The following is a 144,179-nucleotide window of genomic DNA, read 5'->3' as shown; positions in this document are numbered from 1 at the left end:
GCTGTGTGTCCACTCCAGCACCAGCGGATCCCCTGCCATCAAAAGTGGGGAGCAGGCTGCTAGCAGTGTCCGCGGAGCGTGCTAGGCTTTGTGGGGCAGTGGATATGGCCTGGATGACAGGTTAGGCCTAGGGGATCCTACACGTGCATGATTTAATCATGCACTGGGCCTCTAGTGTAATATAATAGTATCAAAACTGGCCCTTCGGATCTTTGAACTTCTATATAGTTTTGCTGTTTTTAAAGCTGCATTTTTAAAGTTCTTAGCAGACATTTCATTCATTGTGGTTGGCAGTTTGGCAGTGTTCATCAAAATTTAATACACAAGCATTTGACCTAGCAATTCCAATTCTTTGACCATAGCCTATAAAATAGTCAAACACAACCACAAAGATAGGTATACAAGGCAGCTCGTTGCATCATTGTTTTCAATGGAAACTACTTGAAAGAAACTAAATGTTCATCATTGGCAGTTAGTGAAATAAATTGAGGTATATCTGTACTTGGACCACTATGAAGAAATCTTATAAGGGGGGGGATCTATATATATGTACATAGGAAGAGCTCCAAGATGGATTGTTGGGAGTTTTAAAAAAAACACAAACAAAACTCTCCAAACAACCTATGTGATGTAAATGCATAAGAATATGTTTTGAAATGATAGACACCATGCTTTTGATTTTGTTTACCTCTGGGATAGAAAGATATATTGATGATAAAATTAAGTGTTTTAAGGTGCTGATAAGGGCTTTCACTTTTTACTCTAATGTGTTGGTGTATTGTTTTACTTTTTAACAATGGGCATGCATTTATATATTAAATAATTAAGTAAACTATGATTTAAAAAAACAATATTTGCCCGGCCGGTGTGGGCTCAGTGGTTGGGTGTTGACCCAGGAACCAGGAGGTCTCTGGTTCAATTCCCAGTCAGGACACATGCCCCGGTTGTGGTTGTGGTCTCAATCCCCAGTGGGGGGCATGCAGGAGGCAGTGATCAATGATTCTCTCATCATTGATGTTTCTATTTCCCTCTCTCCTTCTCCCTTTCTCTTCCTCTAAAAATCAATAAGAAATATATAAAAAAATATTTATTTACACAGAGAAAAATTTCCCTGGGAAACAATTATCTAAATATATAAAAAAGGCTAATATGCAAAGTGTCCCCTCAGGAGTTTGATCAAGAGAACAGGAGTTCGATCGCTCCCTATGATGTATGCTGACCACCAGGGGGTGGCGCAGAATATGGCAGGCGACCAGTGGTGGCGGCAGCGGGGCGCTGAGGGAGTGAGGGAAGGAGGAGGCAGGGAGGTGGGAAGGTGGGGGGAACCGCGAGGTGGCAGTACATGAGCAGTGAGGGAAGGAGGAGGTGGGGAGGCAGGGAGGCAGTTAACCTGATCGGCCCTGATCGCCAGCCAGGCCTAGGGACCCTACCTGTGCACAAATTGTGTGCACTGGGCCTCTAGTTAAAATACAACATGAAATATTTATTCTCTACATCTCTGTCTTTCTGCCATTCCTCTCTTCACACATTCCACCCATTACAAAGCTACAAAAAGCAAAGAAAAGTCTCTTTAAAAACAGAAAAAGGGAAATAGAGATATGCCTAGAAAATGCCTCATTCGGATTATGTCCTTCTATTTGTTTAATGGCAAATAATACATTTCTTTTTAACCCAGAGGACACTATTCATACACATGGTACTGAGACCACTGGAGAACCTGAAGTGTTAGTCCCTCTTAGTAAATGTCCAGGAAGATGCAGCTGATCATTTCTACCGAAGGTTAAAGATACATGAGTTCTTAATTGCTTGCGAATGAGTATATACATCCCATGTTAGCATTTTATCTGATTGTGTTACAGTAACTAATATCCTACTGGGTTAATATTTTTCTTAAGTACATATTACATTGCTTTAATTTCACTAGGCATTAATATTCTGTTATAATATATTATTTTCATTTATCTGCCTATATTACATATGACATTATTTATTTATTTTTAATTTAATAAATCTTTATTGTTCAGATTATTACAATTGTTCCTCTTTTTCCCCCCATAGTAACCTTCACCTGGTTCCCACCCCACCCTCTGCCCTTACCTCCCCCGCATTGTCCTCATCCATAGGTGTACGATTTTTGTCCAGTCTCTTCCCGCACCCCTCACACCCCTTTCCCCCCGAGAATTGTCAGTCCACTTCCTTTCTATGCCCCTGATTCTATTATATTCACCAGTTTATTCTGTTCATCAGATTTTTTATTCACTTGATTTTTAGATTCACTTGTTGATAGACATGTATTTGTTGTTCATAATTTTTATCTTTACCTTTTTCTTCTTCCTCTTCTTAAAGAATACCTTTCAGCATTTCATATAATACTGGTTTGGTGGTGATGAACTCCTTTAGCTTTTTCTTATCTGTGAAGCTCTTTATCTATCCTTCAATTCTGAATGATAGCTTTGCTGAGTAGAGTAATCTTGGTTGTAGGTTCTTGCTATTCATCATTTTGAATATTTCTTGCCACTCCCATCTGGCCTGCATAGTTTCTGTTGAGAAATCAGCTGACAATCATATGGGTGCTCCCTTGTAGGTAATTAACTGTTTTTCTCTTGCTGCTTTTAATATTCTCTCTTTGTCTTTTGCTCTTGGCATTTTAATTATGATGTGTCTTGGTGTGGTCCTCTTTGGATTCCTTTTGTTTGGGTTCTGTGCGCTTCCTGGACTTGTAAGTCTATTTCTTTCACCAGGTGGGGGAAGTTTTGGGTCATTATTTCTTCAAATAGGTTTTCAGTATCTTGCTCTCTCTCTTCTTCTGGCACCCCCATAATTTGGATGTTGGTACGCTTGAGATTGTCCCAGAAGCTCCTTATACTATCTTCACATTTATGGATTCTTTTTTCTTTTTGCTTTTCTAGTTGAGTGTTTTTTGTTTCTTTGTATTTCAAATCTTTTACTTGATTCTTGCGGTCCTCTAGTCTGCTGTTAGGTCTCTGTATAATATTTTTTATTTCAGTCAGTGCATGCTTAATTTCTAGTTGGTCCTTTTTCATATCCTTGAGGGTCTCACTAAATTTCTCGGAGGTTTCTAGAAGATTCTTGAGTAACCTTAAAACCATGGTTTTGAACTCTATATCCAGTCGTTTGCTTTCCTCCATTTCTTTCATTTGTGACATGTTTCTTTGTCTCCGCATTTTTGCTGCTTCCCTGAGTTGATAGAGTAACTTTGTGTGGTAGGTGTCCTATAGGGCCCAGTGGCTCAGCCTCCCCAGTTACCTGAGGTGGACACTTTTGGTGCACCCCTTTGTAGACTGTGTGCACAGCATTGTTGTAGTTAAGTCTTGATTGTTGTTGGTATCACTGGGAGGAATTGACCTCCAGGCCAATTGGCTGTGAGGATCAGCTGTGTCTACGCTGGGAGCACTTCTGTGCTGGAGACACCCTTATGAGACAAGACTTGAAAAATTGCAAAAGTCTCTGTGCTCAGCTTGGATAGGGCGGAGTGTCAGGGCAGAGCAGACAGCTTTGGCTTCCTGTCAGCCCTGCCCTATGAGGCCCCTGGGTCTCAGTGTCCCTCAGTAATCACTGCAAGCACCTCTGAGAGAAAGCTGCCCTCGAGTTTAGCCCACTGCCAGACAGTCCAGTTTCTCCCCGAATGAGTCTGGGTTCCCAGAGTCTCGCCCAGAACTGGAGTTCAGTGCAGTCGGGAGCTTTTGTCTCCCTCCCACTTTAGAAAGCCAGCCACGCACTCAGCCGCCCGTCCTCTCTGCGCGTGCATCTCCGTACCTCAGCCTTTTGCAGCTCCTCTGAGTCTCAATGTGCTTTCCTCTTTCCTTCTAGTTGTAGAATTTCCACTCAGCCAGCTTTCCTGTGGTTCTGGATGGTGTCCGTTTTGTCTTTTAGTTGTAGTTTTTATATTGTTGTGCGAGGCAACAGTTTAGATGTTTATCTATGCCGCCATCTTGGTTTTTCTGACACTATTTATTGCCGAGACCAAAACTTGTCCATGTCTTTTAATTCAAATATAAGAACTACAAAAGCATTACTTATCTCTCTTATACATTGTATACAATCTAATAGTTAATAAAACTATTTCCTGTTTCTATGTTATCATATGAGAAATATTTTAAATGATAAATAAGAAATAGAAATACTTATATTAATAAATAAGGATTATTTATTCTGGTTATTTATGTGTAGGTTTACTTATTGTGTAGATATTTGTATGCATCCATTATATATGATTACATATGAACACATGCAAATGAAAGGGAAATAGTGGTCAATTGCTCTGTATTAATCAGAGATGGCTTCTAAGAGGAGACTCCAAATATCCCAACATGTGGATGGCTTATTATTCCATGCTTATTGAAAGCTTTAAGATTATAATAGTTCAAAAGACTACCTGAACTTTTTACTTCTAGAAATTGCAGTGCTGTCACAGGAATGATTGCTCTCTATGGGACAGCTGCATCTCTCTATATAAAGCCTAAGTGACCATTATGACCAGAAAACTGGCCAGTAGCTATGACATGTACCAACCACCAGGGGGCAGATGCTCAACACAGGAGCTGCCCCCTGGTGTTCAGTGTGCTCCCACAGCCAATCTCCCTCGGCCCATCCCACTGGCTGGCCTGTGGCCCCTCCCCCCAGCCAACCCGCCAACCTCACGCAGCCCCTACCCCCCAGGCCCGCCCTCATTGGCTCCGACTAGGGTGGGCTGGCTGGCCAACCTCCTGTGGCCCCTTCCCCGGGCCTGCCCACCCCAATCGGTCCTGATGGAGTGGCCCCTCCCCCTGGCCAGCTGCCCCAATTGCGGCCAATTGGGGCAGGCCAGCCGGCCAACCTTCCACAGTCCTTCCCCTCGGCCGGCCTGCCCCAATTGGCCCCGGGCCCTGATTGGGGCAGGAGACAACCCCGATTGATTCCAATCACCGGCCAGGCCGAGGGACCCCACCAGTGCACGAATTTGTGTACCGGGCCTCTAGTATATACAGTATATAATTATTATTGACCTGTTTGCTTAAGATGAAAAACTTTGTTCTTTGAACTTTGTTTCAAATTAAGTTCTGATGAATAAAAAATAATTTCATATATGAAGAAGAAAATTTTCTTTCTATTTTTTAAAATATATTTTTATTTATTTCAGAGAGGAAGGGAGAGAGAAAAAAACATCAATGTTGAGAAACACTGATCGCTGCCTCCTGCACACCCCCTATTGGGAATCCAGCCCGTAACCCCAGCATGTGCCATGACTGGGAATCAATTGTGACGTTCAACCACTGAACCACACTGGCTGGGTTTCTTTCTATTTTTTATTTATGTATATAGAACAATAAGCACAACAAACAAAAACAGTTTTGGATAACTGCATTCTACTTTAGGACTATTTTTCACACAGATCTAAAGAGTACACATTAGCAGAAAAGCCTGTGTTGTCATCAGGAATGGAAATTTTAAATTACTTTACTAGAAATATAACCAATCCTCATGTAACTTTCACTCAAAAAGGGCCAAGCGTAAGGTAAATGTATCTCATTTACTGAAACCACCATTTATCTTTCTAACGTTGATGATCTTAGTAAGATTATATGTTTTAAGAGTTAACAGACTAAAAGGGCTCTATTTATCTGAATCTGTATGAAGAAATAAATGAGACTATCAGACTAATTTTATCTATTTATTGGCTAGCCTATGTTTCTATAGGAATCAAGCCCCAACAAAACCTGCTTCTAATGACCTTTGTCTTGTCCTTGTTGGTGAGCTGGGCTACCATCTTTGATATTTTGATGCTGAGAATGCTTCCATAATACTTCCAAATCCAAGTAATCTTAAAGATCCCAACTAGCACAAGTTTGGTTCAAGATGCATTCCCTACCTGTAATTAAACAGCAAAAGTAAACTTTTGTCCAACAACCAAGTAGAAAAAGTGTTCTGTGGTAACGTCTCAAGCTTGTTGCACTACTCTTTAGAGCACAATGAACCATTCATCACTTTTCTTTCCCAGTTTTCTTGGTCAAACAGACTTTTAACAGTAAAACAGGTCACCGAAAGGGTTTTCTCTTGAGGTTAGAGGTAGGGACGTTGGGTTGTCTCGCCCAACCCTGTTGCTGTGACTAACATACCACATGGTTATATCTGAACTAGATTGTGACCGTGCCTCTCGAGGTCTAATTTTATAGGATCTGAGGGATGCGGCTTCCAGTACTTTGCCCGGAGGACAATTCTCCAGGGTCAGATTTCTTTTTTAATATTTTTTTTATTGATTTCAGAGAGGAAGGAAGAGGGACAGAGAGATAGAAACATCAATGATGATGAAAGAACCACCGACCGCCTGCCTCCCGCAAGCACCCCCCCGCACTGGGGATGGAGCCCACAGCCCGGGCCTGTGCCCTTGACCGGAATGGAACCTGGGACCTTTCAGTCCGCAGGCCGACAGGCTGTCCCCTGAGCCAAACACGCCAGGGCCAGCGTCAGATTTTAAGGTAGGTCTTCCTTCCTTTAAACTAGCTGGGTTGTTCACGTTCGAAAGGCAACTCCTGCGAAAGCTGCCTGACTTAAACTGACAAAAGCAAGGCAGTGCTGGATCCCTGACTCCCCTTCCCGCCCTTGACCCCACAACCCGCCATATTAGCGTGATGGCACCAAAATACCAGCTTGTGTTTACAGTCTCGGCCTCCCCACGGCGGACGGCGCGGACGCGGGCGCTCGCTCCGTGTGCACTGAGCGGGGTCGCGACCCGCAGAGCTGGCAATGTAAACACAAGCTGGTGTTCTGGTGTGAACGGCGCCCGGTGGCTCTTTGTTCGGATGCTTTAAAAACGGGCACCCTTGCAAGAACGGGAGAGGCAGAAAGCAGAACTGCTCTTAGGTGACTTCTCCCACCTTTGTCCCTGCTCAGGTGGACCGCCCCCCCCCCCCCCCCCCCAATAACTTACCCGCTTGACCAGGTTTCTCACAACCATTTGTGTGTTTTTTTTCCGACTTGGCTACACTTCAATGCAACAGTCTTGTTTTCAAACTGCAGGCCGTTCATACTTTGCCTTTGGTAATTTAAAATTATCTTCCGAGTACTTGCAAGCACTGGACTTGTCTAGTTGATAATCGTATCAAAATCTCCCACGTGGCAGGTTCATTGCAATGTTTGGCGTGTTTAAGCAAGAACCGAATTGCCTTGTGGGGTCTTGCTTTGCCCACCAGCCATGGTTCTTTTACGTCAAAGGAGGATTGGCATCAACGTAAGCCTACAAGACAGCATGTCTACCTACTGTTCTTGCTTATGCTACTTTAACCGTTGATTTTGAAGTGCAGAAGTTGGCCTGAAGAGAAATATAAAGGGTAAAAACCCTAAACTTACAAGCTTTATTTTAGCATAACATCTATTGGCATATTCGCTCCTTTAGTTTTCTCTGTAGTCTTTGTCATTTCTCCATCTTACCCCCAAATAAGTTCAATCATTGGTTCTCCACGGTGAACTTTAATTCTGAAGTAGATTTGTTCGTAGGGTGAAGAGATGATCATATATTTCAGGGAGAAAAAATAAGACATAAAGGAGAGAGGTTAAAAAAAAATCTTATTGCTTGAAAAATGTCAACATAGCTCATGATATGCTTGACTCTATGATAAAATACATCATCTTGCTTCTTAAAAAACAAAATTTTCTTTTTTTAAGTATGTTTTTATTGATTTTACAAAGAAAGGGAGGGAGAGGGATAAAGAGATAGAAATATCAAGACGAGAGAGAAACATCAGTCAGCTGCCTCCTACTGGGAATTGAACCTTAAACCCAGGCATGTGCCCTGACCGGGAATTGAACTGTGACCTCCTGGTTCATGGGCTGACACTCAACCACTGAACTACACCAGCCGGGCCAAAATTTTCTCTTTGGAATTAGGTATGCCATCACTACTAAAAATCAGTAACTAAAGGAACAGTGGGTAGTTTGACAGATCCCTTTTCTTAAATAAAAGTTACAAATTGATTTTACACCTACTGAGGCAGCCATTCGCCACTGTAAACTTATTCCTGACAACTGTTTCTTTTAGAATCCAATAAGTAATTGAAAAACAAAAATGATTTTCTCAGTACAATAGAAAAGCAGTTAATGTAAAGACAACTCCTGGTTGTAGACAGTTTTGATGTAGATTGCAGTACTTCCTAGAGAAATAACAGGGGTTTCAGCTCGGGGTTTTTTAATGACATGCCACTCAAATGGAAGCAAGTGAATTCAGGAGTGTTGTCAGTCACTTTAGACTGAAAAGAAATAACTTTTAAGATATCAAATAATTGGCACTAAAATGCTGTAGGCCAACAATTTGCCTTGTTTATTTAAAACCTATTGTACTTGATCACTTCACGAAACTGCACAACTTGACTGAACTTTGACATCTTGGATCTTGATTTTCTCTCTCCATGTGAAATGCCTCCCAAGACAGCTCGCAAGCATTTCACAAATTATAATAAAGGATCCACCTTCGAATACATCAATACTGACAGATCTGGACCATCTTATTTTCACCCGATATATGTTCAGGCTCAATTGAAAACTAAATTATGGAATGAATTGATTTACTGGAAGAGTGAGTATGGCCTTATCTTACACACACATTTTGAGAGCTACTGTAGGAAGCTATTTTGGAGATTCAATATCCATGGCAATATGTTCAGATATACAAATAATTGCTGTACAAAGAATTGATATTTTCACAAGTTTTATCCCTAATACCATATAAATTCATATCTTGTGTGCTAGAGTTCATATTCTAAAGAAAAAATTCCATGCTACAGGATTTCATAGCTTTTAACTTTAGTTTTCAGTTGTTGAGATTTTTAAAAAATACTTCAGCCTGGCCAATGTGGCTCAATGGTTGAGTGTCAACCCATCCACCAAGAGATCTCTGGTTCAATTCCCAGTTAGGGCACATGCCCAGGTTGTGGGCTCAATTCCCAGGAGGAGGCATACAGGAGGCAGCCAAGCAATGTTCCTGCTGCATTGATGTTTCTATCTCTCTCTCTAACTCTCCCTTCTTCTCTCTCTAAAAACCAATAAAAACATAATAAAATTCTTTACTTCAAATATATGATTACAACTTTACAGAAAATTTAAAATATCTTTGAGCCTACAGACCTCCTTATCACTTCACATAATTTGCTCTGGCTCATCCATTTTCTGTCATCACTTTTCTTAGTTACCTTATGCTATTAGTATTTGTGGTTAGCAAATAACCAAATGTATTAGATTAGAAGGCCTTTGGCAAATTTATCTTATGGAACCCAGCTAGAAATAAGTGGGGGGTCAGAAAAGCTGCAGCAATGGCCCAATTCTACATCTCTAGCAATAAGGCTTAAAAAAAAAAGATGGATGGAGCTGAATGGTGTTGGTGATTGTAATGCAATGTGAATGCATTTAATGATATTAAACTGTGCACTTAAAAGTGACTAAAATGGTAAATTTTATATTATGTATATTTTAAACAATTTTTTAAAAAGAGAGGTTAAGCCGAAACCGGTTTGGCTCAGTGGATAGAGCGTCGGCCTGCAGACTGAGGGGTCCCGGGTTCGATTCCGGTCGGGGGAGTGTGCCTTGGTTGCGGGCGCATCCCGAGTGGGGCATGTGCAGGAGGCAGCTGATTGATGTTTCTCTCTCATCGATGTTTCTGGCTCTCTACACCTCTCCCTTCCTCTCTGTAAAAAATCAATAAAATATATTTAAAAAAAAAAAAAAGAGAGGTCAAGATTGACTTGAATGAAATTAGGGACAGACTCTAAGAACCTACATGCCCCACAAAAAAAGCAATTGCACTGTTCATGCAATTGCAGCAAGGATGCAAACATATCTGAGAAATTAAGCAGAAAAAAACAAACTTTCTCCCCAGTTTATTGAAGCAAACATTTAAGAATTCTTTGTCGGTGGAGTTCATTCAAACACAAATATCATGTGAAGTAGCCAAAAGATAATATTAGAGTAAGACAGAGTTTATTAAATATTCTTTAGTCCCTCTTCTATATTTTTTCTAACTGGTCATCTCTTCTTTGCCCCCGGTTGTTGTTTTTTTTAAGCTAATACACAGGAGTATGTCACTTGTCTGTATAACTATGTATGTAAATGAAAAAGATTAAAGTAAAAAGTGAAAAATAGCACTGCCTTAAATACTGGTGAACTTAAGTAGTTGAATTTTTGAAAGTAAACTCTGTCATACTGTAGGGCCTACTTTCCCACTTTTTAATAGCTTTCTAAAAAAACCCTCAAACCTTGAGGTGCATGCAATTAGAAACATGTAACAGTGAGGCTAGGCTTAGTCACAGTACTATTTCAATGCAAGCTGCTTCTATTTTTGGTGTCCTACAGAGAAATAGAATTAGAATGTTCTAACCCCTGCTCATTTTGTAGGTGAGAGCATAAAGCTTACTGCTAAAAAAAAAAAGGGGGGGGGAGGCAGGGGCAATCCTTTCTAGCCAATTCTTTCCCATGTATTATGAATTAGTTAATTATTTTACTATGATGTAGACAATTAAGAACAAACAATTAATTTTGTATACATAATCAGTTCCAAACTCTCCAGGACAGATTGCCATGAATGCACCCTATCTACCTATGAGCCTCAGAACATGGTTTCTGCCTCATAGTCATAGTATCCTAATGGTTTTGTGCCCTAGCTGTATGGTTTTTAAGACTTCTCCATGATCTAAAATAGAGCAGTGTCACATAAATGTATAGGATCTTAGGGTTGGATGAATCTCTTCAAGTACTTACATGGCTTTAGCATTAATATTCTTTGTGGCAAAGCGATGGTAATGCTTATTTCTGCTGGAGCATATATAATTGGCAACAAGAAAATGAATAAGCCAGGAGAAAATTATTATTTCTTCATGGGCAAAATGAAGATTGAGATTACCCCTGTGTTTATAGAGTACATTCATTAGTGTAGGAAAACTGGAATAGAATTAATTGGTGTTGGTCTACCCACTTCAAATTAGAAAATAGCAACATAAAAAAATTAAACACTGAATGTAAAAGATTGAGAATTAAATAAAATAACCTATACCTAACACAGTGCTAGAAATATAATACACACTAAAAATAGTTACATTTAAGTCCAGTTATATCACACTCACTACTCCTTATGTTTCAAGTGTCTAATGCAGGTTAATGTCACATAGATTTGTCCGTGATTATGCTAAAGTTAGGATTACTGAAGTATCATTTTGTCTAACATTATGATATAGAATCAGTTCACAATTTTCCAACATGAAAATAAATAAAGATATTTCTACTATATATTTGATTCTTGTGGTGTTAGGGTTATGGCTGTACCAAGATATATTTGCATAAGTATTTACCTGTTCATTAAATTCACCTTTCTGTTTACATTAATGCTAACATCTCAGTTACAAACTATAAAAATCACTTCATATTTTGCAATTTTATGATAGCCTCAATAAGTGCTTGTCTTTACAATGCAAAATTGCTCTTCTACTCCATTTATACTCTTTATTGACTAGTTATTGAGGAGTAGAAAACCCTACTAACGTCTTCATCTAGAGTATCCCATGTCTATTTCTTTTAAAAAAAAATCCTTATTGTTGAAAGTATTACATATGTCCCCCTTTTCTCTTATTAACCTCTTCTAGCCCACCCCAGCACCACGCCCCACCCCACCCTATTATCTGTGTCCATGGATTATGCATATATGCATACAAGTTCTTTGGTTGATCGCTTCCCACCCACCCACCTACCCCTACCTTACCTCTGAGATTTGATAGTCTGCTCCATGCTTCTGTATCTCTGGATCTATTAATTTCATATTCAGGTATTAAAAACCCCACAAATCTCCCCTCTTGTAAAATCACATTGGACTAAGTATTACAGTCTTTGCGCTATATTTTTGAATGTTCTTAAAGATTTCTAGTTTTGAGGCTGATTATTATTAAAGCCATCTGAATATAAGTAGTTTTGTTGAAGATAAACTAAGTTGAATTATAAGTGTGTGACCTAAAACTTTTAAAAGTAATTAGCAGCTCTGGTTTACCTGAAAGATGCAGTTATCAGGAGCATGTACTTTAATATCAGCACATCCCTAATATCAATGTTATTTAAAGCCATACATTAAGAGTCATAAGCATCTGTAGTGACAGGAGAAGCATGCAGCAAAGCACTGGAAAACTGGAATAGAATTAATTGGTGTTGGTCTACCCACTTCAAATTAGAAAATAGCAACAGAAAAAAAATTAAACACTGAATGTATTCGTTAGGCAGGATCAGCAATCATGCTGCCCACACATGATCTGCAATTAATTTGTAAATAGGAAGATCCATTACCTGGCGGGTAATAAACTCTAGTTTTATGACACAAAAGACTAGACAAGTAAAAAAACACTAATAATGTACTGTTTAAACACAGGGATAAGAACATGCATTGGTTGAGTAAGTGAGGATAACAAGGAGACTGTTTTGTTATTAAAGCAAATCAAAAGATACCTGACACATACCTGGAAATTTTCCCTAAGTGTGAATACTTCTCAAAACAGGGTCACTTGAAAGGCACGGAAAAGTGTTATTACCAGGTAAGAAGGGCAAAAGTTCATTTTTAGAAAGAGCATTTTTTAAAATTCATTCTTCAGTTTTAAAAAAATATAAATTCTTTACTGTTGAAAGTATTACATATGTCTCCTTCCCCCCGCCCCCACAGATCTCTGCCTAGCCGCTCCCAACCCCCAGCACATGCCCTCATCCCCCTACTGTCTGTGTCCATTGGTTATGCTTATATGCATGCATACAAGTCCTTTGGTTGATCTCCTACCCTCCCCCTCCATCCTCGCCTGCCTTCCCTCTGCGGTTTGATGGTCTATTTGGTCTGTTCCATGTTTCTGTGTCTCTGGACCTAATAACAACAAAAAAAAGATCCAGATCTAGAAAGAGCATTTTAAAAATAAGCAAGGATCAGTATTTTAAAAAAACCTGAGAGGAGGGATGAGGACACATATGTAATACCTTAATCAATAAAGAAATTTAAAATAAAGAAATAAATAAACCTGAGATAGTTACCTTAATTTTAATTAAATTTTCATAATTGCATATAAGAAAGTCCAACTAATAAATAGTAATCAGATGTGACTTAAGTTTGCCAACTTCAGATATGACTTGGACTATGAAGAGATGTCCTCAAATATTATTTATGAGAAAATAAGTATTAAATTGAATTATCAGTATTGTCTTACTTTGGAAAAGGCTTTGACATGAAAATTAATTTCCTTCCTGTAAGTTACAATTGTATAACACACCTTAATTTTGAATCCAAAATGAAACACTCAACTTTACATCTACTATTCAACTGAGAATTTCTCCTTTAGTTTCAGTTAAGAATTCTGACAAACACAGAGAGGTAAAAGAATCAGTGAAGGTGTTTATAGAGTCCTGGTCTCTACCTCACAGGAGTTGAAACACAATCTCTGGAAGTGGGGTCCCTGGCATCTGTATACATGTGTAACAAAATCTCTACTTGATTCTGATGTATACTAATGTTTAAGCATATTTTTTTTGGTTAATATCCATGTTTTCATAATTTTCTACAAATATTTTCTTTTTATAAACAAAATTATTTTTCAATAGAAATGAAAATACATTTGTAAAGGGTAAAAAATAGACCTGAAATTACTTATATGAAATGAGTTCTTAGACCTAGAGTCACCTTAATGGGATGAATAATACTATTTTTGCAGAAATGAAAAGGAGGAAGACATCAAAGAGAAGTCAATATACTAAATAGCATTCAAATTTTTGAATGCTTTGCACATAATATTTAATTATAAATATAATAATATATTCAAATATGTCACTTATTAAGCAACTTCAGATATCAAAACATCTCTACTCAAACAGATCATAGAGTGCTCAAATCAGATGCCATAAAAAATTATATGTGGTGCATCAGTAGGACTTATATTTAACCCAATTTTAATATGTAATTTCATATTTGGGGTTTATTTTATCAAAATATGTACATTGGAGGTAGCAATGATTCAAAACAAAGTTTGGGCAAAGAAGATATTTGCTTCTAAAAGTTACTGTTAAAAAGTAATATCTGGATGGTTTCTTTTGCTGTGCAGAAGCTTTTTATTTTGATGTAGTCCCGTTATTTTCTCCTTAGTTTCCTTTACCCTAAGGGATGTATTGGTAAACATATTGCTACGAGCGACGTCTGAGACTTTGCTGCCTATGGTTTCTTCTAAAATGTTTATGGTTTCATGACTTACATGTTTGTCTTTTATCCATTTTTAGTTTATTCTTGTGTATGGTGTAAGTTGGTGGTCTAATTTCATTTTTTGTATGTACCTGTCCAATTTTCCCAACACCGTTCATTAAAGACACTGTCTTTACTCCATCGTATGCTTTTTTTCCCACTGCATGGGAGAACATATTTGCCAATGATACATCCGATAAGGGGTTAATTTCCAAAATATATAAGGAACTCATAAAACTTAACTAAAGGAAGATAAACAACCCAATTAAAAAACGGGCAAAGGACCTAAATAGACACTTCTCCTAACTGGACATACAGAAGACCAATAGTCATATTAAAAAATGATCAGTCACATATCCTCCAAGAGATGCAAAAAAAAAAAAAAAAAAAAGACAATGAAGAATGGCTATCATCAACAAATGACAAGTGTTGGTGAGGATGTGGAGAAAAGGGAACGCATACTGATGTAGCCACAGTGGAAAACTGTATGGAGTTTCCTCAAAAATTAAAAATGGAACTCCCATTTCACCCAGTGATTCCACTTCTGGGAATATATCCTAAGTAACCCAAAGTACCAATCAGACAGAATATATGCACCCCTATGTTCATAGCAGCACAATTTACAATAGCTAAGATTTGGAAACAGCCCAAGTGCCCATCAGCAGATGAGTGGATAAAAGAGCTGTAGTACATTTACACAATGGAATACTCTATGGCAGTAAAAACTAAGGAACTCTTACCATTTGCAACAGAATGGATAGACTTGGAGAATATTATGCTAAGCGAAATAAGCCAGTCAGAGAAAAATAAGTATCACATGATCTCACTCATATGTGGAATATAATGAACAAAATAAACTGATGAACAAAATAGATCCAGAGACATAGAACCATGGAACAGACTGGTGAATTTCAGAGGGAAGGTGAGGTGGGGGTGGGAGAAGAGATTGACAGGGGAACTTATATGAATACTAGAGGCCCGCTGCACGGATTCGTGCACTAGTGGGGTCCCTCGGCTTGGCCTGCAGAGATTGGGCCGAACCAGCTCTCTGACATCTCCTGAGGGGTCCCAGATTGTGAGAGGGCACAGGCCAGAACAAGGGACCCCACCGGTGCACGATCGGGGTGGGGAGGGACCGCAGGAGGGCTCCAGGGCATGTCTGGTCCATCTCACCCAGTCCCAGTGGACCAGACCCCAGCAGCAAGCTAACCTACCCGTCGGAGTGTCTGCCCCCTGGTGGTCAGTGCATGTCATAGTGACTGGTCAAATGAATGGTTGGACACTTAGCATATTAGGCTTTTATTATATAGAATATGCATAGCCCATGGACATAGACAATAGTGTGGTGAAGGCTTGGCAGGCACAGGTGGGGGTGGAGGTGATCAATGGGAAAAAACAACAACAGAAAAAGGAGACAGCATTAATACTTTCAACAATAAAGATAAATTAAAAAATAAAAGTAATATTTGGAAGGAAAAATGCTTATTAAATATACAAGTCTCAAAATATTAGATTAGACTAAAATACTGTAAAAAGTAAGCTTAAAAAGCATACTGTTTAATGTAGGATCAAACTAGAATAATCTTGTGTAGTATTATAAGTTGATGTTTATAATGATCACTGGAAATCATCAGGATACAGGTTTATTATGCTCTAGTTTAAGGGAGAGGAATGTATAGCTAAATTTAGAAAGATTTTAATTCAAAATGTCTAAAATTAACAAATCTTTAAATCTTAAAGAGATAAATTTTACCCATTATTAAAATTCACTAACAGGATTTACCTCAAGGGAAGACAAGGTTATTTCCAAATAGTTTAACTTAAAGAGTAAAGATTGTGTTATTTTGTTGTTGTTAATCCTCACTTGAAGATATTTTTTCCATTGCTTTTTAGGGAGAGTGGAAGAGAGAGGGAAAAACAGAGAGAAACACATTGATTGGTTGCCTCCTACACAAGCCCCAACTAGGCCTGGGCCAGAGAGGAGCCTGCAACCAAGGTACATGTCCTTGACCAGAATCGAACCCGGGACCCTTTGGTCCTGAGGCCGATGCTCTAGCCACTGAACCAAACCGGCTAGGGCAAGATTGTGTTATTTAGACATACATGCCATCTAGTGGTAAAAGGTGACAGTTTCAGGGCAATTGTTTTGTCATTGGATTAGAACAATATGGAACTGGTTACATCCAAAGGTTCTGTTTAAGGTTTAAAATAAAATTTTAAATTGTACAGATTAAACTGAAAATTATTTATTTAATTACAAAAGAATTGAGACTAATGAATATTACAAAGTGAGGAAGAAGTTGAAGATGGTGAAGACAGGTCGACATAAAAAGAAATAGGAGGTATAAAATGAAAAATAAACACAAATAGAGTTTAAGAAAAACCATATTGAATATTGATTATGGATACCATGTGGATAAGCCTAACATTGAATTGAAAAAATAAGTATAATGATTATGAGAATATTGAATGCAAGATGGAACTGGACAATAATAATATGGAAGATGAAAGAGGAGTTTATTGGCGTTCAAGCGTCTTAAGATCCTTGGTGTGGGAGAAATGAGAGAAATACTGACTAAATTTATACATTGGTAAGTTAAAAAGTCATGTTAAGATATAAGGGTAGTAGTGACTTTAAAAAAGGTTAAATGTATAATGTACTAACTAAATGAATTGATCTCTAGATTATATGCAATAATTATAATAATAACTGTTTTACAAATATTAAGACAGTTAATCCTCACAACAGTTCCATTGAATAAGTAGCATAATTATCCCCATTCTGGCTTCAGAATTCATGCTCTCAACCACTACGCTAGTGATTTTTACATGTCTTATTTGGTTATCATTACAATGCATGTCAATTTTCTTTACACAATTGACAATAAAGGATAGTAAGTGTGGCATGAAAAGATATACAAAATGCTAACAATCAGTATACAGAACTGAAAGTCTTTATAGCTTAAAAAAATAAGGACTAGAATATAATATTTGTTCTTGGCAATAGGTAAAGGATATGGAGAGATGGAAGCATCCCTAAAACTAAAGTACCAAAAACTAGAAATCGATTTGATGATACGTGAGAATTTATTATAGGAGAAGGATGACATTTCAAATCAATAGGATAAAAAGAAAATAATAAATGGAAGAACAATTAGGTAGTAATCTTCGAAAATGTGAATTTGGAGATCTTAGTTACTCCTTACATGAAAGTAAAATCCAGATAGATCAAGTTTTAAATGTGAAAGTCTTTGAAGAAAGAAGCTATGATTGTTTAAAAGAAATTTTCTGCTCTAAATCCTTTCCTGAGTATATACAACCCAGAAACAAAAGCCACATCATCAGACTTTTAAAAAATCTTTTAGCTGAAACCGGTTTGGCTCAGTGGATAGAGCGTCGGCCTGCGGACTGAAAGGTCCCAGGTTCCATTCCGGTCAAGGGCATGTACCTTGGTTGCGGGCACATCCCCAGGAGGGGTTGTGCAAGAGGCGGCTGATCGATGTTTCTCTCTCATCGATGTTTCTAACTCTCTATCCCTCTCTCTTCCTCTCTGTAAAAAATCAACAAAATATATTTTTTTAAAAATCTTTTATGCAGTGAAAAACAGCATACACAAATCTGCAGAGAGCTCCCGGTGTCCCGTCCACCATCTCCACAGAGGCGTCCCGCATTTATCCGCTTTGTGTATTGGTGCTCCATGTCAGACACCATTTGACAAAATGTTCTAACACTAGAATAAGAAAAAGAAGAGGAAGAGGAAGAAGTTGAGAACCACTCTCCAGTTGTGCGCCCAGAGCAGTTAAACAATTTAAAGTCACAAAGTTAGCCCCGTAATGTGGTCCACACGTGCTGGTTGTTTTTCTTTTTACTACCGTTTGTTAACATTAAATGAAACACTACACTAGCCATTGAACTAAACCCTCTTTTGCAGTAATTAAATAAATAGCCTATTGACTTTTTCAGTTTGTTTAGTTCTTAGTAGTTTTGATTGGTTTTAAATCCTTTGCATGTGTTCCATTATTGATTATTTAATTACCTATGATATGATAGCACTATAGAGTCTAGACGTGTGCAAGTTAGAAAAAATTGACTAGACTATGCAAAGAAATATACAGTGTATGTGTTGCTTTTAGAGTTGTTTTTAAATTCCTCGAAACAATTAAAAATTCATTAGAAACATTTTACAACCTAATGAAAATTGGCATAATGCCAAATTTCCAAAGTATTTTATTTTGAGATGTCATCTTTGAGGAAATTCTGTGCCATAGATACCATGGTTAGTACTACAACCCTAGGGAGCTTTTTTGTATACTAGTGTCATAAAGTTACATATATGTTATCATCAATAAAAGATTTGATGTGTTATATGTGAATATTATTTTTAATTTTTTTTGGCCAAAACAATTAATAGTTCAATTGCTCTGTTAAGCATTACTGGCCCAATTTTGTTTTGAAACATAAAGTAAAAAATGATCTCTTAGTGAAGAAAAATAATCTGCCCTTCATTTAATTCTTAAGTTATCTGTTGTCTCAGAATTACCATTTTTGAACCTTTTACTCAGTGGCTGAGATCTATTTAAAATGTGACCATCTCTCTTGTCATCTTGTCAATGAATATTAAATCCTCTCCATGAATGAGCTCATTTTCACCCAAATCGTTAGGAAATTAATTTGTTACACTAACATTTTAAAGCATTAAACTTATTGCTTAACTTATTAAATATACAACAATTATAGAAAAAAATCACAAAATGCTAAGAAAACTAATATAAAGATGAAAAGGGTTTCTAGTGAACTAATCTACAAATCAAGTAAGTTCATTATAAAAGTAGTTATACTCTGATAATAATAGGGTTCTTTATAGACCCAATTAAAATCATCCAACAAAAATGATCTTGTTTAAGCTACCTCATTAGAGGCCAAGAAAGCTTTTGAAGTTTAACTGGAGCAACATTTTCTGATACTTAACACATTTTGATCTAATTTTCATATTTGTAAATGAATCAAGTTTTCTTATAAAAGGTTCAGAGCTTTATGTAAGTCCGAACCCATGAGTCACTAATATTTTTACACTTAAAGTAGGAGCTAATTGTCAATTGGATAATATCTAGAGCTTTTTAACTAGCTAGTTAACTGGTTTCTTATTAACTCCTTGTTTGAGATAGTTGAATCTCAGTTTCCTTCTAAGGCCCCAAGACATAGTGATAAGGCAGATACAGTCTCTGTCCTATGGAGACTGAGGTTGAGTGGATCATAAAAGCTGACATTCTTTTTACAGGCCCAGTACTGTGCTAAATGCATTATATACTATTTCATTTAGTCACCTAATCCTACAAGGCATTAATATTGTTATTTTACAGATAAAGAAAACTGAAGCTTATAGACTTTAGGTAACTTGCCCAAAATAAGTAAGAAATGGAAATGGGATTTCTTTCTGGAACCGTCAAATACCACAATCTGGATTATTACAGTTGTATACGTCTTGAAGTCTGCTAGTGTAAGTCCTTCAATTTTGTTCTTCTTTTTCAGAGTTGTTTTGGTTATTTTAAGTCCTTTGCATTTCCATTTGAATTTTAGAATCAGCTTGGGGAGAATCTTACTAATGAGTCTGGTTCAGTTACTTAGAAACACTTTGATCTTTTGGAGTCTCGCTTTAATTTTTTAAATCAGGACCAGACCTGCATTTAGTCTAGGGATAATTATTCCCCGCTGCTGAAGCATACCCTACTTGGTGCTCTAATGGTACTGGAAACAGTATTATTTCTGGTCCCTTCCAGCCAGTCACCATTCCCTCTCCTGTCACGTGGTTCTTTCTCCAGTCACACACATTGCACTGATCACCTCTGAACTCAAGGGCTCTCTCTGAAGATCTCTGGCATTCTCCCTCTGCATGTCTCTCCTCTCCAGTTCTCTGCCCTGTGACTTCTAGCAGCACGGCTTCCCCAGACTCCCACCTCTGTCTCCTCAATTCAGATAGACCTCTGGGTTCTCCCTTCCTGTGCTGAGGCTCGGAAACTTTCTCCAGGCATAAGCTAGGACTGTTGCAGAAGACCAAAGAAAACCAAGGACGCTTCAAAGAAGAGGAGGGACACTGTTTAATACACCGGCGGACTCAGGGAACAGCCTTCCAAATCTGAGTGAAGGAACATGCATGGGGCTTTCCTTTATATCTCCCTGTGGTCTTTGTCCCACAAATATGGATTATGCTTCCAGTCCTTTGTGCGGGCCTTGCAAGAAGGCCCCCAGGTGTTGGGGGTCTCCAGGCCATATCTGATGGTCTGGCCTGGCACCAGCGTTAATAACCCTCCCTCTGGGGCAGTGCACTGTCCACAGCCCCACGGCCTCTGTAATGGGTTCTGCAAGACCAGTATCTGGGAAGGAGGCAGTGACTTAATTATAGGTTATCAAGAATGTACACTGGGCTTGCTGGCATGGATTCAGATCACTATCCCCCAAATATCAGGGTTACATTGGAATTAGCCCTTTTTGGCCCTCTCAGGACAACTGGGGGAACTAGAGAACTCTCCTTATTTGTTTTCGATCTCTCCAGATTCTTTCTCCTTTGCTGTTTGATGTACAATGTATTAAGTTCCACTGTTTTCTTCCTTTCTGTTGGATCTGACAGTACCTTTTGCAGTTAACTCAGGTTGTAAATAAAAGTGATATGTGTAAGCTCTAGCTCATGCTCTTGGTAGAAAGCTACGTGCCCATACTTCCTCTTTTCCCCTTCCGACATGCTGTTGTGAGAGCGGATGATGGAGCACCGAGGTCGGAGGACCCCAGGCTCCTGGACACCTTCATGGAGCAGTGCCACCCTGACCCTCTCACCACCTTGACATTTCATGTGAGATAGAGAAATGTTATAACTTGTTTAAGCAATTACTATTTGCGTCTTTACTAAAGCAACTAATATACTAACCAATTCAGCCAAGAGAGGTAAACAACTTTCATTGAGTCAATTTATAAATCCAGATTTACCTATGATCAAAATCATAGTCCAGTATTTTCCAAAGTTGGGTCATTTCTGCATTATTTTCACAATTTTTCCCGCCCACATATTATTTGTGTTATTATTTACTTTATATATATTTTTAAATAGATGATTTTAAAAAATTGAGTGTTGTTTTAAGAAATAATAGACATTAAGTCACCAGTGTTTGATATGCTCTTTATGTATTTTTCTAGTACACATCAAAATAACTATATATCTATTAATGCAAAAAAATGTTCATGGACATGTTTCACCACTTGGTTCTCATGAAAAACAATGAGAAATACATTGTATGTTGATTTTGCCTCTCAGTCATTTTACACAATGACTACTAGATCAAAATGAGTAGAAAGATGAATCTCAACTGGGGGACTTTATTATATTATACACTTTCCTCACTTCATCCCCCCAGTTGGAGTTTTCAGGATAGTTAACAAATTTCATCTGTTATTTGCAAATATAATGAACAGGCCTATGACTTCCCAAGGTTCACTGTGAGCTGTAGCCTTCTGAGAGCAGCATTCCAATCTCAGTGGATAGCTGAGCCCACATACCTGCCTGGCTCAGAAAGGAGGTGATCACTTGCAATCCAAACTGTCATAGAAATCTAATATTATACTTGTTTCCATTTTAGAGAAATAAAATTGTAACATAGAAAGAAATGACATTAGATGCACATAAGTTGCTTTCCACACACAAAATCACTGGCTACTACAAGTTTTGACTTTGCTACTAACTTGCTACATGACCTATCCTATGCTATGTATCCTCTTTGGTTTTCATTTTACTGAAGTACAAAATGAAGAGTTTGAAAGCATTCAAAGAAGGATAAATAACTTCATTGTAAAGAATATGCCAAAGTCATGAATTGGCATTTCAGAAAAAAAAAAAAGCTTAAATGACAGCAAACATAGGAAAGATGTTCAACTTTTTTAATAATAAGAAACATTCAAATTAAAGCAAAAATAATGTTATTTTATTCCCATTAGATTGGAAAAAATTAAGAAGTCTAACAAAATTTAAGGTTAGAGATGATGCAGAGCAATGAGAAAGTTTGAACAATATATTGGAATATTATTTGGTATTATCTAGTAAAATTAACAATATGCATGCCTTAGAACCCAGCAAATTGACTTCTAAGTGTACATTCTAGAGACTCTCTTAGTAAGATACACCAGGAGACACAGAGAATATTTATGGAAGCATTCATAACAGCAAAAAACTGGAAACAATTCAATTGTCCATCATCAACTAGAGAATAGATAGTGATATAATCATTCAACAATGAAAAACCTGGATAATAGGCACAGACGATAGATTTGCAAGTCTTGTATATGATACAAACTTTAAGCCTGAATGAAATCATACATAGAACCCTGTAGTGTGAAAAGAGAAACTGGTTGAGAATGGCAACAGATAAGGGACCATCAAACTCCCTTTCAAAAAGGCAGTGGAAACAAAGGCATATATAGTAGTTCCCCCTTACCCATGGGGGATACATTCAAGACCCCTCAGCGGAGGCCTGAAACCATAGATAGGATCTAACCCTATATATTTTACTTTTCCCTAAACATACATAGCTAACTTACAAATTAGGCACATTAAGAGCTTAACAATAATAATTCATAATAAAATAGAATAATTATAGAAATAAACTGTAATTTTGTGTGATCGATCTCTCTCTCTCTCTCTCTCTCTCTCTCTCTCTCTCTCTGCCCCCTCCCTCCCTCAAAATATCTTATTGTTCCGTACTTACCTTTTTTCTTCTTGTGATGATGTGAGATGATACAATGCCACATGATGAGATGAAGTGAGGTGAATGATGTAGGCATTGAAGTCCACTAGGCAGGTAGCCTATATAGCACAGATATTCGAGACAAAGGGATGATTCACATCCTGACAGAACAGAACAGGATGACAAGAGATTTCATCATGCTATTCAGAATGTCATGTAATTTAAAACTTATGAATTGTTTATTTATGGGATTTTTCATTTAATATTTCACACTGTGGTTGATCATGGGTAACTGAAACAGGGGAGAACAAAACAGGTAAGGGAGAACTATTGTAAAATCTTTGTTTTAATAATCATCTAATATGAATTTCCTTTTTCCTTTTTAGACTGAATGATATTTTCTATCAGGTGTTTTTTAAATATATATTTTTATTGATTTCAGAGCGGAAGGGAAAGGGAGAGAGAGAGAGAGAGAGAGAGAGATTTTTACGTCAATGATGAGAGAGAATCATTGATCGGCTGCCTCCTGCACACCCCCTACTGGGGATCAAGCCTGCAACCCTGGCATGTGCCATGACCTCCTGGTTCATAGGTTGACGCTCAACCACTGAGCAACATGGGCCGGACTCCATAAGGTTTTTAAAAGTTAGTCCTTATTTGTAGTTGCACATACCTAACATTTTGTAATGTGCAAAATTATTTTGTGATGTAATCATTCACTTTTTAAACCTTAATAATAATATACTGGGTTTCTGAACTTAGGCCACATCAATTTGGAATCATTTGAGTTACTCTGTATATTGTATTTACTTTGCTAGAATACAGTAAATTACATTTTAGAGGCTTCTGGAAAACAGAGCTTTTGCTTTTTACCTAGTAGCAAGTGGAATGTATACTCTAGATTCTGATTTAGCCTCTTTATACTATTGCTTCTTTATAGATGCTAAGAAAACTCTTCGTTAAATTAATTTCTCAAAAGTCAAAGAGAAATAAGAAAATTATTTGAGAAGATTAAATTTTATTGACACCAAGGATACTCAGGCCACATCATCAAAATTTTTAAGGCAATATCAGTAGTGCCTTTTAAATTAAATGACAAATTGGAAGAATTTAACAACATATGGTCGCTTTTTCTTGACATATATCATTAAGAATATATCTTTTTATCAAAATGTAAAATACCATCTGGCACAAGTAACAATTATCCTATTGGTCTTATACATTAAATTAATTCACTGTACTTTAAAAAGTAAATATTTTCTTATTTTTCCTTTTTCTTGTGTTAGATCTGTATTTATTTATAATACTCAGAAACTGCATAATTCAAAAACTATAATTAGGTATAACAATTAAAACTGATTTTGAATTTTGAACAGAAAACAATGTGTTTCTTAAATTCTTTCCAAGCATTTCTTAAAAATTCAAATGGCAACAGCCCTCTTCTGAGATTCATAATTGTAAAGCTGGGCTATCTGAAAAATTTACTGTTGCAATATAGGATTAGACACATAGTCAGACTTTGTATATAGAAGAAATTATATGTATATGCATATAATGCCCTTTAAAAATGGGAGGAAATTTTTATAAGGTTGATACAATTTGAGTGGGTATGTTAGTAATGCTACTAGTTAGAGATAGTCATTCATTGAACAAACCTGTCAGGTTCAGAAGATACCAAATGAACAGAAAAGTTTCTCTGACACAATGTATGTATTACATATTCAATAATGTGAACTTTTGGCAATTTATGATTCTAGGAAACATATCAAACATTTCATAATTGCATACAAAGCCACAATGGGAGTTACCCAATGAATGCTTTAAGCATTAGCATGTAATATTCATATCAGATATGTGGTCATTCAAATTCCATAAATTTGCCTATTTATTTTTAAAGAATTGATTATTTCAAAAGGAGCTGTATGTGGATTTAAAATGTTTCTGGCCCTGGCCAGTGTGGTTCAGCTGGTTGGGCGTTATCCAGTGCACCAAAAGGTTGCCATTTCCATTCCTGGTCAGGACATAAGCCTGGCTGTAGGCTCAATCCCCTGTAGGGCATGCAGGAGGCAGCCAAATGGTGTACCACTCTCACATCAATGTTTCTCTCTCTCTCTCTCTCTCTCTCTCTCTCTCTCTCTCTCTCTCTCTCTCTCTCTCCTTCTCCCTTCCTTTCTCTCTTTCTAAAAATCAATTTTAAAAATGTTTTTAAAAAATGTCTTGATCCTTTTGAGTATTCTTAGTAAGCAAAAGTACTTGGATAACTACTATTTTAATTTTTAGTACATTCTGTGCCCAGGCCATGTTCTCTGTTCTCAAGCTTAAAGTTTAGATGGGGCCCAACTGGAGTATCTCATCTAAGAAGTCACCAGTTCAATTCCTGGTGAGGGCACTTGTCCTGGTTGTAGGCTCAGGCATGCAGGAGGCAGCCAATTGATGTTTCTCTCTCATTGATGTTTCTATCTGTCTATCCCTCTCCCTTCCCTGGTGTTGCTCAGTGGATAAAGCATCAGCCTGCTCATCAAAGGGTTGCAGATTCGATTTCCAATCAAGGGCAAGTACCTTGGTTGCAGGTTCCATTCCTGCCTCAGTCGGGGCACATTCAGGAGACAATCAATGAGTTTCTCTCACATCAATGTTTCTCTCTCTCTCTCTCTCCTCTCCTCTCCTCTCCTCTCTTCTCCTCTCCTCTCCTCTCTCTCTCTCTCCCCCTCCCTCCTTACTTTCCACTCTCTCTAAAAATCAATGAAAAAAATAAAACAATAAAAATCAATGAAAAAATCATGCATGAAGATTAAAAAAAATAATAATAATAACATATTTTAAAAAATAAAATAACATTAATTTTTTAAAAAAATGTTTAGATGGGAAGGCAGATAAGTAAAACAGGGATGATAGAGTTTGATTGTAGGGTAATACACATGGCTGGTATTAACTGACCATGCTCCAAAAAGGTGGGCGAAATGTGGGCATAGGAGATGGGAGAGGGACATTTATTTATTTTTTGTAAATATATAAAGTGGAGTTGCTAGGTGAAATGATAATTGTGTTTATAACTTTATAAAAAATGTCAGAACAATTTTCAAAGTTGTTATACCATTATTGTTACTGTTTGTATGATATATATTCTTCTCATCCTCTTAGTTTCAATATATTTGTGTCATTGAATCTAAATTGTGTCTCTTGTGGAGCGCACGTAGTTCAATTTTTTCTTCTTCTTTTTTCTTTACCCATTCTGCCAATTGCTGCCTTTTAATTGGAATGTTTAATCTTTACACTTAATGTAATTAATGATAAGGTAGTAGTATTTACATTTGCTATTTTGTAATTTATTTTTTGAACTTGTACATTTTTTTCTATTCCTCCATTACTGCTGCCGTTTGTGTTAAATACATACTTTGTAGTGTACCATTTTAATTCCCTGTTATTTATTTTATTATATATTTTAAAAATATTTTCTTAGTGTTTGCTTTGGGGATTAAAATTATCAAATTATAACGATAGTAGAGGCCTGGTGCACAAAATTTGTGCTCTTGAGGGGGGTCCCTCAGCCCGGCCTGCACCCTCTTGCAGTCCGGGAGCCCTCAGGGGATGTCCGACTGATGGCTTAGGCCCACTCCCCAGCAGTCGGACATCCTTGGTGCTGCCGCGGAGGTGGGAGAGGCTCCCTCCACCACTACTGCGCTTGCCAGCTTTGAGCCCAGCTCAGGGCTTCTGGCTGAGCAGTGCTCCCCCTGTGGAAGCGCACTGATCACTAGGGGGCAGCTCCTGCGGCAAGCAACTGCCCTCTGGTGGTCAGTACGCATCATAGCGACCAGTTGTTCCATCATTCGGTCAATTTGCATATTAGCCTTTTATTCTATAGGATAGTTCAGATTAATACTAATTTAACTTTAGTAGTGCAGGAAAACTTTGCTACTATATAGCTTCATTCTCTTTTCCCTCCTTTATGCTGTTATTGTAATACAAATTATATCTTTATACATTAAATGCCCATCAACATATTTATAAATATGCTTTATGCAGTTGTCTTTTAAATCATATAGGAGAAAAAATGAATTACAAACAAAAACATATTTGTACTGTCATTTATATTTATTTATGTAGTTCCTTATACAAGTATCCTTTATTCCTTCGTGTGGATTTGAGTTACTGTCTAGTGTCTTTTCATTTCAGCCTGAAGGACACCCTTTAGTATTTTTGGGAGGGCAAATTTCCTAGTGACAAATTCTCTCTAATTTTGTTTATACATACATTTTGGGAATGTGTTAATTTCTTCATTTTTGAAGGATAGTGTTTAGATAAAGAATTTTTCATTGAAAGTCTTTTCCTTCAGTATTTGAATGTCATCTCATTGCTTTCTGCTTCCATAGCTTTGGCTGTAAATCTTACTGACAAATATGTGATAAGTGGCTTCTCTCTTGACACTTTCAAGATTCTCTCCTTGTCTTTGGCTTTCAACAGGCTGATTATAATGGGTCTAAGTGTGGGTTTCTTTGAGTTTATCCCACTTGGAGTTATAAGCTTCTTGGGTGTGCAGATTGTTTTTCATTAAATAAGGAAATTTTCTGACCATTATTTTTCAAATATTATTTCTGCTTTATCTCTTTCTCCTCTCCTTCTAAGACTCCCATCATACATATGTTGGTATGCTTGGTTGTGTCCCACAGGCTTCTGAGGCTCTGTTTATATTTCTTTATTCTCTTTTCTACAGGCATACCTTGGAGTTTTGTGGGTTCAGTTCCAGATCAGCATAATAAAGTGAATATCATAATAAGTGAATCACGTGAATTCTTTGGTTGGCACCAAACCAAAACTTATGTTTACACTGCTCTGTTGTTCATTAAAAATAATTTCTATCTCTTTATTAATATTATCTATTTGACGAAACACAATTCTCATATTTTCCTCTAGTTTTTTTAGACTTGGTTTCCTTTAGCATTGTGAACATATTTACAATATCCTATTTAAAGTCTTTATCTAATAAGTCCAATGTATGAGCTTCCTCAAGGATAGTTCTTACTGGTTGCTTTTACTCCTACGTATGGGCATTGTATTCTTGTGTTTGTTTGTTTGTTTGTTTGTTTTGTATCATACTTTTTCGATATTTTTATTTTGAAAACTGGACATTTAAAATAATAAAATATGGCAACTCAGGAAGTCAAAGTCTACTCTCTCCCCAGGATTTTGTTGTTTCTGTTTTGTTCTAATAGTTGTTGGTTTAGTGACTTTTCTGAATTCATTCCTTCAAATCTGTGTTCTTTGTTGTGAGCACTGAAGTTTTTGCTTAGTTAGCTTAGTGGTCATCTGATGACTGGCCAGAGATTTCCCTAAATATCTTCAACTAATAAGTCTCCCCGTCTCTGCCAGGGATCTTAGTATGTGTGTTGGGGCATGCCTTCCACACTCAGCCAAGGACTTTACAACTCGACCTTAGTCTTTACTTCTTACTTATATAGAGCCTAAAGCGCAGGCAGAAGTGAAAGCAAAGGCCTTCTCAGGTCTTTCCTGAGCGATCAAATGGCCCTAAACTGCATATTTCCTTCTAGATTTCCAGGAATATGCCAGAGTTTTAAAAAGTCCCTACGGATATCTCACCCCCAGCTAAATATCTTAGAATGGGTGGAGCAATGGTGCTCCAAAAAAAGTTGGAAGATTTTTAATCTTTTATTGGATGTTATGGGTTAGGGTTAGGGTTAGGGTTTTAGCAAAGAAGGGGCATGACTGTATTTGCACAGCAGAAAAAAATCTTTGCCAACCAAGTGGAGAATGAATTGAAGGGGGACAGACTGGAGACAGGGAGATCAAGGAAATTATTGCAGCATTATAGGAAAAGAGTGATGAAGGCCTGAGTTAAGGACGAAGTAGAGAGAATGAAAAAAAGGGGAGAGGCGGATTGGGAAAGCTATTTTACAGATTAAACTCTTCATGACTTCCAGGGTGATAAATTGGAAAGCCAGTGGGAACAGGTAAATAAGAGGGAGGTGTCTACTCTCAGGTTAGATTAGGAAAACTGGTTTTAGGATGGGTTCATTCACCAAAAATGTAAACAGAGGAGGAATAGGTTTGGGAGAAAACATAAAGATAAGGACCCAAATATAATTAATATTACCTATGCTTAAATAATCTATGTATTTTTTTAGATAGAGACGGAGCATCTTTGAGAGGGAAATTCTATGTAATTGCACCACTCAAACAGCTTTGAATTCAGATGCTATAACCCCTTCGTCCCCTCCACCCAGTAAATTCATCACCATTCTTGGTTTAGGAATGTTTTAAAGATGCTTATTATTTGCAATATATTTGACAAAGTGAGTGGGACTTGGTAAACATGCTACCTTAAACAGAGCCTCTACCTAAGTGTGACATACATTTTCAATAGTCATTTCTTGGGCGTTTTTGCTCTCTAAAACCTAGCACAGATCAGATAATGGATAAGACATTGTGGTTAATGCAAATTACATGGAGACACACGAGTCAATTGATTCCTTAAGCCCTGCCAATTAAATTGAGCCTAAAATAAGTGGTTTTAACATTTGGTAAACGTTGATTTTCCTTGAAATCCAATCCTTGCAAAGCGGTAAGGACAAGGGTGGGGGTAGATGACACTAGGGAATAAGCCTCTGGCCGATTCCTCTTCTTTCCACACCCCTCCTTTTTCTCTTTGGCTTCTCAGATGACCAAGTCGTTTTCGAGTAGGGCCGCGGTGAACATCCAGCGAAAAGGGTTCTGATCTCTGCAATTCTATTTCCCTGCCCGTCACCTCCGGGACTGGAAACCCGGCATCCCAGATCTGGGACGCTCGGAGCCGCAGGAGGGGACCCCCGCACTATCCGCCCCGCCCTCCCAGCCCGGACCCAAGAAGCTCGGCCGCCCAGGCAGTCCGTCCGGGGCGGTCCTCCGGGGACGCCGCCGGCTCCCGAAGTCGTCTCCCATTGGCCTTCGGGGGAACGGAAGCCGAAGCGGAGCAGTGAACCCGGAAGTACTTCGCGGCGGAGGCCCGGGCGACTCTTTTGAATGGAATCGGGCTGATTCATCGCCGGTTTGCGGAGCCAGATCCGGGCCGAGTCTGACCCCCTGCCGCCGCCCCGCCGCCTCCGCGTCACCGCAGCGGGAAGACCAGGGTCCAGGCCGCGGACCCTCGCCCGCCCTCAGGTAAGACGGGGAAGGCCGGCCCCGGAGGTCGCGGAGACAGCGCGCTAGCTAGGCCGCGGCCGCCCCGCGCTTTCCTGAGTCACGTTGCCCAGCCGAGCCGCCGCTGGAGGCCCGGGCCCTGACGAAGGGCTGGCTGCTCGGGTCTGGGGCAGAGTTAGGGCTGGGTGTTTCCTCCTCCTCCCGGTGCTTCTCCCGAATTCACATCCTGGGAACCTCTCCTTACTAGACGGGGGGAACCGGTGTTCAGGGCCTCCGTTTGTGCTCCGTTGGTAGTGACTCCTGTTTTGAAAAGCAGACAGAGGAAACAAAGGAGAGAGAAGAAAATTAATTTTCTAATTGAGTGCATGTTGGCTTGATCACTTGTCCTTCCCATAGCTCTGGACGCTTAGTGTTCGGTTTTTAGCTCCCTTCAAAAAACCAACAAAAAACCCCAGAGATTCACTGGTTTTTCATCTTGAAAATCTGCAAAAACAATGTGCGGTTACTCCTGCTTTTTAAATTACTTTTAACTTAACTTTCAGTGAGTAGTTGTTGGGGAATTGATTACATTTCCTGTTTTTCAGTGAAGTAGACATCAGCTTCTGTGTGTTACCTCTTAATTTTGCTGGGGGACGTTACTTCATTTCAGTCAAAAAGAAGAAAAATGTAAGCTTTTTGTAAGAATCAGAATATGAATCTGGCGACCGGATGTAAAAGTTTTGGAATTAAAATGGTACCCAAAGTTGATCAAGGTTTCTTGGAAGAGGCAGGAAAGGGGCTTTAAAAATTAGCGTAGAAATATAATTCTAGGGCGAAAATAATTTTTTTTTCACTGCTCACAAAAGTGTGTTTTTAGGGCTGCTGACTCAATGTTTATGGGGAAAGCAACAAGACAATCATTGATAATGTTGAAATAACAAACAGGAACTGAATACAATTTTAGTGGAGATGATGAACATAATGGTGACCTTCATGTAAGCCTACCAATCTTCAAAGTTTAAATTATTTGGTTCAAACAAATTGTATGGTGTTTTGTGCATTTGAAGAGATTAAGACATAGTCGCTCAGAATTAACTAGTTAAAATATGTTTAGTGAAGTTTTATTTAATGAAAAGTCTGAATATTGTCTTAAACTTGTCCCAGAACAAAATTACTCTGGCCAGTGGAAGAAAGATTTCATGATCTTTCAATGAAGCCTCACCTGTTGAATTTAGGAGACTTTTTTGCTTTGGGTGTTTAGATAATACTATATTGCTGTTCTAATGGAAAAGCTGAATTTTAACTTCGCTGACATGGGTTCATTCTCTTTTTATACTGGTCGTGTAAACTGCGTTTAGTTTCCAAGTTCAGAACCCGTGTGTGCAAATCAGTACCAAGAAGCAATGGTGCTTTTTTTTTTTTCTTTTCAATTTCAATAGAAAGCAATGTCCATTTCATAAATCAGTGTCCACCTGTGGTAGCCTTACTTGGATACTCATGTGGTTTCTTACTCATGAACTTGTCAAATACCCTGTTTCTTGCACTTATTTGACATTCATATTCTGTTTTGTGACACTTTCATGTCCCCACTTGTAAAATGAGAATTGGATTCAATAATATTTTCCAGCTCTAAGATAATAATATAGTAAAAACAACAAAAGTTATTGAGTACCTATGATGTTCCAGGTACTCTGTTAGGTGCTCTGTATTTATTCTTGCAACAGATTTGCAATGTAGTTGGTCCCATTTGGTTTATAGTCTAGAACAGGGGTGGGGAGCCTTTATTCTGCCAAGGGCCATTTGGATATTTATAACATCATTCTCAGGCCATACAAAATTATCAACTTAAAAATTAGCCTGCTATATTTGGTCAAACATTTAATTAATTCAGCCCTAATGCCTTGGCAGACCAAATTATTTTGAGGGCCTTATATGGCCCGGGGACCGGACATTCCCCCACCTCTGGTCTAGAAGAAGGCACTGTATCTTCTTCCAGATCCTGTAAGGAGTAGGTATTGAATCCGGGGTTCAAATCTAGGTTTGATTGGCTGCAGAGCCTGTCAAGCTCTCTCTATTATGCTGTCCTTTCACTTTATGTATTTTTCATGGGTTTATATCATGCCTTCCCAGGTAGATTGTAAATTTTTTTCAGTGCAAGTCACTAAGTTTCTTAGTGGCTCTATTTTTGTATTACCTTATAAACATGGTGGTACTTAATAACTGTTTTACTTGAATGCCGTAATTAGGAGACACCACAAGAGATACTTATGATAATTCTATCCACACTCTGTTCTGAAGGGGGAGAATCTTGCTTTCAAAATCCTGTTTATATAATTAACTTTAATGTTGACTCTTTGTAGTTCTTCCACTGAAGAAAGCCCTTAAGAATGTGAAAGAAGTTCCTAATTACTTTCCACAAATCAGAGTGGAGGAATTAGAAATACAGTGAGATCACAAATGTGGAGTAGTTTTAAAAGCATTTAGCATCATTCTGCGAAATAATAGTATTTAACTGCATGGGTTGGGGAGTAAAAAAGGAAAATGAGAAACGTAATAGTAAACCCAAACAGCTAAGGGCTTCGTGATTTTGTTTGAATTTTATGAATTAAATAGAGGCCCGGTGCATGAAATTCTTGCACTGGGGTGGGGGTGGGGGGGTGCAGGGAATCCCTCAGCCTGGCCTGTGCCCTCTCGCAGTCTGGGAGCCGTTAGTCGGACATCCTTAGCACTGCTGGGGAGGAGGGAGAGGCTCCCGCCACCACCATGAGCCCAGCTTCTGGCTGAGCAGTGCTCCCCTATGGGAGTGCACTGACCACCAGGGGGCAGCTCCTGCATTGAGCGTCTGTCCCTGGTGGTCAGTGCGTGTCATAGCGACCAATCATTCTGCCGTTCGGTCAATTTGCATATTAGCCTTTTATTATGTAGGATTGAGATACCAGAGGCTCTTGTGAAAAGATTGAAAGGTAAAAAAAAAAAAAAATCACATTCTGCCCGGCTGGTTTGGTTGAGTATCGACCTATGAACCAGGAGGTCATGTTTTGATTCTGGTCAAGGCACATGCCTGGGTTGTGGGAATCGATCCCCAGTAGGGGACATCATTGATGTTTCTATCTCTCTCTTTCTCTGAAATCAATCAAAATATATTTTTAAAAAATTATCACATGCTTAATCAAGATTAAGATAGTTTTGGAGCATCTGTTTTTTTAAGTCCACTAATGGTTCTATAAACTTCCTATAAATATTTGGGAATGATGTATTTTAATTACATCATGAACATTATCTAACTATATCAGGTTCTAATCAGATATTAACTCAGGAGATGAAAAATGGAAAATTAATAACCTTTTGAAAATAATAATACTTTACTGTTTTTACTAATTAGAATACATTACTATGTGTGTGGCATAATACATGTAGCTAAACACTTTATTCATATTATCTGACCATATTTTAAGTAAAGTTAATCATATCATGAATGAGCTCTTGAGTCCTCCACCTTTTGATAGGTGTAAAAACTTGGTTTAGAACCATAGACCTTTTAGGTTGCTTTTATTTTTAAGAATTGGAAGAATTCTCTTTTATAGTGTAACACTTGAATTTTATGTTTTTATTGTGTAGCACTTTAATTTTATGAATCCCTTTGCTAAATTCTTCAAAATGCAGATCCCTTCTCTCCATTGTGATTCATTTAGTACTGTGAAATATCCAGTAATTTTGTTTGTTTGTTTGTTTGTTTTTTAAGTATATTTTAAATTATTTCAGAGAGGAAAGGAGAGAGAGACAGAAATATCAATGATGAGAGAGGACCATTGATTGGCTGCCTCTTGCACACCCCCTACTGAGGATACAGCTTGCAACCTGGGCATGTGCCATTACAGGAATCAAAACCATAACCTCTTGGTTCATAGGTTGATGCTCAACCACTGAGCCATGATGGCCAGGCTACCCAGTATTTTAAAGATCCCTATGTGGCACACTATGTGGGAAGTAGAATCTGTGTTGGATGAACTGTAGCTATGCTCATAGGATAATAGTGCTGATGACAGCAGTTAGCATTCATGGTTTACTTACTATGTGCCAAACATGTTAAATGTATGTCCATTGTCTTCTTTAATCTTCAAACAACTCTATGAGATGGATGCTGCCATTATCTCCATTTTGCAGATGAGGAAACTGAGACTGAGAGAGGTTACTGACCCAAGGACACAGAGCTAATAAGTGTTAGACCTGGCACTTGGACTACAGAGTCATAGCCTTTAACCCTCATATACCAATTTACCATCTGGGTCCAGTGTACCTTCTAACATTTTTTACACCTTTAAGTCATGAATAATGTACAGAAGTAAAAATAAAGAGATAGTAAAAAAAAACCCAACTATTTTAGAAATGTTAAGTTTAAACATAGAAAATACAAATTTTTATTCCATATTCTCTTGATTTTTGAAGGCACATGTATCTGAAATGGACAACATCGTTTGAATGTAATTAACTGCTCATCATCCACCTGGTCTATATCTATCTTGTAAAGTTCAGTTCCACATTTTAAATACCTCTCTAAATGGGCTCTAGCTTATGATTTCTTCAGTTCTTCTTGCACTTGCAGTACTTGGTATGTGTGTTAAATATACATAACCTAAAGTTTACCATTTTAACCGTGTTTAGGTGTACAGTTCAGTGGTATTAAGTACATTCACTTTGTTGTGCAACCATCACTACCATCTATCCAAAAATTTTCATCTTCCCAATTGCAATACTTTTGCAAACAAACATTGAAAGTTCTTAATTTGGTGGAAGAGAGGATGGTCATCATCTTTGCTTGCAAACATTTTTATTTTTAGATATATAAACACCAATTAGAGTTAGTCCAATCATTTATTTCCATTGGTACATTATCTATTTCCTTTCAATCACCTTTGTGTTACACTTCAGCATTTGTTCACATATGAACTGTATCAACATGATAAAAAGTAAAAGAGCTCAGGAGGTCACAGTTTGATTCCTGGTCAGGGCACATGCCTGGATTGCAGGCTCAATCCCCAATAAGGGGGGTGCAGGAGGGCTGATCAGTGATTCTCTCCATCATTGATGTTTCTAACTTCTTCCCTTTCTCTGAAATCAGTACAAAAATATATTTTTTAAAAAGGTAAAAGAATATACATTTCGTTAGCTAAACAGGTTCTTGTAAAATAGTATGTGATAAAGTTCTTGTTGAATACCTAACTGGATGAAAATGTCATATTTCTGTTTTGTTCTTATAAATATTGTTGTTTGTTCACTTATCCTTTTAAGAAATAATTTATTGAGGTGAAATTTACATAACATAAAATTAACCATTTTAAAGTGAACAGTTAATTCAGTGTCATCTAGTACATTCACAATGCTGTGCAACTACAACCTACCTAGTTCCAAAACATTTCCATCATTTTAAAGTAAAATCTGTTACTTTAAACCTGTGCAATAGTTTCTCCATTTTACTTCCTTCACCAAGCTCCTGGCAATCTTCTATCTCCATATGTCTCTCTGGATTTATATATTTTGAATATTTCATATAAGTGGAATCATATAACATGTGACCTTTTGTACATGGCTTCTTTCACATAGCACAATGTTTTGAGCTTCATCAACATTGTAACATGTATCAGTACTTCATTTCTTTTTATAGCTGAATAATATTCCATACCATTGCTTGTATATACAGTGCTAGAATTAGTTTATTTTTTCTTTGATTGACACTTGAGCTGTTTCCATTATTTGGCTATTGTGAATAGTAATGCTATACATATGCATGTACATGTACTTTTGAATACCTGTTTTCACGTCTTTGGATGTATATCTAGGAGTGGAATTGCTGGGTCATATGGTAATTCTATGTTGAATTTTTTGAAGAGCTCCCAAACAGTTTTCAGCACTCATTGGTTCTTAAGTTTGAGAAAATGAATCTAGGGTATTGTCAACTGAAGATGCATGATCTGAGATTTTGTTTCTATCAGTGGTTCTTAACTGGGAGTGATTTTGCGCTTTCAGAGTGCATATGGCAATGTCTAGAGACATTTTTTATTATCACCACTGGATTGGTGCTACTGCATCTAGTGGGTTGAGGCCAGGGGTACTGCTAAATATCCTATAATACACAAGACAGCCCCCTACAACAAAATTATTTTGTTCTCATCATCAATATCAATAGTGCGCCCCCGCCCCCCAACTCATGGCTTATACCATCAGTTTTATTGTCTTACTAGAGGCCCAGTGCATGAAAATTCATGCACTGGAGTGGGGGGTCCCTTAGCCCGGCCTGCCCCCTCTCATAGTCCGGGAGCCCTCAGGGGTGGGAGGTGACCTGGCGATCAGGGGAAGGTGATGCCCCCATCACACCTCTGCTGCTGCCACTGCCGGCAGCGCAAGGCCCGGCCCTGGTTACCTGAGCCTCAGGTGGCCCTGAGCAGCTGGGCAGCCGCTATCTGCGGCTTGCCTGCACCTCCGGCCGCACCGTGTGCCTGCTACCCCTCCTCCCCCCTCTCTCCGGAAGTGCTGAAAGGACTAGGGGACTCCGGCGGGGCTGAGGGGACTGGGTGCTGCCATCTTTGTGACAGTCAATTTGTATATTCCCTCTTTATTAGATAGGATTAGAAAAGAGTGCTGTTACGTCTTTCATTACATTCATCTTGTGATTCTCTAATAATTGTGAAGCTTTGTTTCTTAGTCAATTATGGAAACTTCTAATTCTCAATTGTGTTCAATGAAAACTAAAAAAAGACTATAAAGATAATGTCTCTAGTCTTTTATATCTTTTTGAAAGGTGAAGCAAAGCTTTGGACAGCACAATAAAAACTAAAGAATGATGTAGTAACTGTAATGTGTTTCATGATTGCTTCATTTTGGATGATGGTTGTCATTCTTACATTTTCATGTTATTGTAGTCTTTTTGGCATAATTGGGAATAATGGATTAAGAAACGATGAACTTGATTTCTAGGATAATGAACAGCAAATTTCAAGATATAGGACAAATAACATAATGATTCCATAATGGATCATAGATTTGTAATAATGTTGCAGTGGACCTATATGGTAATTACACAATCAAATGAATTTTGTTCTACTTAAAAATATAAGTAAATTTTCTCTTTGTTTGTTGAAATACATCCCAAAAGACTAAAAGTCATAAAATGACAATTTTTACATATAACTAGAATTGTTAAAAAACAAACCCTAGGAGGGAAAGGGGGGGAAAGGAGGGATGGGAGATATCTATAATACTATCAACAACTGAAAAATATAATAAAACTATATTGGAAAAAAAGATGCAGTGGGCCTGGGGTAAGGCACTGGAATATGCATTTTGAAAAAAAGAAAGAAGGAACTCTTACCTTTTTCAGCACTATGGATGGACTTGGAGATTATAATGCTAAGTGAAATAAGCTAGTCAGAGAAAGACAATTACAATATGATCTCACTTATATGTGGAATCTAATGAATAAAATAAAACCAGAAGCATGGATACATGGAATAGACCGACTGCTTTCAGAGGGGAGGAAAATAGGGGACTGGATAAAAGAAGGTGAAGAGATTAGCCAAAGAACATATATGTATAATCCATGGACACAGACAACAGTGTGGTGATGGCCAGAGGGAAGGGGGAAAGGGAACTGGGTGAAGGTGGGTGGGGGTGGGGGGTGAATGGGGACATATGTAATAATGTCAACAATAAAGTTATAAAAAATACATATAATTAAAAAAAAACACCCTTAGAAACAAAATTTTGATATAGGATTAATCATTATGCTCTATAGCTCCCCAGGATATTTCATTCTATACCTTCTGGAAATGGTAATTAAAAATTTAATTTCTATTTCATTTTTAGTAATTTTGCTTCTTGTAAAACACTTGTTATATTTTCCTTTTTAGTTCTCAAAATTATATCATTTCATTTACTTTTTTTTTTTTTTTTTAGGAGAGAGAAAAAAATACTTCAAAAAAAATCATAACTGCCAGTATTAGTAATAGCTTGACTTAAGAAGAAACTTGTCGAAGTCAACAAATTGAAGCTTAACACCACAGGAGTTGTAGTTACTGACCAGGTGAGAATTAAGAATGGATTTTACTCTTACATATTCTTTTAGGAAATGACATAAGAATGTTATGAAAATATATCATTTTTAACACATATCAAATTATAAATCAGATAACCAAATTTAAGGGCTCATGAAAGCATTTTTGTTTTAGTTTGCTTTCTATAAACTTAAAAATAGTGGTGTGATTTAGAACATTTATCAATATTTTTCATTTCCAAATGTTGGTATATTTTTAGATCTGATTATCTTATCTTAAGTGTTTTAGTTTGTTAAATATTATTTCCTGTTTGCTGAGACATCTAATTTTGCTCAAAACACAAATTTGACCTGCCAGATTTTCTTTCCCTCCGCTCCCCACATTGCTCATGTATATTCACAGCATCTGGAGTCTGTGTAAAGTCATCAGAAACAACATAGGGAATAGATAAACTGAACACAGCTGGGAATCGACTTTGGCCTGGAATAGATAGAGTATATTCTATGTTGTTAGTTTTTTTTTTGTTTTGTTTTTTTTAAATCCTCACTCAAGGATATGTTTGAGAGAGGAAAAGGTGCGGCGGAGAGAAAGAGATAAATATCCATGTGAGAGAAACATTGCTTGGTTGCCTCCTGGGGATCAAGCCTAAAACCTAGTATGTGCCCTGACCGGGAATCAAACCCACAACCTTTGGGTATATGGGATGACACTCCAACCAACTGAGCCACCCAGCCAAGGTGTGTTACTACTTTTTTTTCCATTTGCATTTAAGTTTATAAGCTTGAAATGGTTCCCCCCCAAAAAAGTTTTTCCTTTGATAATATATTCTAGAAAAATGTCTTTTATATTTTAAAATATATAGGTGTTTTCCCCCCCATCTATAGCCTTTTAAAAAATCCTATATATTGAATGCCAGATTTGAGTTGAAGAATTTTAATGAAAATTTGATGGAGATTTTATTTGTAAATATTGCCATTAGGAGTATGAGTTAAGGTTGTAAAGCAGAAATTTGTCTGGGCTATCAAGTTTTCATATATGCCTTTTCATTTTTTTTAAGGAGTTTATTTGTTGTGAATCTCACAAACTTATGCAGTGAAAGCTGGATACTAAAGTATATGATTTAATTTCTATAGAATTCAAAAATAGCAGAACTAGTCTATGCTTTTAGAAGTTGGAATTCTACATTGTGGGGTGGTAGAGACTGGGAAGGGGGCATGAGAGGTGTTCTTAGGTGCTGATTATGATCTGTTCCTTCATCTAGGTCAGGAGTGGGGAACCTTTTTTCTGCCAACAGCCATTTGGATATTTATAACATTATCCGAGGACCATACAAAATTATCAACTTAAAAATTAGCCTGCTAAACGTTTAATTAACTTATCCCTAATGCCTTGGCAGGGCCAGACCAAATGATTTCTCAGGCCTTATATGGCCAGATGTTCCCTACCCCTGATTAGGTGGTAGTTATGGGAGTGTGGTCACTTTGTGAAAATTCCATGGTTTACTCATTTGTGTGCTCTTCTATATGTGGACTTGAGTAAAGTTTGCATTGTTCTATATATGGACTTGAATAAAGTTTGCAGTGCTAACATTAAATACTAGAGGCCCAGTGCACGAAATTGGTGCACGGGTAGGTCCCTAGGCCTGGTCGGTGATCAGGGTCAATTGGGGCCTTCCGGCTGTGGCCTCCCTTCCCTGGCTGTGTGCTGCTGGCCAGGGCCTCCCTTCTCCAGCTGCCGGCTGCCGGCTGGGACCTTCCTTCGTTCCGCGCCATCCCCTGGTGGTCAGCGCACGTCATAGCAAGCGATAGAATGCCTGGTCTCCCGGTCGAACTCCCTTGGGGACACGTTGCATATTAGCCTTATATATATATATATATAGAGAGAGAGAGTCTTATGATTACATTGTTAGGATTCAACAAACATGATTAAGCAATAAAGTAATGATCATTAAGTACATTATTTTTAATATGTTTTGATTGATTTTAGAGAAGAAGGGAGAGGGAGAGAGAGAAACATGGATTGACTGCCTCCTGCAGGCCCCCTACTGGGGATCAAGCCCCAAACCTGGGCATGCGCCCTGACCTGGAATCAGCCAACAACCTCTCAGTTCATGGAACCAACTGAGCCACAGGGCCATAAGTACATTACTGCATTTCAATTTGTATAGCACTTTTCACTTTTAACTAGTAAAATGATACGGACAAATGACTAAATGAATCTGTTAGCATTTAACTTATATTTGTAGTAATACCATTTTCTAAAGCATAAGAAAAAGAGAAATTGTAAGGCATATTAGCAAGTAGAAAAAAATGCTTTATTCTCATCTTTAAGTATTTAGTGGTACTAGATATGAATTTGTATAACTTGATTACTCCTTTATGTGTATTTGAGGCCTTGCTTTTTTTTTTTTCCTTTCAGTTTTTTGTGTGAAATTTCTAGGCTTATCAGAATGTCTTCTGTTGTTATTCCAGATATAAAAAAAAACCACACAAATCAGATTGATATTTCAAAATTAATCCTCTCTATATTGATTAACTTTAAGATTATAATTGAGAACAGCAGCTGAATATCCTTAGCAAAAAAGGGCATATCTCCACAATATATGAAATAACACAAAACATCTGTGTAGGTTGTAAAACACTATCTTACTGCATTTAATGTTTACTTTTAATATTCCTTTTAGTATAATGAGTTCATTTTTCAAAAGCCTTTGATGCTAATTCAGAGATCCATAATCTGCTCACAATGTCTTTCACATGTAGTTTTGATGATAACTGACAAGCTGTAAGTTAATTAGCACAGAACTTACTAATGAGGATGTTAAAATTTAATTTTAAAAGTGAGGATTTTTATTTGTACACTCTGGACAAATGGGAGAAAATTCAGTCATACATATAAGCATTTCAGGCACTTTTTCCTTATTCAGGTACTTTTATTAGATAACAATAAAAAATATAATTAACTTAATGATAGCAAAGTTTTGAAATTATTCTAGGATTGCTTGTCTTTAAAACTGGGGATAACCCAAAACCAAAGCAGTAAAATAAGGTCTGTTAATTAGCATGGAAGACAGCTTCTTGAATTAATATGTGGTGTTAATTAACAGGAAGTCTGATGTTGTGTTGTAATTACCACCAATATTTTTGACATACTGAGTGACTGAAGGTGAATTACATAGATAGCAATTGAGTAAACACTTTTGTGCTTAGAAACGTTTTCCTTTGTTTCTGTTTTCTAGAAATATGGACAGACTTCTTAGACTTGGAGGAGGTATGCCTGGACTGGGCCAGGTTAGTACACAGACTCTCAGTATTTCTTTGTGTGTAAACTGCAAGCTTTTTTCTAGTTATCCAGAGAAAGAAATCACTCCCAAGAAAATCACCTCATAGGTAACATTATGGTAAGAAGCTTACCTAATATGGTTGCTATATTTAAACACTAAGTAACATGTGGAGAACATTTTCTATTACCTTAATTTAATTTTTGCTTAGTAATAAGAATGTTCTCTGTTTGCTTTGATTTAAAATTTGGGGATATGTGAGATTATCAAACTTGACTTTTAGTAAAAAAGGGACTCAAAATACCTAGTTTGGGGGTTTACAATGTAGACTTTAGAAGTAACACATGAAAAAGTAAACATCTCTTGGTAAGATCCAGAAAACTGATCTCTAGAACATTGGTATGTGTAATTTTAAGACTGATAAATTCTTGTTAGTAATTACGATACATGGATGAATTGATAAGTAATCCCTCTTTTTTCTTTAAATCTGGTACAGATTATTTTTTTACATTCTTATTAAAATTAAGTGCATTTTCGGTTGTTTTACATTATCATTTGTCTTGTTCCATGCTGTTGGACAAATGACCTCTTCATAGATTTCTATCTCAGGGTATTCTATATACTTTCAGTTAAAGAAGAAATTTCTGCCTCTTTTGAGTTCTACACTAATTATCTTTTCAGTCCTCTGTTAGCAAGAGAGATGACTATGTGTTGTTCCTTCCTTTTAAGTAATGGATTGTTTTATTTTGGGGGAATATTTTTATAATCCACCTTTAGTATCCCTTTACCTCATTTCCATATCATTATCGATGACTTTGTCTTCCTTCATACAAAGCAGTCTATTTTGTGTAAGAAACACTTGTGTTTGAAATTTCATGAAATTTTCAGTGTTTTAGAGGCAATTTTTCAACAATGGTTTGATTGGATCTATCATGATTTATGACATTTTTTAGACAATTGAAATCATTTTGTGATTCTATATTGCATCCTTGCATAGCCTTAGGTTATTTTTGTTTACTTTCGTTAGTTTTAAATATTCTCATGTTTCTCTACTATCAGCCTGGTTCTCCAATTTTGTAAGACGAAATCCATTTTCTTAACAGGCCTAAGCATCTCTGAAGTTGACCCTTCCAAAGCTGCTTCTGTACTTTTGTAAACATTCTAGATAGCTTCTAGAATTTCCCTAACTTTTTCTGCTATTAACAATAACAATGTTGAGACTTATACAGTTGTCAGAAATGAGCGAGGTGGTGTATAGGTACTACAAATTTACCTGCAAATTATAGGTAAGAATGTTGCCTTAGTAGAATTCTTAAGGGAAGTTGTATCAAATTTAAATATCAAAATGACTTTCCTTGAGCATTAAATGCAATAAATTATGTATCTGTGCTGGGAAATTATTGGATGTGAAATAATGGTTTTACTGACCACAAATTGAGCTACAATCATATCTCAGTGACCACCAAACTTTTGCATTAAGTGGAAAACTATGTTGTTCATTAACCTCTCTTTGCTTTGTGATAATTTAATTAGCCCTTGGGTCCTCAGGTTTTTTTTTATTTGAACTTAAAAATACATTACTTAAGAATCTGTCATTTCATGTATGCTTTTCACCTGGCCAATTAGATGACAAACTATCAAGGAAATAATTTGTGGGGGTTCTTACTTCTGTAATATCTCTTTTATAAAAAACTTTTCCCTAAAATTTTATTTTACTCTTGTTCTAGACCAAGCATGTCAAACTTGCGGCCCCTGAGCCGCATGCCTCATTTATTTGGCCCGTATTAGCCTTTGATTTTGACATGCTTGTTCTAGACTAATTTGTTATATACTTACTATGTTACTTCTACAACATGAAATGTTAAGTGCATTGTCTTTTAATAAACAGGAATTAAACATTAAATGTATTTTTTTTTTTAGTAAGAAGTCAAAGATCTTTAGATTGATAATAGCCACTCTTGCTAATGCATAGCAGCCAATAAAAACAGAAAAGGAGACATAAGTTTTATCCTCCAAAAATCAGTAGAGAATGTTACTATCTTACCATTTAATTGAAAAGGTAGAATTTCCTCATAATAGTTTTCCACAAAACTTGCTGATAAGTTTGCAGATGGCCCTTTTAAAACATGGGAATGAGCAGAATAGGGTTCTTCATCTATTCTAGAATTCTTACCTATCTCTGAATAGAAGTATCCTTTCTCTTTTTCCGTGTCTGATCCTTCAGCTTATTCTCTGATCCTGCACTTTCGTGAAACCTTGCTCCATTGACCATCCCCCTTTCTCTGCCTACAAAGATACTTAACTCTCCTGTATTCTATAAACAAAACTTTACAACCCCCTGGCAATGGGCAAGAGATACCTGATTGGTGGTGTTGCTCTTACATTAATCAGGGGCAAAGCCAGATGTACAGTCCTTAGTTCATCCTAGCTTGATGCCTGTGTCGGTGGCCAGAGCTGTTTCATGCCTGAGGCACATTAAAAAACAAAAACAAAAAAACAAAACTTCCCTGCACCCTGCCATTAAACCTTTTCTTCCATTTATTTCTAGAATTTCTGAGATAATAGCTTATACTCACATATTTTACTTCCTTACCTCCATTGACTCTTCCTGAGATTGTATTCTGGCCTCCTCCATTACTGTACTGTAATTGTTTAAATTGCCAAATCTATTTGCCTACATTTAGTTCTCTTTTAACTAGACTTCAATATTCCACACTGTTCACAATGTCTTTCTTTTTTGTTTTTGTTTTTATTGATTTTTAAAGAGCGAGGAAAGGAGAAGGATAGAGAGATAGAAACATCAATGATGAGAGAGAATCATTGATTGGCTGTGCCCTGACTGGGAATAGAACCGTGACCTCTTGGGTCCTAGGTCGACGCTCAACTGCTGAGCCACACCAGCCAGGCCACAATGTCTTTCTTAAAACTTTCTCTTCATTTGCTTTATTATGGTACTTTTTTCCTAGTTCTTCATTATGGTGCTTTCAGAGAGGCTTTCTGAAAGTGGTGAGGTATAAGCTACATTTTGAAGGATTATTTCAGGTGGCTAGATTTAAAAAAGTAACTTCATCAACTGGATATGATCTATTTTATTATAACTCACAAATCCATACAGTATATGGATTTTGTGTATATAATAACCATATTTTTGATTTCCTATTATGGGTCTTGGATGAGAAATAGTCTTTCAGTTATTTGTCTTTTAGGATTTGATCTAGTGTTTTATAGGAAGGATTAATTTAGCATAGCAATGGGAAAATGGCTAGAATAAATAAAGAAATACCATTTTTATATATAAGGAATCTTAATATCACATGCCAATTCCCTCCAATTAATCATAAATTCAATGGAGTTCCAATAAAAATGCCAACTAGAATTTTCTTGGAATTATAAAACTGACTCAAAAATTCATATAGGATAAAACAATCCAAGAATAGTAAAGAAATTCTTAGAAATGAAAATGAAACTTGCTTTACCAAATATCAAAAGATATGTTAATGCTTTATGACTCAAGGAGTGTTATATTGATATAGTGATAGCCAAGTAGATCAGTATAATTAAATAGAAAGCCCAGAAATAGGTGTATGCATATAGGGGAAATTAATTTGTGTTAGAAATGGTATTAAAAATTAGTGGGAAAGGAGAGGCCTGTTCATTAAATGATGCTGGAGCAAGGGGCTTTCTATGTGGGGGGTAAAGTAATAATTAGATTCTTACCTTATTCTGTATACAAGAATGTATACCAAATGAATACGTAACTGTGAAAATCAAACTATAATTTTGGAAGACATAACCACTAGGATGGTTATTATCCACAAATAATCCAAAAACAATAGTGAGGATAGAATCTGTGTGTATTTCCCGGTAGGAATGTAAAATTGTGTGACCTCTGTAGAAAACATAGAATTACCATATGATCCAGCAATTCCATTACTGAATCTATGCTCCAGGGAATTGAAAACAGGGACTCTATTAGATGTGTGTACATCAGTGTTCATAGTAGCATTATTCACAGTAGCCAAAAGGTGGAAACAGCTTGTGTCTGATGATGGATGAATGAATAAAACGAAATGTGCTATATACATACTATAAAATATTATTCATCCTTTAAAAGGAAGGAAATTCTGACATATGGTACAACGTGGATGAACCTTGCAGACATTATACTAAGTGGAATAAGCTCATTACAAAAGGACAAGATATTGTATGATTACACTTATACGAGTTACTAGAGTAGTCATATTTGGAGAGACAGAACGTAGAATGGTGGTTGCCAGGGGATGGAGCTCATAGTGTCGTGAAGAGTCAGTGTTTAATGGGTACAGAGTTTAAATTTGAGAAATGAGAAGTTTCTGGAGCTGGATAGTGGTTCTGGTTGCATGACAATTGTGGATGTACTTAATGCCACTGAACTGTACATAAAAATGGCTAAATGGTAACTCTTACGTATATTCTACCACAATAAAAATTAAATTACCATATCCTTAAAATGAGATTAATAATATATACCTTAGCTGTTTTTATGAGGATAACATAAACTCAGAGTGAGTGAACATGTCAAACACACAGAGTAGATAGACCCCCCCCCCTAAAATTTTTGGAAGAAAATTTTATGTGATATTCAACCTCACTGTATATCAGGGAAATGAAAATTAAAATAAGTATTTGATTTTTAAAAAATAGAAATTTGTTGTATTAAGTGTTAATGAAGACTTGGGGAAGCAAAAATTTTCATGTAAGCTTTTTTCCTGAGGGTGAGTTGGTGTGGGGCAGTGGTCGGCAAACTCATTAGTCAACAGAGCCATATATCAACAGTACAACGATTGAAATTTCTTTTGAGAGCCGAAAACTGACTTCTGCGCATGGGCCACGAAGTTTCAATCGCATTGTACGTGCACGCCTGCACGTGGTATTTTGTGAAAGAGCCACACTCAAGGGGCCAAAGAGCCGCATGTGGCTTGTGAGCCACATGTGGCTCGCGAGCCGCGGTTTGCCAACCACTGGTGTGGGGTGTGAGAGTTGATTGAAAATTATATCTCACTGCCTAGAATGTTACCTGGCAAATAGAAGATCATAAATCTATGTTGTCCTAGCTGGTTGCTCAGTGGTTAGAGTGTGGCCTGAGGACTGTAGAGTCACAGGTTCAATTCCAGTCAAGGGCGCATACCTCCATTGCAGGTTCTATCCCTGGCCCAGATTTGGGCTCATGCTGGAGGCAACCAATCAATGTGTCTCTCTCACATCAATGTTTCTCTCTGTCTCTACCCCTCCCTTCCTCTCTCTCTCTCTAAAAAAAATCAATGGACAAAATGTCCTCAGGTGAGGATTTGTGTGTGTGTGTGTGTGTGTGTGTGTGTGTGTGTGTGTGTGTATAAATGAACATACTATATGTGGAGTATAAATGGTTAAAGTCACTTCGGAAAGCAATTTGTCAGTCTCTAGTAAACTTGAAAATGCCCTAATTTCTGTGGCTTAGCAATTCCATTTATTCACTTTAGAGAAACTTTTACACATGTGTAGAGACATGTTTAAGGATATTCATTATGACATTGTTATTGCAAAAGTGTAAAATACTTAAATATCTGTCTGTGGCAAAATGTGTTATGATGGAATATTATGCAAGAGTTAAAATTAACTAGATTGTATATATCAATAAGTATAATAGACATTATAAACATACTAGAGGCCTGGTGCATGAAATTTGTGCACTGGTAGGGTCCCTAGGCCTGGCCTGCGGTGAGGGCTGATCAGCGCCTTGTGGCTAATGGCCGGGGCATTCCTTCCCCGGCTGCCAGCTGCCAGCCAGGGCCTTCCTTCATTCCGCGCCGTCCCCTGGTGGTGAGCGCATGTCATAGCAAGCGGTCGAACTCCTGGTCAAACTCTTGAGGGAACATTTTGCATATTGGCCTTTATTATATAGGATTAAGAGAAAATTTGAGGTTTTAGAGCTATATAAACAATATGAAAGCAGTAACAATTAACACGTTAAGCGCCAAGCCTGTTTTGTCTTCCTTTCCATTTAGCCCGCGATATCTGATTTCACCAATATGCTGGCGGCCAGAGACTGACGTGGTCCGGACGGAAAGTATAGTGTCAGTCACCAGTGACTGACATGGCGCTTAATGTGTTAAAAAACATAAAATAACATCTTTTGTAAATGTACATAACTCTTGAGTGAAAGGATTATAAAGTTTATAGCAGCACTGTGCAGTAAAACTTTCTACAAGTATGGAAATATTCTGTATCTGCACTAATATTGTAGGCCAAACATGTCAAACTCATGGCCCGCAGGCCGCATGCCTCGTTTATTTGGCCCCTCTTAGCCTTTTGAGTTTGACATGCTTGCTGTAGTCACTAGCCACATGTGACTGTTAAGCACTTGAAATGTGACTGGAGCACCTGGCTGGTGTTGCTCAGTGGTTGAGCATCGACCTATGAACCAGGAGTTCACAGTTCATTTCCAAGTCAGGGCACATGCCCAGGTTGTGGGCTCAATCCCCAGTAGGGGGCGTGCAGGAGGCAGCCAATCAATGATTCTCTCTCATTGATGTTTCTATCTCTCCCTCTCCCTTCCTTTCTGAAATCAATACAGTAAAAACAGCTACACTAGTAAAAAAGAAACATGCAAATTGACCATCACTCCGCTACACCCACCAGCCAATCAGGAGCGAGTATGCAAATTAACCCAACAAAGATGGCAGTGGCCACAGAGCTGGAGCGAGCAGGAGGCTTGGGTTGCCCCCGGTGATGGAGGAAGCCAAGCTTCCCGCCCGCCCTGGCTGGCCCTGGCCTCTGCTCAAGGCTACAAAATTTCAATTATAGAAGATAAATAAATCCCAGATAACTGCTTCCAGCCAGCCCTGGCCTCCGCTCAAGGAGGGGCTGAAGAAAAAGAAAAAGAGGGGCTAGGAGCTTGGGTTGCCGGGGTGTGTGTCCAGCCTGCAAACAGCCATCAACCCCTCACCCAGGCTGGCCAGGCACCCCCATGGGGTGAGGGTCCCCGCTGGGGGGCTTGGCCAGCCTTCAAACAGCCATCAGCCCCTCACCCAGGCTGGCCAGGCACCCCAGTGGGGACCCACACCCCCATGGCCCCATCCCTGTAAATGGGCAGTCGAATATCCCTCGAGGGGTCCCAGATTGGAGAGGGTGCAGGCTGGGCTGAGGGGACCCCCCCTCCCCCCGGAGAAGAATTTCATGCACCGGGCCTCTAGTATTTTAAATAAAAGAAAGAAATGTGACTGGAGCAATTGAAGAACTAAGCTTTAAGTTTTATTCAATTTTAATTAATTTAAGTTTAATAGCCACATGTAGCTATTGAGTCCATGTGATGTGCTCATTGTGACCAAACAACTGAATTTGTAGTTTCATGTAAATTTGTGTAGTCATATGTAGCTGTGCCTACCATATTGTACAGCACAGGCCTAGACAACCCACACCAAATTTATGAGAAGGGAGGGCGGCTAAAGGAACTTCCACTTCATATGTAACGTTCTCTATTTTTAATAAACTAAAGCAAAAACATTACGAGTAACATTAAATGATCTCAAATAAAATTTTCCTTTAGCACTGTTTACAAAAGCCACCAAGTAAAACAAAATCAGAAATTCCTTTTATTGTTCATTACTTTTTCTCATACTTTACTTAGGCATTCCATATTCTCCCTCAGTCTTGGAGTTGAAGAGGCTAATATTAAAGAGGTCGGCAGAGACTAGATCATGCAGGGCCTTGTAGAGGTTCTCTTCTGAGTGAGTTGAGGAGTCATTAGAGATCTTTAAGCCAAGGAGTTATGCTTATCAGACTTAAATTTTTAAAGAACCTGGATACTCTGGATACTATGTAGGAAGGCAAGAATGGAAGCATAGACAAGAAGCTACTACAATGCTGTTTTAAAATTACTGATTATGGTGTCTGCTTTCATTGTATATTTACTTGATAGATTCTGGTGGGACTTAATGTGTACAATTAGTCTTTACACCTGTCACATTTGAAATAAAATTATTTACTATTGGCACAGTAGCATGAAAATGAGCAGGTTTTTATAAAGGCTTTTTATGAGTTCTTTGAGCTCTTTAGCCAATCTGTATTGACACTTTTATATGAATGCTTTGGTTACCATTTTTCCTTTTGATTCTTTGAGTAGCTATTATGATGTGATCCTCTGAACATTTACAAACATTGGTAGATTAATTTGGGCATTTTCTTTTTAAGGAGTAGAGAAGGGTCAATAAATTTTAATTGTTTTATTTCTTTGCTTAACTACAAATAGTGATTTTGCTTCAGAAACAAAGCAAAAATACAAGCCACTTAAGTTTTTTTCATTTGTTTCTCTTGTAATGTGAAATTTTAAAAAGTATAGTTCTTAATCATTCTATCAATGTAATTGAATTGATGTTTCTACTACAGAAAATTAAGAAAGAGGTCAGGTCAAAGCAAGCTAATTAGAGCATACTCTTTCTAGTTGTCATTGCAGCATTACTCTTTTCGATAGATATTAAACCCCATGAAATCAACTCTTGGTCTCAAATCAACTCTTGAGAGTTCTCAAATAAGTAAAAGGAGAACAAATTTATGGTGGGTGTATTCTAGTTAATCTGTGTCATTTTGTTTGAACATTCTAGTTGTGACTGGTCTTTCAAGGGAAAATGTCTTTGACATTGTCAATGCTAAATTTCTATTTTGATATGAAATCATCCTAAATGATTTTGTTTAAGTTCTTTAGCACATAAGGAGAGCAGTGATGTATTTTCAATTACAGTGAAATTGTCTTCCAAAATTAATCCATCTGATGAAATAGAAAATCAAAATTATGAGGAAAAATGCAAAGTCTGAAGAATGTAAACATTTTAAATTTGAAATCAAGGATATGATGGAGCTATGATATCTGATACCATTTTTTGATAGAAAGGGTACATGGGGTGAGAAACGAGAAGATACCTCTAATAGAGGATACAAAGATATTGCAATAGAATCTCCATATCCCAAATGTATGGGGATGTTATGGTCATAAAAATTCAGTCTATATCTTTTCTTTCCCTGTCCTCAACATTGTTTTATATGTTTGATTTACTGGTTACATTGCTCATTTTGTACATTGATCTTTGGTTTCCTGTCTTAAACTTGTATAATATAACTTGAATTTTTCAGTTTATATTGTCATTTGGATAGTTCTCTAGATATCATACTCATTTAAAATCTGGGCAGACATGGCCAGTGTTCTCTCCCACATTCAAAGTGGTCCTTTGTGGGATGGTATCTGGGTTGGGTGCCCTGGAAGTATGCCACCAGAGGGAGCAATGGTCTCCACTGGACAGGCTCCCAGTACTGCTTTTCAAATGTTCCCAGTGATTTCACAGGCTTTTCCCTCCAGGAGACTAAATGCCACGTGTTGGGCACAGTGGGAAGGCTTAGGGACAATAAAGAGTAAATTAATAATTATGATAGCTATACTTTATCCTTATTCATTTTGTATGCATGTCCCTCTTTTTATTCAGTTACATTCTTAACCTACCTGTGGTAGCCTGTGTTAATTAGTTCTTTATTTCTTAGTGTTGTAAACACCAGAGCCTGAGTAATTGAAAGCAAGAAGCTTATTAAAAGTAGATAAACCTAGTTTTAGAAAAGCACCCCTTTCTGTTTTATAGAAAGGGTGCTTTTTTGTGGTTATTAATCCTCATCTGAGGATATTTTTTCATTGATTTTTAGGGAGAATGGAGGTAGGGAGAGACAGAGAGAAACATCACACATCGATTGGTTGCCTCCTGCACAAGCCCTGACCTAGGGCCCCGGGCTGGGGAGGAGCCTGCAACCAAGCTACGAGCCCTTGACCGAAACCGAACTCGGGACCCTTTGGTCTGCAGGCTGGCACTCTATCCACTGAGCCAAATCGGCTAGGGCGAAAAGGTGCTTTTTTGTTTGTTTGTTTATTTGTTTGTTTTAATTTCACAGGAAAATACTTATTTCATTATAATAGAATACATTTTTTGTTACCTTTATCTAGCTTTATAACTGTGAGGAAATAATTTTGATTTTACGTTAGTTTGCACCTGGTTGCACAGTTTCTGCCTATTATTTCCTTCCCATTTGTAGGTTCTGGCTCCTAATTTCTATTTTATAACTAAACTAGAGGCCCAGTGCATGAAATTCATGCACTGGGCGGGGGGGGTGGGGGAGGGAGGGGTCCCTCAGCCCAGCCTGCGCCCTCTTGCTGTCCGGGAGCCGTCAGTCAGACATCCTTAGCACTCCCGCCACCACTGCTGTGCTTGCCAGCCATGAGCCCAGCTCAGGGCTTCTGGCTGAGTGGTGCTCCCCTGTGGGAGCATACTGACCACCAGGAGGCAGCTCCTGCATTGAGCATCTGCCCCTGATGGTCAGTGCCCGTCATAGCAACTGGTTGTTCCACCGTTCGTTCGATTTGCATGTTAGCCTTTATTATATAGGATGAGTTCTTCAAATATTTTATAGCTCAGTCTTTCTATAAGTTTCTTCCTTGGTGGTTTCCTTGGGGGCTATGGTAATTGTAGCAATATAGGGAGATAACCAGATAATCTGAATAGGGAGTGTAATTGTCAGTGGGATCGGGAGCAAATGTCTGGATCCATAAAGAGAACCCACATATTTTGTATCAGGATTCCCTTCTAGAATTTATAGAAATGGGGTGGGGAAGGGGATGAACTAATGCTGAGTGCCTCCCATGTTTTGATGTGAGGTGTTCTCTGTATTTAATCTTCTCATTTGGTCCTCATAACAATCCTATATGGGTAGGGATAATTATTTACATACTAGTGGCCTGGTGCACAGATTCATACACATTGAAAGGAAAATAATAAGAAGAAATATTTTAATATTGCTGTTTGCCCTTTCTCTGTAATGGAAGTGTCAGCGCTGCCCCCTCACCTCCACCATCGTGCCTACGGGGTGATCGATCGGGGCCGGGCCCCCTGCCTGGCTCCCTCAGCACCTGGGAGTCGGGTGGCAGCCCCACCTCCCGTCGCTGCTGTTGGTCGAAGTCTGCAGGGCGAACGGGCCCCCACTTGCACCCACCTTGGCCTGGCGCTGCCTGCTCACCTGCTCCACCATCCTGCTGCAGTCCTGCTCTTGTCAGGGCCCATTGAGGCCGGCAGCGCCTCCACTACTGCCTGCTACCAGCGCTGCGTCACTGACGCCCATCATGTTCCGCGCCACCCTCTGGTCATCAGCACACGTGATAGCGAGGAGTCAAACTCCTGGTTGAACTCCTGGTCAAGACAATTTGCATATTAGGCTTTTATTATATAGGATTACATAGGATTATAGGGTCAAGTCATAGAACTAACAAGAAGTGGAGCTTGAGTTGGAATACAGTAGGTCCTCGGGTTACGTCGGAGATCCGTTCCTATGGCGCGACGTAACACGATTTTCGCCGTAAGTCGGAACCCACCTACATAAGCACCTACGTCATTCACATGGAGCACATACAGCAGTAATGAAGTGAAACAGTAAAAAAAAATTTAAAAGAAAGATAACAATTCCTGACTTTTACTTGTGGTAAAGAAATAATAAAAAACATAAAGCATATATGTACATACATTGAAATGACAGAACTTTTTTTTTTATAAATACTGTAAATGGGAGATGGCAACGTAACCACAAAACGACAGACATCGAGTCCGACGTAACCCGAGGACTGCCTGTACAAGTCTTTTGGATGCCAAAGCCTTTTCTACATCAATAGTATTTCCTTAGGTGGATAAATCTATAGTGTTGTCACTGGCTTCTTGCTTCATAAAGTAAAAAACCTTAAATAATCCAGAAATTTTTATTGCATGTAGGTGAAGAGTAAGATACTTGCTTTTTAAATTTTAGGAAACCTATAATATTTGAGAGGGTTTTTCTTTATTCTGACATGTAATACTTGGTCATATTTTAAGAATATTTAAGGAATGAGTGAATATTTCATTTTATTCAGTATGATAATGTATATCTTGACATACTGATAAAGGTAGAGGATACAAATAGTACAGCTTTTTAATGAAGGTTTACGTTTCTTACTCTGTTTAATTTTTAAAACATTTTCCTTACTATTCAGAAGCTGATTAGTGCTCTAAACTAATTGTCAAATTATGGTGTGTTTTGTTTTGTTTTTTTTTCATTAAAAATTATTTTGGGAAAGAGGCTTCTCATATTAAGCTAATTTGAATGACCAATCTTGTTGTACCTTGACTTGTTATAATGAAAGAAGAGGTACAGAGAGCTGTTTTATTTGAATAATAGACTTGCCAATTAGCCATCAAGTGCTTCCATCTGTGAAATTGTTGATCAGATGGGTTAGCTGGGATGTTTCCAGACTAGGGCATCATAAATGGCACTTGAAAACTGTCACTTTGATGATGAGGTTTCAAGTATTACACTACTTGATACTGTGGAACCTTTATTTCCTTTTGCAGTACCATGTTTTTTTAGAACATACTGATCCCACTTATGAATTCTGTGGCATCAAGAGAACTTGGGGGACCTGCCACTGATGTAAAGTTCTGCTTAGTCTGCTGCTCTGGCCTGTGCGGTATCAAATAGAGTGTTAACAGCTTCTTTCATGGCCTTCATGGTAATGTTGTTTGGTGATCTGACTGGCACAGGCAGGTGATGCTCATTGCTCATGGGTCATAGAGCTGGCACACATTGGCAAGTTTCTTTGCACTTTCCCATTAATATCAACTCACTTTCAAATGTCTCACTCCTTTAAATAAATGTAGTCTAAGGCCACATAAGTGTTGAGATTTCTGCATGTAGCATTTGTGTGAAATGAATTTAACATCTGTCCTATAAATTTTTAAGGATTTAAGTTACTTATTGGTAAAGGATTGTATTTTAAAATTTGTTAATAACTTGAAAATAAAAATTTCTGGAAATAATTGTCATCTGTTCTTACTCACTGTGCAACATCTTCCTTGTTTGGTCTTACATGTTGTGGGGCATTTTCTTTAGTAAGTTGGCTTTTTTGAAGAATTGTGGATATGATTAGATATTGGAGTCCCTGAACGACATTCCTATCTGAAAGGACTATACCATGCTTTTGTTTTCCCATAAACCCAGATTCCTGAAATTTGGGCAGGCTTCCTGGTCACCATTCTGTGTGGGATAAATTTGTGCCCTTATCACTTTGTGGACACCAGCTTGGCACAGATCTGTGACCTGCCCAAACTCTCTGTGAAAGGCAGTATGTATTGGGAAACAATGAAAGGCAAAACTCTGGAGCTAGACTAGATTCAAGCAATGGCTGAGATCCATGGTGCAAAAAGAGTGCATGAAAATGTGGTGTTAATGTACAAGAAAGAGAAAGGTTTGGGATCCTGTTCCTATTCATTCTTCTTCCAGGATACATTTCCACATATTCGCCTCATCCCCAGGCTCTTTTACCTCCCTGGGCTGACCATCTGCTAATGAGAGAACACTATCTATTTAAATATTTTATTGTTTGTTATTTGTAGTACCTGACCACTGTACCTTTTTTGTTCTCAAAGGTTTGGCTGTTCCCTCTCTTAAGGCAATAATGCCCAGTAGTTAATAAATATGATTAGTTAAGCAACAAGTTTCTGTTTTACAGGTGGGGAAATTGAAGCATATAGCAATTAAGTAACTTGTTCAGCGTATTGTGATTTTAGAAGAAATACATTTGAAAAAATGTGACTTCAGAGCAGAACTGAAAGATTTTTAAGTGCTCTTCTGTGGAGCATTAAATGGAAGTATAAGAAGAGAATAGTATGACCTGTGCCTTCCTTCCCTAAAGAACATAACTTGCCCTTGTGCCTTTTGACCATATTTATTCTTTCAGTGCTTTATAAGGATTTTTCTTGTATAATTTTCTGTCCATGTTCTCTTAATTCCTCAGAAATAGCAATTCTGTAATATTTTGGGTGATATCCCAAATACTATTGTGTATAGATGAATGCTTAATAAAGTTAGGGCAGTGGTCAAGAGTATTTCTAGGAAGTCGTGAAGAGATGATTTCTATCCTTTATCTTCTGTTATGCCTCAGAACTTCTAAGCCTTTTTTTTTTTTCTTCTAATTAGCATAAATCAAGGAGTTTTTGGAGAACTAAACAAGGTATTTTTAAATAGATAAATAGTTATTTAAAATGAGTAGTATATGACAAGTTACACAGTTCAAAAAATTATAACTGTGTGTGTTGAATAATTGTCCTGCCTATCCCCTTCCTAGAAACACCATTATAAAATAAATACACTTGTGGAGCACTCAGATGTGCTAGGCACTGTTCTAAGTACTTTAAATATATTAACTCATTATCTGCAACAGCTGTATGAATTTGGGTTGGTGTTATAATCCTCATTTTTCAGATGCACCTTAGGCATGGAGAAATGTAGAAAAAAGTGAGCCACAGATGAGGAAAAATATATCTAATATATAATAGACAAAGCATTACATATCTTAAATAATAATAGACAAACATGTTAATTGACCGTACCTCCGCTACACCACCAGCCAATCAGGAGTGATATGCAAATTAACCCAACAAAGATGGCAGTAATTTGCATACACAGGCACCGAGTGATGGGGGCGGGACGCTTGCATCATTGCAATGGCAACGGTGCAGGCATTCTGCCCCACCCTGGTTTCTCAGGGCCTCTGGGCAGCGTGGGAAGGTGGGGCCAGAGAGGAAAGAGGCCGCTCCGGGGCCTGAGCAGAAAGGGGCTGGTCCAGAGTGGAAAGGTGGTGCTGGCAGCCAGGGAAAGGAAAGCCTATTCTAGCACGAATCTTCGTGCATCGGGCTTCTAGTGTGTGTGTGTGTGTGTGTGTGTGTGTGTGTGTGTGTGTGTGTGTATTTAACTTATATAAATCAGTAAGAAAAAAAGTTTTTAAAGGGGCAACAGATATGAACATTGGAAGAAACACAAATGGTCTAAATGCATGTAAGTTAATGGTAGTATTACAACCATTTTGGAAAACATTTCAGTGAAATTTAGAAATAATAAATATTTTCCTACCCTATAACCTACCATTTTTTCCCCCCCAATCATGTATCCCACATGGATACAAGGGCTTTCATAATAGCATTGTTTATAACAAGGGTTGGTATTCTTTTCTTAAAGGGCCAGATAGTAAATCTGTAGTGTTAAAGCAGCCATACGTAATACAAAAATGAATAGGCCTGGCTGTGTTCCAATAAAACTTTATTTGCAAAAAAAACAATAACTGGCTTGCCCACAGGTTATGGTTTGCTGATCTCTATATATAATATCAAAAATTAAAAACTACCTAATTATCCATTAGTGGGAAAATATGTACATAATAGTCCACTAGTGAGAAAATGTGTACATAATTACACTTAACAATGGACTTTTATAAAGTAAGTGATTTTTACATATCAACTTGATTAATCCATACTAACATAATGAAGGGAAAAAGCAAGTGGAAGAATAATATGTTCTATATGAAGTTTTTATATACAATTTAAAAACATGCAGTTACTATATAATATATTACCTATGTGTACTTATTTAGTGAAAGTATAAAGAAATGCATGATAATCTCCAAAATTAGACCAGTGGCTACAACTGGGGGTAGGGAAAGATGCAGTCAATCAAAGAGGATGACAGACGAGCTTCAGCCCAACTGTTTTAGTGACTTTTATAGCATAAGCTGGGTGGTATGTTTATTATTTATTAGATCTTTTTGTATCTTAAATATTTTACAAGAAAAACTAACAGTGGTTATTTAGAAAAAGCTTTTTCTAACTAACTTTGTGGATAGTTGTCACTTGGCTCTCTCTTCCTCTCATCTACTCACATACCTGCCTCAATGGCCTCTCCTCCCAGGAAGGCAACTTTCTACTCTTAGGCCTAAGACAGATTAGCTCCCTGTCTGGTGCCTAATTGATTTACTATCTCAGTTTCTTGTTCCTTTCTAAGTATACTTCTTGTTCCTTTCTAAGTATATTAGTTTACTTTTCTCTAACCTCTCATTTATTCTGCCTTTTGAATATTCTTATCCTTCTGAGAGAAGGGATCTAAAGTTCTTAACCCTTTGCACTCGCTTGCTTTTTTCTCAATTCCTTTATTCTACTCGGGATTTAATTTTTTAAATACTCCAGATTTTACAAAGCGCGGCAGTAGAATAAAAAACTGGAGTTTCTTTTCATACAAACTTATATATTTAATGTAAGAAAAGCCCAAATAAAGGAGGAGGGATGGAAGGAGGGAAGGGATGGGCTACCGATGCTAACTGTGTCGAGTCACACTCAACATCTGAGTGCAAAAGGTTAATGGAGTCCACACAAGCAAAGGATTGTCTTTGGCATTTTCATGTATGCTTGGCGCACAGAGATATCAGAATGCCTGCTTGGCATGTTTTAGTGTGAGATAGTGATAAAAAATAAAAGTTAAAACTGCATTTATTTATAAAGAGATTGAAAAGTTATTTATTTAGCATCTTTCTTGCATGTGGAATCCTTTCTATTATATCAGTAGCTTTCTCTTAAGTTTTTGACTTTTCTATTAAGATAGTCTATCAGGGAGCAATAGTAGTATGCAGAGCACTGACCCAGATGCCATGTGAAGTTACAAACCAGTAAATGCTGAGTGTTTTACTTAATGGGGACTTTAATGACATGATGAGGAGAAAAGTGCGTAGCAGAGAAAATCCAGTGCATTTGAAGAGCGCTACTCAAGGAATGCCTGGTGAGTCAACTGTTAGTTATGCTTGGGACAGAGGTTGGAGAGACCAGCAGGTCTTATGCACAGTGTGTTCTGAACTGTGAATGGTGTCTTGTATAAAGTAAATGACATCTTTGATTAATGAATGATTAGTTAAGCATTTGGAGAAAGAAACTATTTCAAAGTATATTCTGATTTCCAACAAAAATGAAACTATCCTATCTAATAAAAGTAATATGCAAATTGACCATCACTCCAAGACACAAGATGGCCGCCCCATGTGGTCAAAGATGGCTGCCCCCATGTGGACACAAGATCGTCTGCAGGGAGGGCAGTTGTGGGCAGTTAGGGGTGACCAGACCAGCAGAGGAGGGCAGTTGGGGGAGACCAGGCCAACAAGGGAGGGCAGTTGGGGGGGACCCAGGCCTGCAGGGGAGGGCAGTTGGGGGGGACCAGGCCTGCAGGGGATGCAAGTTGGGGGGGGGAACCAGGCCTGCAGGGGAGGGCAGTTAGGGGTGACCGGGCCAGCAGGGGAGGACAGTTGGGGGCGACCAGGCCTGCAGGGGAGAACAGTTAGGGGCGACCAGACTGGCAGGGGAGGGCAGTTAGGGGTGACTAGGCTGGCAGGGGAGGGCAGTTAGGGGCAATCTGGCTGGCCGGGGAGCAGTTAGGTGTTGATCAGGCTGGCAAGGGAGTGATTAGGGGGTGATCAGGCTGGCAGGCAGAAACAGGGGCAATCAGGCAGGCAGGCAGGTGAGCGGTTGGGAGCCAGCAGTCCTGGATTATGAGAGGGCGGTTGGACATCCCTCAAGGGGTCCCAGATTGGAGAGGGTGCAGGCTGGGCTGAGGGACACCGTGTGTCTCCCCCCGCCTCCCCCCCCCATGCACGAATTTCGTGCACCGGGCCTCTAGTGTCTATATATTATTAAGATGAAACTTTCATTTGTGCTCTTTTAATAAGAGGAAATTGAGTGGCCATTTGGCAAGGGTGCTTTATTCTTTAAAATAATAAAAGAATCACTTATTACAAAGAATCACTTGGGGTACTAAAAAAATAAAAAAGAGGTTTTTGGGCTTCATCCCAGAGCAGTTTAAAGTAGCATTTCTGAGGTGGGTCCAGAAATCAGAATTTCTTAGGTTCTCCACGTTATTTTGAGGGATAAACAGGGTTAAGAACCACCTGCTTACATTTTCATTGTTTATTTGTTTTCTGGGGAGGCTTTTTGAAAGTAAAACTGTTTTTATTATGTCCCCAAGACTTATTTATTCTTTGGTTATTTTGGTTCCAAACCCAAATTACAATTATGTATTCATTTTTCTACTTACTTATATTATCTGTCTCCTACATGCATTTTAAGGACTAGCGCCACATCTAATTAATTCATTATATACCTGATGCATGTCCTTGGGTGTGGCACACAGACCTTTCTTGAGTCTTTCTTGTGTTCTCCTAGCCATGCCCATATTCACCCATTTTGGGGGTTCCTTCTCCCCTGTATGGTACTCCTTTTCTTATATATTACTAGCATTCCCGTTGCAGAAAAAATCCTGCAATAGGGTTTCCTGCTGCACTCTACCCCGCCCCGCCTCCGCTCCTCCCTTGTCCCGCGGCCCGCCTTCTCCGCCAGCCCGCCCCGCTCTTCTTCCTTCTCCCCCGGCCCCGCCTCCGCTCCTCCCTTCTCCTCCCCCGGCTTGCTTGCTTCTCCGCAGTTTTGCTTCCTTCAGCATCTCTTGGCTTCTTTCTACGCTGTCTTGATATGCAAATTAGCCACCATCTTTGTTGGGGTAATTTGCATACTCGTCCTGATTGGTTGATGGGCATGGCTTGGGCGTAGCGAAGGTGCGGTCAATTTGCATATTTGTCTATTATAAGGTAGGATTCCTTGGTCTTTCATCAGGTTTGATAAATCACAAATTTGTAAAAGTAAAGCAAGATGTAAATATAATATATGTGAAAAAGTATAAAGTAAGGTACACCCAACAGACAAGGTTATTAGTATCTGTTAACACCTCTAGGGCCTGGCTTTATGGCTGTTTAGTGGCTCTAACAGCCAATCACAGTAGCATCCACTTAACCTTCAGTTCCTTTGGTCAGTGATGTAGCTAATCCCAGCCTTGAACTGTCTTTTCTTCCAGTGGTACCCATTACTTGGATGTCAGAGAATCAGGTTTTTATAATATTACTAGAGGCCCGGTGCATGAAATTCGTGCACTGGCGCAGGGGGGGGGGGGGAATCCCTCAGCCCGGCCTGCACCCTCTCACAGTCCGGGATCCCTCTCACAGACCGGGGCTCTCGCAGTTTGGGACCCCTCACTCCTTACTGCCTGCCTGCAGTGGAGGCGGGAGAGGCTCCTGCCACTGCTGCTTCACTCGCCAGCCATGAGCCCGGCTTCTGGCTGAGTGGCACTCCCCTTGTGGGAGCGCACTGACCATCAGGGGGCAGCTCCTGCGTTGAGTGTCTGCCCCCTGGTGGTCAGTGTGTGTCATAGCGACTGGTCATTCAGCCGGTCATTCTGCAGTTTGGTTGAATTGCATATTGGGGTTTTATTATATAGGATTTTTTAAAAGAATAATTTGTTCTGAGAACTATATGTTAAAGAGAAATAGCCCCTGGCCTCAAGACTGTGAGTCAGATATAATATTTGTACAAATTCTGTAAACCAAAGAGCCACTACATATTACTAGAAGTAATATGGAACAGTTGTGATACCTTATGGGCCTATGATGGAACACTTGTGATACCTTAATGTTTTGTTGTAGGGCATTTAAGGTTCTGCTTCATTTTGGGACCCTATTTCCAATTATAAAAGATAGTGTGTTTTAGCCACTCCAAAACATTTGTTGTTATCCTTTGGTTTCTGAAGTTTGATTGACTGATCCTTGTGAATGATTGTGCTTTATATAGCAAAGGTAACCAAACATTGTGCTTGCTCTTTCATCATTGCTGTGGGGCAAAAAATCACCCATTGTGGGAGATAGTCCCTATTCTGGTGAGACAGATTTCAAAGATGTCTAAAGTGATTGGTGCTTAAGGCATATTTCATACACACATTTTTAAGAAGGTGAAAATTGTTTTAAAGTGAGTATCAAGGGTGGTCTTAAAGAGAAAGAAATGTCACAGTTGGTCATTGTGCACTAGGCCATCAGCCCCTATGTTACTTTGATCAGATGTCTTTATAACCAGATGATGGTGCCATATTCCTCTTTCCCCTATTACTATTACATTGCCTCACCCTAGTGCCTGTTTCCCACTGAAATTTTATGTGTTTTTATTGCTTTTTAGAGAGAGGAAGGGAGAGGGATAGAGAAATTGAAACATCAATGAGAGAGAAACATTGATTGGCTGCCTCCTGCACACCCTCTACTGGGGATTGAGCCCACAACCCAGGCATGTGCCCTGACTGGGAATTAAACCAGTGACTTCTAATAAATATATTATTGGTTATATTTATTCCAGAGCCCAGCTGTTTTATAACAGTGGATGAAATTATGTTATGTTGGTAATTTCTAATTGATTTATCACAAGCTACATAGTGTTAGGTATTACAGGTTTTTAAATTTTTGGTTCTTAGTCTGATATTTTTATTAAATCCTTCCAATATTACTCAGATGAAAGATGCATCATATATATGCTAATTTTTAATCATACTATTTAGAATATTATTTATATAATTGAGTTTTATTTTAAATGCCTATAATGTTTAAAAATATATGGGAATATTAGCATTTATAAATATAGCATTTCAAAGCAATGTATCATTATTTTGACATTTCCCTTCTTATTTTTCTTTCCTTCTTTTTGTCATTTTTTTTTTTTAAAGAATTAATGTGCCATCTGGAAACCTCTAAGATCATGCCATAAAAGGAATTTTGGCTTTTTTGGCTACCAGTCGTCAGGATATGTTGTGACTATGCACCTTACCAGAATAAAGAAACATAATTAGGAAAGTGTTTAACATATATGTTTCAAAACATTTTTATATTGGGAATTCTTTTACGAACATTATGGGAATAAAAAAAAATAGTACTGCTCTATCCCAAGGTTAATGTGATTAAGTTTTCATCATGGGATAGTTGTTGGATCCTGAAAAAGAAATGTAAATCAAAACTCTGTGACTAAATGGTTCCAAGCTACTTCTAAACACTATATCCTGTATCTTCTTTTCAGTGTTAAAATAAGCAAATACAATTAGTTTATATGTTTTTCAGAGGGGAGAGTTGCAATAATACATTGCAATTAACTTGTTCTATTCTTTTCTGAATAATATAGTCATTGGAAGTGTCAGCCAAAGGACTTTTTTTTTTTGAACATTTTTTTTTAACTCTAAAAAGTAACAAGTTTTAAAAATTAATTGAGAGGAAACAGCTGAAATCATGCATTGAAAGGGTTAAGTCGACATGAAAGAATTCATTTCCACTTTAATGACCTAGCCTTGCTGGGTTAGGACGATGGGGAACATGCTTCTGACTTGTACTCCTATTGCCAATTAACACCTCCTATAACAGGTTGCCTCAGCTAGTCATTGAAGCTCAGGCAGTAGAAATAGTTTACATGCAGCTTGTTTTTCACACTAGTTGTTTAATACTCACAAAATTAAAGTATTAAAAGGTTGCTTCTTACCTTTCTGGGTAAGAGATAAACAATGCAGTGGTAGTTACTTGTATATGTTTGAATTTACTTATTTTGTGTGTGCTTTTCTTTTTTTTTCTCTTTTTGAGTTTTTTCATTGAGGAAATTGAAGGTGCTGGTTTCATCAAAATTTTAAATTTTTGACAGAATTTGTTGAGGGTTATATAGGATACCATAGATTAAAATTGTTTTCTGCACAGACCACAGTGAGGTGGTACGCAGAGGGAAGGGAGTGGGGATAGGCAAAGGGGGAAAAGGGGACATCTGTAATAGTGTCAACAATAAAAGTTAAAAAAAGGAATTATTTTTTGTTAACTATTCAATATATTATATGTTTAGGTTTCATTTCGTTTTAAAGTAGTCACCTTTATTTGTTGATATAGTTTATTTTTCCTTTGTTAAAAAATACATATTTTAATAGACCTTTAAACATAATTCTATAATGCAGGACCAAATATATCCCTTTAAATAGCCAGTATAAAAATAAGTCCTATGTAATATTTACTCCCACAGCAACATTTTTTATAAATTTTGAAATGTCATTTCCCAAGATAACTTTATAATTTCAGTTATATTTGAAGTGTTGAAGTTCAGTGATACTCTTTATTTTACATTTCTTTCAGCTGACACTTTGGTTCATGTTTAATCAGCAGGTATTTTAATAACATAATAAAATTGGCTAAGTAATTGATACCAGTTCACACTAAGAGAAAGGTGGAGTAATATAACTAATAGTGTTAACAAATTTGTTAAAAGGCCTGAGTAGGTAACACTTTGAGTCGTTAGTTTTTATCCTGTTATAATGGCAAATACCTTTTTTTTTTTTTTTTTAACACTTAGTCAACAAGGGCTACCCAAGTAAAAGTCACACCTTTTAATGCTGGATCAAATTTTAACCTTCTAAATAGAAAAAATAAAAGACAAAAAACTCAACTCATGTCTCATTTAATTTAACCACACTTAAAATTTGTGGACTTGAATAATAATTTCTGTTTTACTAAATGTGACAGATTAAAACTTATTGTACAGAGGTAGGCTTGATGCCTCTGTGGAGTCCATCATAGGTATTACATGTCACTGGTTGGGTAGATTTTCACATTTATATAAAGGTCGATCTCCTTGTGCCTATGGCTCACTTATTTACCCCACAGTTCCATTAGATGGCTGACTTATAATTTTAGTCAGTTTAAAGAAATACGGTTCCCCCCCTTTTAAAACAAACTTATTTTAAAGAGTCAAACTTAAGTCATTTCAAAGTTGCCTATAGGAATTAAGTACTACGAATGAGATATATATAACAAAAGTAATTATTTCAATTTCTTATTTATATGAGGGGGTATGTGTATTTAGTTTCTTGTTTTTTTACAGCAGTATAGAACTAAGTCATATTCCAATTTTCAAATTGAAACATTCAGATGTTTCTTATTTATCTGTTGTCAGTGATGTGTGTTTCTATTTTATAGTGGCATTGTGTGAAATACAGATAAATTCTCTTTAGTTTTTTCTTTTGCTTAATACTGCTTTAGTTATACCAGTGCCTTCAGTTATTCTAACATTTGTTATTAAAGGACCTTGAAGTTTAAGTTATATCATGTTCAGTCTCCAAAAACATGACTTTTTGTACTTGTTTATTATGATGATAAAATAGTTGTTATAAGGTCAGCAGAGTTAACTTGAATAGTTCACACACTGTATAAGCTGATAATTTTAGAGATATGCTATTGTTTAAGCACCAAAAAAAGAAAAAACATTTTCTCTATTATTTATTTTTTTTATAATAGTAATCATCTAAGCTAATTTTTAAAATTCAAAAATATTTGGGCCCAGGTTTTCATTTCATTTATATCATACAATTTGCACCTTAGTTTACCCAGCATTTAGCTTAGTTTCTTGAGCATAAATTCTTAGTGAATGAAAGATGATTGGTGGTAGGAGAGGATATAGGGGGCATAAATGGTGATGGAAAAATAATAAAATAAGGAGAAGTAACTAAAAGAAAGATGATTACAGTAATTAAAATTCTCTACATTTATTCAGATTTAAAAATTTTTTTTCATTTATATCAAAGAGGAAGGGGGGCGGGGAGAGAGAGAGAAAGAGAGAGAGAGAGAGAGAGAGAGAGAGAGAGAGAGAGAGAGAGAGAGAGAACATCAATGATGAGAGTCATTGATCAGCTGCCTCCTGCACGCCCACACTGGGGATCGAGCTTGCAACCCAGGCTTGTGCCCTTGATCAGAATTGAACCTGGGATCCTTCAGTCCGCATGTCGACGCTCTATCCATTGAGCCAAACCAACGAGGGCCAGATTTTTTTTTATCTTATGCATGGGATGTGTAGAATTTGTCATTACATGTGATTTTAAAAAACAGCCCCACATTTTGTGTGACTTAAATTTCCTATAGTGTGTTTTAATAAAGAGGCATTTTTTTTTATAATAGAGTATGAACTGTTCTATAAGTAAATACAGTTCTGTGTTTCACTCTGCAAAGCCCAATGTGCCCATCCAGATTTCAGAAAATATATGGAAGTTCCTTGTTCCATGTTTCAGAAAATATATGGAGGTGTCTCTTGTTCTCAGTGGGCATACTAACTGCTTTTGGGGAGGAACAGCATCCTATATCTTTAATAGGAAATGGTTCCGGGTAGCAGAGGATTCTAAAATTGTAAACAAAGGAAAGGAACTAAGCCTCCAGAATAAAAGTACATTTGGGCATCTGAAAATAGGATGGCATGCTATAGTGGAAAGAGCACACTGCTGGAAGTCAGAAATTGCATTTTAGTCCTGGTAACCTATGCCAATGTGTCTGCCTTTCTAACTACATCATAAGCTTCTTGAAGCCTTCATTTAACCATACAAGTGCTAGGCACAATGGTAAATACTTTCATATTATTTGGAGCCTGGGATTGATCTCTGCCTTCACATTTGAAAAAAATGCTAAATTTTTTCAGAGCCTGAGAAAGAAACTCTGGATTTGTTCTGAGAGGACCCTGTGGCCCATGGAATGATTCAGAAAACTTGAGGTTAAATAAAGATAAACAGATTTTTTTTCCACTCCAGAATTTTCCTTAGAGTCTTTAATATTCTAACATACAGCATAACTTTGGGAGGTAGGGTACATATGCAAAATATTCTAAAATTGACTAGGAATGAACTCTTTGGATAGTATTTTCTTAACTCTTTTTTTCAAAAATGAATATTTTTTGAAATCTCAGTCACTCCAGAATAACAAAAGAATTGATAAAACTTTGTGATATATTCCATATGAGGACTGAAGGAGAGTCAGCAAAATTTTGTACAAATTTCTAGTTTGAGACTACTCAAGATAATTAATTAGAATTTTAAGTCGGGAAAGTTAGCTTGTAGAGAAACTTGGTAAGTTTGATTTTGAAGATGTTGGATTTGTTTGTCTCCCTTGGGAAACAATGTAATGATTGCTGAGTTGGGAGAGAACCCAAAAACATATTCTGACTTAAGCAGTCATCAAATGTTTGAGAACTTTCTATAACATGTTCATAAATTTGAACACTTATGTTTTAATAACTCCTATTACAAGGAACTCATTAACTTCAACTCTTCTTTAGATAGCTTGGACAAATATAAGCTTTTTCCATTAGCCATAATTCTATAAACTATGTAGTCTAAAATCAGTGGTTCTCATAATTTAGTGAGCATTAGAATCACCTAGAGGGCTTTTTCAAAATTCATATTTCTGGGCTTTGCCCCCAGAATTTCTGTTTTAGCAAGAATGTGCATTTCTAACAAATTCCCAGATGATGCTGATGCTGGGTCTGGTTCAAGCACTGCACTTTGAGAACTATTAGTCTGAACTTTGTCTGACAACTTTTCTTATATTTGATGATCACTGTTCTGTACCGTGAATCTTTTCCAAGCTACATCAAGTTCTTTTGAACCTTTACTGTATATCATGATTTTAAGCCATTTTCTCACACTGATAGCTCAGATTTTGAGACTGAAGAAATTTCTGAAGTGGAATCTTTTGTATACAGTCCAGAACTGGCCAAAAAAGGCCGCATCCCTAAGTGCTATAAAATTTTTTCTCTGGCGAACATTGAAGTCTGTGTCTTATGGGTTAATTGCTAATTTATCTTTCTTGCTATCGTAGCCTCCAAGAAGGGAGAGAAATCTGCCTCCATGTAAATGTATTTAGCAGCCATGTTCCACTGTCTTAGTTTTCTTTTTAAATTAGGAGAGAATTTCTTCAAGGTTGTAAGTTCAAAATATTCAGTATAGCAGCATCTGGCATACCTTTAATTTAAGGTAATATTGCTGATTAAGATGGCTACAGACAGCAGAGATTTTAGAGAAAGGAACTTTCAACAGTATTCTTCAGTTATTGGTTGTTATGTTGTTCTTAGATTTATTTGCAGTATTTTAAGAAGAATTATCATGAATGTTCTGGTTATGCACATATTTCTGCTTATTTACTTAGAGGCCCGGTGCACAAAATTCGGGCACTTGGTGGGGGAGTGTCCCTTAGCCCAGCCTGCACCCTCTCCAATCTGGGACCCCTCGGGGGATGTCCGACTGCCAATTTAGGCCCGATACCACCAGTCGGACATCCCTCTCACAATCCGGGACTGCTGGCTCCCAACTGCTCGCCTGCCTGCCAGCTTGATCACCCCCTAACCACTCTTCTGCCAGTCTGATCAGCACCTAACTGCTCCCCTGCTGGCCCGATCGCCCCCAACTGCCCTCCCCTGCATGCCTGGTTGCCCCCAACTGCCCTCCGCTGCAGGCCTGGTCGCCCCCAACTTCCCCCCCCTGAAGGCCTGGTCACCCCCAACTGCTCTCCCCTGAAGGCCTGGTCACCCCTAACTGCCCTCCCCTGCAGGCCTGGTCCCCCCCAACTGCCCTCCCCTACTGGCCTGGTCATCCCCAACTGCCCTCCCCTGCCCGCCATCTTGTGGCGGCCATCTTTGACCACATGGGGGCAGCATCTTGTCTGAGGGCATGAGGGTCAATTTGCATATTACCTCTTTATTATATAGGATAATTTCTAGGAGTGCAAATGTAGGTCAAAAATGTGTGCAATTGTAAGGCTCTCAATATACATTGCTTAATTGCTTTTATGGTAGACTAGTAGCCCTGCGCATGAATCTGTGCACCAGGAGCTTTCTGCTGCCCTCCTGTAGCTCTCTGCCCGCCTCCTGCTTGCTTGCCCTGCCCTCTCCTATAGCTCCCTCCGCCCTCTCCCCCCTCCATAGCTTGCTGCCCTGTCCCCTCCTGTAGCTCTCCGCTGCCTGCTTGTAATTCGCTGCCCCACCCTCCTGCAGATCCATGATCTAGTCCAGTGATGGGCAACCTTTTGAGCTTGGTGTGTCAAACTTCGCCAAAAAACTGAGCATAACTCGGGTAGTGTGTCACTTTGAGGAAAAAACATTATTTCGCAAATGTTTCATCCTCAGGAGCAGGAAATGTTTCATCCTCGGCATGTGGCCGCCTCAGTGGCCGCGTGTCATCAGAAATGGCTACGCGTGTCAGTGCTGACACGCGTGTCATAGGTTCGCCATCACTGATCGAGTCCTTACACGGTTGGTCATTACACCTCAGGGTATAATGGATAATTAGCATATTCCACTCTTATTATATAGGATTATACTAATTCACGTTCCCACCACCAGTGCTGAGAGTGTCTCTTTTATTATACCCTCTCCAAAATTAGGCATTGTATGGCTTGTTTGATAGAAAAACAAAAACAACAACAACGTCTTATTGTGTTACTTGGCATATCTTAAAGAAGGTCATCTAGTGAGGTTGGATATTTATCATATTTCATCATGTGTTTGTTATGTAATAAATTGCTTTATATTATTTGCACATGTTTTCCATTAAGATTTTAGTATTTTGTTAACTTTTATATTGACTTTTGTTGTAAACAGGACAACTCGTTTTTAGTTTTTTTTCCTTTTTAATTTTTTTAGTATTTTGTAATTTTAGATTATGTTGTCAGCTTTTATTGTTTTATTTGTTTAGTTAGGTTTATACCTAGAATGTGTTTTCTGATCCAGATAATTCATATATGTGTGTGACACACACACACACACACACACACACACACACACACACACACTAGAGGCCCGGCGCACAAAATTTGTGCACAGGTGCGGCCCCTAGGCCTGGCCTGCAATCAGGGCCATCTTCAGGCAGCCAGCCCTGCCCCACACTGCCACCCATCCCCAGTTACCCGTTCGCCATCGGGAGATCAGAGCCTGCTGGCCAGGGAAAGGAACCAAGAGGAGGTCAGTGCACCTCATAGTGACTGGTCGAGCGGTCGTTCTGGTCGTTCCACCGTTAGGGTCAATTTGCATATTACCCTTTTATTATATAGGATATATATATGTCTGAAACTCTGCTTATCATAATTCTGCTTAGCATAATTTCTTCAAGGTTCGTCCATGTTGTAGCATATTGCAAAATTTACTTTCTTTTCAAGGCTCAATATTCTTTTGTATGTATATACCACATTCTACTTACCCATTCATTCATCAGTGGACACTTGGATTGCTTCTATGTTTTAACTGTTGTGAATATGGTTGCTGTGAACATTGGAGTACAAATATCCCTTTAAGATCCTGCTTTCAATACTTTTGTATATATATTCAGAAGTAGAATTACTCAATGCTATGGTATTCTATTTTTAATTTTTTTGAGGAGCCGCCATGCTGTTTTCCACAGTGGTTGTATTTATATTCCCCATGGTGCACAGGGGTTCCATTTTCTTCACATCCTTGTTTTGTGTGTGTGTGTGTGTGTGTGTAGTTGCCATTTTAATGGGTATAATTCATTGTAGTTTTGATTGACATTTCCCTAATGACTCATGATGTTGAGCATCTTTTTGCGTCCTACTTGGCTATTTGTGTATCTTTGGAGAAATGTCTATTCAAGTTCTTTGCCCATTTTTGAATCAAGATGTTTGGTTTTGTTTTTTTTGCGTATCAAGAGTTCTCTATGGTATATTTTGGATATTAATCCCTTGTCAGATATATAATTTACAGATATTTTCTCCTATTCTATGGGTTGCCTTTTTGCTCTGTTGATAGTGTCTTGATGCACAAAAATTTTTTTTAATCCTGAACAAGAATCAAACCCACAACCTGGATATGTGCCCCAACTGGGAATTGAACCCATGATTTTTTTTTTTTATATATTTTATTGATTTTTCACAGAGAGGAAGAGAGAGGGAGAGAGAGTTAGAAACATCGATGAGATAGAAACATCGATCAGCTGCCTCTTGCACACCCCCTTCTGGGGATGTGCCCGCAACCAAGGTACATGCCCTTGACCGGAATCGAACCTGGGACCCTTGAGTCCGCAGGCCAACACTCTATCCACTGAGCCAAACCGGTTTCGGCGAATCCATGACTCTTCAGTGCACAACACAGTGCTCTAACCAACTGAGCCACATCGGCCATGGTGATGCACAAAATTTTTTAATTTTTATAAAGTCCAATGTATATATTTTTTCTTTTTGTTACCTGTGCCTTTGATATCATATCCAAGAAATCATTGCCAAACCAATCTTATGAAACTTTTGTCCTATATTTTCTTTTGTTATTGTTTTAGGTCTTGCTTACATTTTTATGTCCTTGGTCCATTTTGAGTTAATTTTTGTATGGTATTAGGTAAGGTTCTAGCTTTATTCTTTTGCATGTGGATATCCAGTTTTCCCAGCACTATTTGTTGAAAAGATGATCCTTTCTTTATTGAATGGTATTGGCACCCTTGTTAAAAATCACCTGTATATGTGAGGATTTATTTCTGGGTTCTCTATTCCATTGTTCTGTATGTGTGTTTGTATGCCAATATCACACTGTTTGGATTACTGTAACTTTGTAAGATGATGTTTTGAAATCAGGAAGTTTGAGTACTCTTGTTTTTGTTTTTCTTTTCAGAATTGTTTTGTCTATTCAGGATCACTTGAGAGTCCATGTGAATTTTAAGATGAGGTGTTTTTTTTTCTGCAAGAAATATCATTGGGATTTTGATAGGGATTGCATTGAAACTATAGATCACTTTGGATAAGGCTGACATTTTAACAATATTAAGTCCTTGACTCCATGAACATGAGATGTGTTTCATTTATTTATATCTTTAATATTTTGCAGAAATGTTTTTATTGTACAAAAACCTTTTACCTCCTTAGTTAAGTTAATATCTAAGTATTTTATTCTTTCTGATATTATAAATGAAATTGTTTTTGTAATTTCTTTTTGGATTGTTGTTTGTGTATAGAAAGGCCACTGGGTTTTTGTGTGTGGATTTGATAGCCTGTTATTTTGCTGAATTCATTTATTCTAACAGAGTTTTTGTTGTGGAATATTTAGAGTTTTCTATATAATAACTAGAGGCCCGGTGCATGAAATTCGTGCACGGGGGGCTGGGGTGTCCCTCAGCCCAGCCTGTACCCTCTCCAATCTGGGACCCCTGGCTCCCAACCGCACGCCTGCCTGCCTGCCTGATCACCCTCTAACCACTCCCCTGCCAGCCTGATGCTCCCCTGCTGGCTCAATTGCCCCTAACTGCCCTCCTCTGCCTGTCTGGTAATCGCTGCAAGCACCTCTGAAAGCCGCCCTCGTGTTCCTACCCAATGCCAGACAGTCCAGTTTCTCCCCATATGAGTCTGGGTCCCCAGAGTCTCGCCTGGAACTGGAGTTCAGAGCAGTCGGGAGCTTGTATCTCCCTCCTGATTGAAAAAGACAACAGCGTACTCAGTTGCCAGCCCCTTTCCGCGCGCGCGCATGCCTCCGTACCTCCGCACTTCACTTGCACCTCCTCAGAGTCTCAGTGTGCTTTTCTCTTTCTTTCTAGTTGTAGAATTTCCACTAAGCCAGCCTTCCTGTGGTTCTGGATGATGTCTGTTTTGTCTTTTAGTTGTAGTTTTGAAGTGGTTGTGCAAGGCAGCAAGTTCAGGTGTTTACCTATGCTGCCATCTTGGTTTCCTATTTATGTTATTTAGATATCTCTATTTTTAACTGCTTTTAATAGTTATAAGTTTCTAATTTTGATTTGTGGGGTCTCAGCTGGATCACTTATTAAGAAGTTTTCTGAGGGAGGATGCATAAAATCGTATTTTCTGACCCCTTATCATAATATGTTTGTGGGCCTGCAGACATTTTTTTTAATTTTTAAAGTATATTTTTATTGATTTCAGAGAGGAAGGGAGAGAGACAGGGAGAGATAGAAACATCAATGATGAGAGAGAATCATTGATCGGCTGCCTCCTGCATGCCCCCTACTGGGGACCAAGCCCATAACCCGGGCATGTGCCCTTGACTGGAATCAAACCCAGGACCCTTCAGTCTGCAGGCCCACGCTCTATCCACTGAGTCAAACTGGCTAGGGCCAGACATTTTTTTTAACTTTATAAAAATTTCTTGAATATACAAGTTCTAATTTTATTATTTTTTAAAAATGTATCTTTATTGTTGAAAGTATTTTTGGTTAAGCGTTCCTCTTTTAAAACTCTGAACATTTAATGTTGCAAAGAAATCCAAAATTGCATTTTTGTATTTAGATTATTTAGTCTTCCTCCTTATTATTTAGTTTTCATTTCTCACTTTTACTCTACATTTTGGATATCTTCTAAAGTTTGTATTCTGCATTACTTTTATTTTTACCCTTGCTTCCTCTGGTGTATTTTTAATTTTAATTATTGAAAAAAAAATTTTCATTTTGATCTGTTCTCTAACTATTTCAACTATAGGAAACCTCTATCTATTCTACTGATGTCAAATAATTTTCTAAAATTTTGTTTGTGATTCCTATTTTTAGATGACTTTACTCTCTGAATTGAGACAATGTATGTAAATTTTCCATGGCCCCACATTTTTCTCAGTTTAGTAATCTTTGTACAGGTTCTTACATATCTTTCTTAGCTCAGTTTTCAGGGTCTTTAATGGTGTTTCCTTCTCCTTCATTTCCTGGTTGTGTGCTATTTTGAACAGTTGAGCATGTTAAAAAAGTGATAGCCTCGGATTTAGATGCTCACTTCTAACAGAGGTCCTTACCATCTGTCCCGTAGACAGTGTTTTACATGGGTTAACCTTTTTCTTTCTTTTTCTTTTCCCTCCCTCCTTTCTTGACTTCCCTCCCTTCCTCCTTCCCTCCCTCCCCCTCCCTCTCCCCTCCCTCCCTTCCTCTCTTTCTCTCCTTCCCCTCCCCCATCCCTCCATCCTTCCATCCTTCCCTTCCTTCCTTGATACAGTTCACTGCTACTTCTTGACAAGCTCTTTGGAAAATTTAGTCTAACTAGATCAGGAAGCAAAGTAGTCATGGAGTGAAAGGGGCAACAGAAAATATCACTGACTGCTGTCTCTAAAAACAGCACCCATACTGTAGAAACACAGCGGCATGTTTTCTGGTAGTAGGTTTCTGAGTCAGAAGAAAATAGTGAGCCTGGCTGGTGTCGTTCAGTGGTTAACCATCGACCCATGGACCAGGAGGTCACAGTTCGATTCCCAGTCAGGCACATGCTTGGGTTTCAGGCATGATCCCTAGTAAGGGACATGCAGTAGGCAGCTGATAAGTATTCTTTCTCATCATTGATGTTTGTATCTCTCTCTTCCTCTCCCTTCCTCTGAAATCAATAAAAACATATAAAAGTATTTTTTTTAAAGAAGAAGAAAATAGTGAGAGAGTAGCTAAGGATCTTTATATTACTTACATATGACTTGTTCTCTCTCACAGGGAGTTCTGGTGGGTATTTTTTATTTCTGTCCCATTGCCTTGCAATACCTCAATTTTTTTCAACCAATACTCGAGTTCTCTTATTATGTGCCAGGCACTTGTTAGGTACTGTTTACATATAATGTTGAACAGAACAGTGTTTGTTCTTTTATTGATGGCAAAAATAATTTCTGGACTTTGTCAATCATACATTTCAGTGATGGTGTGATGTTTTATTTCCCTGTTTATTTATTTTCTATTTATTGAAAGAGAAAGAGAGATTCGTTGTTCTGTTTATGCATTCACTGGTTGATTCTTGTATATGTCCTACAAGGTTTGAACCTACAACCTTGGTGTATCCGAATAATGTTTTAAGCAACTGAGCTGCCTGGCCAGGGCTATTCTTTGTTTTTCTTCTTAATATTTTCTGACAAGTTGATCACCTTGTATTAATAACTGTAGTATAGACACCAGTTTAAAATTCTTTCTCCATATGCGTATTTTAAGTTGCTCTGGATCCTGGAAATACTTTTTATGAATATAGTGTTCACTGTCCTGACCGTAAAGTATTATTTCCCTAAAACCTCTCATCACAATTTACTACTGTCCTTATCTTCTTAAATTTTCTTAACTTTCTTAGATGAATAAAATTATCTTAACAAAATTATCATGTTTTATATGATGATGATCTTAGCAAATGTTTTGGCATGGTAGCACTTTAACTTACCTTAAATTTTCATACTGAGATTCATATGTATTTGAAATGCAAGTGATAAAACTGTATTGGGTGAGAATAGATGATGAATTCAGTCAATTTTTAAGTTATTATGTGGCATTTATTATTAAAAATTTTAAGGGATTTGAATTTTCCTTCCACATTGTACATACGGAAACAGGTGATTTTTGTATGATTCTTGTATTTAGAGAAAACTTATTTTAGGGCCTTTAATTCTTAACTAGAGGCCCAGTGCACGAGATTCGTGCACTGGGGTGGGGGTGTCCCTCAGCCCAGCTTACGCCCTCTCACAGTCTGGGACCCCTTGCTCCTTACTTAGGTTCCCGTGACTGGCTGCCGTTCGGTTGATTTGCATATTACACTTTTATTATCTAGGATGCTTCCAGTAAATATTAATGAGCTTTTAAACAAAACAAATCACAGAATTTAGCATATAAATAGACAAGAAGAAGCACAAAGTATACATAGACCTATAAGTGTGAAATGTAATGAGTAAAGCAGTTGTTTAATTTTAGTGAGCAAACCTGTTAAGGCAAGATAGAGTGTTGACATAATTTGGAAAGCTAACATGTTTGTTATATAGTTTGTAGCAGTTAGATGTCAAGAAAAGGGAACTTTAAGCAAAACTGCACCGAACAATTATAAGTCACATTTCATTTTAATTTCCTAGACTGCCCAGTATTAAGGGGAAAAAAGTTTTCTATTTGCGGAATTACATTTATAAGATTGTAGTCATCTTGTAGGTACAATTTACACAATGCAATACTATGCAGCTATAAAAAAGGAGGATCTCTTACCCTTTGAGATAGCATGGAAGGACCGGGAGAGAGAGTATTATGCTAAGGGAAATAAGCCAGAGAAAGACAAGAATCACACGATCTCATTCATATGTGGAATCTAATGAACAAAATAAACTGATGAACAAAATAGATCCTAAGAAATAGAAGCATGGAACAGACTGAAGAATTTCACAGGGAAGGGGAGGGGGAGGGAAGAGATTAAGCAAAGAATTTATATGCATATATGGATAACTTGGACACACAATAGTTCTGTGGCGGGGGGAGGGGGGACGGTAGAGAGGGTCAATGGGGGAAAAGGGGAACATCTATAATACTTTCAACAACAAAAATAAATTAAAAAAATTTCTATGTGTGGAATTACATTTATAAGATTGTAGTTATCTTGAGGGTAAGGACTATATAAAAATTACTTTGTGCCACAGAATGTTACAGTAAAAGAGGTTTGTTGCTTTTGATGAAGATAGAATCCTTAGGGAGAAACATAGTACCTTCCTTAGCCTGTAATAAGGTTAATATTTGTCTTAAAGATAGTGGTTAGGTTTTGGAACTATTTTCATGTTAGCTATACCAGGCTCAACCAGTTTGTTCACACCTGGGGTTTACTGTGTTAAATTTGTTGTTGTGTAGGAGGAGGGGAACAACTTCATCAGGTGAAGTATAGAGTATGTTGTTCACAGCTCTTTCACCTAGGGATTAGAAGTCTTTTGTCCCCCTCCCCTCCCCCCCACACTATATCTACTATTTTCAAAGAAATCCCATAGCCCTAATCTACATGCTGAAAATCAAGCTTAGAGAATTTGCTGTTTACATTGATCCTTCAGTTAATCATGCTAGTCTGACAGCCTTTTGCCTTCACATTTTGGTGAGAAACATGACTAATTGGTGCATTACAGTTATTTTGGAGTGGAGCTAGATTAGCATTGCTGAAAGATTTAAGCTTTATGTCCATTGGACATTTGCCTTAGTACTGAGTTTGATCTGTTTTCTACAGGTTTGATATCCCAAACTTGTTTTGATTATTTGTGTTGTACCTGAATAAAAGGATACTTACATATTTTCCCAAAACTCTTAAAACCAATCAAGTTGTAACTTTACTTTTAAATTCATAAACTCTGTGTGTTTATAATTGATGTGCTTGTTTCTAGGGGCCACCTACAGATGCTCCTGCAGTGGACACAGCAGAACAAGTCTATATCTCTTCCCTGGCACTGTTAAAGGTAAGTGTTGAATGGAGTAATTTGCTTTAAGAGAGCTCTGTTTCTTTTACTTTGGAATATTTGTCATCGTAATCCTCTCAGACAAACTATTGTTTTAACTTCATCAATAAAATAAGAGTATTTTATTTCCACTGCAACTAAATTTGGTTCTTTTTAAATTTAAAAGAATAAAGATCTCAAAGCTTTGTGTCCCCATATCTTCCTCTTACAGATGTTAAAACATGGTCGTGCTGGAGTTCCAATGGAAGTTATGGGTCTGATGCTTGGAGAATTTGTTGACGATTACACCGTCAGAGTGATTGATGTGTTTGCTATGCCACAGTCAGGAACAGTGAGTACTTTTATGGTTGCCTGCTGCAAGTAAATGTGTTTCTTTTCTCTTTACTTTCCCTATGCAAAATAATATTCATCATATTTTCTCTTCCTGATAGGAAAAATTCATCATAAGATTTTCCTATGCCAAATAACATTCATCATATTCTATTTTCTCTTCCTGATGGGAAAAATTCATAAGATTAAAATTCATCATAAATTAATAATTTATTGAATTAAATTATTGTATGAATTAAATGATTTATATTTTAAGTGCATCATTCCCTGTAGGTCCATAAACTGAATGATGCTAACATTAAATCCCTTTGCTCATACCTTTAGCTTAAACTAGCATAGCATACTGGGTTTATTATAAATTAGTCACCCTCAAATAGTAGGATATCAGTTTGATTAGTTTGAACACTTGGTTCAAAAGATTTCAGACTCTTAATTAGATTTTCATTTACATACATTATCTAGTCCTCATGTTTTGTCCCATTGTTTTTGAAATAAGACCCTTTTTTAAATGTTCCATATATGGTGATAAATGACTCTTAAACTTTTCCTATTAAGAATGTTAAGTTACAAAAAAATTTATGGTAAGCTTTGGTCCTTTTGTCTAGGCATGATAATTTGTTTATAGAAGAAACAGAATTCATACAGATTTAAAAGTCATCTACTGTTTAGAATTTTTACTCTCTCTGGGACAATTATTGTTTTGTTTTGTTTTGTTTTTTTATTTTGTTTAGTGCATTGGACTTGTGTAGATAGGTGTGTATTTTGATATAAAGAAATTGGCCAAAAGACAATAGCTATTCTACCTACCTTCCAAAAAAAAAAACAACACACATATCCTTCTCATCTGTTTGCCTAGAAAAATATAATGTGTATATTTTTTATGATGGATGTTTTTCTTATTGAACCTTATAAAATATCTAGGTTAAAGAAATTGTTTTCTTTTATTTTTTTTTTTTTTAAGAAATTGTTTTCATAAAACTGCTGTTTGAAGTTCTTTTCTGTAAGTATGTTTTGATAAAATAGATGCTAGAGAAAAACAAATTTCATTTTTAAATATTGCAATATGTGTGTGTATCTGTGTGTATAATAAGTATTTTAAATGGAGAAGTTGCTACAGAATGCAGTTTATTTGTAAACAATGCAAAATATAGAAAAACATGAAATGAAGTAAACTAATTTGGATCTGCCGATTTTCCATTATATTTATTTTGTGCATTGGACATAGAGAAATACACTACATATTAACTAAAGATTTAGATTTGAATATTAGACTATTATTTGTATCTATCTTTTCATTTCAGAATATATAAAACACACAAAATTAACTGGTTTTAAAAAGGAGATATATGTACTACTATATGTAATATTTTAAACAATAAAAAAAGGGAAAAAATAAAATTAACTGGTTTTATCTGTTACATGTGATTCTTATATGCTTATTCATTATAATAAAGGGATCTTAAGCTTTAATATTCTGTGTAAGTGCTTGTTTGGCAATATAAAATAGAAGATTTTGATCCCCATGTTTACTCTATGCAGAATTTAGAAGTTTTTCTTCTGGCCCAAGAGTTAGCTGTCTTCTGTAAAGACATGTGTCTCTGCCTCATATTCGTGTGTGTGTGTGTGTGTGTGTGTGTGTGTGTGTGTGTGTGTGTGTGTGTGTGTGTTTCTTGTGTTTTGTTTTTTTAACAATCCTTTAAAAATGTTAAAAAAAACCTTTCTTAGCTGTAGGTAGTAGCAGATTGCATACCCCTGTTCTTGAGTATGCACTCTCAATTAGATTCAAAATACTGTTTACTTTGGTTGAAAGGAAGTGCTTATGTTAGCTAGTTTGTTTAAGTGCTTATGTTAGCTAGTTTGTTTAAGTAGCTAGTTTGTTTAGACTTAAATTCCTGAAGTTAGAAGAAAGCTTTTTGCGAGCTATAATGGCAATGATCTATCACTGAAGAGATGATATGAATGCCTGTGATAGTTCAGGTTGTGAAATTTTCTTTTGGTTGAACGAGCAATATAATGCACCTTTTAAAAGACTTGGTTATAGATTGTCTCTAGTGGGAAATTTTTGTGCGAATACTCTTATACTTTAGGTAATATTCAAAAGTATATTAATTCCCTCCAACTACCTATTCTACCAAGTTGTCCTAACCGAAGCACTAAACTTCCTTTTCTTACAACCCACCCACCCACCCCAAAAACAACTCTAAGGAACTAATAAATTACTTTCTTTCTTCAGAGTGTTTACATTACTGGGAAAGTACTCGAAACTTTATTATAATAGCTGAATAATTGTAGAACTTTTAATGCGATGCTTAAAAGTTATCAAAGGATGGCAGCGTTAGGAAGTATGCTTTCTAATAGGTCTCACCAAAAAGTAGTTAATTCAATTATTTGGTGTTTTTCACACACACACACACACACACACACACACACACACACGGCCATGGCCATGGCCATGAACTCTTAAAGGAACCTGAAAAAGATGGTCTCTACTATAATTGAAAATTGTCTTAACTAAGTCTTAACTAAGAAGTTTGGTAGTTGGTGATTTTAGGAGCTTTATTGATGTAAGGTTTATAATTGATTGACAAGAGCAGGTATCAAATATGGATATAAAAGCCTAATATACCTAGGTTTTCTTGCGTAGCTTTTTGTTAATTTACATTGTAATATGTGGGGTTTCCCCCCTGTAATTATAAAAGCTATTTATTTTTCTTTCTTTTTAAACCAGGGTGTTAGTGTGGAGGCAGTTGATCCAGTATTCCAAGCCAAAATGCTGGATATGCTGAAGCAGACAGGAAGGTAAGTATTTTAAATGATCATATAAAGGAATAATGGCAAATATTTTCAGAAACGTATCTCAAAATTTTGGATGTTTATGAATATCATTCCTGGGGGGAAAAAGCCATGTAGTTAATGTAAAAGTATCACTGTCAGTGCTAGACAGCACCTATCTAGTCTCTCATTCATCTAGAATCAAAGAAATTTGCCAATCAGAAAACTGCTTCATGTTAAATTTCTCAACCATCACATAGTAAGCTTTTGCTGTAGCTTCCCTCTGGTTAACATATGGAGTTACTCTCTAGTCACTGATAATTGAAAGAGAGTTTATGTTCCATGTATTTGAGAGTTGCAACTGAATAAGATTCTGAATATTTAATTATATTTGTAGGCATATGAGTTTTAAAGACAGGGCAAATAGAATCCAAATATTCTTCGAGTTATTTCTCCCTCCCCCCCCCCCCCCCCCCCCATTAAACCTCTCAATAGTTGTCATTCTCTTGCTCAAATTCTTCTACTGTGTGGAAAAAACTTCAAAATTAATGTTAGCAAAAGGCTCAGCAGCTGAGCAGATCAGTGCAAATTGGTTTTTGACTGAGTTCCTAGTTCTACTGCTGGTTTAATTGATATTTAATCCTTTCACAACAGTGGATCCTGGTGTCCATTGTTAAAAATATACTCTGCCTGAAAAATCCAACTCCCAGAGCTAAGGAGTTAAAGAGTAGATATTTACTTGAATGCTGAAAGGGTAAAAACTGGCTCTGAGAAAGTGTGGTAACAAGGTGAAAAACTGAAAGCCTTATCTACCACTGCTAATGTGCATCTCTTAATGATAGCACTCCTTTATCACACTTATTCATTTCCATGTTTTCTGGATAATGTGGTGTATGCTATCAGTGTTTCTAATGGTGCTTTTTCACACCTGTGTGTTTATCATCTCTTCTTAATTTATACCCTGTTAGTGTGCTGTTTCTTTTCATATCATAAATGTATTCCTTGTTCTGTTCTGAACAGCTGAATGCCCTCTTTGTTTCAGACCGGAGATGGTTGTTGGTTGGTATCACAGTCACCCTGGCTTTGGTTGTTGGCTTTCTGGTGTGGATATCAACACGCAGCAGAGCTTTGAAGCCTTGTCGGAGAGAGCTGTGGCAGTGGTTGTGGATCCCATTCAGAGTGTAAAAGGAAAGGTAGAGTAGATTCTGTCTTTATTAGCATCTACTGCCACATTCTGTTTGCAGCCACATTAAATAAAAATCTCTATTTGTAAAGCAGAATTCTTAATTACACAAAACCCCCTGACTGGTTACTTAAAAAAGAAAGAAAAAAAAGTACAAGTTTATATGTATGTCTTGGTATTATTTAGAGATTGTTTCTACTTTAATCAGCTATTGTCTAATCATAAATGTTTATCTTTAAATTTTTTTATTTCGTAGGTTTAAGAATGTTAAACCATACTAAAAGCCTGCTATACACATTTCATGAATATTTTAATAAACATTACTCTTCCTTTCTTTATTTAAAAATGGAGAATTTGGGATTAGCACATTTAAAAAATCTAGTTAAAGAGCTCTATTTTATAGATATTGTGTAGGACATACTCTGGAGTTGTATGTTCCAAATATTTTAGACAATGAAAACTTGCCCCAAAGACTTGGTAACAATCATTCCCATTTTTGGAGTGAGGACCCAGATGAATGATTCAATATGCTAAATGATTCTGAAAAGAGATTAACTTGCAAAGCATATTGGGTTATAGTTGTTCTTTGTCAAAATCTTTTGTTCTTGTTTAGTTCTTTTTTTTTTTCTTTTTTGTTCGTTTGTTCTTTCTTTCTTTTTTTTCTTTCTTTCTTTCTAGCCCCATATGCCATTTTCCTATTTCCTGCCTCATGACAGCAGGGAGTAGCTCTATTATCACCTTCACAGAGCTGTCTGCAAATGTGAGAGGCAATTCGATTTTGCTCAACCACAGGGAGAGTGGATTAGAAAAACTACAGAACATACAGAAATTGGCTAGGTGGTTACTGCTTTAAAATACTGCTGAGGTGTCTTGTTTGAGCATGTACTTTCATTGTAGTGTAGAATAATTGTTAAAATAAAATCACAATACATTTATGGAATCCTTTTTATGCAGCTTTTAAATTATTTTTAGAGCACTTAAAAGTAAATATTAGCTTGCTATCTATTAGACCTGGAGTTTGATAGTACTGCAGATTACATTAACATCTGCTCACCAGCTCAAACAAACTAAATCTGGCTGTTAAAATGGAGTTTTTATCTGTCATGAATTTGAAGTTAAACACTTGCTGACATCATATTATTATGTTGAATAAAATTGAGGTCTTCTCTAAATCATGATCCTATTAGATGTGATTTAGCCTTTCAGAAGCAAAAACTGGCCATAAAACCAATAATAATAACTGATATACATACTAGGCAATTCAGAATAGATAACTTCAGATGCTTGCTGTGTACCAGTATTTCATTTTATTTACTTGGTTTTTTTACTAAGTATATTGTTATTTAAATAATATATCTATATCTAAAAGGATTTGAAAATCCTTGATTTTTGTTTTTAGTTTTTTAAATTAAAGTGCAGTATAATACTTATTAAGTTTAATTTTCTGATAATTAACATACCTTTTTGGCAACTCAATTAAGTAATGATTCTTATTTTAGAAATGTAACAACAGAATTATCTGATTAAGTTTCTCTACCAAAATATTTACAAATAATAATTGAAGCTTAATTTTAAATATAATTAGAGTTTTATTTTGTATTATTGTGACAGATTTTTTTATGATACTTGTTTTATATGATGGTGGCCACTTTGCAAAGGAAAATATAAGCTTAAATACAATAAAAGAAAGCATTCTCAAAATAGAATATAAATAAATGAATATGTATTTTATTTTTGGTTATCTTGCGTATAGTTTTTTAAATGGCAGTTTTAGGTTCTAAACCATTTTTAAGTATCATACAATGTTGGAATTAGCATTGCTTGTTTATAATTAATCATAATTCATATTAGAAGACTGTGTTGCATTTAAAAATACTTGTATCACATGACTGCTGTCATGTGGTAAAATGTAGTAGTTAAAAATAACTAAAATTATGAAATAACAGGTATTACTGTCTAATTTTGTCATAAAATATTTTTGAAAATATTTTGTATTAGTATAAGTATGTATCATTGATGATTCACATCACTTGTTATACCTAACATAGATTTTCACAGTTTTATTACCTGAAATAAGAATTTAGTTCTTTGTTAATTAAGTAACTTCATCTATAAGGTTCTGAATATGGTTATAATTTATGATTCTTAGTGTCAAGACCTCTTAAAACTGTGAACCAAATTAAATGCTAGTACATCCATGGCCAGTGTTCCTAGTTGAAGCATTAAACTTAAGAATATAAACGTGAAAACTGAATAACATAAGACTCTGCCTTCCTCTTCCTTGCACTTGCTTTCTTAAAGCTGTCAAAATATTTAATATGGCAATGAGTAGATCAAGAGTTAAAAATAGCAGTCTATATGTAAAATATTTAAATTAGGTTTCTGTTCACTAAATACCTCTTCCTGTATATTTTTATATTTCCATTTTTATAAATCCCAATATTATCTCTGTTTTTTGAGTGATAAGCATGGATTCTTTCTTTGTAACCACAATTAATTCATAATTATTACTACTTTTGAGAACTCATTTTCTTATCAGGATTCCTGTCAGTGAAATGTTCATATGTTACCTGCTAACTCCTGTCTGTGTCTGTTCTCTATTTTAAAAACATTAAGAAAGGACACAAAACACTAATAACCTTTTAGTCCAAATACATCTCTATTTCCTTGAAAATATTTTATTTAATATAATCAGAAATACTCAATGGACTTTAAAAACGAAATGTTTCTGTTGACTTTCAGAGAGAGACAGAGAGATTGGCTGCCTCCTGCTTGCTCCCTGCCAGAGATAAAGCCCTCAAACTCAGACATGTGCCCTGACCAGGAATTGAACCAGCAACCTTTCGGTGCACAGGATGACGGTCAGCCGACTGAGCCACACCAGCCATGTCTCAATAGACTTTTAAAAATGTAATATTTATCTAGTTGCAGATCAGCTCATCCGTAGGTATTTCTTAAGTAAATCCGATATACCTGTATGCTAATGATTCTGGGATACCACATAAAGAAAAAATGATCTTTGTCTGTTTGAGAAAATTAGTTATATACATTTGGTATTAATTGTGAGCCAGATAATATGCCATTTATATGCTGATAATCCTACATTGCATACTGATAGAATACAAATTATACTGATACTGCTTTGTTTCTGTAAATTAAGTATTAAATTGGTTACTAGGGACAGATAAAATTCAACAAATACTTATTTGGAATCTTGTATGTACCAATATATAAAAAAGTATTTGTAGCCGAAACCGGTTTGGCTCAGTGGATAGAGCGTCAGCCTGCGGACTCAAGGGTCCTGGGTTCGATTCTGGTCGGGGGCATATACCTTGGTTGCGGGCACATCCCCAGTAAGTAGGGGGTGTGCAGGAGGCAGCTGATCGATGTTTCTCTCTCATCGATGTTTCTAACTCTCTATCCCTCTCTCTCTCTGTAAAGAATCAATAAAATATATTTTTTAAAAAAGTATTTGTATAGCAAGCATAGTAAATACAGATTAAATTAAAAGAAGGAAGAAATGGGTATAGGATGCACAAAGTAGATGAAATTTGGACTGAGCTTTGAGGGATGGACAGGACAGTACTCAGAAAAGAAGAGCTTGTACCTGTGGGGAAGAATGTAGGAACAATACCATTCCAGGTGGTACTTACCTTTGTTAATTCTGCTTTCACAGATGCATTAGAATATAAAATAAATAGTTTTTGTTGTACTTTTTAAAATTAACGTTTTACAAAAAAAAAAAAAATGGGGCTCTGAAAAGTAAATACAAATATAGGAGAAAAGAATTAGGGGATGAATGTTATAAGACCTTACCTTTTATTTGCAGATATTTAGAAGTTATGCCTTTTTCAGGACAAGGGGGCAAATATTTACCAAGACATTTGTATTGGAAAGTTTTAAGATAGTGGAGATTTTAAACTACTCAACTAATAGTTTTTTTTTAGCTTGTTATTATTATTTTTTAAATGTCGTAGAGGCAGGGAGTATATAGAGTAATGAAGAGCACAGGCTCTGGGATCAGACCTACATTAGAATTCCATTTTTATATCTTCTTTGCAGCATGACTTTGAGCAAGTTACCTATTTTCTTGAGCTTCAGATTTTTTCATATATAAAATAGGGATTTTAGTAACTATCATAATACTGTGAATATTATGAAATGATATAGGTATGATTAGTGTACACATGCCATACATAATAGCAGGTGTGCAGTAAATGGTACTTTATTATTCTGAAGATTAAAGTAATTGTTACCTAAAAGAATTAACAACAAGAATATCTCTGAAAGTTTTGTTAAGAACAAGTATAAATTAATTACCAACTTGCTCACTTTAGGAAGATGAAGGTAATGAAAACTTTTCATTCTATAAAAGAAATGAAAACTTTCCCTGTATTTTATATGTCCTGATGAATTTAGGAATGCTTTTCTAATTCAGCTACTTTTTATTAAGCAATTACTGTTTTCCAGCATATTTCTCTGGGGCATGCTGATGAAGAGGAAAATGAATACATTACATTAAAATTCTGGCCTTTGAAGTAATTAAATGTATTATATGTAAAACCATTTTGTGTTTTGGAGCCTCTTTTGGAGTAAAAACGTTTTCATGTCTTGGAATTTATATATTGTCCGGCAAAAGTAGTTTTTTAAATAAATTTTTATAAAATAAAATCAAGGAATGGATGTGTCAGTGGTCACTGTTATCAGTTTGGCTTTCAGCATATAAAAAACTGCGGTTTTATGAGTTTTAGTAAGTAATTTTTATACATTAGAGGAGTTATAGAGTCATTTATTAAACGTGTGAATTGACAAGCTCAGTGAGGCAACTTGTTCACAAACCTTAGCCTTGATGAATTTGTATGTAATCAGAGCTAGAGTTCAAGTTTGCCATGTCATTTGTCTTCTAAAGGTAGTGCAAGATATTTAGAATAGTTGTTATTCATAAGACTTTCTTTTACTCTCTTTTGATTATTATCGTTTAAGGGTCAGTGAGAACTGGATAATCCTAATCTCAAATTGTACATACACACCTTTTCTTTATCTCATTTTCCAGATTGAAAGAGAAAAATAGAAAATAGGACACATAAAAATTCTATTTCCACTTTTAATATAGCTCTGAGCATATCCACCCAACTCTTGGGACAAGCTTATTTACTATTGTATCTTTTGTTTGCTTTCTGTTTTGCACTTTTGTTATCAAATTGAAGTTTTTTAATAGTATTAGATTTAGTCTGTGACAATAGCTAAGAAAATACTATCGGTACTAATGTACCTATACTACACCTGACAAACAAATTTAATGGCTTAAAACATTTAGCTAATATAGTCAGAAATTGTCCGTTGGAATGTTAAAGCAATTTTTTGTTTACAATTCTAAGAAGCATAAATCTTATATAAATCTAACAGTTCTTAGTGTCCCATTATCTATAAGAATATTATCTACTCACTCTTTTGCTTCTATAATGCTTTTCATTCTCCAGTCTAATCCCTGGTCATTAATTCAACAGACACTTACTGACTACTACTGTATGCCAGTTATACACTGGAGACAAGAGTAACATCTATTCCCTGTACCAGCCTGTGTTGTACCAGCAAATGGAAACATGACTTTGTTTAAGAGGCCTTTTCATAACCTATATATATTATTTGTTTAAGATATTCAAATGATTTGACATTAGCTCTTAATAAGTACGAGAGGCCGGGTGCACGAATTCATGCGCAGGTGGGGTCCAGTCAGCCCGCCAGATCAGGTGGGGCTGGCTGGGGGGTGGGGCTGCAGGCCACAGGCTGTTGGCTGGCCAGCCCCGCCCCCTGGTCCAACTCCTGGTCGAGGGGACAATTTGCATATTAGCCTTTTATTGTATAGGATGAGAATATTTCTGGACCTAGGACTTAGTTTTGGCAGTTTTTATGTTGTTATCATTGTAATTTCCTGAAGAGGGTAGAATTGATTGTAGTGGTAAATTTTCTTCTTAGTCATAGTTGATTCTTCAGTGATTATTCTTAGCTGTTAGTAAGCTAATTAATAGATGCCTACTGCCACTTTTTTACATTTAAAATACCTTTATTCTCTGCAGTTTTTATTTCAAATTTAACACAGGTCAGTGCTTGAGTGATGTTTGGGTTTTTCAGTTCAGCATGCCATAAAACAGTTTTTATGATTCAAAACTGGTAAAGTATATTTTTTGTGAAGCTTGTGATTAGATTTTTTTATAGATAATGTTTCTTTTTTTGGAAGGGAAAATAAACCTGAATAGTACAAAATAATATAAAATAATATCCAAAAATGCTTTCTTGGAGTGTTTCACATTTCAATAGATATTTATTCTGTACCATATTATGTGTGCCAGAGAGTCGCTAGGAAATGAATATTAAATGGTGATTAAGACTCAAACCTTGCTGTCAAGTAACTGAATCTAAGAGTAGTTTTTTTTGTTTTGTTTTGTTTTTTGCTTTTGTGTTAGGATAACTGTTACATCAAATAGCTTGGTGATGAAGAGTACTGGCTTTGGCATGCTGTGTCAGTAACAAATCATAGTGGTATTATCAAGTCCTCTGATTTTTGTTTTCCTCATCCATAAATTGAGAATATTAATACCTACCTCTTAGTTATTGAGAACATTAGACAAGATAATTTCTGTACAATCAATTAATAAGCCCAATAAAAATATGAAAAGTGATACATAGAAAAGTAATTGACATTTACATATTTTTTCTACGAAAATGACCTTGCCTTTTGAGAGATGGCAGTTTAAAAGCTATATTTGCATTTGTCTTTGAAGGTGATGTTAAAGCACAACAAATGTATGTAAGTCCTTTATTCCCCTCATTCACCCTCCACACCACCTTGCTAACGTAGTCAAGCCCAGCCTTTAGTCTCTAGAGCCTCTTATTCCTTTACTTAATGTGCAACTGTTGATAATGTGCAACTGTCTTGCTTTAGTTTGTCTACTAGAGAGACATGTGGACTCCACTCATTTTGTGTAGGCTGACAGAGTAGCCATCAGATAGAATTGGTACTCTGTTGGTATCAGACCAATGACCAGAGATGATCAGGTCTCTTGTAGCTTATTAATAGTCTCCTGCGGAGTTCAGTTTTTAAGTTCACTGTGCATTTGTCATGTATAAGTCTAGAAATATCTATCTTGCAGGAACATTGAGATTCTAGGCATACTGTTATTTTTAAAAAGAGATAATTTCAGTATAACTATGCTATTTCTATTTTAAATAGGAATTTTCGTAAGGAAATATATGACCTTAAGTGTCTCTCCCTGATTTCCTTTTGATGTTTTCATATTCCAAGTGTTTGTGGATGCCAAATTCATAGTTCTTTTTGGTTTGGAGAATAGCTTTTTTCTAACTTTAACACTGTCCTTTGCTTTGTTTACTGTGTCAGTTTGGGTGCTCCAAGAAGCAGATGCCAAAATGGGATTAGATGTGCAAGAGATCACTAGAGGAAACACCTTCAGACAGCAGTACAGGTTTAATCCTGAGGAAGACAAAGGGAAAGTTGGACTGGGTAGGAAGAGCATCAGATTGCAGCATATTTCTAAGAAAGTTTCAGCCAGACTACAGGGAGTCCTTGAGGCAAAGTTTCCCTTTAGAGGAATCCCTTATTTGGAGGGAATGGCTAGGGCCTAGTACCCCTGTTGCTCAGTCATTGGCTGGGAGCAGCCCAAGGGAAGCATGACCTGGGGTGAACCCCCAGAGGACCTAAAGGTGCAGCATCTGGAGGCTCTGAGTCAGTTATGTTCTCCACAGCAGGTTCTCTTGAAAGGAAATCTGAGGTGGGCAACTCCATGACTGCCACAGTTAGTAACACTAGTAACTATGGGACAGGTACATATGTATTATTTGATTTAATCTTATCACCAACTCTGTGAGGTGTCATTCATGCACAAACGGAGACAGTGAGAGCTTAAATAACGTACACTGGATCACTTACCTAGTAAGTGATAGAGCCAGAATTCTAACTTGGGCAGGATTCTGACACCAAAGTATCTCAAGCATTTAAACACCTATACCTGACTGACTACATGTGTACACTAAAAAATCATGCCAAACTTTAAGACTTAATTATATGTTTTTTAACAAAGTTTCATGACTCTAGAAACCTTTTGCCATGCTAGTTTCTAAAGATCAGTTTTTTTTTTCATTAAGGCATATATGTTCAAAACTTGTGTTTTTTCTGTTTAAATTTTGATGCATGTCTTCACTTGTCAGAAAAAGTACATTATGCTCGTTACACCCCATCCCGCTTTCCTCCAAATATATTGAAGTTGTACTACCGATCTCTAGCTACAGTAAGCAATTCTCCAAGGATGAAGAAAGAAAATGTACATACACATAGGAATTTCTTTTCCAAAGTTAAAATTGACATTTTATAAATAATTTTCATGTTGCAAACTTGAGACTAAGAAATCACAGCAATTCAGTGATATGCATTTGGCATGAGTCAGTTTTAGTTCTTAGTGCTTTTCATTGGAAATGACATAAAAAGTAAGATTTCTTTGAATTTTTTATGCTGTGGGCTTACAAGAGACATAGATGTTTTTTTCTTATACATGTCTGGCAGTGCATGGCAGCAGAAGTAACGAAATGGTCACAAACCCCAGCAGTACTTCCCAGGTCACATGCACCCTTAATTTTTAAAGAATCTGGCAACAGCCTAAGCAGTTGATAATAGGTCATTTCTAGGTGGTAAAGGATATTTCATATGGGGTGTTGCTTTTCTTTCCACACCTAGTGTTTTCATAGTCATTCAGAGACTTACTTTATATGGTGGTAGGCTTATATAAATTTAAATATGTAACTTAACTGTAACTGAATTTTAACTCTTTACCCTTTTTCTAATGTTTGACATTGATTTTGAAGTTTAAAACTTTTTTTCAAGCTTTAAAAAAATTATTCTAGTTCATTTTCTATATAAACACTTCCATAATTCATTGACTTCAATGTAAGTACAATTGTAAATGCTAAAGGCAGCAGCTACTGTTAAAAAAGAGAAGGGGGTATTATGAATTATATAACTACTGCCAGAAATGGTATGCATTTTTCTTTCTTTTCCTTTGTATTAACTAATTTTAAGAGAGTTACTTAAAAATATAAATTCCTTTGAATGTAAAAATTGGGAATTATAGATTGGTGTTTTAGAAATTTAATTTAGTCTTTCAGTGACCTAGCAGTTGATATGAAAACACAGATTTAAAAATAATAGCATATTGGATAAACTGTACTATACTCATGAAAAAAGCCAAAAATATGAATTAAGTGGAATTAAAAAATAATTAGTTTTGAGTCCTAAACTATATTAATTATTAAATTGAAATGATAAGTTGTTGACCCTTGGGTGTGCTTGGAATAAATATGGAACACAGTATTGTTTTTAAAACTATTTTGCTTTTATAAGCTAAGACAGATGTACAAAAAAGATGTAGTTTTTATTTTGTATTGGCAGCTTCCAAATATTTAGTGTCTATTTCCAAGAGTTGCAATTAGTAAAGCAACCATGATACTGAAATCTGCACATCCCACAAGCTAATTATATTTGCAAGGTCAGAATGAATACATATTTTCAGAAAAATAAAGGGTTATATAAATATGTGTCTTCTACTTGGCTGTTATATCACAGTTTGTTGATCTGGAATATAATGTGTACAATTCACAAATTTGTCTGATAACAGAAAGTGGTGTGTGATTGTGTTTATTTTACTAACCAGTATATTCACAGCAATCACTTCCAAATATCTCTCCAGTAAAGATGTGTTAATTACAAAACAGACAAGGTCTTCTATTATATTAAAGCTACTAACAAGAAGACAGCAGGAATCACACATGTAAATAGCATCATCAACCCCTATTTTAGTCCTCTGTTTTGATCTGTGAGTTGCGCATAGACCAAAGGTGCTATTAAAGACTGAGTGTATGAAATAGGCAGCATTATATGAACAAAATTTATTCAACAAGAAAACAGACCTTTAACATGAATTTAACAAGCCTGAGAAATTATAAACTATCATATGCTGCAGATTCATGCAGTGATAATAAACAAAAAAGGAAAGTAAGAGGTTTCCCTAAGCTAGCCAAACTGCTAATGGTTTTGTTATAAGCTGTCTACTGTTGCAGTGACCTCTGAAAAGTCTCAAGGCACTTGTACCAGAAAAAATTAAATGATCAGGCTGGTGAATAGAGATTCAGTATGGTGTGTAGGACTACAGCATGGGAGGGAATTATAAAAGTGTAGCATCATATTCCTGAAAATATTCTTCATACTTTAGCTTACAAGGTTTTATTACTTATTAAGTAGGTAGTTTTCGTGTTAAGTTTTTTTTTTTTGCTAAATTCCTATTTGGATTTATAAGACATAAACTGAACTGGTTTAATGTTTTTATACTTTAAAACAAACTCTTTAGAAAATTCATATAGCTCCAAAAAATGGATTATTTGCCCTGTTTCCCCCTCTTATGCCTTAATTAATCATTGGGGGTTCTTTGTTCAGTATATTGTATCCAAGCTTTTCATTCTTACCCATGGAGTGACCACTTTGCTGTCATTCTATTGCATCATGCTGTAAATACATAAACATGGAGAAACGCCTTCAGCTTGTACACACCTCCAAGTGCTCACTGGGGCTTTTTCTTGAATCTTACAGTGGCATAATTAACACCTTCTTTACCCATTGCTCATTAGTGCACTGGACATTAATGAGTCTATTTTGATAGGTTGCTCTAAAGAAGAAACCCACATATTCTCACAGTGCAAAAAGCAATTATAAAATTGTACAGATATTAAAATGTAGACTTTATTGCCATATTTATGTTTTTATTGCATACTAAGTCTAATTTTGGTCTGCAGGTTGTTGAACATGTTAGTTTCCTTAGGCAGTTGCTATAGTGATGGCAGCAAATTCCTTTAATCTTAATGTAAAGTATTTATTTTCTATTGGCTATCATATTGCTACTCAGGAATTGTCCACCTAAGCATGGTGTTTCACATAGGCCATCATTTATTAGCTGAACAGTATATTAAATTGTTGAATTTTTCTCTTAATTTGTAATAGAATTTTAAAATTTTATTCACATTTGTTTTTAACTGATCATGATATCTACTTAACTGGTATTTTAATTTCCTTTTTTATGAAATTTCACAACTTCTTATAATATTCCAGAGAAATATTACAGATATTTTTGCATGTCAAGTAACTGTATTCTGTTTTTGTTTGAAAGAGTTCAATATAAAAAAGTATAGGCATTTTATAAGTATGGAACTTCCATGGTTTTGTAGAGTGTTTTTTCCTACAAATCATTTTACTGAAATCTTAAAATGGAAACCAAGTATTCTAAAAACAATTGGATCAAAATGATGCTTTGCTCTTATGTATTTACCACTAATAATAAGAGTGGCAATTCTTAATTCTGTATTTAAGTTGCACAGCTGTCAAAATGGTCACTTTTCTTTTGACTACATTTTAATTTTATCTCATTTTATGTGCTTTTTAGTAGAAAATGTTAGACAACTGTTTTAAAGTATTATAATGTCCGATATTAGTACCTGTTTTTATAATTGCTGTATGGAAAAACATGATTAGAAAAATTTTTAAGTATACAGATGAGGGACATATATATTTATATATATAAATGTGAAAGTTAAGTCTGGATTGTAGTTTTTGTATAAAAAAATAGTTTTACAAACTATTAAATCATATGTTTTGGGGATAGTTGGTTTTATTTTGAGGCAAGAGGAACCTTTGGGGAATTTCAAACTGTTAGAAATAAAAGCAAAATTCAAAGTTGATTTTATGGGTTTGGTTTTTTTTTTTGCCTTAGAGTGGATAGAGATCTTAGATTGACTCGCTTTTCCTAATGCTTGGTTTAAGTTTGTACTCTGATACTGTTGACCTTTTGTGGCAGCCTTTTAGAAAGGGAGATTTTTGTTTTCTCTCTTTCTTTAAATCTTGTTCTTTAGCAGACAACATGTACAAATGAGAACCCACTAAATAGCAATAGTTTTTTAAATGTTGATAAATCCCAGTTGTTTAACACTATGTAAGACAAGTTTAGAAGTACTATATTATCCTGCTTTAAGATTGTTTTTATGTGATAAATAAATGTATTGAGTTTATTCTCTCGGTAATTGATTTCAATTCCCTGAAAGAGGCAAAGTCCCAGTGCTTTACTTAAAACTTTACAACATTTAAAAGCTTTAATGAATTCTTTCAAATCCATGGTAATGAACAGAGAAAAGCTATAAGACAGTATGTGATTCTTGTTAAATCTCCTAATATATAAGAGCTAACAGATGACATTGTATCATGTAAGAATTTGAAGTCTTTTTATACAGAAATATTGAATACACTTAGCACAAAGAGGATTCCTATTGTTATTTCTTTGCTCTGAACTGCGTGCCATGCCATTCTATACCATGTTCCTGGCTTAAAGCACAGATTGACCTTGGTTTTCTTGTGTTGTGCTGCCTATTCTTGATAGTGGCTTGGACACTTAAGGCCATCACACAAGATATAGTCTTATATAGTCACAAGAAGTAAAAGGTATCTGACTAGAAGAGAATACATGGAGCAAGTGCCTTGCTGGTTGTAATTTTGTTGTCATTTCAAGTACTGTGGTGGTATAATTGATGTGACAGGGCTGGGCTTTAGATGTGGTCCCTTAGCTTGTGCTCACTTTCAGTTTTAGTTTCTCTTTGTCATTCATTTTGATTAGGTAAACGTTAGGTGACAAACATATGCACACCAGTGAAGGCTGTTTAGTGTAAGTTTAGTAATGAAGCACTTCAATAATAAAGATGCAAAGTTAATATTTTTCTTTACTGCCTTATGAAAATTGCAATAATTGGTGTCACCTTACATTACAAGATTGAGGGTGGTGTGCTGATGGCACAGTCAGCAGGAGGCTCTTTTTTATTAATATTATAATTAAATGATTTCCTGGAAATAGGCCAGAAACAGATGCAAGTTGATCATGCCTTGTCCACTGTTGCTTGGCATCATTACTTGCTTTTTAAAAGAGAATTGACCTGACACCTTGTTTTTACAGGTTGTTATTGATGCCTTCAGATTGATCAATGCTAATATGATGGTCCTAGGACATGAACCAAGACAAACAACCTCAAATCTGGGTCATTTAAACAAGCCATCTATCCAGGTAATTCCCCTACTTGATAATGTGTTATAAACTATGTTTTACATTTTAAAAGCTGTTAAAAATGGCCATTCTGAGATCTAACACTTAGCATTTTAACTTGTATATGATTGCTTTTTTTGTGCTTTAAAAGATTATGGAAATGTTGTTGAAAAATTAGATTTGCTTATATGTGAGTCAGTTTTTAGTATAGTCTTTAAACTTTCCTAATAGTTTGAGGACACCCTTTTGGGGAGCATAGTATAACCTTTATCTTGAAATAACCTATGGCTTTGCATGGTTAACATTGGTAGGAAAGGATCAATAGGAGTTACAGTTGGAGTGCATTAGGTGTCATTCATAATTGATGTAAATTTTGAGGTGTCCAGAAACAATTCCCAAATAGTACTTAAAATTTTTTCTACTTTTTCTGTTTAATCCTCACCTTTAAAACAAGTCCTACAAAACATATTTATATATTACCTTTGATTAGCATTTATTTCTTGTTTGAAATGATGTCAGCCGTTACAGTTTTGAACACTTAATATCCTCCTGAGTGATTATTGTTTTCTTTGTATCATTCACATGCCTCATTGTTTTTACACAAATCTTTATAATCTGCAAAAATTATTTTAAATGTGTTTTTAAATGCACCACAACCTGTGTCTATATAGTTAATTGCTTCTCTGAAGATTAATTAAAAGGACAGAAATACCATGTTTGGTTAAATAGAACACATAGGACAGAGTTTTTATAGTAGCTATTGCTGTTCCACCTCTGAAACCTTACGCTGTGATACCATTGTCTTTGGGGAGTTGTGGCTTTAGTAGTTATCCATGGTTAAGCCTTTGTTATACTTTGATAACTGTACTTTTAGTTATTCATGATTAAGCCTTTGTTATACTTTGATACTTGATAACTGTACTTTTAGAAGTTTCTGCAGCAGTCAAAAGTAATCTGAAATCTTCATCAGAGTGAAATGTTTTGTTTCAAAGGATTTGAGGTGTGTCACTTTGGGGGGAAAATTTTTTTATAAGACAGGGAAAACTGCGAAGTATAATGAGTATGAAATAAGCTACCAGTGTTTTTGATTGGGTACAGACAAGCCCATGCTTGCATGTTCCAAGAGAGTATATTATTGGACCTGTTTAGCCTGTGATAATGACCTTCCTTATAAACCCCCATAGCATCATACTACTTCATTATTTTTTTGCAAAAGGTTAAGTAGCATCTCACAATCCAAGATCATTGTGATTACTTCATGGTATGTTTCTGCCAGAAGTTTTCACTAATTGCAAGTCAGCAGCCACCTGTTGCAGATTTCATCTTTTAAATTTAAACACCGCTTTTTAACCTGAAAAATTGAGTATAATCAATATAAAAAAATCTGCTTCTTTCTGTTCTACCCTGTCCACTTTGTATTTTTTGGTCCTAATTTATAGTCTAACTTGAGAAGGACTTTATAAAGCATCATTAGTTTTTCTTATTTTAGTTTGTTTTGCCTTCCAATTAAAATCTGTAAGTATATTTATTTCACAGTTTATATAGCGCCCATCAGAATGACATATATCTGGGTGTTTTACAGTATTAAGACAGTTTCAGTACTAAAACACTCAAATGGAATCAAGCTAAAAAGTGGCAGAACAAAGCTACACCTTAAAACAATTAGTTTTCTAAGACAAGCTACAAAGAAAGCAACCCAGAAGAATGTTTAACAGAAATTTTAACTCAGGCATCAGAAACTCTTCATAAAGGACATGCTTTTTATTTTGAAGGAAAACTAGTTCGTGTTGAGATGGATCTTGCTTCTAAACCAACTGTCAAGTAGGGGGGAAGGAAACCTGACAGCAACCATCACTCATGCTGGTGGTCACTATGCTTTTCTAATGCTGATTTTTTTACTATTATTTTTATAGTAATGCTGAAAAATTCTGATTCTTTTGGACAGTGGTATTTAATAATTTGGGAAAGTTTCTAATACACTAAGTAAGAAAAAGATTATAAAGTAAGATATATAAGTTGCAAATATATATTACAAACTGTACCTGTATATTTATACCAAAATGTTAGTATTACTTACCTTTGGATGGAAGGATTTTTTTTCTTCTTATTTTTCCTTCTCCAAATATTTCTTTAACTTTCTACAGTGAAACATACTGCTTTTAGAAAATGTTATTTTTAAAGCACTAACAATGTTGAAGTATATACCACAAGACAAAGTAATAGACAAAGTTTATATGAACTTTAGTGTTTTAAATAAGGGAAGCCATTAATAATCCTGGTAGAGAAGGGAAAGTATAATGCCTACACTATAGACTTTTTTGTTAATATATGAGACTGCATTATTTTGTGAATATGGAAATACAAATAATTTAGATGATTGATTTTGAAGTTTATTTCACTGTGATGATTATTTGTGTACTTGTTTTAAATTTGTCATACCAACAAAATTATAAGCTCTACTCTAAAGATTAACTAGAGAAGCATAGAAATAACCTGAAAGTTAATCAGGAAGGGTCTCCAAACTCCCCTTTGTCCAGTTCCTCCTCTAAACCATTCTTCCTCTAGAATAGATAGCATCTTAGATTGGTACTGAGTTCCAACCTAGGCAGAACTTTCTTCTTGAAAGGGTGGCAGGCTTTGAGCAAAGAAAAAAAGGGTCAGGATATCCAAGAGCCAAGTAAGCTAAGCTCTGTAAATGAATCAAAATATATTGTCCTACAAGTAGTGCAGTAAAAATTGGTCAGACACCAGACGCTTATTTAGCCACAGTATATATTATAGGATAGAACTGTGCTTTAGAGCGCTCTTCTGTGAGAAACTGTTGGAGATTTCACATAGCCAAGTAATGAATAAGCTTCTGAACATAACCCTGTTTTAATGAAGAACTGCCTAAATTTTCCTAACTCTGCCATATCTTTGTTAATTGTAACTTAAGTGTTGATGTTTTAAGAAACTTTCTGGCTACATAACTTTCTCCTTTCTCTGCCTAACATACTATGGCATTTGCTAGTATATTGTCTTTAATTCATAATTTGACCCTTTCAAGGTTAAACTCTTTCTTGATAAAACTAATCATATATTTGGCATATGCAACCACAACTTGTAATTCAATTCACCTAGATTGGTTAATTTGAGAGAACTTATTATCTACTGAGCTGAACAATAAGCTGTGCTTTTTGGTCTTGTGTGGAAGGAGGACTGCACATGGCTAATTCGCTTATAATTTGTGCTAAATTCACTGGGGGTACACAGCAGATGAGAAAAAATTAGAAGACTGCTTGAAGATATCATTTGATTTAAACTTATGTTTGCTTTGTCGTTATACCTGCTAATCTTTCACACTGCCTCTGTTAGTTTTAATACTTTTATCTAAATAATGTAATTGAAAATCAGGTAGGTAGTCCCTTCAAATACCAAACTATATATTTCAACAGTACAGTTAGTCTCCAGAATATGGACCTGTCTGTGGGCACATTGGCTGATTTCTAGAACTATTGACCATGGCTGTTATTAACTGCATGGCCAGTATGTAGAATTATGTAGTTAGGATATTGCACAAAGGAACTTGGATGAGGGGACAGTTGGCATCAGAAATCTAGTCTAAGCTCCACTCTCCAGCCAGGCTGTGTCTGCTTGGAGGACTGGGCACCTTTTTCTAATTCTTCCACCCAGCAGATACTTTTCCTAATTTGCATAAAGATGAGTACTTAAGAAAGGCCCTCATTAGTTCTACTTTTTTATCTCTACAGTACAGCATTTCTATACACTGAAATTTAAATGATGATTATTAAAATGGATAAGGATTTAATAGGTGCTCTTAGTACTTTAATTTTGTATACCAACCATTTTATTATAGCAAATGTTAAGTATATAAGTGGCTTATTACAATATGTATTAAAATATTTTAGTATTTATGGAGTGGTTTTTGCTAGCAAACTAAGCTATGCTTTGTTTTTATCCTGATAACTTAAAATTCAAAGACTTAATCCAGGAATTTCCTAAGACACATTATAGCATTGTATGTCAGAAAAAACAAGGATTTTAGAATCAGAAAGACTTGGATTCAAATCCCAGCTTTACCTTTTACGAGCTATAAACCAGGACAAATTAAGATTATTGTCTTATTTTCCTATCTGGTAAAATACAAATGGAACCATCCTACTTACTAAATTGTTGTGACGATTAGAAGACCTAATGTATAAAGCAGATGCTAGGTGCTTATTAAATAGTTCCTTTCCACCCCTTCTACCTCGGTACTGTAACACCTACACTCTAAAAAATCTAATAATTAGAGAGCATGGCAATTGTTTTGGGTTGCTTTATCTTTCATTTCCTGAGAGTTAACCCCAAAACCCTCTTTATTTTTATACTTGTTGAAAATATGTCCGAGGTATGTAGTAGGCTGATAATGGTCCCTCAGAATGCCATTCTGACCCTCCTTTGAACTTTTTTGGGCTGGATTTAGATATTTGAGCAGTTGTGAATGGATTCCAGCACATGCAGGGTTATTGTTTCTTAATAAAGCCATGCCATTAATTCAGTTTTTATTATGATTTGCCTGTTTGTCTTAGAGATCAAGTGCAGTTAGGGGGTGGGAGGGATATCTGGTTAGTGAGATTGAGCATGAGCTAAATAGACCCAGTAAGACAAACTACTTTGTTCATTGGGAGACATGTGGGGACACAATTATTTGAATCTGTTAGAACTGATTTAAGAAGAAGGGAGATTCCACATTAATATTGTGTGTGAAGAAATAAGTGTCTTATTATTACTTTTTAGGCTTTAATTTTGAAATAACAAAGATCCCCAAAGCTATCATAAAATTAGGCTTAATAAGTTATGAATAATTAATGTCTAATTTGGATTATGATCAGGTCAAATCCTATCTCTGATTGAGCAAGGCTACTGAAACTGTTGAATTTGTGCTGCTCTAGATCATGCTTTGAAGAATGTGTGACCCACACCTATAAACCTCATTCTAAACTTGTAGCTCAGAGAAAAAAATAATTTACTCTTCATTAGGATAAAATGCCTTTTTTAGAAGATAATGAAGGTATTGTCTATAGGATATGTTAACAGTTTCAGACAGTTGTATTTATTTTATTTTAATAAGTGAAAAATATTAATTTGTCCTTTTTCAAATCATTTGTCTATATAGGCATTAATTCATGGACTAAACAGACATTATTACTCTATTACTATTAACTATCGGAAAAATGAACTAGAACAGAAGGTAAGTTTAAATTTTTATGTTATAGAGGAGAAGAAAATGTCTTTTTCATACCATTTAAACTCTGACCTGGTATATTTGAATTTGAATTGTTGACCTATTTCATGGAAATGTTCCAAATATTTTTTTATTCCTGATGAATTGCAGCATACTAGTAAAAGAAAGGAATGTTTTACTAGATTATATTGGAAGATATTTTACCTTACTGTTGGGTGCCAAAGTGGAAGAGAAAGTGGGAAATAAACGTTTTAGTTTGGTTTTATGATAAATTATAAAAACCCCTTGTTCTGTGATTTTTCTGGTTAATTTGTCTTCTCCAATAAAATGACCTTTTATAACTAAACTAGCGTTCCCGTTGCAGGAAAAATCCTGCAATAGGGTTTCCTGCTGCACTCTTCCCCGGCCCCGCCTCTGCTCCTCCCTTCTCCCCCGCCCCGCCTTCTCCGCCAACCCGCCTGCTTTTCCCTTCTCCCCCGGCCCCGCCTTCTCCGCCAGCCCGCCTGCTTTACTCCCTTCTTCCCCAGCCCCGCCTCCGCTCCTCCCCCCCCCCCCCCGGCTTGCTTGCTTTTCTGCAGCTTTGCTCCCTTCTGCAGCTCTTGGCTTCTTTCTATGCTGTCTTGATATGCAAATTATCCGCCATCTTTGTTGGGGTAATTTGCATACTCGTCCTGATTGGTTGGTGGGCGTGGCTTGGGCGTAGCGAAGGTGCAGTCAATTTGCATATTTGTCTATTATTAGGTAGGACTAGAGGCCCAGTGCATGATTAAATCATGCACGTGTAGGGTTCCCTACACGCTTTCGCTTTCGATCGCGGGGGAGCTGGGTGCCTGTCCGCTGGTGCACCAGGCCTTTCAGAAGCCTCTGCTGTGCCTGGTGCCGGAGCGGACAGGCACCCAGCTCCCACGCTTTCGCTTTCGATCGCAGGGGAGCTGGGTGCCTGTCCGCTGATGCACCAGGCCTTTCAGAAGCCTCCGGCGCAGCGAAGGCTTCTGAAAGGCCTGGTGCCTGTCCGCTGGTGCCTGAGCTCCCCCGCTTTTGATGGTCCGCGGCGGGACGTGAGCTCGCTGCCCCAGAGGCCCCTTCTGTGCCGCAGCACAGCCATGGCGCAGACGCTGAGCTCGTGCCGCTGCTGGCAACGCGAGCTCAGCGTCCCGCTGGCCCAATCAGCCACCCCGGCCACCCCGAGTCCCCCCCCCTCCTTTCCCCCGCGCGCGCGCGCGCGCATCTCCTGGCCAATCGTGGGCATAGCAAAGGTACGGTCAATTTGCATATTTGTCTATTATTAGGTAGGATACTGAACAGTTTTCCACATTGGAAAGGAATACATTAGATTGTAATCGTGTACTACTTTTTAAAAAGTACCATGTATACCTAGGGTAAATTAAAGGTGAGTCAAAAGGGAAATGCATTTTGAGGTTTTCAGATACTTAGAGCTAGACTTTAATTTAATTTTATATATTTTTTAATTTAGAAAGAGAGAAGAAAGAAGGGACGGGGGGTGAGGGGGGAGACATTGATGTATGAGGGAAACATCACTCAATTGCCTCCAGTACATTACCTGATTGGGGATCAAACGCACAACCTAGGTATGTGCCCTGATGGAGTAGTACTGGCAACCTTTTGGTGTACAGCCCGACTCTCTAACCAACTGAGCCACACCAGCCAGGGCTGCTGTGGTAGATTTAGTTGATAGCTTGAAGTACATTTTCATCACTTTTTTTTTTTACATTTAAAAAGTTTATCATTCTTTAGAAAATAGAGAAATACAAAACATTTGCAATTTTAAAAGTTAAAGGGTTCTAAGATTGGTTACATTTAACATTTTCCTTCATATATATTTCTCTAAGATTTAACAGACCAAAATCAGAGCTTATATTAAACTTTATAAATATTGCACACACAAAGGATTAATTCCATGAGAAAACAGTTGAACAGATCACATATTCACTGCTCGAAACATACACCCCAGTATGACAAGCCTTGGAGTCAGGCTGCATCAGAGGTTCATCAGTTATTTTTAATTTTACATAGAATAGCTACTGGCTGTGAAAAGCACTACTTAGACCCAAACTGGAAAATACATTCAGATATATAAGTAGTTTATCAGTCTGATATCTTACATCCAACTTTTAGAAATATTCAACTAATTACATTTAAAAATTATTTACTTATTTATTTTCCCTACCACATACACTTAGCTACCATCCTTGGCTTAAAAACCATGCGTACAAATATATAAATTAATGAATGTTACAGTTACGCTTCTAGTAGCTCAGATCAGGTGCTTTCTCGTTACCAAAAGCTTTGCCTTTACTCTTATCCTACCAACCTGTATACTTAACCCCAAACCTTACCTGAGGGGCCACAATGGAATCCCCGTGGCAGGGATATCCTGCTCCTTTGCTTTTGAAGTGGTAGGAAAATCCAGTTCTCAACACCTAGTTACAGGTAGCTTTATAGCACATGTAGTTGCAGCTGCATTGAAATTTCCCAAGGATATATTTTCTAGAAAATTATCAGTGCCAAAGATAGGAAGAAATAAAAGAAATTGGAGCTCCTTGTGCAGGAATTTTCCAGACACACCCCCACCCCCACCCCCAAACTACTCTTCTTTGCTCCCTTGGACCCTAGGAGGTACATGGAGGAATTTGGAGATTTCATTTCTTTAAAAGTCTCAAATGATTTTGACATGCGGTTTCTTCTCCAGCATAAAAAGAACTGTGTGCCATGGGTAATTGCAAACCTCTAAATGGATAGAGTAGTTTTTCTATGTCTTCAAATCTGTGGCTCAGGGATCTCACTTAAATATACTCGTTCAACAACAATCATTCTGTAGTCACCATTTTTGTTTTCACATTGGATAATGGTATTAATCATTTTAAAAACTTTTATTCAATGGTAGTCTGCAACTGAAGAACAACTTTAGAGTAAGACTTTAAGAAAAACTATCTTAAGACTGTAAACTTGAAAACTTATGAACTTCCAAGAATATGTACTCAGAACTAGGAGTCCAGTTTGGAAAACAATGAACTACGGTGTTTAATTTCATGATCACTCATAGGGTCTGATCCCAATTTGCTAATGTGATTGCAAAGTGAATGAATTTGTCATTTCCTTCCCAGTGTCATGACTTTCCATTCTGACAATTAAGAACTTTTAATTGTCAGAATTAAAAGTTTAATTTGTTTATTTTTAAATTATAAATGGAATGTTAGAATTTTAAAGAAATTTAGAGATTATCTAAAACAAGCTCTCAATGAATAGATTATATAAACTGAAACTCAGAAAGTTTGACACAAAGTCATTCAGTAAATGGGCATTTCACCTTCTTGGCATTTGAAAGCTGAGCTATGCTGTTAAAGATCTAGTGTGTGACATAGTTTCTTTCATTCAGTGTCTGTTATGATTAGATACTATTCTAGAATCTAGACCCTGGTGATCTTGAAATAAACAGGGCAAAGTCCTTTCCCTATTGATTTTTCTTAAGTGAGAAGGAAGTGCATTAACAAGAAAAAAATTATATGGTGAACACAATACAGTTTACACATAATCGATATCTATATAGAGAGAGAGCCAGGGTCATAACATCCAAAACGACCGAAGACTCGACCAAACGCCAGGCTGCGTGCGCAGCAGGCAAGCGTGCTGAACTGCTGACCTCTTGGAGAGAGAGGGGAGAGAGAGGCAGGGCTGATCAGCGGTGGCAACCAAGCTTCTCCCCCCCCCCCCCGTCTCTCTCTCTCTCTCTCTCTCTCTCTCTCTCTCTCTCTCCTAGAGGTCAGCAGTTCAGCCCGCTCGCCAGCAGCCTGGGGCAGCTGCTGATCAGCTCCGCCTCTATGATCAGGTCCAGAGATAGGCCCGGATATGCTGACTGGCATAGAAACCAACCAATCAGAACCAAATCTGGGTGAATTGCGAGGAGCCAATGGCTGCCTAGGAGGCGGGGCTTTTGACGCTGACTGGCATAGAAACCAACCAATCAGAACCTACTCTGGGTGAACTGTGAAGGCAGAACCTAAGGTGGGGGCTGAGGAGGGGTTTTAAGGGCAATTGTTTTTACAGCTGTTTGGTGTAAGGTGTAAGTAAGTGATTCAATTTTTTAATGACCGGTTTGGCAATATAGTGCATATGGCTGGCTATCAGTCCAGATATAGGGATTATGTCTTTTTGTCAGAGGCAGTTAGGGGTGATCAGGCCGTCAGGGGAGGGCAGTTGGGGACGAGATCAGGCCGTCAGGGGAGGGCATTTGGGGGCGAGATCAGGCTGGCAGGGGAGAGCATTTGGGGGTGAGACCAGGCTGGCAGGGGAGGGCAGTTGGGGGCGAGATCAGGCCTGCAGGGGAGGGGAGTTGGGGGCGCGATCAGGCCGGCAGGAGAGGGCAGTTGGGGGCGAGATCAGGCTGGCAGAGGAGGGCAGTTGGGGGAGATCAGGCAGGCAGGCAGAAAGGTTAGGGGGGATCAGGCAGCCAGGGGGGCAAGGTTAGGGTGATCAGGCCAGCAGGCAGAGGGGTTAGTAGCCAGTCGTCCCAGATTGCAAGAGGGATGTCCCAGATTGGAGAGGGTGCAGGCTGGGCTGAGGAACCCCCCCACACACACACACACGTGCATGAATTTTGTGTACTGGGCCTCTAGTATATATATAAAAGTCTAATATGCTAAGTTTCTGACCAGTCACTATGAAGCACATTGACCACCAGGGGGCAGATGCTCAATGCAGGAGCTGTTGTGACGTGCACTGGCCATTTACAGAGAAACAGCACCTTGGACTTGGGACAAAGCAACACTTGGCTTCCCCCAAGTGGGACACAGGCCCTGCCAAGACCCCATGGCGCTAAATGCGGCCCACAGCCCAGCCCAGCCCAGAAATGGTGGCTGTGGGCGCTGGGTAACGACGTCACGTAACAACGCCCAACTTCCTCTCCCTAGTGACGACTAGCCTCCTTGCAGTTTCTTCATCTCAGGAATATGACTTGCTTTATAGCCAGGTGCAAACATTTCCCACTTTAACCAAATGTCTGTGAAGCATTTTCCTGTGCCTCATCTCATTTGATCCTCCCAGAAGTTTTGGAGTAGGTAGATAGGAGACTCAGTGGAGTCTTATTTTCTTTTCATTAGCCAGAAAACGGAGATTTAGAAAGCTTAGAAACTTGACCCAACTGCAAAGAAGTAAGAAATGGTGGACCTTGAAAATGACTTCAGGTTTTCTCACTGTGCAGAATATAGTCAAACACTGCAGTAGTTAAATATTTTACCCTTTCTTTTCCCTGCATGATCTACAATAATAATCTGCTTTGTGTTGATATTTACTACTGTGTTGCTGACAATTACCTGAAAGAGAATTTGGGGTGCTTCACTGGGCTGGAAAAAGTTTAGCTAAATCAGAAAGCAGGTATAATTAAGCTAGTTTGTTCTATAGCTACTAGAGGCGCAGTGCACGAAATTCGTGTGGGAGAGGGGGGTCCCCTCAGCCCAGCCTGCACCCTCTCCAATCCGGGACCTATACTGATAGTTGGACATCCCTCTCACAATCCGGGACCGCTGGCTCCTAAATGCTCACCTTCCTGCCGGCCTGATCGCCCCTAACTGCCCCCCCTGCCTGCCTGGCCACCCCTTTCTGCCCCCCCCCCCCCCCCCCCGCTGGCCTAGTCGCCCCACGCAGTCTGCTGTTCAGTCATGTGGTCGTCTCACTAACCCCCCTGCCGGCCTTGTTGCCCCATGCAGCCTGCTGTTCGGTCATTACTGTGAGGACGTCCTGACCAATTTGCATATTACCCTTTTATTAATATAGATTAAAGGCTAAATTGACTTGCTCATGCACGATACATATAAAGCTCTCACTGGCGCCAATCGCACGCGTGTGTTTCGATCTGTCATTGTCAATCATGAATTCAGTTGACTCTTCTATTTATAGAGAAAGGGAGAATAGCAATATTAAAATATTCTAATTAATTTCCTTTCAATGTGCATGAATTTGTGCACTGGGCCACCAGTGTATTATAAAATTGTTCTTGGAATCTATATAATTGACCAATGTAACCCCCATAAATTCAACTAAAATAAATATAGAAAAAAAAGGAAAGAAAAAAATTTCAGATGTTGATGGTGTTATAAAAGTAATAAAGCAGGTTAAAGCAAGAAAGATATTTAAGATAGTGTGGGTGGGCTTTTTTTATTGCATGGTTAGTGAAGGCACCTATCGCTAAGAAAGTGAGGCAGGTAAGCCATGCAAAGATAAGGAAAATAGTCTTTGAGGCAGAAAAACAGCAAATACAAAGTCAGTGGGGCTGGAGTACTCCTTGAGTTATATAAATTTAGGAGAATTCTTATTAGAGTTTATTTAAGTTAATAAAATTAAATTCATTAATTCCAAACATTTTTGTGAAATTGTTCTCAAGACAAATGAAGAACATATTCTCCATATAAGAAAATTATTACTTTTTCTTTATATTTTTTAGATGTTGCTAAATTTGCATAAGAAGAGTTGGATGGAAGGTTTGACACTTCAGGACTACAGTGAACACTGTAAACACAATGAATCAGTGGTAAAAGAGATGTTGGAATTAGCCAAGAATTACAATAAGGTAAAAGTTACTGCCAACATTTATTTCTTATAGTCTTTGGAATATGTATGATTACATGTCAAGCATTGTATAAATATAATTAGTTAAAATAGAGTGGCCTCATTTGTAGATCAGATAGTAAATATTTTAAGCTTTGCAGTCATCCGATTTGTCACAACTACTCTACTCTGCTCTTACAGCGTAGGAGTTCATAGAGGAAGGAGTGAGGCTGTGTTCTAGTAAAACTTTACATACCAAACCAGGCAGCCGGCTAGATTTGGCCCATGGGCTATTGCTTCTGTAGACTTGTTAAAATAATTTTACATTTGAAGTCTCTTCATTTTCAGAGGACTTTTTGCTGGAAGGAAAGGGGAACAATGAGATATTATATTTTAATGCTTCCTATATAAAATTTATTTTATGAACGTCTTGGGGGATGTGATTCAATCTATAACATGTATTTTCAGCTTTTTTACCAAAGCCACATAAAGAACAGGTTTTACATTTTGATCTAGTGTAATGCAAATGTGTGTGTATAAATTGCATTTCTATAATTGCAAAAAAGTTTTATGAAACAGTATTTACCCTTATTATGTGATACATTCTATTTTCTTTTTCATTTGACTAAATTTTATTCTGTTTCAATTATACACAGAAGTATTACACACAAATACATATAGCTTACAACCCATTAATGGGTTGAAAATCTAGAATTTGAAAATATAAAGTATACACACACACACACACACACACACACATTATACAATGATGTGTTTATAAATATTTATTGCCTATCTCCTATATAAGTTGGAATGGAAAACAACTTCCTTCACTAATAGGAAAACGGGCAGCAAGAAAAGCTGATAACCAGAATACCAGGTCAAAATTGGTGTATTCCGTAACACTTTAATATTCACATTGTCCACAGACCAGCTGCATCAGTATCACCTGGGCTCTTCTTAGAAATGCAGACTCTCAGCTACTGAGTCACAATCCACATTTTAACAGGATTTCTAGGAGATTGTAGACTCTCAAGCTGGAAGTTAGAGAGCACTGCCATAGAGAAGTCCATGTAAAGCACTGCAAAAGTTCAGAGGCTCTTGCTTTTAGCTATGGATGACCCAGGAGGCTGTCTTAGATGATAACCACATTTGAACTAGATATTAAAGCATAAATAAGATTTAGACATACAGAGAAATGTTACCCTAGGCAAAATGAACATCACAGGCAAAGATTAGGAGAGACAGAAAAGGCAAGGACATGTTTTAGAACCTGTTTGGCTAGAGTACGTAATGCATGAGGGTGATAATGCGGACTAAAGTGTTTTTAAAGTTATTGAAGTCAAGTAGCAGGGTATCAGGATACAGTTTTTTTATATACTAGTATATATATTGATTTCAGAGAGGAAGGGTGAGGGGGAGAGAGATAGAAATATCAATGATGAGAGAGAATCATCAATTGGCTGCCTCCTGCATGCCCCCCACTGGGGATCCAGCCCGCAGACCTGGGCATGTGCCCAGACCAGGAATCAAACCATGACCTCCTGGTTCATAGGTCAATGCCCAACCACTGAGCCACTTCAGCTGGGCAGAATAAAGTTATTTTTTATCATGGGCATGATATATCCAGAACCTGACTTTAGAAACATAAGAACCAGACTTGAGAAGCACAATTTGAAAATGGATTAGGAAAAGGAGTGCTGTAAATGGTGATTCTATTTAGGAAGAGCTTGTTGTTACCAGACAAAAGGGAGTAAGTATCTGAATTATCGCAGTGGCAGTGGGAATGAAGGCATCAGTCGACAAATAAAACATGGCACCCATTGGGTAGATGAAACGAAAGGAGGAGGAGGAATCGAAGTTGAATTCAAGGTTTCCTGCCTAGATGACTAGAAGTATGATGGTACTATTAACAGTCCCAATTTGGGTAGAAGTGGAAGGATTGCGAAAAGAGATAAAGAGTTGCATTTTAAATAAGCAGAAATGTAGGACTACAAATTAATGGTAGGGGCTAGAGCTTATGATTTGGAGACAGTTAAAATTGATATTGGTTATCACATCAAAAAGTAGTATTTCTCTTTTTTAAATTAAACATCTTATCGAAATAAATATTAACATCTTATCAAAATAAATATTAACCAGGAGACAGTATATAAAATTTGCCCAAGTGTAGCAATGTCTTTTGAGAGATTTGATCTTTGAAAAAAAAAGTTGCTGGGCCCATACAAATTAAATTTCACAGACTTAGGTTTGGCTTTGAAGAGCATGCCCTGATTTATATATAGTGTTCAAGCTGGAAATCCCCTATGGTTCTAGATTACAAGGAAAATATTTTTATCTTTCTAGTATATATTTTTATGCTGTGAAGAGTAAAGAGAAAGAATCATTTATCATATTTGAAACAGTTAACCTGTTATAAATGAAAAAGTTATTGAAAGTTATTATTCAGCAGACTGTAGGAATGGTTTTCATTTCTCTGTAACGTTACAAGTTTAAGTAAATTCATATTGGTACCACTGCCAGGAAATAACCTATTTATGGTTACTGCTGCCCATCCACAGAAGTTTTTTGCTATTTTACAGTTTTTAAAAATCTCTGTAGTACTCAAAAACTTGTAAGGTTTTAGTTTTAAAATGAAAACAATGTGTAAGCTGTGATATGAAGGAGTCCAAATTTGGAAATGTAATTCCCTCTGTGATTGAAAGAGAATGTGGTGGAGTTTTTAGTAACACTTAAAATATAAAAAGAAAGGCCCGTGCCACCAGTTTTTTTTTAGTATTCTTTTTAATTGGTTGGTGTTTTAAATTAAGGTAATTATTGTTAGGTGCCAGTTAGCTCCTAAAGTAAAAGGAGGTTAGAAAATAATTAAATTCCTTTGTTCCAACTTTTCAGTTTTAAGTCTGAATTCCATATTCAGATTCTGCTTGATTAGTCATTGATTTCTCTAATTATTGAACTTCAACACCCACCACTCTTAGTCCAAATTTCCTAATTCATGCCAGGTGCATCAGTTTTTAAGATATTGCTATTTTATTGGATATTTATAAATGAATGATAAAAGAGCATTTTAAGAATAGCATAGGCACATAAAAATTTACCATGTTTTCAAACATGTAGTCCTGTAAATGCTGAGTTCTGACAGTTTGCTTTTCAGGTAGAAATATTGCCTACTTAGAACCTTAAATAAACTTCGGATATACCTTTTATGTATTTACATATAAAATATGTAATTACATAATTATATTTGATTTACTACATTAGCTATGTTAAATATGAAAATGTTTGTGCTAGTGCAATAAGATTAGAAAAACAAAGTGATATAAGTATTGGGAAAATCAGGTCAGATTATCATTATTTAAGTATGATAAGGGTATGTTTGCAAACAAACATAGAAATCTAACAGACTAAATTAGAGTTCTGTTAGAATTCACTGGCTGCGTACCTCAGTTGCTTAGCACATCATCCCAAGGTTGTGGGTTTGATCTCCAGTCAGGGCACATACAAGAATCAACCAATGAATGCATGAATAAGTGAAGCAACAAATTGATTTTTTCTCTCTCTCTTCCTTCCTCTCTCAAATCAATCAATAAATTTTTTAAAAATATGTAATTATTATAATCTAGAATTATGTAGCTGCTAACCATGCAAATGCTCGTATCCAAAAATTGCATATTATCTAAAGAATTCTTGTAAAATAGTTATTAAAAACAATAATAAATTGGACAAAAGAGCTAGGAAACTCTGAAGACAATAGCATATAAACATGAAAAAAAAAAGTTCAACCCTATTAAGTAATCAAAGAAAATTAAAATTGGCCCTGTCCGGTTTGGCTCAGTGGTAGAGCATTGGCCTGTGGACTGAAGGGTCCCAGGTTCGATTTCAGTCAAGGGCACATCCCCAGTAGGGGGTGTGCAGGAGGCGGCTGATTGATGTTTCTATCTCTCTATCCCTCTCCCTTCCTCTCTGTAAAAAATAAATAAAAAATATTTTTAAAAAAAGAAAATTAAAATTGAACGTAGAAAATTTCCTTTCAAATGAAAAAAAAATGTTTGGGAAAATGCACCATTAGTGGGGAAAGTAAAATGATACAACATTTTTGGAGGCCACCTTCTAATTTTACCTTTCCATTTTAAATATATATAACTAGAAGCCTGGGGTAGAGGACTTGGGAGGTTGGCTGGCTGGCTCCACCCCCTGGTTGAAGTCTGGTAGAGGGGACAATTTGCATATTACCCTTTTATTATATAGGAAATATTCCTTTAAACCAACATGTTCTCTTTTGGTTCTCTTTTAAGGGTTAATTATGAAGAATAAAAAACTACAAATACCAACTAAAAGAAATACTTGCAAACTGCTATTATATGTGAAAAATTAACCTGTATAACAATAATAAAAATCCCTACTATGTTACGACACCTATCTCACATAGATCTCAACAAATTATGTTAAGTGTCACCTCTTAGGTGCAAGGAAGGGGAATGATATACTTTATGTAAATCCTGATTTTCAGTTTTTGAACTAACCAAGTGATATTTATACCTAAGATTGTATTACCTCAAAGTAACAATAGCTTAAACAAAATAGAAATATATGTCTCTTGCAATTCAAGACCAGTATGAAAGTTTGACGTCATCACAGACCCAGAACCCTTCTGTCTTTTGCTCCACTTCCCTTATGTTGGCTACATCCTTTAAGTCACCTCATGATTTCATGGTGATTGCTGCAGCTTTAGCAATCCCATCTGAGTTCTTGGCAACAGGGGAAAAAAAGGAAGGGCAAAGAGGGATACCTCCCAGCTGAATTAGTTCCCTTTTAGAATCCCTTCCGTAAGTCTCACCCAGCACTTCTGATTATATCTCAGTGGCAGAAAATTGAACACCCCTTGTTTTGAGGAAGGCTTTAATGTAGTCTTCACCTGGGAGCATTTCTGCCTTTATAAAATCAGGGTTGCATTACAAAAGAAGAAAGGGAAGATGTATATTGAGTAGGCAACTAGTACGTAAACTCTGCCATAGAAATTTTTTTCAACAAGCTGGACTATAACTTCTCTCTCTCTCTCTCTCTCTCTCTCTCTCTCTCTCTCTCTCTCTGCCATAGAAATTTTTTTCAACAAGCTGGATTATAACTTCTCTCTCTCTCTCTCTCTCTCTCTCTCTCTCTCTCTCTCTCTCTCTCTCTCATACACACACACACACACACACACACACACCTTCATTTTATATCCCTATTTCATGTGATTACATTTTAAAATTGGATTGTCTATAGGATTTTTAGAAAGACTTTTTATGCTGGTCATGGCCACTTAATAAATTATGGATTTGGCTTTGTTACTATTCAGGATGTGTCATTAAAAAGTAGTAATTTCCTTAATTACTATGAATGTTGTTTTGGTCTTTGGAGACTGATAAGACTGTGTTTAAGTCACAATTTCATTGCTTATCAGCTGTATGGTTATATGTGTCCCCATATTTCTTTGTGCACACTCATTTTTTTTTTATATATATTTCACTAGAGGCCCAGTGCATGATTGAATCATGCATGTGTAGGGTCCCCTACACGCTTTCGCTTTCGATCGCCGGGGAGCTGGGTGCCTGTCTGCTCCAGCACCAGGCCTTTCTGAAGTCTCTGCCGCGCCGGAGGCTTCCGAAAGGCCTGGTGCACCAGCAGACAGGCACCCAGCTCCCCCGCTTTTGATGGTCCGCGGCGGGACGTGAGCTCGCTGCCCCAGAGGCCCCTTCTGTGCCGCAGCACAGCCATGGCGCAGACGCTGGCCCAATCAGCTACCCCGGCCACCCCGAGTCCCGCCCCCTGCGCCTCCTGCTGGCCCAATCGTGGGCGTAGCGGAATGATGGTAATTTACATATTACCATTTTATTAGGTAGGATACTGCATTCAAAATTTGAGACTCACCAGGCAAGTAGAGCCCAAATGTGAGCTTCTTAAAGAGCAAGAACTGTCTTACTCAGAATACTTAAGTGATTATTGAATGTATAAAATGATAAAAATTCTGTTGAAGACATGCATAGAGTGTACTCGAGTGGTATAAGCTATTCCAAAACGGAAATTGGAAAAATGTTTTATAGTATAAGTATTACTGGAATTTACATATGATTCTCCCAATAATTAGTGCCTAATATCTTCATATATAAAATGTGGACTAACTACTTCACTGGGATATTTTAAGAATTTAGTAAATTAATATTTGTAAAGCATATGTATGTTAATATTTAATTCCTTATAGTTGTAGGAAACCAGTTTTATTGTTTTCCATACTCATACCTCTTATACTTTCTTGGATCTTTTTTTTTTGTTTTATGATTATTACTTTTATTTTCCCTCATATGTTTTATAAAAACCATTTTTGAAACTTATTTTCTACCCCCAAACCCATAATGTGACTTTCAGTTAATAGTCAATATCTTGACTTGATATAAAAATCAAGGAAGAAGTAAAATCCACTAGCAGTTATGCAGAGATTGTTTAATACTGAAAAATACTAAGCAGGTGATTTTAGAAAGCATGTACTTTAAATGGGATTATGACATGTTAGAGAGTAAACAAACTTAACATGTCAAAGGGAAAAAAAGAAGCCCAGGGAATAGTTACAGAAATATGAATTGGAATAACAGACATGGTGTCATAAAAGCAGAGGTTAAAAGAGTAGAAGAGAAAACACGTGTTGGAATAGCTCTAAGGTGTTCAGAAAATTCAAGAAAACTGAGTCCATGGAACTCTCTTGGTGGAGATTCTTAAAAGACTATTAATGAGGTACCAAAGATATAATCCATATTTGTTAAAGGATAAATAAATGGTAGAATTTGAGGTACAGGGTTTCCACTTGAGAAATGTGACCATTATAAAAAAAAAAAGTGGACAAGGTTAATGAGTTTTGTAAAAGCCTCTTTGAGATCAGGGGTACGTCTGAGGGGATTGTGATAACATAACAGACCAAATTCCAGGAATTTCTTAGAACTGTGCAGACCGTGCATGATGGGATAGCCATCTGGGGGTCTTTGTTGATAAACTGTTAAAAACGTTTCTAGTGTGAATAGCCACAAACATTTTCAGTGCTTTTTTGTTGGTTGAGTAAACCGAAGAGCACAAATGCAAAAGCAAAATTTGATGCCAAATCACAGAAGTTGCCATAAACACAGAAGTTCCCCTAGTGAGGACACTGCCTGTGCCTGAATTTCATTTGTTTCTGCTGCTACCCTTTCTTAATTTTTCCTGGTGACTTGCCAGATTAGAATTATGAATGAAGACGAACTGGCCTTGCCCAAATGGTAGATGAAATGTAGGTAACTTAGGTAGATGGAGAAAATATTTTAGGGGGTTGATGTGGTGATCTGGTCTATCTTAGAATGTAAGAGATGTGCTTATTACTCTTTTGTCATGGAGGTTTGCAACCTTAGTATATGCCTAAATCTACAGCTGCTCCTCATTTTCCAGATGGCATCTATGGCTGGGAGTACTTTTTACCATCTGCACTTCTCAAAGAGTTTGTGAACTCTCTATTTTAATTATTGGAAATGGAAAAAACTAATTGGTAAAGTTGTTACATGGTGTAGAAGATTTTTAAAATTGAGTTTTTGCATCCTACTTAAGTTTTCATATAGGGTCAATGCTTTAAATGACGTTTGATTTTCATCTTTACATATCTGCCATGTTCAATATTTGCAATACCCCAAAATACTCCATAATAACTATTTTGTACAGGGATGGGTATTTTGAGCCAAGTTCCAAAACTCTTGCCTCCTTTCAATACTGTAAAGTACTGTTCTTGGCAGAGCATAGAGCAGCTAACACTGAATGGATATAGAGTACAAACTTATGTGAATTGTTCCATTCATCTAATATGTTTTCAAGTCAGTCATTAAGGTATAGTGTCATAATTGTAAAAGTAATTGAGGACAAACTTTATGTGTTGCCATGTATTCATATATGAAAAACATTAAGATAGAAGCAAGTTCCCAGTTAGGAAATACCAGTAGTTTTTTAACTAGCTGAGAATAATATGAATGGCATCTGACTCTGAAAACGAACATATTCTCTATCTAGGGAATTCTGGATTTGGAGTGTTAACTTTATTTCTCATTTTTGCAGTTTTATCAGTCATGAGTGTATTTCCTAATGATGTGTTGTAAATAAGTATACTGTAATAATCAGTGAGTACAATACTTATTTGCCATCTTTTCTTTTAGGCAGGTTCTACCAGGGAAATTCTCTAGATAGTTTGTCCATTTATAAAATTAGACACTTGCCATCTTTGCTCATTTTCAAGTTCTCTGTTTACAAAACTATTAAGAAGGTGTGAAATGCAGCCAAACTTCCCAGTTTATGGGAAATGTCTGATGATTGCATTTCCTACATGTTCATTGTTCACACATGAAGAAATTTGGCAGCTGCAAGATTATTAAGTTAGAGTATCCAAATCTAAACCTCACTGGGATTTTTTGGTTTCCTGCTTTCTGCCACCACCATCTCATCTCCTTTTGTAACCATATTTGTAGTACGTGCTATTGTGTTCTTTCTAGTGGGTGATCCTTAAATTTTCTTTGTTTTCCATTTATCAAATACTATGAATAAATCATAGACCAGGAGTTTATCTTATGTACTTCTTATCCTCCAGTTTAGCCATCCCTCAAAAAATTCCAGAATAGTTTCCAAATAGTTAACTGGTGGTCCAGTTTGGTATTTTCAGTGCCTTTTACATATTTCCTAAAATTAGTTGTCAAAATGATGGTGATAATAGTTTTCATTACCCTGAAGCATATTCTTAAGATTAGTAAAATTGCATTTTTGTTCAGTAAATTCTTTAATAAAAGGTCCTATGAATGAAAATTATGATAGCCATTATCTTTGGTGATTATTTTGCAGTGGGAAAACTAAACTTAGGATTTGAAACTCTGTCCTTTGTGTTTCATTCACAGGCTGTAGAAGAAGAAGATAAGATGACACCTGAACAGCTGGCAATAAAGAATGTTGGCAAGCAGGTGAGGTGTACTGTAATAGGTTATACAGTCGCATAATAACACGCTCTTGTAGAGTTAAAACTATTTTAGGGCCTGTTCCCCACTCCCACCCCCCAGTCTGTTCATTCTACATTTCTCTTCTGTCATGTAAATGTGACACTAATTTTAAAATCATTGAATTATTCAATGTCATATTCTCTCTGCCACCTAAAGAGAAGTAAATCACAAATATACCTGTGAGATTTTAGTGAAAATACCTTACTAGAAATAAATGAGGAAACTTTTGCCCTGAGTTAATTTTTAAGTATTATTTTTACTTGAAATAATAATAACATTGAAGATAATAGAATGGTAAATTAATTTCATATGTAACAGTTTTTTAATGATATAGTTTAGCAATATGTAGGTACTATTCCTGAGAAAGCTTAGAGAGCCTTATTGGATTATACTGAGTGACGAGAAAGGGTTTTAAGTATTTGCTCTTTCACTTTTCTAAGATGAAATATATATTTTAAGTTCCTCTTTCCTAAGGATTGGGGAGAACACACCAACCAATTAAAAGAATCTACAGATTAATTAGACTGTTTTTTAAAGAATGTTGATTACATTTTTTCATTTCATGGAACATGGTTATCATATTGCTGATGTTGGCAGAATCTTGATATTTCAGATGCAAGACACTAAGCTGTCTTTGCTTGCAGCCATCCTACCATATGCTCTGATCCCATCACATCTCACAAGCTATGTAGGTTTGGGCCAGGACCATTCTTGGATGGGAAATCTCTAAGAATCACCCAGCTGCCACAAGAAGTAATGTAGATAACTGTGGGAAGTGTGTTACCAATTCACTACAAAACCAGTTACTCCAATAGAGCAGTAGGGGCAAAGGTCTGACTTAAAAATATCACAGTGATGAAATTAAATCCCACTACATTCTGAATATTAGAATTTAAAAACAACAAGAACCTTCCAAAACAAAAACGAAATATAGTTCATCTTATTCTTTCATCTTAGGGATATGGTCATTCCTGTTGTCTTTTCCCACTACTTATTTTCATCTAATATCTATTAAATCACCAACTTGGAGACTGCACTGTATAAAATTTAGTAACTGTTTTTTTGTGTGTGTTTTTTTTTTTTAAATAACTCTGAAGCTAAAAATAAGTAAGTAAATAAATAAATAAATAAACTCCGAAGCTGTAGTTTCTTGATGTGTAGGTTTTATATAATAATTAGCAATAAATAAAAGGACTAAATTAAATGTATAATTGGCAAAGTGTAATAATCATCAGAATCATTTTTAAAACAGAGTACTTCACTGGTTTGGCCTATTGCACAGCAAAAGCAAAACTGTCTGTATTGGAATTAGACCAATAATCGGCTTCTCCTGCCAGTCTTTTTTAGTCTCTTTCACCTAAAACACTCTAGGTCTTATTTCTGAAGTAAAGAAATTTAATATTGTAGTCTAGTTACTTGAAATTACTTGTAGCATGTTGTATCTCTGGGTTGTTTAAAGAAATCAAGTACTTTGAAATTGTAGTTTAGAAGAGAACAGTCAAGAAATAATTCCAGTGATGAACATTTGTTTAAAGTTAGGAGTCTTGAGTATTTTAGCAATACTCATAAGAAAATAATGCTTTAATTAGAATATTTTTATTGTGTGCAATATATAGCCTTTATTTCAAAGCTTTCAGATTTAGCTGAAATACTTCATTCAGCTCAGCATGAAACAAACATAAATATAAATTAAGATTTTAATTTATCTTCCTTTACTAAAATGCAATTTTTAGGCTGTTTTTTTAAAAAAATATTTGATTGATTTTTAGAGAGAGAGGAAAGGAGAGAGAGGAACATCGATATTAGAGTGAAACATCGATCAGCTGCTTCCTGCGTGGCCCCCATCAGGGATTGATCCCACAACCCGGGCATGTGCCCTGATAGGGAATTGATCTGGCAGTCCTTTGGTGCATGGGACGATGGAGCCATACTGGCCAGGGCTACTACAATGCAATTTTAAACTTTTTTTAACTCAGACATTACAAATATAGATTTGATCAAGGTTAAGTTAAAGGATTGTACCTATACACTTTCCTCTGACACTTTTTTTTTTTCAAAACAGCTGCATGAAAGATTTATTCTTGACATTTTATAATTGATTCAAATTGTATTTAAAATTTTAAATTACTAACAGTGACTTTTGACCCAAGAATATTTCCTGAATCACTTAAAGCACTGTTCCCTGAATATTAAAATTATAGAAGAATTAAATTTAAATTTTAGAGGACATGATGAGAATTCACTTTGAACTCTTAACTTTGATATGTCTGCTTTGAGTAAGTACCACTCAGACATTCAGTATATGTGCGTGGCAGAAAATATACACACATACTCAGGTTTGATACACACGTATAAATGCTTGTACTTTTTAATTGAATATTGCAGGCTGTATAGAATTTTGTTACTCTTTATAATCTTTGGTACAGAGTTATAGTATTGAGTGTGTAAGTCAGTCTTTCATTGTGTAATCTATTATTTTATCACTTAAATTTTTAACAAATGTAGAAATCCTAAAAAGGTAACAGTGTATTAGGAAGATTAAATTGTAAAATATATATCAATTTAGATTTGGCTTTTTTGACTGAATTTCATTAGCTACTGAAAAAAATCTAAGTAATTTGTCTACCAGTAATACGATTCTTTTTTTCTTTCTCTTTCCTTATTTTTTTTTTTTCTTTCAGGACCCCAAACGTCATTTGGAGGAACATGTGGATGTACTTATGACTTCAAATATTGTCCAGTGTTTAGCAGCTATGTTGGATACTGTCGTATTTAAATAAAGCAGTGCAGAAAGCTTTTAGTGATACTTTCAGTGTACATTACTCTATTGTTCCTAATGCTCCAAATCAAGGGACCTCTGAAGGTGTATTTGGTTAAATGTAAGACATCTGGCATCATTTGCAGCACTGTAACACCTTCAGTCTCAGTTGTGCAATTACTTCTGTTTCTTTAGTCAGGGTCTTTGCAGATTCCAAAGTTATATAAGAATACATCAAAGTGGACAAATTTTGTTAAGATCCCATTTAATATTTGAAGAAATCAGTAACACAAATATATTTTGATTGTTGCTTACAAAATAAAGTACATTTACAATCTATGTCTCCTGAGGTCTTTTTGGCACTGGGTGGAATTGACAGAGTAACATTTGACAGTGCTTTAGAAATTTCATACTAAGATATGCTTCCCTGTGCATTTTAAGATTTTTATAACACATGAAACATCAATGTGATAACAAAACTTCTGAGTGGCTACCTCATTAGTGGGTAATGCAGAAAAATGCTGACATCTTTCATTTAAAGTATTTGTCACAAGTTAATATTGTATAAACAATATATCTTGTTAATCAGGATTTCAGAAGAGTGCATTGAAGAAGGGGCAATTTTGATGTAAACTGTTATTTTTTAAAAAGAGTACAATCCACCAATTGTGTTGAGATTGTGTGGGAATTTTCTGCTGCAAATTCCACTAGACATAGAAGGTATACTGTATAATGTCTTAAGAAATGAGAAAAGTAGCCCGGCCTATGTGGTGCAGTGGTTAAGCATCGACCTATGAACCAGTAGGTCACATTTTGATTCCCCATCAGAGCACATGCGTGGGTTGCGGGTTCGATCCCCAGTGTAGGGCATGCAGGAGGCAGCTGATCAGTGATTCTTTCTCATCATTGATGTTTCTATCTCTCCCTTTCCCTTCCTCTCTGAAATCAATAAAAATATTTTTAAAAAAATAGAAAAGTAGCCATAATGTGAATTTAATATAATGAGCACATAAGCAATAATTTTGTTACTGTTTTCTCTCCTCTTTCTCTAACTTAGAAGTACTCAGTTTTCTGTTAAAGACAAAAATTTGACTAATGGCAGTTTTTGTAGATGACCCTATCCCATAACCTGCTTCTAACCTGATGATGTTCTTAAGTTCAGTCCCAAATACTCATGGTACAGCACCATACTGGGTATCCCAAAGGGTGTTGGCAAAACATATGGAGACAAAGACTTAATTCTTATCTGTACCCTTTATGAAAATATGGCAAAAATGTCTAAAGGAGGTTTTACTTGGGCACTTAGAATTTAGACTTAGCCTCTACTAGGGGTGGCATGAACGAAGAGGTAGATAGAATTCTTGTCCTATTTGAACAATTCCAGGCTCTTACGGCTTGCCTAATGAGAAGTTAGCAAAAACTAAAAGTGGAAATGTCTTAAATTTCCATTATATTTTGCAGTCTCCTTTTGGTGGAATAAGAGATATTCTGAACATTTCTTGCTTTTCCTGTAGTTTCTTCTTTTAAATACGATGGTAGTATATTTTATGTAGGACATGTAATATGTATTAATTTAATTGTTGGCATACAACTAATCATTTGTAATTAAAATATAAATGGAAGTTCTCCTTTTGCCTAATGTAAATGTGTGTGGGCTATTTTTTTGGATACGTGATTTTCCCCTTTACATAAATAAGGTTCTATGACTTATTTCACAGATACTGTTCATTAGAACTAGTCAGATTTTTTATTTATTTATCTTTTTTGTACAGTATGCCCTCAGAAGAAGGCCTCAGTGATGCAATGGCTATTCTCAACCTTCTGTTTGGAAATGCTTTTTTTTTTTTTTTTGTTCCACTTAAGCCCCCTGAAAATACCTCCTGAGTGAGTGTGGTGACTGAGAAAGCTTACACAAGTCTCGTCTTTTTCCCTTTTATGTGATCACCTCATCTTCCTGGGCTCTCCACAGCCACATACCACTTTCTTTCACTTGGTTCATGTTGGAGACATTCCCAATTTCAAAACATCAGAATCCCTTCCCTATCCCAAACCTACATTTTCTTTGTAGATTAGAATGCCTGAAAAAGAAGCTCATTGAATACACCTTTGTCTCCTAATGTATCGCTATTTTAGCAGCAGCCTGATGGCACAGGCACTTAGGTATTGAAATGACTTACTGAATCACAAGTTCAATGAGCCACTTTTCAGGTGTGCATGTGTTTGTGTGACCATCTTTACCCGTGTACTAAACATTAAAGTAGCATTAGAACAAAAAGTCTTGCTTTACTCTTAGACTAGTATAGGGGACATTGAAAGTTCCAGCCTCACTATTCAGTGTGATCTTCCTGGAACAGGAACACCTGGGCCCTCTGGGAGCTTATTATATATACAGAATCCAGGCCCCTCTCCAGACCTGAATCTTGGCATGGTTCCTATGCAATTTAAAGTTTGTCCTGCTCTGCATAAGTATGGCTCAAAAGCTGACCCTGGGGCAAGCCTTAGTTCTCCTTGAATATACACTGAGTGGCCAGATTATTATGATCTCTGAACGCATAATAATCTGGCCACTCAGTGTATATCCTATATAATAAAAGGTTAATATGCAAATTGTCCCCTCAACCAGGAGTTCGACCAGCAGGCAGACTGGCAGGCCAACCGCCCATATCCCCTCCCCCTGGCCAGGCTGGCCGGACCCCACCCATGCACAAATTCATGCACCGGGCCTCTAATATATATATATTAGAGGCCCGGTGCATGTATATACATACATACATACATACACACTGAGTGTATATATACATACACACACACACACACATATACACTGAGTGGCCAGGTTATTATGCGTTCAGAGATCATAATCTGGCCACTCGGTGTATATAAATTGAAGGCATAACCTGTATGTGAGGAATCACTGAATTTAGTACTGATAAAGTAAGTGTACATTATCTCCTAATCTAATACTGAAGGATGTGCACTTTAACCTTTTCAATACTTTAACATTTCATTTTAGCATTCTTCATTTTCAAAAAACAAAAAATGTAGGGTGCTAGGAATAACAGCCTCAAAAAAGAGCCCAGGTGGAATCTCACCTTTTTGCTACACATTGAAGGCTCTGTGTCCTGCTGAGGAAGGAGGGGGTAACTCTGGAATCAATGCAGAGGGGAGACACTCAGGGACAAAGAGTTTCATGATCAAAGAAAAGGGAATACAAGAGTAGTTAAAATAGAGCCAAAGCCTCTCAGAAATGGTGGTGGAAGGTAATGAGCAGAAAAAACAAGTGTCAAATAGTCTCATAGCCACTGACTCCAATCCCGCATCCCAACGCCTCAATAGCCGAGGCCCTGCTTGTTTATTAAGCTTCCAGGGAAGGAGCTGAGATATGCTTCTGAATGGAAAATTGGGTCTGGCTGTATTTTCTCCCAGAAAACTGTCTCGGCTTGAGTCTAGGACATCTGGTCCATCAACTTGTCCTGCCCAGGGCCTTGCTCGCGGCGCCCTGCTGGAGCCGCAGCTGGTGCCCTCTGCAGCGAAGGCGTCCTGCCCGCCTGGGCGCGTAGTCCGAGTTCAGCACAGCCCGATCTAAAAATGCGCCCGCCTAGGTTAACCCCTCTCGCCCCTGCCCAGGACCCATCCAATGTCCCCAGCACCGCTGAACCTCCGGGAGCTGCTGGGGAAGAGAGAAGCGCTCTTTCCAAGGAACAGGCCAGGACCCATCCAATGTCCCCAGCACCGCTGAACCTCCGGGAGCTGCTGGGGAAGAGAGAAGCGCTCTTTCCAAGGAACAGGCCGTACCGAGCGGAGGTGCCCAGCCGTTCCTTGGGCGCGGCAAGAGTGTGTGGTGTGTGCCCCGGGGTCTGCGCCTTATGCCACCCGCTCGCTCTCCCTCAGTTTCCCCTCTCAGGGTCGCCAGGGTCCTGGGAGCCTCCTCTCGGGCCGCTCGGGAACCCTCCACTGAGCCCGAGCCCCAGCCCCAGCAGCGCCCCGCGAGGAGCCGCCGCATGTCAGCCAGCTCGCAGGGCGGAGTGAGCTCGGGTGCGGCGCTTCTCCACACTCGCGCGCGGCGCCCCGGCCCCGGGGGAAGCGGCAGGAGGGCAGGTCCGCGGGTGCCGTGCCAGGGGGAGCCGATTTGGGCGCAAAAAGCGTCTGCTGCTCTTGGCCCTCCGGTCCGGTCCGGGCAGGGGCTGGCTCCTCTGCAGAGCGAGTACTAGATTTCTTCTACACCTGGGGTTGCTTTGGGCCTCCTGCTAGATATTTATGCCAACATCCTTTAAATTGCTGCTTTTCTCAATTTCTCCTCAGATTCTTCGCATTTTAAAATTATTGGCGTGGGTTCTTTTCCTCTCCCCCAGATTATATAAACACTGCGCGCACGCGCGCGTGCACATATACACCACACACACACACACACACACACACACGAGTCTTCAGTAGCGATCACTGTGTTGACACCACTTCCACTCTGTCTCCCCAAATCAGTGCTTCTAACGAACCCATTTGCACGAGGACTCGGCCCCTTCCTTTTCTAGTAAGGCTTTTGAACCTGTCGCCGGGGCAGTACCTTGGAGACAATGTAGTGCGGTGAGATGCGGGGCGCCTGCCCCCAGTTAGATGCTCTTCAGATAACATGCAACCAAGCTCGCTGATAAAATATTTAGGTAAGACCTCTTAAGCATCACTGCAAGTACATTAAGGCACTTCAGTCCGACAGCTTATGATTATTTCAAAACTTAAAAAGATCACAGATTCTCACTGTTCGGTGCTCACCCAAGAAACCGAACCTTCCGGAGGTCGGTGGATGGGTGAGTGAGTTGCTGCTTTTCGCCCCCACTTCTCCCTCTTCCCGCCCACTTTCGTCGCTGTGATTCTCAGCAGCAGTGGTTTACTTATTTATGAATTTAAAAGGTGTATGTTGGGGTGGGGGTCGCCGAGGATACACAGGACCTGCTCACAAAGGACTGGCTCAGGTGTTGTGCGCTTCTGTATTAACTGGAAAAGACAGACTCTGGAACTTTTACAGGGCGAGAAGAGGCCACCAGCTCGCGCTTTGTATACTTTGCACTTGAAATCGTTACATTCAACTGAATATTTGGCTCATTCAGATCCGAAGTCTCCTAGCATCTTCGAATTCCCTCCTCCGCCCCTCAGCTCGAAAGGAGGAAGGGGGGGGAGGTAGGAAAATGTTTAGTAAATTGCACATCTTTGAATCTTCCTAAAGCAGTGGTCACAAAGCTTAAAGGTGACACAACAGTGCTCACGTAAAACCAACACACATTCCCCACCCCCCACCCCAAGTCAACAATAAAATCGTCCCCTTCAATTTGCCATGATCATCGCGACCAGGAGCCAGGTGATTATCCTAATTAATGTCTATCTAATTAAATTACTGTCAGCAGTTAACCAATGGCAGGAGCCGTTTCATCGGCTGCACAAGCAGCAAGATCAAAAGTGAGCGAGCCTTTTCTGATTGCTGCATAGTGTCAATTGGCCAATCTCTTCTCCCAGGAGGAAAAAAAAAAAAAAGTAAATCAAACCTTTGGGAAGCATTCGCTGGATGAAGTGCTTTCTGTCTAGTGAGGGGGTCTGTGGATTTCTAGTTTATGATAAATAGGACTTTAAAAACCAGGGACAGGAGGGCGCGTGTTCAGGTTCTAGAGCTATGCAGCTGGAGCACTGCCTTTCTCCTTCTATCATGCTCTCCAAGAAATTTCTCAATGTGAGCAGCAGCTACCCACATTCAGGCGGATCTGAGCTTGTCTTGCACGACCATCCCATTATCTCGACGACTGACAACCTGGAGAGAAGTTCACCTTTGAAAAAAATTACCAGGGGGATGACGAATCAGTCAGATACAGACAATTTTCCTGACTCCAAGGACTCACCAGGGGACGTCCAGAGAAGTAAACTCTCTCCCGTCTTGGAGGGGGTCTCTGAGCTTCGTCACAGTTTCGATGGCTCTGCTGCAGATCGCTACCTCCTCTCTCAGTCTAGCCAGCCACAGTCTGCGGCCACCGCTCCCAGTGCCATGTTCCCGTACCCCGGCCAGCACGGACCCGCGCACCCCGCCTTCTCCATTGGCAGCCCCAGCCGCTACATGGCCCACCACCCGGTCATCGCCAACGGCGCCTACAACAGCCTCCTGTCCAACTCCTCACCGCAGGGCTACCCCGCGGCCGGCTACCCCTACCCGCAGCAGTACGGCCACTCCTACCAAGGGGCTCCGTTCTACCAGTTCTCCTCCACGCAGCCCGGGCTGGTGCCCGGCAAAGCGCAGGTGTACCTGTGCAACAGGCCCCTGTGGCTGAAATTTCACCGGCACCAAACGGAGATGATCATCACCAAGCAGGGAAGGTAACGCTACCTTCTCGGCTGCCGCTCCTCCCTGGGGCGGCCCGGGGGCCAGCGGTGACCGCCGCGGCTGCGGCGATTGGGGATCGGGAGCGGAGTGGAAGGCGCTCGGGTGCTCCCTAGAGTTGGCTGCTTTTGGAAAAGGGGGACGGGGAAGGTAGAACCACTGCGGTGATGCTGGGGGTGGGGGTGACCCCTCTCTAGGAAGGTGGTCGGGAAGGCAGTCCGTGGCCAGGGAAAGGCGAAAGCGAAGGGAGAGACCGGGCCAGCGGCCGCGAGTGGGGAGGGACGCCCGGAGGCACGACAGGTGGGAATGCGGGCCGCCGACCTCGCTCTCCACCTCGGCAGCGATACCCGCCGGCGCCCCCACCCCCGGCCGCCGGCCGCGCTCCTGCCCTTCCCCTCCACCCCGTTCCCCACCAGCCAGCGTTCGCTACCGACGCGGAGGGAACAAGTTTTGCTTTGCTATCTGGCGCCGCGCTTCTTGCTTTTAATCTTTTAACATTTATGTTTTCCTCCTTGTTTTCTCTCTCTCTCTCTCTCTCTCTCTCTCTCTCTCTCTCTCTCTCCCCCCCCCCTTTAATTTAAACAGGCGCATGTTTCCTTTTTTAAGTTTTAACATTTCTGGTCTCGATCCCACGGCTCATTACAATATTTTTGTGGATGTGATTTTGGCGGATCCCAATCACTGGAGGTTTCAAGGAGGCAAATGGGTTCCTTGCGGCAAAGCGGACACCAATGTGCAAGGCAAGTCCTTCCAATTAACACGTTTTCCTGACACTCGCTTAGGTGAGAATGATTAATTAAAGCCTTTGTGGACAGGCTCGGGCGACTTTTAAAACGGTCGGCCAATGACTTCTAAAAGGGAACGAGGGGGATAGGGGGACAGACAGACTGAGCGGTGAGAAGGGGGAGGATTATCCAAAAGCTGTTTTAATGGGGTGCCCAGTTAATCGGAAGAAAGCGCGGCCTAAAAAGCCCCGGCTAATGGGCCTCTACGTGGAATGGAATAAGGTGTGTGTGTGTGTGTGTGTGTGTGTGTGTGTGTGTGTGTGTGTGTGTGTGTGTCCTACGCATCGAGGAGCTGGGACTGGGCAGTGCCCGGGGCATGTGTAAACAACATGTTTCTTTCTCTAGGAAATCGGGTCTATATGCATCCGGATTCCCCCAACACGGGGGCTCACTGGATGCGCCAAGAAATCTCTTTTGGAAAATTAAAACTTACCAACAACAAAGGAGCTTCAAACAACAACGGGCAGGTCAGTGGCTCAAGTGCTATTTCCTCTCTCTCTCTCTCTCTCTCTCTCTCTCACACACACACACACACACACACACACACACACACACACACACATTCGCCCCCTCAACATTCCGTTCATTAGTTAAATCAGCATGAAAAACTGGATACATGTTTCTTTGCTTCATTAAAAAGACTTTAAAAATTCTATTTTCACCCCCCAAAATTATATTAAATGATCCATAAAGTTGTTCTCCTCCCCCCGCCCCCCGCCCAATTTCCGAGTTCATGACCTAACCAAGTACAAATACTTGATTGATTTGAGAAGGAAACCCACAGGATCGGCGGATTTTGAAAATCTTTGTTTCTCGCTCAAGGAGGAAGGACTAGGAGAAGCCCCGAGGCGCGGGCGGGCGGGCGGGTTCTCCCCCGGTGCTCGGCGGCCCTGGCTCCCAGAGGAGCGCGGCTGGACCGCTCCAGCTCGGCGAGACCCGAGGCCACCAGCCGGCGAGACCCCGGCCATTCACCCCGGGGGGCTCCGACCGGCCTCCGCGGGCCCGCGCGCACCGCGTTAACGCGCCGCCCGGCGCTTCCCTTTCTGTCGGCGGGACAGATGGTGGTCTTGCAGTCCCTGCACAAGTACCAGCCCCGCCTGCACGTGGTGGAAGTGAACGAGGACGGCACGGAGGACACCAGCCAGCCCGGCCGCGTGCAGACGTTCACTTTCCCAGAAACCCAGTTCATCGCCGTCACCGCCTACCAGAACACGGACGTAAGGAGTGCTGGCTGGGGGCTGGCTGGGGGCCGGGCGCGGGGCGGTGGCACCTGCTTCCCCCGGCACCCGCCAACCCGGCTGGGCTGGGGCACCAACATCAGCAGCAGCTGGCTCTGCGCACCTCCCCTAAATACCTCGCCCGTGGAATTTACGTCTCTGTTGCGGGTCATCCGGGCCACCTTTGAGGTGCTCAGGAGCTCTAGGGCCCCTTTGCTTTGGAACGTTTTATTTAGTTCTCAAACTAGAACAAATTTAAATATGCTTTTTTTTTTTTTTTAAAAAAGCCCCCTTTCCTTTAGAAAACAAGCAGATTTTACCCTGCATTTTATTCTTGGCAATCTGTGGCATTGCCTAATATGTATATACATATCTATATCTCAGAACTAATGGCTGAAATAAACACCACTTTTGGGGGAGCAAAAGAACATACTAATTCATATATGTAAAAACTACAACAGATTAAATTTGGGCTATGGAATGAATTTTCTAGCTCTTGACTTCTTCAACATTTGCAAGTTTGCAAAAACCAAAACTGATTTTAAGATGCAACTTGTATGTTTGGTTGTGACTCAGAAGCAACCAACTTTTAAAAATATGGCGAAGTATTTAAAATAGGCAATTTTGGTGATTAATTCCATCACCCCTTAGAGACTTTTTGTCTGAGTAAGTGCATTATGTGTAACAAGCATTTAAAAAAATGTGCATTTGAACCAATTTAGAGCACATAGGAGAGCTAACTGAAAGCAGTGCTTTAGTTTGGGACATCATTAATTTAAAGATGTTCCTCATAACTTTCATGATAACTCACCCCCCCCCCCCTTTCCATCCATGCCCTCAACTTTTTCAGTTAGGAAAACCTTACTATTTGATGAAATCCTGGGCCTTAAGCCCCTATAAAAAGTGGCAGATGATATATCCTCAAACACCCAATCCTCCTGTATGGAAGGTGAGATCAAATTAATCTTTTTTTCCTCTTTCCCAGATTACACAACTGAAAATAGACCACAACCCCTTTGCAAAAGGATTTCGGGATAATTATGATACGTAAGTAATTTTGCTCCTTTCTTCTCAAATAGTTGTGGAATTGGGCTTTAGGTCAAAGGTGGATTGTTATGTACAAGGTTTTTGGAAGCTAGAATGTGTGAAGACAAGGTTGTTTTCCAGGTTTTCCCTCTCCCTTTTGTGGACTTCCTTTCTCTCTGGCTTAGTACTTCAGTAGTTTTGGTCAAAGGTTTCCTCCACCTATTTTTAGCTTCCTTATAAATTACAAAGTTGTTGGGGGGCCTCTGAGACTGGCTGGCTGGCAGGGGAAGCTGCCCTGGTTCCCGGGTGCGGGAGTTGTATGTGGCGCTGCAGATGCTCAGCTCAGACTGTCTGTGTCTGAAACCTCCCGATTCTGCCTGAAAGTGCATGTGGCTCTGGCAGTTGTTACAGTCTCCTTGGCATATGTGACTTTTATTTACCCATTTCCAAGTTTTGTGTAATAGCTTTTCCTGTGCAAGTTTACTATGGACTGAATAAAAATGTGCACCCACCATAGGCAAATTCATGAGCAGAGCCACTATAAAGCCATTTCAGGCTTTGGGAAGGAACTGGGTGCTGTTGCTGTGTATTATTTATAAGCTTTGAGAGAAAAATATTTCCTCTTACGTGTGTTTTAATGAAAAGTGTTGGTTCGCTTTTCTCCAAGCCTCCCTTACCTATCTCCATTTCTTTTCTGCCAACATGCTGTCCTCTGGGGCAACAGCAGGTGTATACAGTGCTTTCTGTGCATGTTCTAGCATTCTTGCTCAGAGTCCTGGTATAGTGCCTAAGAGTTCAGATAGTGTTCTATAGCAAAATCTAATCTAGATTGCGGGGATCCCCATGCCTTTTCCTGACCATAAAAGGGAAGGGTAAATAAACTTTAATTTCACGGCTTGCATTAAGTGCCTGGGATAGAGCTACAAAATTGAAGACGTGTTTGACTAGAAATAGATTAAATTTATAGAGAAAGAGACAAGTGGCTGCTTCTGTTCCATCTCCAGGTGGTCACCAACATTCTTTTCTGGTATTTTTTATAACAAATTGTGCATCCTTCAAAATTAGTTCAAAGGACGCAAGCTTCACCTATGATTACCTAGAATAAAAACTTGGCTCCTCTAGTTCTCCCAGTCTAAAAAGGTGGACCCGGCACAGTGGAAAGTGTGTGGCCCAGGAGACCAGAGATATTGGTGTCTGTACTAGGGGGGTCTTGTAGATTTTGAGCTTTTAATTCTGTTGTGAACATCTGTTCCAAAGCATTTATTTTGCACAAATCAATTCAGTAATCCCGAGTGCGTGGGGACCTGGATGGGCATCTAAACTGTGTCTTTTGCAGACTGTTTTTTTTTTCTTTTAAAATATTGTGGTGGTAAACAGAAAAAGACATTTGCACCTTGCTGGTTATGTTCCCTTTCTGCCTCCTTCTACTTCTCTTATTTGGAACTGGACTGAAATTTCAGGAGGGAAATTTTGTGCAGTAAACAAAATGGACCCGAGCAGCTGCAGAGTACCCTCACCTGCCCCTCCTCTGGCTGACTTCCGTTAGGAAGACCAGTGCCCTGTGATTGGTGAATCACTATGTATTTTTCACAAAAGGCTTCTTTACCTATACGAATAGACACTTTAGCTTTTCAGGGGTTCATGACATCTCCCTTTCCACTGTTCCCTTGGTTATTTGGGCGTCGCCAACTCCTGGAGAAACTGGGAGAGCAGTAAGAGTTTAGGGGGACTAGCAGGATGCTTGGCCACTCACCAGGGAATCTCCTCCCCAAAGGCTTAAGGTCTGACAAAAATGAGGCTCTCTTTCAAAACAGTCTGCTGATTAAATACTAAAACCTTTACGTGTGAGCTAAATAAAAAGAGAGGCATGTGTGTATGTGTCTGAGAAAACACTTCTACCGATCTTGATCCAATCTCCGGTTCCCTCTTAATTCTAATGGGATTTTCTAGGCCCAGGGCCTAGAGTTAATATTTTGATTATGTTATCTAAGGTGATTCCCAGTAACACAATTACTGTCTGGGCAATTACCTATAGGGCAAGTTATTCAACGTCCCCTGGCCTCAGTTTTTTTTTTTTCATCTGTAAAGTGGGGGTAATGATGGTACCTAACTCCAAGGATTATTGTGATAGTTAAATAGCTCACCATTTGTACAGTCCTAGACAACAGTGCCTGGCACCCGGTCAAGTTGTATAAGGGGTAGCTATTATTAGTGGGAGATTGCTTGGAGGAAGTGGACAACTGTCCTCTAAGAGTTTGCCCCAAAGTACTTTTTTTTTTTTTAACCAATAAGGGAATCCAAAGCTGGGCAGAGAAGGCCAGAGTAAAGAATACTTTTTCTTTGTAAAAGAATTGATTGATTGTTGACTTTGTTTCCAAGTAGTCATTCTGGTTTGTACCGGTAGAGGTGGGGGCTAAAGGGTCACACGCGGGGAAACACGACAGTCAGTCCTGTGGAGGCTCCCAGCAGACACCCTCGGGTGTCAGGCGGCTGGTGGAGGCCAGTTTTTCATGATCGGTCCTGGGACGGCCAGCAGGTGTGTCAATAGGAAGAAAGCGGGTTTAAAAGGGCGGAGGAGTGGGCCCCTTGTTTAGAAATTTGGTTCAGAAACTCTCTCCGCAGAGGAAAGCCACTGGGCAAATAACACCTTAGTCCCTGGGTCAGCCTGCCATCATGTGTACCTGTGCTGGAGGTGCGGGATGGTCCCCTGTGCACTTGGCGAGGGTGAGAGCAGGGGGCAAGGAAAGCCCTCCTCTTGACTGGAATCATTTTGGGGCAAATGGCTCCCTTTTTAATTCCACGATTTATTTTGGAGAGCATGCAGGTCCGTGACCTTTTGTCTCCATCCTGGATGGCAAGTTTCAGATGCAGCGTGCGGGGCTGGGCGAAACGCGGCGTCCTTTCCTTCCGTCCCCCCCAAGGGACCTCTGCGCCACCCGCGGTTCTCTCTCTTTCCTTCCCTCGTAGGATCTACACGGGCTGCGACATGGACCGCCTGACGCCCTCACCCAACGACTCGCCGCGCTCGCAGATCGTGCCCGGAGCCCGCTACGCCATGGCCGGCTCCTTCCTGCAGGACCAGTTCGTCAGCAACTACGCCAAGGCCCGGTTCCACCCGGGCGCGGGCGCGGGCCCCGGGCCGGGCACGGACCGCAGCGTGCCGCACACCAACGGGCTGCTGTCGCCGCAGCAGGCCGAGGACCCGGGCGCGCCGTCGCCGCAGCGCTGGTTCGTGACGCCGGCCAACAACCGGCTGGACTTCGCCGCCTCGGCCTACGACACGGCCACGGACTTCGCGGGCAACGCGGCCACGCTGCTCTCGTACGCGGCGGCCGGCGTGAAGGCGCTGCCCCTGCAGGCGGCCGGCTGCACGGGCCGCCCGCTCGGCTACTACGCCGACCCGTCGGGCTGGGGCGCGCGCAGCCCCCCGCAGTACTGCGGCGCCAAGTCGGGCTCCGTGCTGCCCTGCTGGCCCAACAGCGCCGCGGCCGCCGCGCGCATGGCCGGCGCCAACCCCTACCTGGGCGAGGAGGCCGAGGGCCTGGCGGCCGAGCGCTCGCCGCTGCCGCCCGGCGCCGCCGAGGACGCCAAACCCAAGGACCTGTCCGACTCCAGCTGGATCGAGACGCCCTCCTCCATCAAATCCATCGACTCGAGCGACTCGGGGATTTACGAGCAGGCCAAGCGGAGGCGGATCTCGCCCGCCGACACGCCGGTGTCCGAGAGCTCGTCGCCGCTCAAGAGCGAGGTGCTGGCCCAGCGGGACTGCGAGAAGAACTGCGCCAAGGACCTGGGCGGCTACTACGGCTTCTACTCGCACAGCTAGGCCGGCCCGCGCCCCGCCGGCCCCGCACCGCTCTTCCCCGCTCCTCCTCCCGGCCCCCGCCGTGCGCGCCCCCTCATCTCCTTGGACCCTCGACTACCGTCTGCAGCGAATGTGACTTTGACCTGTGGTTTGCACAGCGGTTTCTGCAGTTAGCGCACCGACCTTCAACTTGGCTGTACACCGTTCGGTTTTCCTACTTCCTCTCCTTCTGTGAAGTGATACTCCACACACTTCTCCTCCCACCCCCGCCCCCACACCTCGTCTTTTTCTCGCCCCCTCCTCCTAGTTGTGGTAATGAAACTCTTCACCTTGGGGAGACCTGGGGCAGCCTGGCAGGCAGCAGCGATTCCGACCCGTCAGTCTCGGCCTCCCCAGTAACCGTAGGATGTTGACTCTAGAACCTGGATCCACCCAGCGCGTCCTTTCTTATCCCCGAATGGATGGATGGATGGATGGATGGATGGATGGTAGGGATGTTAATACTTTTAGTGGAACAAAGCCTGTGAAATGATTGTATATAGTGTTAATTTACTGTAACGAATGGCTAGTTTTTATTCTCATCGTCAAGGCACAAAACCAGTTCCTGCTTCACCTTTTCATTCATGTCTTTGCCTTTTTCTCCACCCACCTCTTCCCCTTTAATTTTTGTTTTCTTGAGAGATAATGAACAGTATTCTAAGAGGCTCTGGAAACCTGAAATACTTGATAGATGTAATGATGAGTTTCTCCCTTCTCCTCAACCCATTGCATGAAATAATTGCTCTGTGCCCTAATGCACACACGTAGCTACGGAGAACCCGACCAGACACCTGCGAAGGACAGGTGTCTGTTCCTAGCCAAGTCGACTAAGTGGCATGAAGCCTGCGAAGCAAAGTTAACTGGACTTGTATGTTCCCCCCTCCTCCCTTCTAAATAGAATAGCTCAACATAGCAATATTATTTTGCCTTATTTGTTTTTCCCCGAAGTGCCAAATTCATTACTGGTCTGTGCAGGTGCCAAATATGCTGACAAACTGTTTCTGAATATCTTTTCAGCCCCCCCTCCACCTTTATATGCTGTAAATCTTTGTAATGACGATTCCCCTAATAATATAGATGACTGACTTGTTGGTAACTATAGTGTAGTCTAGTGAAGATGAATTGTGAGTTGTATATTTTACTGCATTTTAGTTTTGAAAATGACTCCCCCACTGCCTAGAAACAGCTGCAATTTGACTTTCTTGGGAAAACACTAGCATTAATGCAAGTAAGACTGATTTTCTCCCCTCTAAGTCTTGTTATATTTGATAAGAAACATTTATCCCCCTGGAAATAGATTAGTAGGATTTCTAATGTTGTGTAGCAAACCTATACTTTTTTTTGTATTTTAAAATTAATGTGAAATATGCATCATACACAATATTCAATCTAGATTCCAGTCCATGGGGGGATTTTTCCTAATAGGAATTCAGGGTCTACACGTGTGTATACTTTGGCTCTCCTGTAAATCTAATGTTGTGATTTTTATATTTGTTTCGTTTTGTCTGTGAACTGAATAATTTATACAAGTACACACTCCATTGAGAAATGTTTTGTTTTTTGCTCGTTTGTATCGTCTGTGTACAACAAGTAAAATAAATCTGGTGAAACACTATGGTGTTTGAAAGCAGTTTACAGTTTGAGAATAATTGAATTATTATAGGCAGTAACTTTTAAGGGTTAAGGAAGAATGACCTGTCCCCACTCCAGTATGGGGCAGTCTGTTTAATGGGAACCACCTCCCATCCCCCTCTTAAATTTGTTTTATAGCATTGCCAGTGAATCCCCTTTTCTTCTTATTTGCAGTGACTTAGCTCTCTGAGTCATTTCACTTTGTTGGAAATAATCCAAGCAGGAAAACGGAGGGTCTTTAATAAGGAGTTAACAATTTCTTTAAATTTTACAAAGTAAGGCGCGAGGCTTTGAGTAAGAGTAGGGTGTAATGTAAGTGCATGTCAAATTAGGCTGTTGACCGCAGCTTTAGGCAGAAGTCGAAAATTGTCTTTAAATACGAGGCCTTGGACGCCAGTGGCGAGTCTGTAAATGCAAACACAGAATGGCCTACATTTCTTTAATGGGTGGTTTGGGGGTTGGAGAGGGGGTGACCAACTTGTAAAAGGTGAAGTTTTTTTAACCACGGAACTTAAAACTTGATTTGGGACGTATCTGGGGGCACTACTCCATCCTTTCTGTAGTGGAATCCATGCCCACGCCAGATCCCCATCGCTGGAGAACAAATGCAGAAAGGTGGATATGCCAGCTGGGGGAGCGGGTCGCTGCGTCTTAGTCAAGGGGTCCGCCGAGCTCTGCCTTTACCTCGGGGAGAAGCGGTTTTTGTGCTTTGTCTCCAGAGGAAGGAGATCCAGGAAAGAGGTGGAAAGTGGTTCAACATTCTTGCTTAGTCTGGGCCAGTTTCAGGTCACAGGCCTAAAGGCACCTTCACCCTAGAGATTGTCCTGTCTCACTTTTACTATCTGTCATGCAAAGAGGCTTCCAAGTTCCCATGGACGTGAAAATTAGAGTGGGGAGCGAAACCGATTTGTCGTCCCTGGTCAGTGTGGCCACTAGACGGCGTTCCGCGGAGTGCTGTCTGCGAGCTAGAAACGCGACGACTGATTTTCCTTTGTGCCTTTCTCCCTGCCCACACCTAAGATCTAAACAGGAGGACGGAGAGTGTAAAGCATGGTGCCTGGGTACTGAGTGAAGCCGGGCAGTGTATTCTTGTAATCCCCCCACTGGGGCTGCCATCCTGCGACCTCGGGCCCAGGGGGGTCCAGGGGGGCCCGGGGGCGCACGTGCGGTGGGGAGGGCGCCTGGGCCCAGGCCCGAGCGCGTGGAGCGCGTGGGCTCCGCAGCGCGGCCCGGCCCGCCGTCCCCGGACCACAGGCGCCTCGAGCAAAGGAGTCGGTGTCCGGTGCGCAAGGGAAGCTCTTAGAAGCCGGGCACAGATTTCACAGGGACGCAGTGACTTGTCCTTGAAGGACGCACTGGAGCTGCTATTAGGAAGCACTTGAAAAGTGAGGGGGGTCGCTTCCCTCTCAGCTCTGCCACCATCTGCTGTGCGCACTGAGTCAGCACGAGGTAAATGTGCCGCTTCGCGCTCCTCTCGGAGGCAGTGTGCTTGCCGGTCCCCTTCAAGCATGGCCATGCCTCTCTCTCCGCTTCCAAGAAGTCTTGGGTGCCTAGTGAGGCGACACTGTCCACGTATCTGCGCGGCTGCCGCTGTGCCCACGCGCCCCGAGTTTGCATTTGGATTCGGAGTTGGGCTGTGCGAGGGCCGCTGGCGATCCGTACGCGCCCGGGTTAGGTTTCGGGTCGCCTTCCCATCTCCGTGAGGGTAGGGGTCAGAGGGAGGACGGAGAGGGATGGCGACTCCTCCCCGTTATCTGCAGAGTTTCCCAGTTTTCAAAAGCAGCGTATTTTCAAAAAAAAGAGGAAGGCAAAAGAAAGGGACGTGCGGCCAGCTCTCTCTTCTGGCTCAGCCTTCCCGCTGCTCCCAGTCCGCGCCATCTTAGCTCCCTTCCCACCGGCCGCCGGAGGCCGAGCGCGCAGGGGCAGGTGCCGCCGCAGCCGAGGGTGCAGGCCTCACCCGGTTCTTAACCTGCGAGCGGACGCCGCGGTCGTTGGACACCGGGGGCGGGAGCCGAGCGCCCTGCGGTCTGGGCTGCGGCCCCGGCGGCAGGTCGGTCCTTGGTCCTGCGGGCGAGGCCGCAGCGTGGCCCGGCCCAGCGCCGTCGGGGCGCACTGGGTCCCGGGTCGGCGGGCAAGGGCGCCTGCAGGGGATCGGCGGTTCCCCAGCTGCCGAGCCAGGGCCGAGGCCGCCCGGCTTCGCGTTGAGCGCGCGGGCGGTTCCGGCGGTGCGTCCAGCCGGGAGTCCAGGTCAGGGGTGGAGACAGGGAATTCGGGCCGGGGTCCAGGCGGCGGGTCTAGACCGCGAGCCCAGGCCCAGGCCCTAGTCCAGGTCCGGAGTCCAGGTCCGAGTCCAGGTCCGGAGTCAGGCCGCTCTAGGCCCGCGCAGCCGGGTGGAGCCAGGCCCTCGGCCTTGGCTCTGGCCGGAGGGCGCGACCTTCTCGCAGGGAGACGCGCCGGGCAGTGGACTAGGGCTGAGGGCGTGGACGCCGCCGGCTGGGCCTAGCAGAAATGTACCCGCCTGTTCGTTTCAAAATTCTAGCTGTTTCTGTCTCTTTAGCACCGGCTTACATCACCCGAGCGCTTACAATGCAGTCATTTAGGATCTATAGAGAACTTTCTGAAGCCCGTTACCTCCTGCAGTTAAATTTTCTTATAAATCCCGCTGCGAAAACGCACCGTGATCCACCTTCTTTTGTGATGTTCAGTATTTTCTCTTTTTGGCCCTGAAGCTTTCAAGGATGTTCTGCTTTCTGCTTAGGGTGCAGGCCAGGAACAAAGGCCTTGCTGAATACAGGCCGTTTACCTTAACAGGAGAATGAAAAATATCTATAGCGATATGTGGGTAGCGAGTTGGTGGTCGTAGGTGACTTATAAAATGCTCAGCCTGTCCTCAGGGGCAGCATCTTTTTCTTGTGTATATCATTATATCGTGTAGGCACGTTAGCCATGGGGACAGGAAAACACACACACAGATTTATGATCCTGTGTGAAAACAAACCAGTCTAGATTCCCCTAGAGGAAGCAGCAACAATTATTATTTTTAGACAAACTTACGAAGAAGTTAGCAACTTTAAATACTAGTGGTACACATTCAGTTTTCAAAATATTTAATTTACTCTGATATTATGTGGGCAATTGCTTTATAAATTTTACTATTTGAAAGAGTAAATTCTTGATTCTTAATAAATTTGCTTGAAAAATAAAGAAAGTCCATTTTTGGTCTAACATCAGTGAAATCCATCTCTTAAGCACATTGAATGTATATGATTTATTGAAGGTACAATCTGAGGGCAAGGTTTACTTTTGGGACAAGTCAGATCTTCTTTTGCCAGAACCACAAGGTAAAATAAGAGTCAGGGAAGGCAGGGGCAAACTAGGCCAGTTTTAAGGCATTCTATTGGGTTTAATTCGGTGGCTTTGAGATTAGTGTATCTTCCTGGTTCCTGTCTCCAGGTTGTAAGTCAGGCTGCAACATATTTAAAAATATACTCACTTGAAAGAAAACCCCACTGCTTTCACAATAAAGTAAACTTGATGGTGTATAAGACGCAGGCCTCATCTGAGCTGATTATATCCGCCTTGCATGTATTTTACACCCACAGTATGGTTTGCGGTGGTGTTCAAGGCACGGCGTGAAAAATTTGATTTGAATAGTTCCATTAAAGCAATGAAAAAATAAAACCATGGCTTAATAGGCTTTCTAGTGATAGCTCCCCCTCTTACTATGCTAACTCTGAAATAAATATGTAATCTAGTATGAGGAACATGGCATTTAGAAGACCCTTGCTGGTAATATTTAATTTAATAAACACACTAACTGTGACATTCTTAATGCAATGAAGCTTGTACCACAAGCTGATTCTTTCAGGTAGTTTGACCTATTGCTTATCACTAGATTCCTTATAAACATATCCTGTGATTTATAACTTGAATTTTATATTAAAGTTATTTTGGCTTTCAACTCTGCATGACATGGCACTCCCTTTATATACAAAGCGTTTACATTTAGGTGTCTATGAAGAGGAAGAGGGAATTTAAGAGAAGAGAGCACCCCTAGGGATAGGCCTCTGGTCATTTTAGCCAATATAGTTATTTTGTTCCAATACTAGTAGGAAAAAGGAAGAATAGAACTTAACTTTAAGTTTTGGGGCAAGAGTTATATGTATTTAGTATACACTGAGTGGCCAGATTATTATGATCTCTGAACGCATAATAATCTGGCCAGTCAGTGTGTGTGTGTGTGTGTGTGTGTGTGTGTGTGTGTGTGTGTGTATTAGAAGCTCGGTGCATGAATTCGTGTATGGGTGGGGTCCGGCCAGCCTGGCCAGGGGGAGGGGACATGGGCAGTTGGCCGGCCTGCCTGCTGGTCAAACTCCTGGTCGAGGGGACAATTTGCATATTAGCCTTTTATTATATAGGATATACACTGAGTCGCCAGATTATTATGCATTCAGAGATCATAATAATCTGGCCACTCAGTGTATATGTTTATGTATATATAAAATATGCTTAAATATAACATATATATATATATATGATTATACTAAGTTTTTATATATATATATTTTTAATCTGTTTTTATTGATTTCAGAGAGGAAGAGAGAGGGAGAGAGAGATGGAAACATCAATGATGAGAGAGAATCATTGATCGGCAGCCTCCTGCACACCTCCTACTGGGATCGAGCCTGAAATTCTGGGCATGTGCCTTGACAGGGAATGGAACCCTGATCTCCTGGTTCAAAGGTCGACGCTCAAAGTTTTAAGGAGTGGCAAGTTAATTGAACTTGCTAATAGAACAAAATAAATAATGCTTATATTAGGTTTCATGTTCACATTAGGTTTATTTAGGTTTTGGTTTAGTACATATCTTCACGTTATCAGAAATATCCTGTATGGGAAAAAGCCTTTTCATTGTTATCTTAATTTAGGTTCTTAGAAATAGAAAAAAGTCAACAATGTTCTCAAACCACAGGATCTTCCTTGCTTACATTTCAACTTTTCCAAGATGTATTTGTCTTTTATTTTGTCATTCCTTGTGTGAAAGGGAAGGCATTTTTCAATCTTAGGATAATTCAGAAGCAATTTTTTGGTTCTCAGTTAATTCAGTTTCATCTTAAAAGTTCAAATTTAGCAAAGCACATGTTCCCTTGTTCATGCCAAGTGTGATAAAAACTAGTCGAAAAATAAAACCATTGCAAACAAGTAGAGCACTGCACTTCACTGCATGCTGTACAGGCCACAGCCCTGGTAGGTCTGATGCCACTGCCTGCTGGGCTGCCACTTGTGGGCACAAGTAAGGCTGCCGTGGAAAGTTGATAGAAGGCACCACTGTTTCGGATATGTGTTTGCGTTGAGTATATGTTGTAAGTATCCTCTCTGAATAGTGACATGCACACCGTGAACGCTCAGACATTTGCTGTCTCCTGTCAGTAAGAGGTTATTCTCTTTAGGCTCTAGGAGATGGATGTGTTCTCCCTCTGCATTAGGAGGTGTTTCCTTTGACTGCATCTAAAGACATGCATTAGCAAAAGCATCTCTCCCTTTTTGTCAAATTATAGGCTTCTTTGTGGAATTACAACCTTCTTAATAGTTTAATCTTGGTATTAACAATACTAAGCTATCATATATATAAAGTTTAACTTGAACTTCGAGGAATAAAATATGCGTACGTGTTGTATAGATTCAGTTTAGGCCATCTGCCATCAACAGTGTCATTTTTATGATAACTTTTCAGTTACATAGATTTTTATTAATTTGAATGTCTTGCTCAATTGGGAATTTACTAAAGGCCAAACCATTATTTCTAATTAAAAAAAAAGGTTTCAAAGGTGTTTAATACTTTTATAACCTAATGTGTTTTTTAATAAAAAAATTTATAATTTTGGATATATTTTTACCAAATAATAGCAGTGTTTACTACTCAGCACCTACCTTTGAGGAAACAGAAGCTCTAATGAGGACATCCTTTCACAGTTTACTTACCATTGAATGCTTCATATTTTGTTCACATAAAATCATTCTTTCCCCTACGTGTCTTAATTTGCAGTATATTTAAAACATTTGACTGTGTTCTAAATCATCCTTAGAGCTCACTCACCTTTGGGATTCACCCTCTTAATTTATGCTCACATTCTGCTTTGTTCCTGTGGAGAAAGTCAAAGAAACATACTGACTTCCCCCTCAACAAATTTGTTCTTTCCTCCTCCAGCTCTGCTGTCTCCCTGACATTATGCCCTTGTTGACTCTCTTGCAAACAACTTAAAAAAAACACAAAAAAACTTAATCATTTTCCTCATGCTACCTTCCTGAACCTGAGTCTTTATAAGATCTATGCCTGATTCACCAGTTTTGTTTATACCAAGTCAGAATTTTTATGCTTTCCCCAATGGCAACTGGAAAGTTTTCAGGACAAACCTCAGATACAATGTGTTTTATGTAAACTCTCCCACATTGCTCTTTAAAATATTATGTGCCTTTCCCTATATACTTCTATAATCACTTCATCTCTTAACATTTACTTTATGCTGTTATCTTTTTTTTTTGCATTTGTGAAAGGACAACTTATTAAATATTTTGTCTCTTATTGGTATTTCTGTTTTCTTCTCTACCCATGACATCCTTAGCTTTGTGAGGCACTCCATTTATCCCTGCTCTTTTGTACGTAGGCCCATCTATCAATGCTTTCTTTGATCCTTTTCAATTCAGCTTCCTCATTTGCACAGACATCAACATCTTTCTTACCACGTTTACCAGTGGGCTCTTAACTAAATGTAATGGCCTTATTACAGACGAATCATTATTCTCTTAGGTATTTAGAATCACAATTAGCCCTTTGCATGATGCAGAATCATGGATTCTGCAACTTCTTCACTTTTCCTTTCTTCTTCCAGCTTTTCTTTCATGGGTTTCTCTGCTTGTTTATTTATGAAGTTTATAGCTTGCTAAGGATTGCTTTTCACGGGTTGTATTTTCAGATACCTTACTCCGAAAGCTTGCTAGACATGTGTTATGGAAGAATGGGGTGAGAGAAAAATCTGGTACTAGTTTTTCAAAATATATTTTTATTGATTTTAGAGAGGAAGGGAGAGAGCTAGAGAGATAGAAACATCAATGATGAGAGAGAGTCACTGATGGGCTGCCTCCTGCACGTCCCCTACTGGAGGGGATAGAGCCCGAAACCGAGGCATGTACCCCCCTCCCCCCGCCCCCAACCAGAATCGAACCTGGAACCCTTTAGTCCACAGGCTGATGCTCTATCCACTGAACAAAACCGGCTAGGGCTGGTACTAGTTTTCTTAATATATTCCTCTACTCGTTGCCTAACAACCTTCCCCAACTTGATGATTTCTTATTTCTTCTTTTAAAACATATTTTTATTTATTTCAGAGAGGAAGGGAGAGGAAGAGAGAGGTAGAAATGTTAAGGATGAGAGAGAATCATTGATTGGCTGCCTCCTACATGCCCCCTACTGGGGATAGAGCCCACAACCCAGGCATGTGCCCTGCTGGGGGATTGGAATTGTGACCTCCTGGTTCATGGGTGGATGCTCAGCCACTGAGCCACACTGGCTGGGCCGGTTTCTTCTTTCTTGTAGCCTGATACATTTTATTTGACATGCTGGGTTGTTCAATGTCCTTCCTTGAACCATTTGATACCAATTCATGTTCTCCTTGCCCTTAAGTTTAACATAATGAAGTTTAAAATGAACTTTTAAAAACTTAATTTTTCTTAGTTAATATTTATTTAATGCCTTAAGGAGATGGCAATATGAAATATACATGCCAACACCATTAAGAAGAAAGGAGATTTTTAAAGGCTATACAAATGTGTGCACTGTAGCTTATTAATGATATCACTATAAGCCCTTTCTCTATACAGCTACAGAAAAATAAAGTAGTGAACTTAAGAGATTCAGGCCATGAAAAACAGTTCTCTTGCATCACCACTTCTTTGGGAAACTCTTTGTTCTTGAGCTTAAAGTTACATAGATGTTTTTCATTTTAGAGATTTTCTCTCTTTTTTTTTTACTTAAGTTACACAGATTTTAAATTTCATTTTCAATTATTTTTTTATCTACAGTAATCTTTCAAAATATAAATATGTGTGTGTGTGTGTGTGTGTGTGTGTGTGTGTGTATAACACCATGATGAGATGCAGAACAAGAACATAAAGTCAATAAAAGTGAATGGGGAATTTTGAAACTCCTTGAATTCTGCTGCCCTAGGTACTGCTGCAATTGTGTGCTTTTTGAGGGCCTCCTATTGGAGCCTGAAGAAATAGCCTTTTAACAATTTCTTATCTAGGAAAACAATTCTCTACTTTAGAGTACTAGCATCAAGAGTCTTTAAATTAATCACTTAATTTGCACACAATATAATTTCCATTTGAATAAGAAGTTGGTGAAAATGCCACCATGTCAAAGAAATGTTTACGTAATAAACTGAACATTTGTAGTTGGTGCCATGGCTATTTAGTATGTAATATACCTGCCTTAAATTTGTTTTAAAAATACAAGTCTCAAAGGAACCTGACTCCCAAGGTATAGGAGAAAACACTGGACACAAACAAGACACTTGACGTTTATGATTTCCAATGTCCTCGTTTTAAAATGAAATTATAATCAAATCTTTCAAGTATCTTCCAAGAGCTTTGGTTTTTATTGTGGACCTCTGCCTTTCTATGCACTTTGAATTCACATGTTCTGAGCTAGGGTGGAACAACCTCTAGAGCAGTAGCTTTCAAAATTTCTAAGTGATACAGTAATAAATATATGCACATACACACACAAAGGCTTCACAAAATATTTACCTCATGCGATACACTCTGATAGTTTTCTCACACATTGAAGAGAAAATTTTGGTTATGATCTAGTAAGTTTATTTCATGATTCTCTGATGGACAGTGACTCAAAATTTGAAAAACATTGTCAGAGTGCTACTGTTAATTTGACTAGGCTAGAGTGGCCTTAGTTTCCCCTTATATCTCTACATTTTAATATTTCTCTTCTAGAATGGCAGAATATACAGTGAATCACTTCTTATTTAGTACTTAAATGTATGGTATAAAGATTGAGAGACTGTTCTTTATAATGTTCTTTCTGTTGTGATCTGCAAGTTTTTCTGTTGTGAACTGTAAGTTCTCTTTCTTTGAGATTGCTCTATTTTATTTCAGATGATCTTATTTTTTTTTCAGATGTTTCAGACATTTCTCTCTCTGTCATGCACATATACATACTTTAAGCATATTGATTTATTGAAGTCAGGTCACTTCTAGTCTTGGGCATAAACTCACCCATATTTGCATGAACTGGTTCTTTGGATGAACTGCCTGTTTCCCCTTTTTGACACCAAAGCCCAGTTGGATGGAGGGAAGAGGACAGCAGATCCTTTAGGTCCATGGCTTCACATTAGAATCATCAAGGGAGCTTTTAAAGATTCTGTTGCCCATATTCACACCCCATGCCAAATAATCAGAATGGGAATGTCTGGTGGTGAGAGCCAGGTGTCAGTGCTTTTTGAAGATTTCTAGGTGACTCCAATGTGCATCAAAGCTGGGACCCACTCCTCTAGGTTTTTTGTTTGTTTTTATAATGAAAGAAAATATAGAGGTTTTTTTTTTTTTTTAAAGTTTAGCCATTATTAACCCTGGTGACAAACTAACTCTGGTAATGACAACTTCCTTAAAAGTAAATTCATAGATTTAAAAATAACTAATTTCAAGTGACCTTATTTTTTTTTTTTTAAAACACTGTGACAGAATGGTCATGTTTTAGAACAGAGAGCTTATCCCACTGACTCTGAGAAAAGCAACCTGAAGGACATTGTCTTCTCACTTTCTTGTATAAGAAGTATCTGTACTCCTCCCTCCAGCTTATCACGATTAAAACATGATGATTAGTGCTGTTTCTGGAAACTGTACAGTCATCCATAAGGTAGCCTTTATCTGGATAGACTGAAATTGGAAGGTCCTTGGAAGTATTGCATGCTTGACATCTGATGTCATTCTCAAAAGAATAAATGCCAGAGTATCCAGAATAGTCCTAAACCTTGGAACAAACACAGAATCCTGGGGTGGGAAGTCAGAATAGCAATGCCAGACTCATATCATATGTCAACTTGGTTATGGAGGGATTACCTCCAAAATGTGTCAGATGAAAAAGTTTCTTCCCCTTAATACAGGCCAGATATAAGCAGCTGACTTACCCAGAGAGCTTCATAATCCATGGCAGCCTCCCAAGGCATTCATTTTTAAGTGGTTGCATCCAATTGAGTCATGATCTGAACATCACCCAGAAAACTGAGTCACAAGTTAATTTACATATTTGAGAAGGTGTTGTATTCAGTATATTGCAATAGAAATATCGTAGAAATTCTGTGATTTTGTTTCGTTCAGATTCACATTCCACTTGAGTGTGGAGTTATTATTTTTTTATTATTATTCCTAGGAATAAGTAGAAGATAAGATGAAATGAGATCTGTGTATTTGTTGAGAAATATCATTTAGAATATGAAAATTCACCAGCTCTAGGACTCAAAACGGACTTAAAACTCAAAAGATTAAAAGGAACCCTGGCTGGTGTGGCTCAGTTAGGTTGAGTGCTCTCTTGTGCGTGCATGGAGAGGTCACTGGTTCAATTCTCTCAGGGCATATGCCCAGGTTGCAGATTCAATGGGAGTGTGCCGATTGATGTTTCTCTCTCTCCCCCTCTCCCTTTCTATCTCTCTAAAGTCAACAAAAAAATATATTTTAAAAAAGATTAAAAGGAAAAAGATTGGTTAAATATATTTTGGGATTTGCTAAGCTTAAACTAGTAGAAAAATCCTAGAGTTTTTGTTATGTATAAATAATTCAGTTTGTCCAATCTTTAGAAATATGCAGGTACTGGGATTTAAAAATAAGAGAGAACCAACAAGAAGTTGAACCAACAAGAAGTTGAAGTTATTGACTCTACTTATTTTTTACACTGCCTACTACCTAATTCTATAAATGCAATATTTCATCTGTGTGGGAATTAAGTATATATTAATGTTCAAGAAACTAGGCAGTCATCTGATCATGGCTTATTATAGCTCATTCCTAAATTTAGAAGTGTTCCCAGATTGAAAAATGGTACCGAGACTAGGGAACAAATGCACAGTTTTCAGTTTACTCCTTGTTTTGCAACACACACACACACACACACACACACACACACACACACACACACATATATATATATATATATATATATATATATATATATATATTAGTATTAAATATATTTTTATTGATTTCAGAGAAGGAGAGAGAGAAATAGAAACATCAATGATGAGAGAATTATTGATCGGCTGCTTCCTGCATGCCCCCCCACTGGGGATGAAGCCCACAACCTGGGCATGTGCCCTTGACTGGAATCAAACCCGGGACCCTTCAGTCCCCAGGCCGATGCTCTATCCACTGAGCCAAACCAGCCAGGGTGGACTTTATGTATTTTTGAAACTATATTTGATTTTCCTAATCATATGAATTGACCCTTTTAAGAGAGTTGAATAAGATTGTGTTAGAATTTTTTGAGCTCTCCAATTTATTTGTATAAATTATACTTTTTTGTCCAATTAACATACTTCCTAGAAATGATATATAGTCAATGAAAAAAAAATTCAGACGTTTCCTATTTCTGAATTATCTGTGTACATTGCTTCTTACTTGCTTCCATCTGCCAATCTTTTGATTACTTTTACTCTTTATTTTTACTAGATAACAAAAAAGCAAAGTTTCTGGTAAAAATGAAATCTGTTTATCAGTGAATACAATTTGGCAAGAAGGAGGATACAAATATTTCTAACGTGAAATCTTCAGACTAATGGATTTTATTTATCCTTGCTCTTTTTTCATCCTTAAACTACAATTAAATGAAAGGTTTTAGTTTATTTTTATTACAAACTGAAGAAACATTTTAATAGTCATTTCATAGAAATCCTAGTGAATACGTACCTACCAGGTGAACTTTATAGGATAGGAATACCTGAGGCAAAGCTCAGGATTTCTCTACTATTATTTCGAAAGCTTCCCTGACAGGTCTCCAAACTGGCTGTTTGACTGCTTCTCTTTTTCCCTGTGGATTGCTGGTTGAGAGCGGAGTAATAGTGGACGGTGGTATGCCCCCATTTCAGGTCTCTGTTTAGGGTTATTATAATTCAGATGAATCTCCTTTCTCTCCTTTTACTACT

General features: G+C 38.4%; 2 protein-coding genes across 2 annotated transcripts; both read left to right on the top strand.

The window, feature by feature from the left end:
• Positions 1-29,871: 29,871 nt before the first annotated feature.
• PSMD14 (proteasome 26S subunit, non-ATPase 14) lies at positions 29,872-118,750 on the top strand. Its single transcript, XM_079782069.1, has 12 exons — positions 29,872-30,108; positions 38,017-38,143; positions 41,353-41,404; positions 76,041-76,112; positions 76,324-76,443; positions 79,171-79,241; positions 80,257-80,407; positions 93,450-93,557; positions 98,695-98,769; positions 105,221-105,346; positions 114,255-114,317; positions 117,035-118,750. Exons 3-12 carry the CDS (start codon positions 41,357-41,359, stop codon positions 117,131-117,133), a joined length of 933 nt encoding a protein of 310 aa, XP_079638195.1. The 5' UTR covers positions 29,872-30,108; positions 38,017-38,143; positions 41,353-41,356; the 3' UTR covers positions 117,134-118,750.
• Positions 118,751-122,770: 4,020 nt separating this feature from the next.
• On the top strand, positions 122,771-130,518 carry TBR1 (T-box brain transcription factor 1; the record flags this gene model as incomplete). Its single annotated transcript, XM_079782707.1, has 6 exons — positions 122,771-123,462; positions 124,052-124,206; positions 124,597-124,718; positions 125,310-125,468; positions 126,454-126,515; positions 129,462-130,518. 6 exons carry the CDS (start codon positions 122,771-122,773, stop codon positions 130,318-130,320), a joined length of 2,049 nt encoding a protein of 682 aa, XP_079638833.1. The 3' UTR covers positions 130,321-130,518.
• Positions 130,519-144,179: the final 13,661 nt, after the last annotated feature.

Source organism: Cnephaeus nilssonii (genome assembly GCF_951640355.1).
Source record: "Cnephaeus nilssonii genome assembly, chromosome: 10".
Classification (NCBI taxonomy): domain Eukaryota; kingdom Metazoa; phylum Chordata; class Mammalia; order Chiroptera; family Vespertilionidae; genus Cnephaeus; species Cnephaeus nilssonii.
The sequence above is the reverse complement of the archived record's forward strand: the minus strand, read 5'-3'. Positions and strand labels throughout refer to the sequence as shown.

Bases quoted from the DNA above. Each gene is read 5' to 3' on its own strand.
- PSMD14 (XM_079782069.1), top strand. From the start codon at position 41,357: ATGGACAGACTTCTTAGACTTGGAGGAGGTATGCCTGGACTGGGCCAG. The intron at 79,242-80,256 runs GTAAGTATTTTA...TCTTTGTTTCAG, and splicing joins ATGCTGAAGCAGACAGGAAG to ACCGGAGATGGTTGTTGGTT. The intron at 114,318-117,034 runs GTGAGGTGTACT...TTTTTCTTTCAG, and splicing joins TAAAGAATGTTGGCAAGCAG to GACCCCAAACGTCATTTGGA.